The sequence below is a fragment of the Hemiscyllium ocellatum genome, chromosome 40 (genome assembly GCF_020745735.1).
Source record: "Hemiscyllium ocellatum isolate sHemOce1 chromosome 40, sHemOce1.pat.X.cur, whole genome shotgun sequence".
NCBI classification, from domain to species: Eukaryota; Metazoa; Chordata; class Chondrichthyes; order Orectolobiformes; family Hemiscylliidae; genus Hemiscyllium; species Hemiscyllium ocellatum.
In genome coordinates, this window is record NC_083440.1 from 13,472,173 (window position 1) to 13,616,351 (window position 144,179).

The 144,179-nt window shown below is 40.8% G+C and overlaps 5 gene segments (V, D, J or C); all 5 read right to left on the reverse strand.

Moving 5' to 3' along the window:
- Positions 1 to 13,139: 13,139 nt before the first annotated feature.
- On the reverse strand, positions 13,140 to 53,035 carry LOC132834478 (T-cell receptor beta chain C region-like). The segment is given in 7 exon segments: positions 13,140 to 13,844; positions 18,124 to 18,230; positions 20,629 to 20,649; positions 21,155 to 21,496; positions 33,904 to 33,960; positions 52,120 to 52,425; positions 52,960 to 53,035. Coding segments are annotated over 7 exon segments (906 nt in total).
- A 2,102-nt stretch (positions 53,036 to 55,137) lies between these two features.
- On the reverse strand, positions 55,138 to 56,257 carry LOC132834513 (T cell receptor beta variable 29-1-like). The segment is given in 2 exon segments: positions 55,138 to 55,502; positions 56,187 to 56,257. Coding segments are annotated over 2 exon segments (411 nt in total).
- A 12,657-nt stretch (positions 56,258 to 68,914) lies between these two features.
- On the reverse strand, positions 68,915 to 69,908 carry LOC132834514 (T cell receptor alpha variable 5-like). The segment is given in 2 exon segments: positions 68,915 to 69,330; positions 69,844 to 69,908. Coding segments are annotated over 2 exon segments (462 nt in total).
- A 40,467-nt stretch (positions 69,909 to 110,375) lies between these two features.
- On the reverse strand, positions 110,376 to 111,370 carry LOC132834515 (T cell receptor beta variable 6-1-like). The segment is given in 2 exon segments: positions 110,376 to 110,770; positions 111,301 to 111,370. Coding segments are annotated over 2 exon segments (462 nt in total).
- Positions 111,371 to 125,193: 13,823 nt separating this feature from the next.
- Positions 125,194 to 126,267, reverse strand: LOC132834516 (T cell receptor beta variable 6-1-like). The segment is given in 2 exon segments: positions 125,194 to 125,648; positions 126,193 to 126,267. Coding segments are annotated over 2 exon segments (504 nt in total).
- Positions 126,268 to 144,179: the final 17,912 nt, after the last annotated feature.

Here is a 144,179-nt window from a genome sequence, read left to right on the forward strand (position 1 = left end):
ACAGGCCCTTCGGCCCTCGATGTTGCGCCGACCGAATCCTACCTAACCTACACTAGCCCAATAACTTCCAAATGCCTATCCAATGCCCTCTTAAATGACCATAAAGAAGGAGAGTTCACCAATGCTACTGGCAGGGCATTCCATGAACTCACAACCCGCTGTGTAAAGAATCTACCCCTAACATCTGTCCTATACCTACCACCCCTTAATTTAAAGCTGTGTCCCCTAGTAACACTTGACTCCATTAGCGGTAAAAGGTTCTCAGTGTCGACCCTATCTAAACCCCTAATCATCTTATACACCTCTATCAAATCTCCCCTAAACCTTCTCTTCTCCAATGAGAACAGCCCCAAGTGCCTCAGCCTTTCCTCATAAGATTTTCCTACCATTCCAGGCAACATCCTGGTAAACCTCCTCTGCACTCGTTCCAATGCCTCCATATCCTTCCTATAGTATGGCGACCAAAACTGCACACAATACTCCAGATGAGGCCGCACCAGAGTCTTATACAGTTGCAACATGACCTCAGGACTCCGGAACTCAATTCCACTACCAATAAAGCCCAGTACACCATATGCCTTCCTCACAGCACTATTTACCTGGGTGGCAACTTTCAGAGATCTGTGTACATGGACACCAAGATCCCTCTGCTTATCCACACTACCAAGTAGCCTACCATTAGCCCAGTAATCCATCTTCTTGTTACTCCTACCAAAGTGAATGACTTCACACTTAGCTACATTGAATTCCATTTGCCACATTTCTGCCCAGCTCTGCAACTTATCTATATCCCGCTGTAACCTACCACTTCCTTCCTCACTATCCACAACTCCACCAACTTTTGTGTCATCCGCAAACTTGCTTACCCAGCTTTCAAGTCCTTTCTCTAGATCATTTATAATGATAACAAAAAGCAATGTCCCAAAACAGATCCTTGTGGTACACCGCTAGTAACTGCGCTCCAAGATGAACATAGTCCATCAACTACTACCCTCTGTCTCCTTCCAGCCAGCCAATTCCTAATCCAAATCTCTAATGTATCCTCAATGCCATACCTCCGTAGTTTTAGCATTAGCCTACCATGGGGAACCTTATCGAACGCCTTACTAAAATCCATATACACAACATCTACTGCTTTACCCTCGTCCACTTCCTTAGTCACCTTCTCAAAGAACTCAATAAGGTTTGTGAGGCACGACCTGCCCTTCACAAAACCATGCTGGCTATCCTTGATCACGTTATTCCTATCCAGATGTTCATAAATCTTATCCCTTACCATTCTCTCTCAGACTTTGCCCACCACTGAAGTCAGACTCACTGGCCTATAGTTACTAGGGCTATCCCTACTCCCTTTCTTGAACAAGGGGACCACATTCGCTATCCTCCAGTCCTCTGGTACTATTCCCGTTGACAATGACGACATAAAAATCCAGGCCAATGGCTCTGCTATCTCCTCCCTAGCTTCCCATAGGATCCTAGGGTAAATGCCATCAGGCCCAGGAGACTTATCTATTTTCATCCTCTCCAATATTCCCAGAACCTCTTCCCTGCATATTTCCAGGCCATCCATTCTAATCATTTGTGACTCCATATTCACATCAGCAACAGTGTCCTGTTCCTGAGTGAATACTGATGAAAAGTATTGATTTAGTGTCTCTCCAATCTCCTCAGCCTCCACACACAACTTCCCACTACTATCCTTGACTGGACCGATACCTACCATAGTCATCCTTTTATTCCTGACATACCTATACAAAGCCTTTGGGTTTTCCCTAATCCTACCAGCTAAAGACTTTTCATGTCCCCTTCTCACTTCTCTTAGCTCTCTCTTTAGATCCTTCCTGGCTACCTTATAACTCTCTATCGCCCCAACTGAACCTTCACGCCTCATCTTTACATATGCCGCCTTCTTCCCTTTCACAAGGGATTCCAATTCCTTACTAAACCACGGCTGCCTCACAAGGCCCTTTACACCATGCCTGACTGGTACATACTTATCGAGGACACGTAGTAGCTGCTCCTTGAACAATCCCCGCATCTCATTAGTGTTCTTCTCTTGAAGCCTGTTTTTCTAATCCACACATCCTAAGTCATGCCTCACTGCATCATAATTTCCCTGCCCCCAGCTATAACTCTTGCCTTAATCTGTTAGCTTAATCAACTTTATAACCAAACTAATGAACAAGTGTATTAGCTGAAGCTACTTTATATCAATGCAAACTAACAAATGAATCTACAAGCTTAATCTACTTTATATACTAATTATTAGATTAGATTAGATTACTTACAGTGTGGAAACAGGCCCTTCGGCCCAACAAGTCCACACCGACCCGCCGAAGCGACAACCCACCCATACCCCTAACCTAACACTACGGGCAATTTAGCATGGCCAATTCACCTGACCCGCACATCTTTGTGACTGTGGGAGGAAACCGGAGCAAACAAGTCTACACCGACCCGCCGAAGCGCAACCCACCCATACCCCTTACCTAACACTACGGGCAATTTAACATGGCCAATTCACCTGACCCGCACATCTTTGGACTGTGGGAGGAAACCGGAGCACCAGGAGGAAACCCACACAGACACGGGGAGAACGTGCAAACTCCACACAGTCAGTCGCCTGAGGTGGGAATTGAACCCAGGTCCCTGGCGCTGTATTAATTGAATCTATTTCCTTAACCTAGTTTATGCAGATACAAGCTCATAATTGAATCTGTTAGGCTATATTTTTAATGCAATTAATGAGTGAACCTATTAGTTTATTCTACTTTAAACAGACGCAAACTATTACAGAGGCACTTGAAACGTTATGTCATATTCCATGACTCCGAACTCATGAATCCTAACCCAATGGTGAAATTCCAACAATTGAGAAAACACATCCGATGTCAATACTATTCTGAATCTAATGTTGCATGTTGTATAATAATTTCCTACTATTTTCCTAAATTTTTGGTTGTGCGAAAAGAGGTTGAAAAACACGTCCAGGTGGGTCTCTGTCATGACATAATGCAGTTCACTTCAGATCGTGCACGCTGTGATACATTCACCTCTTGGTCTCCGAATCTACAGTGCGTATAGGCCCAACATTGTTTTCTTCAGAAACGCTCCCAATAATATTGAAATGCCCTCTGCTTGAGAAATTGATATAGATCAAATGGGTTGATAGGGGATGAGACAGAAAAAGCATCCAGAAGGGGAAGAGAGGACAATGTCTCGGCCTGATGTTAGGTTTAACACTCTGCTAACCATGAATAGAATCCTTACTGTGTAGAAGCAGGCCATTCAACCCATCGTCCACATTGACTCTCCAAAGAACACCCCAAGATGATGCACTCACCTTTACTGTGAAAGTGCATCTCTATCTCTAATTCATCTAACCTGCATATCTCCGGAAAACGTTGGCAATTTCAGCTTGGCCAATCATTCCAACCTGTACATTTTTAGATTGTGAGAGGAAACCATAACAACCGAAGCAAACCAATGCATGCTTGGGGAGAATTTGTAAGTATCACGTAGAGAGTGGCCCGAGTGCAGATTGAAACCCGTGTCCCTGGCGCTCGACTCAGCTGTGCTAAACACTGAATCATTTTGACATCCTGGATGACAACAAGATAGATGTTATCACTGAACAGTGGTTAATGTATACTCTGTTTTGAAAATGTAATGATACCTGCACTCTGGCGGTCAATGTAAAACCTTAATTTGGCAGGAGTGTTGTTGGAAGCATTTAAACCAGCAGCAGGCTTCTTTTTCGGGAATAACAGGTCACAGACAAGAAACATTTGCAAAGACAAATTCAAAAACACACAAGATTCATAGAGGACCTGACCGGGTAGATGTAGGAAAGTTTTTACTACTTATGGTAACGTCTAATAAGTTAGTTCCTGGGATCAGTAAGAAAGATGGTATTGAGATATAAAACGTGGCAGGAATTAAGTTGGGTTGATATTAATGAAAGAAGGGAGGAAGTCTGAAGGAATCAGATGTGGAAATCTTTTATACTCTGCGTGGAAGGCCAAATGCTAGGAGCGTATGGTTTTAAGATGAGAAGGAGAAAGTTTGAAGGATTTGTACGAGTCATGGTTTTTACTTAGAGGTTCGCAGGTGCCGAGAAAGCGCTATAAAGGGAAGTGGTAGAATCGAAATGCTAGCAAAAATTAACAAGCAGTTTGACAGCAACAGGCAGGCAAAAGCAGACAATGCGCAGACAGACAGGATTAGTTTTGAATGGCATCATGGTCGGCACAGTTATGCAGGGCTGAAGGGCCTGCACCTGTGCTTTACTGGTTTAAGTTAAGTTATGTTTTAAGTTAAAATGAATTAGAAAAAGTTATAAGCTGGAGGAACGTGGCAATGGGGAAAATAAAAAATAAACAGGTGGAGAGAAGGGACACACACCAAAGAGCAATGGAAAGAAATAAAAGTTTCAAAAGAAAGAGGAAGATAACTGAAAAATTAACAGAATGAAAAAGATACAAAGAATGATAGAATCAAATGATGGAAGATACGTGACAGATTGTTTAGAGGAAAGGAAAAAATGACCAACTCAACAACTAAAAAAGAGCAAGGAAATATTCATAACTGAGTGAAGACTAAGATAAATTGCCAATTAAGGCAGAAAACCTTGTTAAGAGAAATGGCAGAAATATCTCTGAAGAAAGAAGTTTAGCTGCAGATATATAGATTGACTTTACCAAATGCATCCAGCAGCGACAGTTGGCAGGTGTTGGCGTCTCAGAGACATAATCACTGAAGAGGAAATAGGAGCAAAGCAGTTAGGTCAACTAATTTACAAACAGAAACTGCAGTTCAGCAGGTGTGACATTCAGTCCAACCAAAATTGCACTTGGAAACAATGAGTTACTTCACACAAACCTGAGACACTCATTAAAATGGAAAGTTTCAGTGCCTCACTCGAAAGTTTCAATCCCACATCTTTCATCTGACCTCTCTGTGCAGCTGCAACATATCTTTTCTTTCCACATCGAGCCTTGTTTTGAAGTGCTGTTTTTCAGAAAGAGCGAAAAATAACAAAACAAAATGGCACAAGACACAAGTTTGAAAATCAATACGCATTCTAATGTCAGCTCCAACAGTTCTTCAGCCAAAGCCTTTCAGTGGAATTAGATTTAGAATTAAGTTTATTGTTCTCAAATGCAGGAACACATGAGTAAAATGAGAAGTATTCAAAGTCGCCATTTCCGTGGCCATCTTAGATGCACAGATACCTCAGCGCAAGTGCTTAGGCAGTCATCAGAAAAATGATGAAATTATTTTTTTTAAAATCAGCACTGCAGTCATTATAAAACGAGGCGCCAAGATACCCAAATGCAATGTTTTAAGTATAAATTATAAAAGTCAATAGATAAAGGTAATGGTTCAGCATTGCAGTCATAATGGTCTAAAATGGTGTGTGAGTGCTCAGCTTCACATCAAGGGTGGGGTCCATCGAGTCTGTCCGAGGAATGAAGGTAAGTAGAGAGAAAAAGAAAAGAGAAATGAAAATGAATACAGGAAAAGGAAGACAAGGCTACTCTGTCGCTAGAAATTCAATTTCATTTTGTCAGTATTTTGAAAGACATATCTATCCATCTTTTTATCTCTTACTGGCATTTTCTTCTTCTTTCTGACTGTTTACGTAAAATATTTTAAACCTATCAATAAAAAGTCAAAGGAATATTTAATACATTTTACATGGAATTGATTGATGAGAGTGAGACAGCTAGACTGTGAGAAAGAAAGAGGCAGAGAGAGTGACACAAATGTAGAATCGGTAAACAGTGATCACCAGGTAATAAGAAAGAGTGAACGACAGACTTGAGGGAATGGGAAAGCGACAGAGTAGGAGGGAGAAGAGACACAATGACAGAGAGATTAAATCAATGCAAGCGAGATAGCAAATATTTGGACCATAGAGGAAAGAAAGTCAGATGGATCATTGCAGCTAAAAATGTGGAAGGAATGACTTATAGCTGACAGAAAGGCAAGGTGTGGCAGTTGATGGGGTGAAAGAACGTCAGGGAATAGAAAGAAAAAAAATGGCAAGGGTGAAAATACGGAGACATGCAAAGATAATGTAGAGAATTAAAGATTAAGCGGTGATTGGCCTTGCTTGTTAAAATCAGTCAGCTTCATCAAAGGGATATCATGCCTGGATAGCCGTTAGTATACTTTGAGGAAAACCTATGGATGTCGTTTATTTGAAATTTCCTGAAAGTCTTTTACAATGGAGATGGCAAAGAAAGATAAGTGGTATTAGGAGGTAATGAGGCTGGCTGATTGACAATCGGTAGAGAGAGTGGACAAGGGGGTCTGCTTCAGGATGTCAGTCAGTGGCTACTGGAGATCCCTAAGTGTCAGGGTTGAAACCACAATCATTCACATTATGTACTAATAATCTGGGATAAGGAACTGAGGGAATTATTACTTAGCTTGCAGATGATACAAAGGAAGACCGAGAAGCAAGTAGTGTTCAGGAAACGGGCAGTCTGCGGAAGGACTTGAATGGACTCAGAAAGTGAGCAAAGATGTGGCAGATGGAAAACAATATGGGTCAGTATGCGGTTATGCACTTTGGTAGAAAGAAAAGAAGCATAGATTATTATCTTAATGGAGAAAGACTTTGAACATCTGAAATAGAAAAGGATTACAGAATCGCAGTTTAGGATACTCCTAAAATTCATATGCAGGTTCATGTGGCAGTCATGAAGGCCAAAGCAACGTTAGCATCCATTTGGAGAAGACTAGAACACAAGAGCAAGCGTCCACTGCTGTATAAGCCTCTGATTAGGCTGCATTTGGAATATTGTGAGAAATTTTAAAACAGGATTTGTTGGCTTTGCAGTGCGTACAGAGGTGGTTTACGAGATGATCGCAGAGATAAAGGGCTTGTCATTTGAAGAGCAATTGAGAACCCTGGTCTCTACTCATGGAGCTTAGACGCCTTAAGTATTGGGGTATCTGACTGAAACTTACAAAATGCTGAGAGGCTAGAACAGATTGGAGTTGTAGAAGATGCTTTCCCGAGGGTGCAACCTCAAAATGAAGAGACCACCTTTTTGGAGCGAAATGAGAATAAATGTATTCAGCCAAGGGCTGGAAATCTGCTGAATCATTGTCACAAAATGCTGCGGACGCCAACTCATGAAATGTATTTAAGACAGACATAGATAGTTTCCTCAATAGTAACGGGATCAAGGGTTAATGGGGCAAGAGAGGAGAATAAGGTTGAGAAGCCCCCATACAAGCGATGATCAAATGACGGAGAAAACAGGATGGGCCAAATGGCCTAATTCAGCTCCTATATCTTACAGTCATAAGGGTATGGTAATTGCACGCATGCATCCCATGTACTTGTCTGGTGAGGGAGAACATAGAGAAAGGTAAACTGTATAGGCCAAATGGCTTAATTCTGCTCCTATATCTCATAGTCTTATGGGTATGCTGATTGCACGCATGCATCTCACATATTTATCTGTAGAGAGAGAATACACAGAACGGTAGACAGTAACGACCAATTGGCATGATTCTGCTCCAATATCTTGCAGTCTTATGGATGTTCGAATTACATGCACACATCTCTCATAATTGTCCATAGAGAGAGAACAGAGGCAAAGGTAGTCTGATCGAACGGGCGATAGAGATAGTGAAAAATAAACAGATCTTAGAGACCTAGAGTGACAGACAACTAATGTTCCAAAAATTAAGAACAGAGGGCACTTCTATCTGCTGGATGAAGTCTTATGGATTAGGATGAGACAGAGAGTGATGATCTCTGTCAAGCCGAATATTCTGAGTCATCCAAACATGCAGGGCTTGTATTCTAAAACTGAATAAAGAAATATATTGATTGTACTTGGCGCAGTGCCAGTCTTATTTGCTACCTGCTTGTAATGAGAATGTGGCTGTTTTCCTGAACGCAGTGTTAGTTTGTATTATTAGTCATCATCAAGCCAAGCGGAGCAGATACCTTCGTGCAAATGAAGAAAACAATTTGCACGATAACGCAGTGAAGAATTGCAAAGGAATTTGAAAAGTTGGGCAATAAGAAGGTGATTCTATTTGTTAGTATAGAATGCAATGGGGATCATAGCTCACACAAGTATAAACAATGGTTTTAACAGGTGCTGGCGGGGCAATTGCTTTGACCAGAGAGTGATGAGAAACTGAACTTCTCCCTAAGGGCTGTGACTACATATTCTTTACTCATCAGGTTGGGTAGGGCAAGATAGGCTACATTTTATTATTTCTCCCTACCTGCCATGAGGAAGGTTTTTTTTAGCTTTCTTCTTAACCCAGCGGACTCTTTGGTAGAGAAGAAAACGCAGCAAGCTGCAGGGAATAGCGACAAAGATTTTGAAGAAATGAGAATGAAGGAATGATTGTGTTGTTCCAAGTCAGGAACGGGCATGACTTGAAGTAGAACATCAATTGGGTTTATTTGCACTAAGCTGTAGCCAAAGTAACATAGTATCTCTATGGTTAGCTCTGCTTTTGAAAGCACGAGAGATCCAGATTCAATCCTAACCTAAGGTGATGCTCTGTATGGGATTGTTATGTTCGCACCCTGTCTGTTCAGTTTGCCCTCTGAATGCTCTGATTTCCTCTGACAATCCAAAACGGACAGCATGAGTGGATTAATCACCCTGCATTGTCTCATAGTGCAGAAGGGTGTGCTGGCTGGTGGATTAGGCATGGAAAATGCAGGATGACAGCTTGGGGATGTCTGGGTGTGATTCCCTTTCGAAGGTTGACGAACACTTGATAGTCTGAACGGCGTCTTCCTACATTGTAGGCAATTTTATAGTGTTCTGCTGATCGAGAATTCGGGTTTGGAAAATGTCAGACCAGTTTTTGGTGAATTACCTGCAATGCATCTTGTCCATGGCACACAGGTCTAACACAGTGCTTAGGAGGGGAAGGAAGCAAATGTTAATAGTGATGGATAATGTTGTAATCAAGCTGGATTCTTTGCCTTAAGAGGTCTCAAGGTTCGATATTGCTACTCTAGCTGCAATCATTCTCCGAAATATTGTAATAGAATCCTAACGGTTGCCATGTGGCAACGAAAAATATAGTCACGCATTCTGGGATTCCAAACCCATAGCAATTTCTTAAGAAACTCAGCAGACCTGGTGGCATCTGTGGAGAGAAATAAAATAACTTCGAGTCTCGTGATCTTTTATTAGAAGTGACTTTAGGGCATGGTGGCAATTGTGTTGTTGATGTGGGAGGAAGGAGGGGCGGGTGGGAAGATAGGGGTAGTTAATCCAGCATGTGGAGGTGTAACCCACAGCGAGAGAGGCAACCAAAGCCACTGCTGACCTTAACCCAAGGGAGGGAAAAGAGCTGGGTAGCGTCAAAACAAGAAATGCAAATGATTTATAATAGGTTGGCTTGGTGGGAGCAAGCATCAATGGGAGATTTTCGTACTGACAATTCAATGAACGGTGAACTGGATCAGTGTTTACAATCTATACTAATGAAGTGAATGAATATACAGACAATTCTGGATCCAGTTGTTCAATGGTACAAGGCTGTTTGCAAAAGAGAATTACAGGCTAGGCATAAAGAGACAGAGATATATGGTAGATTTAATGAATGGGCTCAAACACAGCAGAGGAGTAAAACAGTGTGTGGTATACTTTTATAGAGTCCTAATGTCATACAGAACGGTAACAGACCCTTCAGTCGAAATCATCCATGCCGATCAGGTTTCCAAAACATTTACTTGAATTTTGCCCATATCTCTCTAAACAAGTCATATTCATGTACCTGTCCAAACGTCTGTTTTAAATAACGTAACTAATATTGCTCAAAATAATACAGAAGCATAATGTTTTTGAAAATGTAGAAAACATATTAATGTTTATCGTCAAAGCAAGGTCGAAATGCTTAGGCAAGGATAGTAAAACATCTTTGCACAAAATATTAGATGCAGCATGTTTCATGAATAGAGGTCATGATTGCAGAATTAGCTAAAATATACAGGCTCATGATCATACCACATCTAAAATACTGTGCACGGGTTTGAGTGTTAGAATAGAATATTCTTATATTTGAGGTGATACAGAAAGATAACTAACTTGGTACTTCAGATAAGGAGGCATTCACTTAATGAATGGCTTAGCAAATTGGGGCAAGATTCTCTGGTGCTTAGAAAAGTGACAGTTCATTTGGGATATACATTATCCTGAAGTAGCTATTAGGGTTCGTCTGTTACAAACTATTTCTGCTAATTTAAGAAGCTAAAACATGAAGAAAAGGTCATAGGTGAAAGAGGGAGATTTTAAGGGATTGTATATTGAAGACTGGGAGAGCAAATGCTTCACTCAAAATTGGTAACTGTGAATCAAACAGCATAAGAAGCAAGTGGCAGATGGAACTAAATGATCCCACAGTCACGGTGCCGATCTAAGCCCTACAGTTCTGTCACATCCTGTTGGGAATGGCGGTGAGTAATTCAACAACTCACTGGAAAAAGAGGCATCATAAATTTCTTGTTCTCAATATTGGGGGAGTTAAGCACAACAGTGCAAAAAGGAAGAAAACAGGAGTTTCTGGAGGAACTGGGCAGTATTATTTCTGATGAAAAGTTACTGGACCGAAAATGTTGACTCTCCCCAGATGCTGTGGGACCTGCTGATTTCTCCAGACTTTTCTGTTCTTGTTTCAGATTTCCAACGTACACAATTCTTTTATTGTATTTTACTGCAAAAGATACGGCTGCAGGCCGCAGAAATCTTCAATCTAATGTGCTGAGTGGACAAAGCCTCTCAGTGTATTCTGAAAGAGCCGAAATATCATTTTCAGCTGTTCCAATTCGCTTCATGTAACACTGCATATTACCATGACTGTAAGTCATGAGAACATTCGGAGACTATCACTGGAGACATGCATTCCAGAAGTTGTCGCATTCCAGTCCAACTGCAAAACTGGCACCTTCCTGGCCCTGAAAAAAATTGCCCATGTATATCTTGTCAATGAAAAGCTGGACAAACCTAACCCATTCAATTGCACTACCACAAGTCTACTCTTAGTCATCAGTAAAATGATGAAAAAGGTCAACAACAGTGCTGTCAAGCAATACACCCTTATCAACAACATATTCATCAACATCAGTTTGCTTCTGACCGGATGAAAATAAATTGTGAATTCTGTAGCTGAGAATTGCATTATTTCTAATTAAGGAACACAGGGCTCAAATGTTAACTCTGCTTCCTCTGCACAGATACTGCTAAAAATGCTTATTTTCTCTAGCAATATCTATATTCCATGCTTTGATATGACAGAAAGGGATAGATTTTGTTTTTATTTTCTCTCAAACAGTCAGAGAACTGGCTTTAAGGTTGAGTGAAAGACGCAGTTCAACTGTGATCACACTGAACCGTTGAATGGGTCTTGACAAGTAAAACAGTCTATACCTGCCCCTCTTATAATCATAGAATCACAGAGATGTACAGCATGGACACAGATCCTTCTGTCCAACTCGGCCAAATTAACCAGATATCCTAACCTAATCTAGTCACATTTGCCAACATTTGGCCCACATCCCTCCAAACACTTCCTATTCATATACCCATCCAGATGCCTTTTAAATGATGCAGTTGTACCAGTTTCCACCACTTCCTCTGGCAGTTCATTCCGTACACGCACCACCTTCTGCCCCTTAAACCCGCTTTATATCTTTCTCCTCTGACATGAGCCTATGCCCTCTAGTTCTGGACTTCCCCACCCTCGCAAAAAGATATTATCTATTTATCGTATCCATGACCCCCATAATTTTATAAACCCTATAGGGTCACCCTTCACCCTCTGACGCTCCAGGAAAAAACAGCCTCACCATAACAGTGCATAAAGTAACGAAAACTGAAATAGTTGGAGAAAGTTAGCAGAATTATTTTGATGAAGAGTTATGGATCAAAAACATTGACTTTCGACAGACACTGTGTCTTACGTTAAACTGGCTCCAGTGTTATCCTGAGGAATACCAAGCTGCATCACCACAAGTAATCTGCTCTGCGTATTAATATGTACATTCATCATTCACCTACTCCACTGCGTTGTCTCTACGGAAAATAGAAGTGAGAACATCCCATTCAGGCCTTCAAGCCTGCTCTGTCATTCAATATGATTATGGCTGATCATCCAACTCAGTCCCCTGATTTCTGACAATCCCCTTTAAACCTGTTAGCTCTAATGACTATATCCAACTACTTCCTATATACAGTCAATGACTTAGCCTTAACCATTTCTGTGGCACAGAATTCAAAAGATTCATCACTCTTGAAATGAAGAAATTTCTCATCATCTCCCTCATAATTGGATTGTTCTCTCCCATTAGGCTGTGACCCCTGATTCTGGACTCTCCAGTCATTGGGAGCATTCTTCCTGCATATACCCTATTTAATCTTGATTGATCAACCCTCGTTCCCTAAACGTCCAGTGAATGTAATCCAATTAATACAAGTTTTTTCATATATCAGGTCTGCCGAAATTAGCCTCGTACACATGCGTTGCCATTCACTCCATAGCAAGAATAATATTCCTCCGATACTATTGTACCTTTTGTATCCATTAATATCTGCTATGGTAGGGGACCTCAAAGCATCTTGTTTATTGCAGTGACACAATGAAATAGGACATTAGTTGTGAAATTTTCTAGTGGAAGTGTCCCTGTCTCTGAGTCAGGACAACCGAGTTCAAGTACCACATGCATCAGGGATGTGCAGTAGCATTTCTTAATAGGTTAATCAATAAATACTTACTACGTAAACTTTCATGAGTTCGTTGATGCCATGGACATCAAATTTACTTTCATAAAAAAGACAGAAAACATTCTTCCCTCTAATGCCTGTTGCATCAGAACATGTGTATATTTAACCAATTACTTGCGTTTTGGTATTTAAAAAAAGTAATGTCTGTTGTGAACGTTAATACTCTGAGCTACCTTTTCTGGGTAAGCTTTGACTCTGTCATCCTAACAAACGATGTGAATACGTCATCATTGTTCAAACAAAACAATATTTCGGTCATGTTTTGTTTAGATGAAATAACATTGAAAAACACATTGCTTTTTAATTACATCTATTTATTTCTTCTAAGAAAAGAAAAACAAGGATGAAGGCCGCAGAAATTCACAAACAGGTTGTCAATGCTAGCTCTATCAAGGATATCTTTTTAGAGATATCTTTATCCCACAATATTGACTAAAATCCCAGAATGTCATTCAAAAACTCATAATTACATTGATGCTTGAATGGAAACGAGATAAAATAACAGCTTGTTTTAAAAAAACATTCGAATCACTTTCAATGTTCAACATCTTAATAATATGCACATGATAATACAGAAAGAAAGAGGAGGGGTATATAAGTTAAAGTTAAGATTTAACACGCAACCGTTTTTTTGTGCCTTGAAAATGCGTAAAGCAAATTCTGACACTAAGAGGACGTTTTTGCATGATGGATCAAATTGACTTGTGCTATTTAGTGCTTGTATTTAAAGGTTCAAACAATCCAAAAACAAATTGGCTATCACTGAACTATTTGCTGAAATATCTTGCATTTCTCAAACCTGAAGCTTATTTATATAATAAAAAACGTAAATACGTGTCAAGATATAGACACCTGAAAGCAGAAAGGGCTCTAATTCTGCTCTATCACTTCACAAGACCACATTGTTGAGGGTAATGTCTTGATACATTGCTTGGGCAGCAGACGTAAACAAGAGCAAACCACTGTCTTAGCATTCACAAATTGCGAACTTCCTCCATCCATGCTGTCTCATGTGTTCCTCCTTCTTCATTGTGTTCAGTCAAATCTTTTGCTGCGGGAGATCTGGCATGAAATGAAAAGAACTGCGTTTGAGTCGTATCGAGAAATAGATAATAATCCTGTACGAAAGGAACAACACACTTTGCATGCACCACTTAGAGTCATAGAGATATACAGCAAGGAAAAAGACTCTTTGATCCAACTCATCCATGCCAACCAGTTATCCCAACCCAATTTAGTCTCACCTGGCAACACCTGGCTCATATCCATCCAAACCCTTTTAAATGTTGTAATTGTACGACCCTCCATCATATCCCCGGCAGCTCATTTCATACATGTGCCACACTCTGAAAGAGTTGCCCCTTAGGCCTCTTTTATATCTTCCTTTCTCACCCTAAACCTATGCCCTCTAGTTCTCGACTCCTCCACCCTAGGAAAAGGCTTTGTCTATTTATCCTATCCATGCCCCTCATAATTTTATAAATCTTTATAAGATCACCTTTCAGCCTCCGACTTCGAAAGACCTTTTCCTGTTCACTGCTCCTTCTTTGTGTCCATGGTTCTGCTCAATCAAGGATTGACCTTCCACGGATTTTTAAGTGAATATTGCGCCAGTTTAAAGTAATGATTCAGATAGCACATCCCAGAGAATAGCATCTCACAGCTACAAAATAATAGCAGAATGCTTCTCTCTGCTCCTATAGCCATTCTGTTCCCTTTACTCCCTGCCCTTCAGCCACAGGGAACGTGTTATCCTCATTTCGAATTTTTTAAAATTTCGTAAAGTCATAGTCATAGTCAAAGGTTCATACAGCACAGAAATGTATCGTTTGATCGAATTAGTCTGTGCTGACCATAATCTCAAACTAAATTGTTCCCACCTGACTGTGCTTGACCCATATCTCTCCAAACATTTGTTATTCATATAGTTATCTAAATGTATGTAAAGCATTGTAACGGTACCCACATCCACCACTTCATCTGGAAACTCATTCCTCACACTAACCACTCTCTATGTTAAAACAAAATGTCACTCATGTCCTCTTAAATTCTTTCTCCTTTCATCTTTCAAATGTGTCCCCGGTCTTTCCTTAAGAAGGGCTCATGCCTGAAACATCGATTCTCCTGTGCCTTGAATGCTGCCTGACCTGCTGCGCTTTTCCAGCAACACATTTTCAGCTCTGATCTCCAGCATCTGCAGTCCTCACTTTCTCCCGGTCTGCAAAACCCCGTCTTGAGAAAAGCACACTTGCCATTCACCTTACCTATAGTGTGCATGGTTTTATAACTCTTTAAATGTCAGCTCTCAATCTCCTGCTTTGCACTGAAAGAAAGACCTTGCCTGCCCAACATTTCCTTATAACCCAAACTGTCTATTCCTGGAAACATCCGAGTAAATTCCTTCAAATTATTCCACGTCAATAATCCCATTTCTCTAACAGGGAGACCATAACTGGCCAGAGCCCTCCATGACAGACCCCACCAACGTACTATACAACCTCCACATAATGTCTCAACTCGTACACTCAACGGTCTGTGCAATGAAGACAAACATGCTTTTTCTTTTCTTCACAACCCTATCTGTATGTGATGCAAACGTCACAGAATTATGTACCTGAACATCTGGGTTCAATGTTCTACAATATTACCAAAGGTCCTGTTTATGTCCTGCCTTGGTTTATTTTACCAAATTAATTTAGTTCACATTTTTCCAAATTAAACTTCATCTAACACTGTTCAGCACATTGACCCAAATAATCAAATCTCTTTGAAATCTTCACTGCCCATTGCAACACAATCTTGGTGTCATCCATAAACGTACAAACTCCTTAATCTCGTTGATAAGCTAAATAATTTTAGTTCCTCCAGGCTTTGCAGAAAACTGAAATTCTATATCGGCGATGCTATTTGAGCATTTGAGTCTTAGATGATTAATATTGTCTATCCTGATATTCTATTTCCATATACCAACATTAAATTGCATCTGTTGTTCATTTGTCTATTTATCTGTACTATTCCGCGGCAGATAAGAGAGAGAGTACTGCTGCACTGTGACAATACTTCTCCCTGCTACAAACGAATAGAGTCATCACTTCAAACTCGCCAATTGTCATAGCAATAGCCAACATGTGTTGCAATAACCAACACGAATCATAAAAAAATAACGCCCAATTCCAGGACAAGTAGCATTGTTCAACAACGAAAAGTCTTTAATATCTGATAAATGTTAATAAGTGACTCAAAAAGAAAGATAATCAAGATCGAAATTTATTCTCATGGGCATTGATTTCTGCAGTGGTATCACAAAATTGAGAATATAATGAAATGTGTCTTAAAAAATTCATTTACAGGTTATGAGTATCATGAGCTACATCAATATTTATTGCCTATATGTATTTGTCCAGAAGGCAGTTTAGAGTCAACCATATTGCTATGCATCTGAAGTCACATGTGGTCCAGACCAGGTTAGGACAGACATTTCCTTCCTTCAAGGGCATTAATAATCCAGATTTGTTTTCTCCAACAAATAACAATGATTTCATAGTTATGAAAAAACACTCTTCATCCAAGATTAATTTGCAAAATGAATTCAAACTCCACCATCTGCCACACCAGGACTTGAATACAGATTCAGCGGACATTCCCTGAAACTCTAAAGTAAGAGCTTAGCAGTAATACCACAAGACTAACATTTCCCCAACTCCGATACTTTTAACCAACAGAACGCCACCAGGACAAGTGGCTAGATATTGATTAGCTGCAACTTATACCTATGAATTACATGAATGGACTCAAAATAATGCAGCTACACTTCTGATGCTGTAAAGCAAGCTTGGATACCTAGCTGGGTCCAAAAACTTAGCAAAACGGAGACAAACTGTAATATTTGATAAGACAGAACATTATGAAGAGAATTGTGAAACTTGCTACTTTGGCCAAAATAAATTATATTTTTCAGAAAGTTGGGAGCAACAACTGACTGCTTGATGATTCTGGTCAGTTTCTTTTCACACGAATAACAGAAAGTTAAACTGTATTTCTCGGTGTGATGTCCCTGGTGATGATGCTGTGAATTATGCTGGAGATGGTAATCTCATTACAATTAAATGGCCTGTGAGGCCTCTTCAGTGATGGGCCGAATTCCTCACGTTTTGTCTGGAAGCACAGGTAGACAAGCTTATATAAAAAGAGCGGATTTCCTTGTAAAAACAGCCATGGAATTCTATAAAAATTAATGGCTTTTTCATTCTACCATTACAGAGGCTAGCTTTGAATTATGCATTATTTACAAAGATCAAATGGCAGTACAACAACGGAAGAACCCCTTTGGTCCACCAAGACTGTGCTAACACGCGATACATTTCTAAACTAAAACCTTTCTTGCCTTTGTGTGGCCGGTCTCCATTTTTTACCCTGCCTATTTATATATCTGTCAAAAATTCTCATAAGAGCTGCTCGTGTATTTGCCGCCACCACCTCTTCTGGTAGCATATTCCAGGCACTTACCGCCCTCTATGTAAAACACTTGCCTCTGATATCTCCTTCAAACTTGCCTCGTTTTACCTTAAACCTATGTTTCACCCTAATATTGGCATACATGTATGTGAAAAAGCAAGGAGAATGTGGGGACTGCAGTTGCTGGAGTTTCGAGTCGAAGAGTATGATGCTGGAAAAACAAAACTGATAGGGCAGCATTCGATGATTTCTGGTAGTGTGGAGATAGATTTCTACACCATAATGCAATGTGTCCTTACTGAAGTTCTATCTAATCTTTGATTTAATTCATTGACTGACTACGCTGATGGGATTTGAATGGAATCTGCCTAGTCGGTGACTTATTAACTTTGTTTCATTCCAATTCTTGGAATAGATATTATATTTTGCTCGACTCTCCTCTCTGCCGCCAGTAGATCTACACACTATTACATCCCAAATGGACGATTCGTTCCCTTTAAATGCTTTGACTGAACCACCCTACATCATTTACTCAGGAACGTCGTTCTTTCAAAGATTAACTGAAGTTCCAATCCTCTTTGATTTGTGATTGATTTCTATGTACATCGTAAAATGAAGGAATGACGTGTGACAATAATGGCAGGAGTCATAAATGGAATAAATTATTCACGTCATAGTAGTTCAATGAATGAGCACGAACTAGCCAATAATATAATTTACATTGGCAGCTCTTGAATGAACGTGAAATAGATGAAATTTTATGGGAATGCACTTTTGCATAGAAAACCAATGGGTTAATACAATTTATTTTGTTGGATATTTATTCAGGATCTAACTTTTTTGATATAAAACAGGCTTTTGAGTACTAATGTCAATTTAATCTTACCTTGGACTTCCAAACAATTATTGACACGAACAGTGCATACAAGATGCTTTTGCAAAACATCATAAGGTACGTCAATTTTGCTGTCCCCATGCTCTGCACTTTGGCTTCTGTGAAGTGAATGAAACGAAATAGGTTGGTATTCCTCTTTACTGACAGGTTAAAAAAACTGCTAAATTTGCTGAAGAGGCACTTTTCCATGTCATGAACCCAGGGTTATGTTGGAATAAGCAGGTTGACATGATCCAGTACATAGCAACCATCTTGATTGGTACCACATGCACAAACAACAATTCCCTTCACCACCGGCACTAAGTAAGATTAGTCTGCCCTATATTCAAAATTCATTGAGGCAATTCATCAGGTACTCTCAGATCGCACCTTAGAAATCACCAACCATTATTATCTGCTAGGAAAAGGACATCAAGTACGTGGAAACACCACCACCTTCAATTTCCCTTCCAAGTCATCTGTAGAAATACTGTTCCTTTCCATCACTTGTCACTATATAAAAATCCTGAAAATCCCTCCCTCAGGGGATTGTGTGTCAACCTCCAGCACATGAACTGCAGCGATTCAAGAAGGCAGATCATCTCTACATTCTCAATAGCGACGAGGCACAGGCAATAAACTTAGACCCAGCAACGAAGTCAACATCTCTCAAAACTCAATTTAAAAATGATTGAGGAAAGACTTTGTCTTAGATCCAATGAAGAACTACAGAAATATTTCATGCAGCATTTCCACTGTGATAGGACATTATTCCCAACATAATCAGCCAGTTATCCCTCTGGGGCACTCTCAGCAATGGTAAGTTTTACCGCACAGTACAAGACAATGGCTGAACTGGAAATTTGAGTGGAAAACCAGTTTGAGGAAGATGAGTAAGATATGCGCCGTAATGTGTCATGGGGTCAAAAGTATTTGAGTTCCATAATCGAAATTGATAGCCTGGAAACAGGGCTCTACGCATGTGTTATCTTTCAGATGGCTGCTTTGTTGTCCACACATATGAAAACTGCAGCAGTACTGGTTCTCTATAGTGCCTTAGAAAAAAATGTATAAGCCTCAGTAAATATCAATCACAATGATGGGGACAATTAATGCTCTGTTTGAGGGAGATTTCTCAGGCTTTGGCCCCACAGTGGCTTTTGGTAGATCAGCAAAATAAGCTCATGTTTTGTTTCTTTACTCCCATCGCATTGTTGCTGCAATTAGAAGGTGGCTTGAAGAACTTAGAACTATGCTGCTTGGAGAGAAGACGGCTAAAAGGTGATCCAGTGGCGGTTTTTAAAACCAAGACAGGACTGGATAGGATAGGGAAGAATTGTTTCCAATCAGCAGATGGATCAGGATGAACATGGGACAAACTGAAACATGACAGAAAATAAACTATTTCGCAATGCCTGTAGTTAGGACACGAGACCATGAACATCGAAGCTGAATTAAGTCATTCAGCCTATAAAGTCTGCACTGCCATTCATTCATGGCTCATAAGTTTATCAATACCATTTCTTGCCTTCTCCCCGTGGCACCTGATTCGCGTGCGATTATGAACTTACCAATCCCTATCTTACATGCACTCATGACGTGGCCTGCAAAACCCCTGTGACAAAGAATTCCACAGAATCACCACTCTGTGGCTGAAAGAATTCCTCCGAATCTCAGTTCTAAATCATTGTCTTTTAACTTTGAGGCTATAGCCTTGGGTCATAATCTCTCTTATTTGTGAAAACATCTTTTGCACGTTCACAATATGTGGGCTTCTCAAGATTCTGTAAGGTTCAAACAGATTTTCTCCCATCCTTCTAATCTTCATCGAGTTGAAACTCAAAGCCCTCAAGCATTTCTCATATGACAAGCACTTCATCCCGGGATCATTCAAAGCGCCAATACATTATTTCTGAGATTTGGGACCGAGAACTACTCACAATTTTCCAAACATGGTCTGACGAGCGCCTCAGTGGTACAAAGCTGTTTTTGTAGCCTAGCCAGCTTGATATGAATGCGATCATATAATTTACCTTCCTAACGGCTAAATGAATCTGCATGTTAACCTTAGGACAGTCCTGAACTGGAATTCCAAAATTGTTTTATTCTTTCGATTTCCTCAACCTTTCCCTGTTTATAAAATCGTTACACCTATATTCTTCTTGCTTAAGTGTACTATCTCACACACATTAAATATTCCATTCGAGCTGCTAGTTCTTTGCCGTCTCCAAGCCTGGTAGAGAACCACTGCAGCTTCCATGCTTCTTCAACATGACATCTAGCTGTGGAAATGTGGTGGAGACAGGCTTAATTGAGTCTTTGCAAAGGGTATTAGATGTGCATTCTGAGAAAAATGGCATTTAAGGCCCTGATATCCAAACAGAACAACCCTAGATTCTCCACCTCAACATTCCAGCTAACATCACACACACCCAGAGCGATCTGAGAAACCGTATAGACAGATCAAAGACTTTACATCACAGATCACAAGCAGGTAGAAGTAATTTTGAGGCTCACCTTTACTCATGCCACAGATTTCTGAAAGAAATGAGATATACAAGCAATTAACGACTGAATGTAGAATCAGAAAAGTATACAATGTTGTCGAGTCCCTTCGGTTCATCTTTTCTGTACTTCAAAAAAAAACTAATACCTACACATTCGCACTTTCTATTTCTTTTTTCTCTTTCATTGTGTCTCTGCATCTTTCCTGCCTTTAAAAACATACATTCATTACAATTCACTATGCCCAGTTGAATTGTGGCTGGGATATTTTTTGCAATCATCATATTAAAGGAAATTGAGAGTTGGAGGATGCATTGGCTTTGATATGCTGTGACTGTTGTAACTTTTCTTAAATATACACAATGGATATACTATAATATTTTTATTGTGTCCAGTTTATTGCAATAATAACACTGAATTAATGAATGGTGGGCTTGATCTGCATTTCATTTAAAAGAGCATCCAAGTACTCCAAATTCAAGTTATTGCTTTTTTGGAGTCCAAAGTGTAGCATTTTGTTTCCTAATAATTAACATACCAGCATTGACTTCAAACTTTGACGTGTACAAAGTAGGGTCCGATCCATTTGCATAATGATGAACTCTGCATTCAACGTTCTTCATCTTGACCCATTCTTCATCAACGAATCTTATCCGACTGCTGACATTGTAAGATTTGCCCCCTTCCTCTGCGACTGATTCGGGGTCTGACAGAATTTTAGTTTCATTTTCCTCCTTCTTACCATCGACATACCAGTGGATCTGGATGTTGTCGGGGTAAAAATCATTAACAAGGCACACCACTGTCGCTTTTCCTTTCTCTCTCAGCTCTGCTGGTGACGGTTTGAAAATCGTGATTTTGGGCCCTCGAACCGGGTGCTCTGCATAATGAATAATCAAAGAAAATATCAATGTAGATGACATAGGTGTCAATGATTGCCATCCAAGAATTCTCAGGATGCATTCTTATAAAAACATATGCATTAAAGGAGCAGGAGTAGACCGGTCCACCAATTGAAATATTCTACTATACAATAAAAATCAACACCAGTCTGAATGCCATCTTTAAAAAAAAATCAAAAACTATGCTTGAAATGCTCTTTGAAGGATTGTTACAAAACTCATCATCTGTGTGCAATAAGAAGAAAAAGTGCTGGAGGCTGGTAAAATTGCAGTATTTAAAAGACATCAAGATATGTTCATGAATAGGAACGTTTTTGAGAGATATGGGTCAAGTGCTGGTAAATGGAAATAGATTAGGTTAGGATATCTGGTCAGCACAGATGAGTTGGAAAGGAGGGTGTGCTTCCATGTTGTGTTTTTCTGTGACTCTGTCCCTCAAAGTGTTTAATATCTCTGTTTTAACGGGGCTATCCGATTTGTCTTTCGTCGGTTAAGGTTAATTTTAGATTCCTCGACAAGAGGAAATCCCCAACATCCACCTTGCGAATACCCCTCAAAATCTTATATGTCTCTTTCTTGTTAGTTTTAAACTCCAGTGTATACAAACCCAACCTCAGCTTTTCCAGATGCTAGTCTCGTAATTAATATCTGAGCTCGTTATAATTCATTACATCCCTTTTTAACTATCAGGAATAATGAATGACTAGAATAGGATAATGGGCCAATCAAGGACAGCAGTGGGACTTTGTATATGGATTCCGAGGAGTTAGGAGAAACGCTAAATGAGTATTGTTCATCATTATTCATGCCAGAAAAATGTAATGTTGTCGAGGAGAATACCAGAAACAAGCTAGTAGACGAAACGGGATTAAGGTACACAAGGTCGAGGCATTAGTAATTCTGGAAAATAGACATGTCCCCTGGGCCGGATAGGATTTATCCTGGGATTCTCTGGGAAGGCAGGGAGGAGATTCTACAGACTTTGATTTTGATCTTCGTTTTGTCATTGTCTACAGGAAAAGTGCCAGGAGACTGGAGGATGTCAAATGTTGCCCCTTTGTTCAAGAAGCAGAGTTCAGGCAACCATGTTAATTTTCGACCAGTGAGCCTTATGTCGGTGGTGGTTGAAGTCTTGGAAAAGATTATAAGCGATAGGTTTTGTAAATAACTAGAAAGAAATAAGTTGATTAGGGATAGTCAACATAGTTTCGTGAAGTATAGGTGCTGGCTCACGAGCCTTATTGAGTTCTCTGAGAAGGTGAACAAACAGGTGGATGAGGATAAAGCAGTTGATGTGTAATAGATGGATTTTAGTAAGACATATGATAAGGTTTCCTGTGATAAGCTATTGCACAAAATACGGAGGATGGGATTGAGGGTAATTTGCCGGTTTGGATCAGAAACTGACGAGCTGAAAGAAGACAGAGGCTGGTGGTTGATAGGAAATGATGAACCTGGAGTCCAGTTACTATCTTTGTACCACAAGGATGTATTTTGGGGCCACTGCTGTTTGTCACTTTTATAAATGACCTGGGTGTGGGCGGAGAAGAATGTGTTAATAAATTTGCTGAAGACAATAAATTCGGCAGAGTTGTAGATAGTATCTAAGAATGTTGCAGGTTACATTAGGAGTAAGCTAATCTGCAGAACTGGGCTGAGAGGTAGCAGATGGAGTTGAATGCAGAAGTTTGAAATGGTTCATTTTGGAAGGAACATCAGGAGTAAAGAGTATTGGGCTAATAGTTCATCGATTCTTCGTAGTGTAGATGAGCAGATATATCGGTGTCCATGTGCATAGATCCCTGAAAGTTGCCACCCAGGTTAATAGGGTTAGTAAGAAGGCATACTGTGTTATCTTTTCATGGTAGAGTGATTGAGTTTTAGAGCCATAGGTCATGTTGCAGCTGTATAAAAGACCGGCCGTACTAGGAGTATTGCTTACAGTTATGTTCACTGCATTATAGGAACGATGAGGAAGCATGAAAAGATTCAGAGGAGATGTATTAGGATGTTACCTGGTGCAGACTGATGTTCTTTTGAGGAAAGACTGAGGAAATTGAGGCTGATTTCGTCAGTCAGAAGAAGGTTGAGAGTGACTTAATTCAGATATATGAAAATAAGAGGGTTAAGTAGGGTGGAGAGTGAGACTATCTTTCCTCGGATGGTGATAGCTAGCACGAGGTGACTTAGCTTTAAATAGAGAATATATATCTGAGAAAGAGTAGGGAGTGGAACGACTTGCCTGAAAAAGTAATAGACTCACCAATTTTAATGGTATTTCAATGGTCATTGAATAAACATATGGATGAAAATGGAATAGTATAGATTTGATGGGCTTTAGATTGATTTCACAGGTCGGCACAACTTTGTGGGCTGAAGAGCCATTACTACGCTAAAATGTTCTATGTTATAAGTTCCAAATAACGGGAAAAATACGGAAATATTCATGTTGATTGTTTTGACCAGAACAGATTTGATGTACAAGACAGTTTTTTTTTCATGGCTGTCGACTTCGATAATTCAATGACTGCACTTGACGTGGTCTTAACAGTGTCCTATATAATAGCAACATAAGCTCCACAATTTTAGTCAATTGTTCCTTTAATATGAAATAACGTTCTATACGTGTTTCTAATCTTAGCTGCATCAATGGAGCAATCTTTTGCAATTTATGATCTTTTATTTCGAGATCTTTATGCATCTCAGAGCTCTGAAATCGTTCACAATTTAGATGATATGTTACATTATTGTTCCTCTTCGTCTATCATTATTGTCCATTGTTAAATCTACACCCATACAATTTATCTACATCCATTCGCACCCTACCTTTGTCCTCTACATTGCTCATTTTCCTGCCTTTTCTTATGTTACTCGTAAATCTAGAAATGAAACCTTTCGTCTGTTCACACATCAACATAATTCACTAAAATAAATACTATGAAGTCAGGTCCCAGCACGGATCACTGTGGCAGAATTTTAAAAAAGGAGCTAGAAGTCAGACAGGTTCTGAGGAGCAGGGAGTTAACGTTTTGGAAATAAACCCTTCTTCCTAATGTAGGGCTTCTGCCCTAAACAGCGACATTCCTGCTCCTTGGATGCTGCCTGAACTACTGTGCTTTACTAGTCGACACTTTTTGACTCTGACTTTACAGCATCAGTAGTCCTCACTTTCTCCGGATCCCTGTGGCATCCCACTTTTCACTTGTTACGTTGAAGAAAGTGGCTTCATTATACATATTGTATCCTTCCGGTTAGGAACACCATATTCTATCTGTTTGGATATGTTAAACACAATACCATGAACTTCTAATTTCTGTACTAACATCTTATTAGGTAACCCATAACCTGCCTTCTGAAAATTTAAAGCACAATTCAATTACTACTTCCCCTTACTACTTCCACAAAAGGAATTTATCGTTGAACATGATCTTACTATCACAAAATGATACTCTACTCCCAGTTCTAAGTGCATGGTTATAACATACTTAATGATCGTTTTTAACACCTCCTTTTTGACAGATGTTAGGCTAACTGGTCTGTATTCTTCTGTTTTACCCATTTCAGCACAAAGAGTAGCATTGCCATTTTCCAATCTTCAGAATTTTCCCAATAATGGAATCTTGCTATATCAAGGGAAGTTTGATCCTTGAAACAGAAACCTCAATTGTCTCCCTAACCAGTTTTCAAAGGCCCTAGGATGAATGTATTTTTATTTCTTCCAGTGTACTACGTAACAACACTGAAAAAACCAGCACACCATCTTCACAAGTGACTTACTGGCTTTAAATCATTCAATATCTATATAAATCACTTATCCAATCACATTTCTAGAACTTAAATCATCCCGCATTACTGCATTAAAGTGATCATTAATGAACAGAAACAAAGCTGCATAATTTCCTAATATCCTGTCTTTCCAAATACCCTCCAGCATTCATTTCCCAATCTATGGCCTCCTGTAGCTTTGTCTCTGTAAACGCCCAGGAAGACTATGTTTCGTTTGTATGAAACCTATTAAGAACACGATACTGAATCCATTTGCAATTGTCAGCATTTTTTTTGATTTTAACTAAGAACAATTAAGTTGTTAATCAGAACGTTTTTTGCTTATTGATTGAAATATGCTCGTTTCATTCACCAGAATTTCTATTGTCAGTTTTAAAAGCTTTACCTGAATTCAGGAAACGTTATTTGTGTAGTTGAATTATGTCTCGTGTCAGGTATTCATGGGGTCATAGAGTCATAGAGTCATAACACGGAAACATTGATCTCCTTTTTCAAATTCCGAAACTAACAAATAATTTAGGAAACTTATGGTGAACCTTTGAAAATCTCTGCGGGATCATAAATTGCACAAAATTTCAATTTCTTAACAGCTTGATTTATAAAGGGCATAGGGTCCTTGAGAACAAGCAGAGGAGTTCAGTCCTAATAAGTATGTTTTTCATGAGTCAAACAAAAGCTGCTCCCATTTGATGTCTTCATAACAGCCGAGGACCACAGATTTACGATTTGGGCAAGGGACACATGGGGATGTATGAACATTTTGTTTTAGGCAGAGTGACTCTTAAGGACTTGGAATTTGGCTGCGTACAAGAATGGAGGAATTAGAGATAGTCAATGATTTTAGAAGGAAATTGAATGCCCACTTGACTAAAGAAACTGGCAGAAGTACGGGATAATTATGGGAAATAGGAATAACTGGAAATCTGTACAGAAGCCAATATAGATTCAATGGGCGACATATTTACCTTCTCTGCCATAACAAGTCTATTGATTCAGGGTTATTCCAAACTATGCTTTTACACGAAATGTAATCTAAAATGAAACCATGGGAACTCCTGGAACGGATGGCATGGTTATTAAGTGGCTTGCTTTGCTTTCTCACAGTGCCAGGGCCCAGGTTCGATTCCAACCTCGAGGCACTGTCTGTGTGGAGTTTGCACGTTCTACCCGTGTTTGTGTGGTTTTTCTCTGGATGCACCGGTTTCCTCCCAAAATCCAAAGATGTGTAGGTTAGATCAATTGGCTATGTGAGATTACTCACAGTGTTCAGGGATGTGTAGGCTTGGTGCCTTAGTCAGGGATAAATGAAGAGTAACAAGGGAGGGGAAAGGGTTTGGATGGGTTACTAGTTGGGGCCGGGGGGTTGGGGAGGGAGGAGGGTGTTGGTAGCTACTTGTTGGGCTGAAATGTCTATTGACACATTGGTGGGGTTCTATATATAATACCAAATAAGTGATGTATACTTAGCCCATTAATCTGGTAATGGCTCTTCTGTTGCATTTTGCAATTAAACCACCCCATCTTCATTAGCCCTTAAAGTTGCACATTTCAACTTTTCCCAATTTGTGTCGTTACCATTTCTTATTTGTTTGCTTTCATCAATGCGACAGAATACATGTTGTGTTTCCACAATTCGCTCTTTAAATGGTGTTTAAGTGTTATCTCACTGATTATTTTGGCAATCACTTTAAAGCTGTGTCATATTGGTAACAATCTCTCCTACATTGTAAACCGATTCAGCTGACTTACCAACACAAAGTTAATGATTTTTAGCTCCTTAGGTGGGTAAAGGCGGCAGATTTCATTGGTAAAGCATCTTAACAAACTAGATGGTTTTTGATGACAATTGACAGCAGTTAAATGGTGTTCAATAGATCAGCTATATTTATTCCCCTACACATCTGCACCCAAACCATGTACAATTGTCTTCTTACTTATTTCGATTTTGCTAGGAGGAACAAAACTATGTCTAAATACCATTTTAATGTTACAACAGTGTCTGCACTTCATTGGCTCTAAAACCATGAAGCACTTTGAAGCATCGCAAATTACAAGACGAAGAAAGCAATGCAATTCTCGCTGATTTCCTTTAAGTTCCAAAGTTCACCTTGGAAACAGTGATATATGAACAAAATGATTAATTTCACTTTACTCAATCTTTACATATATATTACAGTTGTGTGTAATTGAATGAGATGTCGTTCAGAGAAGGTTCACGAGATTTATTCCAGAGATGAACGGCTTATTTCATAGCAGAGATTGAGTAGTTCAGGCGGATAATCACTAGAGTTAAAAACAAGAAAATGAGAGGAGATTTAATTGAAGTATATGAGACGCTAAATGGGATGGACACAGAGGGGATGTTTACTCGTGTAAGATAATCTGGAATGGGACGTCATTGTTATGTTATAAGAAGCTAAAACACGATTAGGTGGAATGATTTCTCTCAATCGTTACGAATCTGTGGAATTTCCTAGTCCAGAGTGCTGTAGTTGCCAGGACATTGAGTAAATTAAAGGAAGAGAGAGGCTGATTTTTAATGAGTAAATGGGCAAAAAGGTTATGAAGTATGGGTAGAAAAGTGGAGTTGAGGCCGTGATTGGATCAAACATTATCATATTGAATGGCAGATGCGGCTCGAAGGACTGAATAATCTACTCCTGTTTTTAGTTCAGATTTTTAAATTGAAACCAGATAATTCGTTGATAAACATTGGGAGCACATTGGAAAGTTCTGGCCGACATAACCATTGTTTTGAAAACACTCCAACAATGTTTATTTTTCCTATCTCGAATTACCTCCTGAACAACACACTTGGAACACGGAAATCAAATAAATTCATATTTTCCAACAACTTTTCAAACTAAAATTAACGTGGTGATATTCTCGCTCAAGTGAAGTATTACATGATGACAGGTAGCCGAAGACATTAATATCATGCCATTAAACATTAGAATTCAACAGGACTTGAGAGGAAATATTCATGTGGTAATGTCGCTGGACTAATCATCTAAACAATCGGGAGTAATGTGCCATGATGTAAGAAGATAATGAAACTCTAGAAATCAAACCTGGATATAGGAGCATATGAACAGGAGTTTCTACTCATTCCCTTGAGACTGTTCCATCATGCTCATGAGGTCCAGACAAATGTGAGGTGATGCATTTAGACAAGACTAATTCTAAAGCGAATTATGCAATGAATTGGAAGAGCCTTGGGAAAAGTTGATGGGCAGAGAGATCTGGGAGTGCAGGATAATTGTACACTAAAGGTTGCTGCACAGGTGGATAGAGTGGTCAAGAAGGTATATAGTATGTTTGCCTTCATTGGACGGGATATTGAGTACAAGAGCTGTCAAGTCATGTTAAAATTGTACAAGACATTGGTCGGTCGCATTTAGAACTCTGTGCAGTTCTGGTCGCCACATTGCCAAAAGGATGTGGACGCTTTGGAGAGGGTACAGAGAAGGTTTACAAGGATGTTGCCTGGTATGAAAGGTGCTGAATACGAAGAAAGGTTGAGTAGGTTAGATTTGTTTTCATTAGAAAAAGGAGAGGGCGCGGGTGGGGGAGAGCGGTGGGGGGAACCTGAAGGATCTAAACCATGAAAGATCTAGACAGGATATATAGGGACAAGTTTTTTTTTCCTAGGGTGAAGGATTCAATAACGAGAGTTCACGCTTTCAAGGTGAGAGGTGGAAAGTTTAAGTGGATCCACGCAGCAAGTACTTCACACAGAGGGTGGTGGGTGTTTGTAACGCGTTACCAGCAGAAGTGGGAGAGGCAGACACTGTAGATTAATTTAAGATGCGGCTGGATAAATGTATGAGTGGGTGGGGAGTAGCGGGATACAAATTCTTAGGAAATGACCGACAGGCTTAGACATTACATTTTGGTCGGCTCAGGCTTGGAGGGCCAAAGTGCCAGTTCCTGGGCTGTAAATTCCTTGTTATTTGTTCTTTGTCTACCCCTTTTGCTTGGTTGTAATTTGATACTCTTGCTTGGTTGTAATTTGATGCTGTTGTCAATACCATATGCAATGCCGTCCCAAGTTTATTTTCACTAAGTTTGTATATTTGAATTTTTTATACAGCTATCCAAGTATTAATGAATATTGAGAGCAATTGATATCCAAACACTGATTCCTTATTAGACGCAGTAACAGTGATCATAAATCCATCATCAACTCTTATAAAAATCCACATGGTTCAGTTTCAGAAGGTTATCAACCACCCTTACTTGGCCTGCCTCACATATGACTCCAGCCCCACAGCAATGTGGTTGACCCTGAATTATTAACACGACAGTTATGGTTAAATGCTGACCAAACCTGAGACATAAACATCCTCTGAACAAGTATATACAAATGATAGCCTAGCAAATATTTCTAAACTAATAACAGCGATAGCAGACTCATAGTCTTGCAAACAACAATAAGTATCTGATTTTGACGTTGTGATCATTCTTAATGCCAATTAATGTCACTGGGCATTTCATTAACAAAAATAAACTAATAGTACCTCTCTGAAGAGAGTTTTCTTTATGTCGCATTATCCATTTTCTCCCTCGTCATGTCTCCCTTTCTACATGACCTTGTTTGAATGTGACCCCTGGACACCAATGTAAATTTGTTTAAGGACTCTTGGATCGTATCAGTTGAAGTTCCAGACTTCTCTATTTCCCTAATTGTATTGTTCCCAGCTTGGACTTGCACCAACGACTCATTTTGAAAATACGTGCATAGAAATGATGCAAACAGAGAGCACAAATCACAAAATGGCATGGTCAGAAATATTCTGAACCGTATGTAATGAAAAGTTAAAGAGATGTCTATCGTTTCCTCTTTACGTCTGAGAGAGCAACAGGCAGAAACACACAACAAATAAAGTGAAGACTTTGATCGTGAACAATATTATTAATAGGTTAAAAATAGGTTGTCGTAGTAGGGCAGACAATCTAAGTTGGGACTAATGTAATGTTTGAACAGGTCGTCAATTTTTTAACACTGAAAGAAACAAAGAATTCCTTTGAGGTAATGCTGGACAATAACTGAAACTATTTTCTGCACCAACTCCATTCTCACTGGAGGAAGTAAATATATACAGAATTGTTTACTCACCTGTAACCACTAATTTGGTACCAATGCCAAATGTATAATCGTAGTTATTTCACCACAGTGGTACAGAATAGTACTACAATGCCCAATAAATTAAAACTCAAGATGGAGGATCTTCAAAGAGGAATGTCACAACTCAAACTTATATGTGCTTGCTTTCTGAATTAAAACAGAGGTCATTTGTTCCATAATATCTCGGATTGAGAAAGCAATTTGAATGCAATTAATAGAAAAAATCCAAAGATGGGTCAGACTCAAGTCGCAGATGACATACTGAGCCACAGGAGAGCATATTGAGATGCACGATCAAAAAATTGATAAATAATTGGGGCTTAAGAAGCATTTCAAGTTAATAAAGAGAAAAAAGTAACCAACAGAACAGGAGAACCAAAAATTGATGTATTTAGTGGCTAAACACGTAAATTATATGAGTACAGATTTGATGGATTGCAGAAGATGCAGGATATTTGCAGAGCTGGTGAAGATGACAAAGGTGAGTACGGAAAGAAGAATACAAGTGTGTTAAAGACAAACATGATCGCTCTCTAAACTGGGAGAGTCCACTCTCTGTTAACATCATCTATGTCCCTGAGGTGACTGCTGCACGTGAAATGCATAAATGCACCCAAAAGACTTAAAATGCCCTCATCAACAAAATGAATTCAAACCTCAGCTCTGTTTTGATCTAAAATGAACAACTATGTGTTAGATGAAAAGAGCGAATTAGCTATTGCAAAGATTGGCCCGTCATTTCACATTTTTAAATTTAAATATTCAATTAGAATTACATATTGAGCAGTTCAGCAGTAACCCCAAAAGAGGTTGAAGCAGATATCTCAATACGTAGTGGGTTGAGGTTCGTAGTGTTCATACTTTTAAGGAAAAGTTCTATAAAACATGAGGGAAAAGCAAAACACAAGAAAGCGTTCATGGTTTGAGGTGAATAGCAAGTGGGAAAATTGTCCTAGGGATAATGCACAGTAGCAGTAAACAATTATTTAAGCACCATGCATTGTTTTGGCAATGTTTTTCTGCTTTATGGTGCAGGGGTACCAGGAGGAGAATGATAGCAACGCAGGCTTGACATTATGAAGGTGTTTAATATCACAAGTAGCATAAATAAGATGAACTCCCGGTGTTACTTCCCCGTGAAATGAAAGTCCAAAACTAGAGGAAATAGGTTTAATATGAGAGGGGAAATAATTAAAAGGAGCTTGAGGGACACTTTTTTTCACACAGGGGGTAGTCCGTACATAGAAAAAGCTGACAGTGGAAGTATTAGATGAAGATATAGTTATACTCTTTTACAGAATACCTGCAGTGTGGAAGCTGCCCATTTGTCCATCGCTCTAAAGCGATCATCTGAAGAGCATGCCATCCAAAACCACACTCCGATCCCATCCCTCTAACTCTGAATTTTCCATGGCCGTTCTAACTAGCAGAAACATCTTTGGACACAATGAAAAATTTACAATCACCAATCTAACCAGCACATCTCAGGCCTATGGGACAAAACACTGACTGTGTGGAGTTTGCACGTTCTCCCCGTGTCTGCGTGGGTTTCCTCCGGGTGCTCCGGTTTCCTCCCACAGTCCAAAGATGTGCGGGTCAGGTGAATTGGCCATGCTAAATTGCCCGTAGTGTTAGGTAAGGGGTAATGTAGGGGTATGGGTGGGTTTCGCTTCGGCGGGTCGGTGTGGACTTGTTGGGCCGAAGGGCCTGTTTCCACACTGTAAGTCTAATCTAAAAAACCGCAAAGGAAACCCAAGCAGACAGGGGGAGAACATAAGACCTCCACCAAGACAGTCACCCAAGGATAAAATCTGGCGTTGTGATGCAATTGTGAGCAACTTTATCAATATTATTAAGAATGAGTGAATCTCGCAGAGCAGAGAATCCAAATGAAGATTATTAGAATGATTGAACAGGTTGTCAAGTTCTTACCACTGGGAAAAAGCTCGTAAGAACAATGCTGGATAATGGCCAAACTTCCCTACTATTGGAGTAATTAAATTTACAATTTTGTGTAATATATTAAATGTTCACCTACCAGCAAACACTAATTTTGTTCAGGTGACAAATGTATACTCATAGCAATAACATCACAATGGTAGTCTGCAGTGTTAAAACTACGAAAAAGTAAAAAAAAAAGACATGCGGGGAGGAATCTTCAGTGAGAAATATTTGAACATGCATAATCTTACATTCCGGTTTAAAATAGGGATATTTGATTCGCAGTGTATGGGTTTATATAGCAACTTAAATGCAAATAGATTTTCTATAGGTATTTCAGTGGCTAAGTGGCAGAATCATACTGGCCCACGTGTATACATTAGAATCAAAAGTCTGTTTAAGTATTTGGGATTTAAGAAGCAACTTCAAGATAATGAAAGAGACAAAGTTGCAAACTGAATTACTGAACCTCAGTGAAAGCAATTGACGTGTTTCATGGTTGAGTGTTTGAGGGCATGGATGTCTGTAGTTAAGTTCAATCTTTATGAATCCAAAGTTGATGGCATGCAGAAGATGAAAGAAGTTTATAAAGCTGACAGGGAGTAAGTACCGAAAGAGAAAGAAAGAGTATGTGAAAAAATAAACATGGGAGCTCTCTAAACTAAGTTGGTTCACTATCTGTCAACGTTTTTATATGTCCCTGAGATGATTAAATCTTCTGAAATGTATCAGCTTGCCCAACAGTTTTAACGAGTCCTCGTTAACGACATGAATTCAAACATAGCTGTGTACCAACATAAAATGGACAACGTTACCCCCTTTCCAAAGTTACATTGATCATATCCTGCTTGAATTATGAGAACTGTAGTTCAAAGATGAGCAGAACAAATTAGCCGTTGCCAAATATGGTGTACAATCAACTTTTTTTTAACATTTAACATTCAATTAGAAATTCATCTTGAGCAGTTTAGCAGTAATTTCCACTGAAGACTGGCTGTTGCAGGTATTTCGTTGCCACAAATGGTTGGTTAAGGTAATAGTGTTGATACATTTAAGTAGAAGTATACAAACAGGAGGGTCAGCCGATAGATTTCACACTGACCTTCCGAAGAACATGCCACCAAGACTCCACCCAGCCTTCACATCCTGAACACTACGTCCAGATAATCTAACCCACACATTTTTGGACTGTAGGAGGAAGCCCATACCAACTCAGGGATAATGTGCAAAACCAAGAAAGAAGGTAGCCCGAGGATGGAATCGAACCTGAGTCCCTGGTGCCAATAATCACTGGCCACCATGCTGCCATAAAGATGCATTGACACTTCCCCAAAATGAACAGCCTCCACTCTTTACGAAATGCTTCATTACCCACGTTGAGTAAAGAGGCACATGATAGTTTATTAGTTAAACAGATCTACAGAGCTAACGTACTCCGTAGCAAGACAGACAAAGATGGGGATAGACAGCCAGTCACAGCCGATAGACCGAACTATGGATGTTGATACAGCGAGACATCAACAAACTTACCAAAAACTGTCAACTTCGTGCCAGCACCGAAGTAATAGATGCTAGCAGAACACAAAGCTAGACGCCTGTCTCAAAACCTTTCAGTTCTTTGTGAGTGTTGCACCTTGATGACAAGGGAACCCATGGAATCACGCGACAATGCAGTGTGGGAATTGGAGTGGAGGCCATTTAGCCCTGTTTAGCGAACTACGAACTAACATGACTATTTTCTGTATTTTTGTTTCAGAGTCTATTATTATCAGAGTCGAGAGTGCCCACGGACAAGCACGTCTTAGCCTCTCCTAGTTACTGACTAAGGGTCCTAGACTTCCATCACTCCTTAATCGGCTACTTTAATTCTTCATATAACCACGACCCACCGGATACCACACCAGTGGAAATATTTTTTTCTGATTATCATAATGACTCCCAATGAACTTAATCGAACAAATTAGTAAAGGATTCACCTTCAAAACTCTGTGAATCATTAGAAATATTACCAGTCTCATGAGATTATGGCAAAATTGAAACAGGAGTAGGTCTTTCAGCACCTCGAAGTTGTTCCACCATTTCATAGATTCGTGGGTGATCTGTGGTCTAAATCTATATAGCTGCCTTTGGCCATATCCCTTAATATATTGACAAAACAACAAAAAGAAAACTGTCTGAGATATAAGCTGTGCAGCTGATACAGTCGTTTGTGGAAGAGAGTTTCAAACATTTACCTCAGTGCAGAATTGCTTTCTCATATGTTTCCTGCACGCTCTGGCCCAGTTCTCAGATTATGTCCCTTCCTTCTGGAATCTCCAATCTGTGCAAATAGTTCATTTTTATTTCCCCTTCCTTTTCCTATTTCTATCTTTTAGACTTTGAGAAGATCAACTATTCACCTGTTCTTGGTATTTTATCAGTGGGATTACACAGTAAATCTTTCCTTTAAACTCATCAGAAGTATTCCAGCCTATTCAACATTCATAGATAAACTTGGATAGATAAATCTACTTAAGAGAGAAATGGTTTTCATTTCAGCTTCTTTGTTCTGCCATTTACTTTCCACACACAGTTTCTTCCTAAATATTTTCACATAACCCCTTCCGTCTTCACAGCTTTCACAATTTTCACACATTATATCAGCCATATTATTCACAACAATTTAATCTCATGTGTCACGCATTTCTGTCACTGATTTGGCACAGGTCGTTCTCCCGAATACAGGATTTAATCTCTTGCTAGTGTTCATGCGCACATACACACATGCATACGTATATGTGTATATATGTGTGTATGTATACATATATCTCCCTTAAGGGCATTGACATAGCTCGCTGAAAGAGGCAACATGGTGGATAAAGAAGGCACACGACATGCTTACCTTCATGAACCCGGCTTTGAGAATAAAGGTTGTCAAATCATGTTGCAGTTACACAAGATTGAAATTAGGCAATCTTTGGGCTATCGTGGGCAGTTCCAGTTACCACACTGATATGGAGGTTTTGGAGAGATGTAATGGAGTTTTACCAGGATGTAACCTGGATTAGCTATAAAGTAAGTTTAGAAAGTGTTTGATTCTTTTCACGAGAGGGGCGACATGCAATGAGAGATAAGGGTAGGTTGATAATCTTTTTACCAGGGTGTTACGTAAAATAATGAGGGACATAGGTTTAAGGAGGAAGCAGGAAAGTGTTTCACATAGAGAGCGTTATCCACCTATACTGAACTGCCAGGGAAGGTGTTCGAAGCAGAAATGATAACAACGTTTAAGGAGCATTTAATCATACACTTATTTAGGCAGGGAAGAGAGGGATAAAGACCAAGTGCAGGCAGCTGGGATTACTTTAGAATGGCACCGTCGTCAGCACAGACATGGTGGGCCGAAGACCCTGTTCCTGTACTATTTTATGAATGTTCCATCTCTGTTGATGTCTCTAATCTCTTGGTTCTGGCATCAGCGTTGTTAATCCCCCTCAACTGTTAGCAGAAAACCTTAGCCAGAGTCCCTGCGACTTATTTTATAAACTTTAGATTAGACTTGTGTACAACACAATTGAATGGAAGTAGTTTTCAGTCTATATTAATGCCAAGTTCGATATTTTCACACGTTCATGTTTGGGAATCTATTTGCACCATCAGTTGAATTTACAGAATCTCCATTTTGTTCCAACGTATTCCCTTCTCCTACAATTGAATCGTTGCACTCTGTCTCCACAAGTTCGAAGATCTAAATCATTTACCTCAACTCCAGCACTTTTACTCCACCAATTCCTTTACTCCCCAAATCCTTCCACACATGCATTCACGATTTAAAGCAAATCTTGTTTTGTTACTAATCCATTTACTTACCCAGAACGACCAGCCTTGTCCCAGTTCCGAAGTAAGCTTCGTTGTAACACAGCAGTACCATCCTGTCTCAAAATCCCCAGCACAACCGGCACTCTTTAGCAATTCTGTTCAACTTGCATCTTTCCTAAGGACTGGCAAAGCTCCTACAGCCATGATGCCGTGAGTGGCCAATCAGCCATTTTATCCCATTATTCAATTAGATAATAGTTACTTCACATCTCAACTTAATCTATTCTGTGACTACTTAACAATTTTTCCTTGCAAATAATTATATTTACCGAACTGTAGACTTCAATTGATCATTTGTGTATGCATGAAAATTCAAGGTTAGAGCGAACACTTGATTTCTGAAATCAGCAGTGGATAACCTAGCTTTTACACTGAAACAGAAATAGTTGTGGAGAAGCCCTCTAAATTTGTTTATAACTACCGACCATCATTTATTCAGCTTAAATTCTTAAAACAACACGAATTGAATTTTTAAAAAAATGAGTCAATGCAGAGTCAACATCGCATAAACCATTTCCATCTGGCTATTAACTATTATCAATTCTCAATCTTGCTCACGTGTAAATAACAACTTATATGGAGAAACAGATGTCAAACGCGGCTTGTATCTCCCAGACCTTACATTCTCCAATAGACTGTCCAAGTAGACTCAATTTTGATGATGGAATAACCCAAAGCAACACACCTTTTCAAAGGAAAGCATTTGAGAAGTTTGAAGATTATGTTGAAATGACCAGATGTTGAAAGTCTGAACACCTTACTCCCCAGCAAACGATTCCTTACACGTAATGCAGATAAGAGAGAAAATTGACTTACCCAAAATTGTTCGTCTCATGCCTTGATCGAAATAATTCACATTTGCATTCCAGTGACACAACAGTTGTTCAAAAAAAACGAGTGCCATGACAGACCTATTCTGTTTTTGTATTATACAAACTTTGTGATTCTATTACGAGTTATATGAATTCTATTCTATATTGCACTAATCGACCTGTTTTAACATGCCTCCTAGAGCAGGTATGAGAGACTTCAATGAGCGACGCCTGGCTCAGAAGTAGGGAAGCTATCTCTGCACCAAAAGACACTTCATGGATCGCATCTTAAACTGAAAAGGATAACTCTCACCTCAGCTGTCAGATCCACTTTCATATCTGTGCATCGCGTAAAGATTTATATGGTCTGACCAGATTTGTATGAGTGAAATTATTGGAGTTTAGATGTATTGAATCAAATGTTTATTCCATTGCTAACTGCACTTAGCTGACACCAGGAGACTTATTTCCGCGAATAAAGCACATTCTCTTGTAAAGCAGACCATATGCCTCAGTTTCTCTCGGGCTTTGATTAATACAGACGGGACAGATCAAGCAGTGGCTGAGAAAACAGCCTTGTTTCTTGCCGTTGTCGAGACAACCTATAACAGACTGACGCTGCAGAATGACCAGGGCAATCATCAGGAGCTTTCAATGAAAAAGAAATACGGAGATGATATTGCCAAATTCCTTACCTAATACCATCAGTTTGGAGCCCGGTCCGAAGTGTACCTGTGTTCCAGCACACCATCAGATCACTTCACATCAACCCATTTATGGAAAGGGTCAATCCTGTCTACCATAAATAATAAGGAGAGCAGGTCAAAGTGCTTCGGAAGCAGTTTCCAGAGAGTAAGCACATTCAAGCGTGGTTCCCAACGAGGGAGACATCAACCGTCGAATTTGCTAAGAACTAACAGTTTGGGTCATGAACATCTCACATTTTGGAATGTTGAATGTTGGCTCAGTATCCACCCAAGAGCTTAAGGTTCAATCGAAGCGAAGAAAGACACGTGTGTTCGAATTATTACAACAAGAAGTGTTCGTAATTCGAAAACGCAAATGTCAGTGGAAGTTCCAATGGCGCTTGAAGATGTAAATGCCTTTGTTCCTACCATAACCCATGTGCAACCGTGAAGGATTCATTGCCATGGATAATTTGCTTCGCCTAATATGCTGTTGGGTTTTTGTATGGGACCTGCATTGGATTGTATCATCGTGCTCCCCCTGTCCCCACGGTGATATATACTCGAACAAAAAAAAAGAGATGAAGTGAGTAGCTCCGCCTCTTCATAGGGTTTTGAGTCTTTTGGCTTCTGAAGTTCTTTGAGATCGCGGTTGCAGTTCAGTGGTTTTTGTCAAAGTTCAGCCCATGCTTCTCCATGATGCAGGATTCTGCACTCTCGGGCATGTTCCCTGGAACACATTCCCAGAAGTGCACCAACGCCGCTTGGATGGCCACCTACTTGGCCACCTGCAGACGTCATTAGTCTGCCAGAAACTTGTGGTCTTACAGAACAAGGGGTTGGCCTCCATTTATTGTTGCAGATTGAGACATTGCGAGCTCCAGGATATCTTGGAGGCAGCTGCCACAAAGGCACAGTGGGGAAACACCACTTCTGACATATTTCTGCCAAAGTTAAAATGGGATTCCTTTCAGTTATTGGAGCTTCCTGGTTTTTCAATACATGTAAATATAATCTTATAAAAGGAAGAGCTGCCTTTCGTTGGTTTGTTCGATAGAGTCCATCTGCATTGTTATTTGTACAGAACTGGAATTGACTGTAGTACATATGTATTTATGTCAAGATATTTCACGAAAGAAATATATTTTTGCAATAATACAAATGAAAGAAACGTCAGTTTTGTTTGTGGAAATTGAATCATTCGAAGTTGCCATTTTACCAAGTAAAGGTGGAAGTAGACTGGTTTATAGTGTGATTATTGAATAATCGACGTTGGCAATAACGAAACTGTGGAGGAGATCGTTCCACTCCAAGGGAGCCTGTTAAAACATTCAGCCCCTTCTCCAGCCTGGTGCATAAGAACAGGAGGAGGCCAATAACACCGTTCTCCAACTTGTTACAATTAAACTGGAAGATAAGGAAGCTGCTCACCTGCTCCTCCAGCCTAATGCACAAAACAAGAAGAAGACCATTCTGAGAATTTAGTGTGTGTATAGTTGGCTGTTTGACTACAGTTAATCGGCTGTCTTAGTTTCGTTCTGTCTCTTTATTTATTGATTTTTTTTCCTGTTCCTTCCTACTATTGAATCTTTCCTGTCTCTTGGCGTGTCTGTTCCATTTACAAGGAAGGTTGCGTCTACAAACTCTCCAGACACAGCAGATTCGGTATAGCGAGCAATTTATACAGTTTTAACCTCCCAACCTATTATTCAGAATCATTCTATGTTTGCGCAGTCAAAGTTGCTCAAGTTGCTTCAATACTTGATTGACAGGTGTTGCTTACCACCGTTTGAACTCATCTCATTTGGAAGCAGTTTGCATTGACACGCACCTGCACTGAAAGTCTGTAGCTTGGAAGATCAAACGCAACATTCGATTGACAACAAAGCTAATAAAGACAGAGTGAGTAATGAAAAATAAGTAGGAAGGCATTTGCAAGGACAGACGAATGTAGGGTCAAGGAAGTAACTGTCTTTCCCTTTCCCCATTTGAATTAAAGGTCCAAGGTACTGATAGAGTGGTTCTATTAGAAAATGCAGGACAAAAGTACAAGTACAGTCCTTTCATGAAATTGGCTTTATCCCCCACATCGAATGTGGAATACTGATTCCACATCAATTTTAATATGGCACATGACACTGAAGGAGGTACAAGTGAAAATAGATCAGGGGAATCGGAGGACAAGAGTAGAAAATTATTCGTGCAACTGCACAAGGAACAGATGAGACCATGTGGAGTCATAAAGTGTTACAGTACGGAAACACTACCAGCGGTCCAACCAGTCCATGTTGAACATAATCTCAAACTAAACTAGTCCCACTTGATTGATCTTATCCTGTCTTCGTTCAAATCTTTCCTGTTCGTGTACTTATTCAAATGCCTTTTGTATATTTTAATTCAACCCACATTTACTGAGCAGTCTTGGTCCTTTATTTCAGGAAAACATTGTTCCATTGAAGGAATTTCTGAGAAGTATGATCGCTGGTCTGGAGGGATTGTCGTACGAGCAAAGTTTAACATGTTGGGAATCTATTCACCGGAGTTTCGAGGGATGAAAAGTGATCTCAGTAAAATATATAGGTTTATTAAGGGGCTTGAGAGGGTAAATGCTGAGAGTTTGCTTCCCCTCACAGGAGAATCTAGCATCACAAGACATCGCCACAGATTAAAGGGGGCCCATTTAGACCGAGATGAGGAGGAATTTCTTGTCTCAAAGGGGTGTCAGTCGTCGGAACACGTTGCCACAGAGAACCGTCTAAGTTCAGAGTCATTATGTATGGTTATGGCTGAGACAGATAGATTCTTAGTCAGTCAGGGATTCACGGGTTATGGGGAATGGACAGAAATGTGAATAGAAGAAAATTGGATGTGTCATGGTTCTACTGAATTGTAAAGGAGTCTCGAAGGGCCGAAATATCTATTCTGTTCTTACCATTTTTGCCATCTTGAAAGATCTCAGAATGGAATGCTATATCTTTTGGTGTGTTTGGACAGTCTGAAGATCTATTCTTTGGAAGAAAGAGCACTAATTGCAATATGAAATGAGATGCATAACATTGAACAGTGTGATCGGGTAGATCCCGTGAAGACTTAGTGGGATACATAATTAGAGGTGACCAACATAAGAGACAAGTTAATATGTTCTGAAATGCCTTCTGAGAAAGTCTTCAGCATATGTTTTGTCTTTCTATTTGATAGCCGTGGTGGTACAGAACTGAGGGAAAGCAACAGTGTCAGATAGTCAGTGTTGAGGGAGTGTTGCATGCCAGGAGATCAGTACTGACACAGCCTTGAACAGTTGGAGGGTTAGCTCTTTGGGAATGCTGCACATTCGAAAGGTCAGTACTGATTGAGCACTGCAGTGTTGGCGTGCCGCTACTTTGAGAATGCTATCCTGAGGCAATGTTTGCTAGTTATAATGAAATTGACACTACGACCCTTCAACCCCAGATGTTTCTGAGTCTGTGCCTTTATGACCGCTCCAGAAAAAGATCAAAGGCAGCATAACTTTATTTTCAGAGCAGAATCGTCACATGCTGGCCTCTGCAACAACACTGTTGGAGTGCTGCTCTGTGGAATACCTGGTGTTTGGGAGTACTGCCCTGTGCAGGTTCGGATCAATGGGATGTATTGAGTTTCAGACCGACAGTACAGAGGGAGGGCAACCCTTTCTGAGCATGAATGTTGAGGAAAGATGGCAGAATCTGATCACTACGGGAGCAGTGTAATCTGAGTGGGAAGTAAGGGAATTTTCACGCAAATTGAGCAAGGAATTCTACAATCACTACTTGAAAGCGGGACGACAGATTTGCCTTACTGTCCTGAAACTGCTATACTCAAAGACCTCCACTCTAACATGCTAGAATGATGAACTTAAAATCCAGTTTTGTGGGAGCCTTCTGTGCTTACATTGGCTATCTTGATTCATACATTAGGGTAGTGCCTATTTTTTAACTACATAATCTGGAGAGAAAACAAACTCACTGAGTTACTGAAGCTGGCAAAGGCAATTTAGCAATAATTACACTAAACCAATTTGATCTTTAAAAAGAATATTGAATTGCAATCAATAAATTCTGTCGTTTTGTCTTTTATAGCCCTGTCCATAACTGCACTGAAATATCAACTAGACAGAGAGAAATAAATCATTGTGACTACCAGACGTTTATTCATCGATGCATGCTCTGGTGTTGTAACATGCATTGTGATGGATACCTATCCATGTTCATCACCATATACATGTACATCCATCTAGAGCAATACGGAGTCAGTCGGTGATTGGCTATAACTGTTTGTTAATGAAAAGCAGCACATTCTTATTTGTTGTTCGGTGATTTTAAGAAGAAAAACAAAAAAAAGCATGATCGATTCCCAATACTCCCATTAAGTTATGTAAATTGCAAGCTTAGTGATATATTTCAATGCCATTTAGTGAGATAACATGCTGAAGGTGACGCAACGTACGGATTCCACTGGTTCATCGGATTATATAAATTTAACATGCTACCCGAAAGGAGTACTCAAACATTTACTCAGGTACACTTCTTTTGCGTGACAGTTAAAAGGCAGGGATTGAGTCAAACTTTAATTAAGGAAAACATTCCTTATTTAACTCGTCAAATACCAATACCTCACAAATATCAATAAATGATTCAATAATCTATATAAGGAGCAAAAAGAAAAGCTAGAGATGTCTTCCTTTAAATCATGATTCCTTAGTTTTGTATTCTTCAACAAAAGGAAGCATCTTTTCAACATCTATCTGTTCCGTTTTCCTCAAGATCTTATTTGTATCAATTATGTCACCTCTAATCTAACTCGGAAGGTATAGGTCATAGATCCAGAGAGCATGGCTAAATGTAAGGGGCACAATTTGCAATATAGAGATAAGTAAACATGTTTTTATTTTCAAAGAATTTCGAGAGTTTTTGAAATTCCTTTCCTCAAAAGGTATTGGAAACAGAATTTTAAAATATTTTAAATGCAGACATAGACGTATTCGTGAGTTACCAAGGGAATTAAAGATTATCTGGGTGACACATGAACGTGGAGTGAGGTGAAAATCAGAACAACTGTGATCTTATTGGATGGTGGGTTAGAGTCTAAGGGCTGAGTGGTGTACACTTGCTCCTTGTTTTTTTCTCATTCCTACATTCTTGCGTCTACCTTTTTTTCTGACAAGGTGATACACAATGTCTATCTACATTGGAACTTGGAACTAGATCAACTAGTGAACTGCTAACAGAAATGGTGAGTCTGTCTAGACGTTTCTCATAAGACAACAAACTCCTGACTCATATTAGTCAACCAAATGTTGTCTGAATTGCTTCCAACATATTAATATCTTTTTGTAAGTACAGTGTCCACAGTACTCCAGACATGACCTCACTAATACTTTTGAAAACTAAAGCTTCACATCCTAACATTTTACAACACTTGCTCACACTTTCAGTCAACAGCAAATAACCATTATGATCATAGCCTTGTCTAAAAGTGAACTTGCTGAAGTAAAAGTAAACGATTTGGGCTATATTTATTGATAAAGCCAAAAGAAGCACCTACTGAAATGATTTTTATTTCAAAAGTAAGCTAGATTCTACTGTACATCGGCGTTAGTGGGCTTAATAAACAAATACTCCCCAACTTCCATATTGTTGTTGCGCCTTTGGCAATAATATATAATGTAAGCAACTTGGAATAGACAGAATAATACACCCATGCTTTGGCCAATTGGAAAGACTTGTCGCAGTGATGTTCTTCATACTAGTTTTATAACAAGAAATGGTTCAAATTGATTATACCAGAAACATTTTTTAAACAAAAAGATGCCATTTCATTATAAGAAAATGAAATGAACATCAAATGATCTGTCAGTATGTTTTTTAAAGAAAAAGGTGAATGCCCGTCAACAGAAATACATACTAAGATAGAAAAAAAGAGACAAAGTCTCGTGTCGTCTTTATATCGTTTTAGATTTTGCATGAGTAACAGCAGAAAGGAAACTGTTAACTGCAAGGACCACTCTCACCTTATTTGAAAGAATCCAGGGAAAATATATAAATGTTTCAGAACAGTTAACGTACCAACGATACAATTCAGAAGAAAAGAAAATATTGTCGCTGACACATTGGGAAGAGCACATATGAAGAAAACCTATTTCAGTGATCAAAAAGAATTTAGGTGAAATATAGTATATGTAAATCATCATCCCGGTACCAAAGAGAACACGTGTAACTACTATCCAGTGCTTTGATCACCATAAGGAGAAAACAAAAAGAACTCTCGCAGCCCAGCCTTCCTTGAGTCCTTTCAACTTGTCTATTGATGCAAAAAGCCCACGGCTGACGCTTTTTACATCGTCCTACACTTACCCCTGAAAAATCGGAATAATAAGGAGCGTATATCAGTTCGTTGGACAGGCAGCCTATAGCAACTCTCAACTGACTCAGTCAAACGCCTGACAAAAGACAGCTGGAGTGGTTGGTTTTGCTGCCGATATTTCTTTGAAGTTACCAAGCAGTGAAAGCCATGTGCACAATTCTATGGTTTGTTTGTTAGGCACATTAGATTTCAGAGAGGGTTTCCTCTAAGACTGGGAGAAGACGTTTTGTGAGAATTTGGATGCTGGCCTTCCTAACGATGACTAGCATGAAGATTCATTGATCATTCTGACAGTCCACTTTCTCATTGACGATTGTGGTAATGGCAGCGTTCCCAAGACCAGCAGGAATGTCCTTTTTTTATCTGATTTATGTATTGTCACATGCATCTTATGTCAAACAACAGTGCAAATTGTTGTACTTTGTTTCCATTCTCTTATAAGATAGAGAAATAAACAAAAGACATAGAGTATAAAGCAGAAAAATGAAGAAATAAAGGAAGTGCCCAAATTTACACTTCTTCTTGTTAAGTACTTCACCATTGTTCATTGGCCAGACACGAATTTAATTCGCTGTGCCATCGCAGTTGGAACAAAAGTCGCCACTCTTCAGCAGAATGTTGATCTATCATGGAGAAGAACGGATGTGTAATTTAAATTCATGTTGAGAGATTTTTCGGATTTCTTGTGCGTTAGAATACATTCACTAGGATATCATATGTAATGGACGCACAATACTCTACATGTAATGGTGCTTTGTGGAATGATGAGAATGGGAATGGAGGAGTATGAGAAGGCAGGGTTGATGTGCATTCTTTCTTATTCCTTCACATAGTGTGGGCGTCATTTGCAAGACCAGCATTTATTGCCCATTCCTAATTGTCCAGATGGCAGTTAACAGTCAAAAACATTGCTGCATATCTGGAGTCACATGCTGGTCAGATCAGGTATGGAAGGAAGATTTCCTTCTCTAAAGCAGGTTAAAGAATTGGATACATCTTTTTCACCTGGTGGCCAATAATGTTTTCATGGACTTAATTATAAATGTTTTTCTAAATGTGATTTCCATCATGGTTGGATTTGAAACTGCATTGCAGAAGAATTACCAGCCTTTCTGGATTAATGAATCGAGTAGTAATACCATCAGGTCATCGAATGCCTTGCACAATTCCCCCTGCCCAGTTGCACTCCTCTACAGTGAAAATTTATAAATCAATGCCTTAACTGTTGCATTGTCAAGCATGTCCCTTCTGTTTTCAGGAATTATTTGCAAAATCTTGACAGACGTCACAGCAAGCATTTTGATGCAAAGATGCTGTCCCAATCGCTTGGCTCATAGTGAAAAAACTGATAAACCTTTGACTCAGCTCTGAGACTGTTTGAATCACTGTAATAATCAGCGGTACAATAATAAAGTGCAATGTCAGTCGGTTCCATGCTCAATATTTTCAGTCTGCACCACGTCTACCTGGGACAGGAGACTAACCACCTCTCCTTGAAACCCTCTTCAGGCATAGGATCAGAGAAAAAATAGAGATCATGAGGTACAGGAACCATGTCCTCCATGATTGCAGTACCAGCACAAATAGTTGTGTTTGGTGTCAGTCCAGTCACAATGCAATTCCACTGTTCCTCCCTGGACAAAGGATACTCACTTTATCCACTGGAACACGAGAGAACATCGGCAACCCTGCAAGTAGGAGGTTGAGAAAAAAAAATGTCGCTTCTATCACATCTTGGTACTATCTAGAAAAAACACCACAGTTGCTGAACAACTGGGCTGCTTCGCCTGTTAATCCTGCTTTGCAAATGCCCACCAGTGTCTTACCATCGCGGCGGCCACTTCTGACTTTGTCACATTAGCTCTGAGGCTGATCATAGGCCGTCTGCACGGATGTGCTCACTGGACACAGAGACAGCAGCAAAAGAGAAATGAGCAAGAGCAAAACAAAGAACTGTGGATGGTGGTAATCTGAAACTAAAATAGAAATTGGCAGAGAAACTCAACAGGTCTGGCAGCATCCGTGGAGACAGTGAAACAGGGTTAACCTTTTGGAACCACGGACTGGATACGAAACGTTTTGGTTTGTTTTGCTCACCACTGATACTGCCACACCTGTTAAGTTTCTTTACCAGTTTGAGATTTTGTTTAAGAAATGTTTTGTTCAATATATCTTCAAAAGCAAACTAGCAAAAGGAAGGCATTTACATACGCGTATTTATTAGAAAAGTAAATGAAGTGGAGATTGATGTACTTCAGAAGACGTGTCAACGAATTGAGCCTGTCTGATTGGGATCAATCCTCTACCTACACCGAAGATTATAGCTCATTTTGTAGCATTTCAGACAATCATTCTTCTTCAATAAGAATGCGTTTTATAATTAGTGCAATTTTATAAAATGGTGCAATTGCTTGAAGTATTTCTGTAGTACATAAAAAATGTCACTCAAACTGATTAAGCCTTTTCCAAATTGCTTAAAAATGATCAATCCTTACGTTGGAACAACAGGAGCATAAGATGAAAGTAAACAATACGGAGCATACTGTAAGCTGTCCCCTCAAACATTCAGCTATGTCTGGCTCTCATGGAATTAGAAAAATATTGCTCATGTGTCTGGCTTGTCCTCTTAAGTGCGGAAATGACATCACTGCAAGGCTACCAAATAGACATAAATCGAGAAAACCTGACGAAGCTGTTGGTGTTTAGTGCACAAGGCCTGACCAAATAGGTCATTGATACCTGAAGAAGGTGTTTGATAATCTTGCTTTTAATTGTCAGTGCATTGAATGTAGGAGTTGTGAGGCTATGTTACAGCTGTTAGGCCATTTTCAGGTTAATCTGCGTGGCCACATTTGGAATAATCTGTAAGTTTTTGTGTACATGTTATTGGAAATATGCTTTTAAATTTGAAAGGAATCGAAAAAAAACATCAAGCAAGAATGTTGCCCGATACGAGGCATTGAACTATTAGGAGAAGTTGAATAGCCTTGGGTCATTTTCTCTGGTGCATCGGAGGGTGAAGGCTGACCTTATAGATATTTCTAAAGACATGAGGTATATGGAAAGAATAAATAGACAAGGTGTTTCCTTTTCTAGGGTAACGATTCCAAATGCACAGGGAATGTGTTTAAGGTGAGAGAGGTAACATTTAAAGTAGACCTAAGGGGCATCGTTTTCACGCAGAAGGTGGTGTCTGTGTGGAATGAGTTGCCAGTGAAAGTAGTGGAGGTGGGTGCAATTGCAAAATTTAAAACGCATCTGGATGTTTATATGAATAGGAAAGGCTGGCAAGGAAATGGGAAAAATACTGATAAAGGAGAATAGGTCAGTTTAGGATATCTGGTCAACATGGACGAGCTGGACCAAATGGGTTGCTTGAGTGCTCCATAAGTTTATGATTCTAAATCATCTGAACAACATGAAGTTAAAGGTCCAGACAACAGCCACTGGATATGGTCATAGCTGACAACTGACTTCATACCTTCTGTGGCTGGAGGAGAAAGTGAGGTCTGCAGATGCTGGAGATCAGAGCTGAAAATGTGTTGCTGGAAAAGCGCAGCAGGTCAGGCAGCATCCAAGGAACAGGAGATTCGATGTTTCGGGCATAAGCCCTTCTTCAGAACACATTTTCAGCTACCTTCTGTAGCTACCAACGTGTCTGATATCTTTAGAGAGGGAGTTTACCAGGCCCACTAACCCTCTCCATTTCAACACACTGCTGTGTCCCCTGCCCAACATCTTTGTCGCAGTTCTCCAATGAAGATCACCACACGCTGGAGGAACAGCACCTCAATTTCCATTTGATAACCCCATGGTCCTTGGGACTCAATATCAAGTTCAATAATTTTACAACCTACATATGAAATTTACCATGCTCCCAAACTTTATGGCCTGTCGTCATATATATTGTTTCCCGCAGAGCCAATCCATTTTCACTCAAACATTGCCAATTTTCATTCTCTCTTATTTAATGTTAATCTTTGCCCAACTGGCTTTCTCAGTCTGGTCTCCTTCCCCACGTTAGAACTTAACCTTTTCCTTCTCCAATCAACATATGTAGCAACATTGTCCTTGCTAGTTCTGATGAAGAGTCACTCTGTTTTCGTTCTACAGATTATGCCAGCCCTACTGCTGTACTTCAGAAATTTTTATTTTTGTTTCAGATTTCTAGCACCGGAAGTTCTTTGGTTAATCTCATTCCACCCACACTCTCGACACTTCTCAAAATCTGATGAGCACCATACTGTGAGGAGAATGCCTTAAGTGATCTTTGTGCTGGATCTCACTGTTGAAAGATGCTGCAACATATGACTTGAGTAGGCATGACATGAATTGGAGCATCCTGAATCAGAGGGAGGGTCACTTCAGCAACATCACAGGAGCGATTTATCTTTGGTGTTATGAGTCTGCCCTTAATGTGCATTAATGCAACAATTGGAAACGCAAGAAATTTAATTCTCGGCATTAATGGGTGAAAATTGTCACGGTGATTTGATGCTGGAAAGGGTGAAATCTTCAATAAGTTGCAGATGCATTTGTGTGCATTGCCTTCTCGTGCTTCCCAATCTGGCTGCTCACAGTTGAGTCAATTGTGAGATTTTTGCAAATGCCCTGCACTGGTTTGTGCCTCTGTGATCACCGGCAACACAGAAATAAAGCGTAATATCGGACAACTGCAGCTGCAGAATTTTCAGGCTGCATGACTTCATATTGCGCCTCGTGATTTTCAATCTTGCCTTGAAATCCTCTTCGAACGTCGGCTCTGAGGTAGCAGAGGAAGTTGCTATGCGCTGCAGACCTGCTGGTCTGTACTGGCGGTACCACTACACGTAATTGTAGCTTGTGTCGTTTTGGTAGCAGTGCATCTCCACTGTCTTCCCTTTTCTAACAAAGAAACGGTTCCCCCACTGTAGGATCAGGGCGCTCTTGCGGTCAGCTGAGGGGAATGGAAGAATAGGCATGGTAAAACATCAACTATAAGAATAACTACAGATATCCTTAGACAGAGCTGCGTTTCTCTGATCACACAGTCATGGCCGTGAAAGACTGGGGCACACTCCAACTCGCCACGTTTGGCTGAAATGGTGTTTGTTGTGGAATCCTAGATGTGTTCTCGGTTTCCCACATTCTAACCTGTTAAAAATCTTCCAGCCTCAGCAACACATGACATTTCCCATTGTGGACAGAAAGAATGGCGTGGGCATCGCGCCCTGTTGTTTGAAAGTTAAGCATGGACACTTTCATTTCGCAAGACTGTTCCGTGGTTTTTTTAAGAAAGTAAGCAAGAACGAAACTTGCAAATGAACTGACTGGATGAAGTTTGTGTACAACACTAAATACAGATTAAGATTGGCTCAAATAGTTCGCTGCGATGCTACCTGGGAGCAGCAATAAGAGGAGATGCAGAGAAAGAGCACCAAATATTATCCGTCCCAACTTTGGTACAGCCTGATGCAGTGCCAACCCTCTCGCCCTGTTGTGGTACTTAATGCTTAGCTAAGGATGTGACATCATTGTGAGAACTTTCGATGGATCTACCACATTCCCATCTAAGGAAAAGTAGATATCCTGGCGATGAAAACGCTGAAAACTGACTCACACAGTCGTCATGCAAGACGGACGATCTTATTGACACCCTGTAGGTTCTTACCACAGATTGGAATGATTCATCAGTGTTTGTTTCTTTTCGGGAGGGAAAGCAAGTCACTTCATATCAAACGGTTGTAGAATTCTTTAGAAGCCGCTACATTGCTCCACTTTGCAAAGTAGAATGGACACAGAGAAGAACGTCAAAATAGTTAGGCTATCTCGAACAGCACACAACGGAACTGCATATTCCATGGTTCAGGAATTCGTGTTTAATGCAGCATTTAAATTGTGGGCAACTGCCGACAAGGCGCACTGTTGAAGTCTTATTTCTTTTCAACCAAAACGCAATGAAGATACATTCTGTTATTGAACCCCTTTCAGTGTCTCAAAAATATATTGCTAATACCTTGTATAAAGAGGACATGCCTCTGGATATTTTGCAGCTTCGGAGAAAATCAAATTCTAACGTGTCTTTGTTTCTCCATACGCAAATATTGTACAGTTTTGAATGGTTCTAGTCAATATGCATCTATACAAAGATTTTGAATGAATAAAGTTTAGTTTAGAAACAAATTAAAGCCAGTTCCTAAGAATGGTACATTCTTTTCTCAACCGCGCAACGCCCCACCCCTCCCGCCCCCATTGCATCAAAATGAATGGAAATATCTCCCTGCATGCGTGGAAAATGCCTCCATTAAAAAATGCAAGGGTGCTACCTGAAATGTCAAAATCTAATATCTGTTTATCTTCTCACAGCAAAAAGGCTAGAACAATTTACAACCTTTTGTACGCCCATTTTTCATGGATAATATATTGTTTGCCAATGTTCCTCTAATGCAATAGTTGCTGTTGCAATGACAAATAAATACAGTATTTTATTAAGGCAAACGAATGAATCTGTTCAAAGACGTCAAAACACAACTCTGGTACAGGTGTATTGAACTCAGACCTCCTGATTCTGAGGTATGAACACTACCACAAGAGACATCTTCATTTATTCAGGTAAAATCGAATCAACCTGATGGGATATGTCATGACAGAATTCTGGAGACGGTGGAAGTTCAATGTTCTTCTCCTAGCTCGAGGTAATGCTACCAGTATTGATTCGCAACAACATCTCTCATATATAGATGTATTCCAATCAGTCTGTGGACAGATATTGTCAATATTTGCAGAATATGTGGGAGTTGAACTCAGGACTGCTGGTTTATATGTAGAGACATTAGTCAACTCTTCACAAAAGTGAACATTATGATAACAGAAAAGTATTTCCATTGTCCACAAACGACTCTGATTCAAGGTGATTATCAAAAAGCATTAATTAAGTTTTGTTTTCTCTGCGTATTCAAGCAGTTACTGGGAGCTGCCGTGAAGCTTCTCTGGCTGAAGCAAGAATATTATTAATCTTGAGAAGACAGGTCAGATTTTTTTTACTCCGCAAACAATTGTTGCGTTTGGGGAGAGAGAGGTGAAGACGTGAGAGAGATAGGATAAACAGACGTGACATTTAGCTCATACAATTGAATGGGATTCATTTTACTGTGAAACTATTTTGACAAACAAACATGCTCTTCCAGGCTAACATGTCGAGCATGCCATCCTGTATAAGTGCAGAAGTTCCTTTGAACATGCCAAAGAGATTATCACAAACAATTGCAAAGTTATCAGGAACAGCAGCCAGTAAATGAATGCTCGATTTGAAGATTGGCACCTCAATTGTCCAATTGCTGATTCAGAAAGAAGATAAGAAAGTGAATGGGAGGCGAGCATTTATGGCTGGATGAATAAAAGGAAGGATGTCATGAAGAAATAATAGGTAGACTTAGGGTCATCTTCCTCATAGCCGAAAAGGATCACAATGAACAAGATTGAGATGTATAAACTAATGAAGTAATGACAAAGCATAGATAAGAATGAATGGTTCCCTGGATGGAGGAATCAATGAAAAGGATCAAACTTTAACAGAAGGGCCACGAACTTTGGTGGAATTGCTCAGAAAACCTTTCCTTTCACAAAGATGTTGAAGGGACTAAGGAAGTCACTGTCTGCAATTGCGTTAGGATAGAAAGATCCATCACATTGAATAAGCATTTAGATGTACGCTTGAGTTGCCAGGACATACAACGATATGGGTAAAGTGCTGGAAAATGACCTCAGAATAATTAGGTTACTGTTATTGGCCAACGTGGGTACAATGTACTGAAGAGTCTCCTTCTGTGTTGTCAATCACTATGACTAATTTTCGCTCCTTACAGACTGGGAATTTATTTTCTCCACTCAGAGAGTCATGTTGGGTTGGCATGGAAGCAAAACCAACAACAATCTTCTTGAAAACTAACAGCAGCTCTTTCCCTATCACTCGGCTCATGGTATAATAAGCCAATAGGTTTTTGACCCAGCTCCGAGTCTGGTGGTAACACTGTGATCACTAGCAGCACAGTAATAGACTGCAGTATCAGTCGGCACTAAGCTCTGTATTTTCAGGCTGCACGACTTCTGACTACCTCTCGTGACTTCAAACCTCTTCTTGAAACTCTCTTCAAATCTGGGCTCAGAACCGAAAATGGAGGTTACTACGAGCTCCAGACCTGCTCCTCTGTGCTTTCGGTACCAGTACATGTAGCTCTCGTTAGTGTCATTTTGGTAACAGTGCATCTCCGCCATTTTCCCTTCTCCAAAAGACAAGTGGTTCTCCAGTTGGGAGACGAGGGCGCTCATGCAGCTAGCTGAGGAGAAACGGGAGAACAGACAGGATTAAATTTCAATTATCTGCAGACAATATTGAGAGGCAATTTATACCAACGGAAGGAGGAACTTTTCCCTCAGAGCTGTTTGACACAGACATCCTCAGACAGATCCATACTTTCCTGGATTCACAGTAACAAAGGAGAAAAAGTGCTGCAAGCTCTTCATTTTCAAGTTTAGCTGAAATGCCGATTGTTTGCGGGGACGCAGGTGTGTCTTCATGTCTCCACATTGCACAAACTTCAACATCCTCCCACTTTAATAAGGTTTGACATATCCCCATTATTGTGAGAGAGTTTGTGATCTCAGCCGCTCACTAGTGTGGGCATTGTGCGTCATTATTTGGAAGCTAAGCACTGTCACTTCCATTCTGTTATCAGACAGTTCTGTTCATTTTTCATTGAGAGATTGAACAGTAAGAAAAGAAAGCTTGCAAATCATCTGTCTGTCAGAAATTCGGCATCAACAGCGAATAAACTACTGACTCAAAGTGTTTGCCAAGGTTTCAAGGTTACCTGGGAGCAGCAGTAACAGGATATGCAGAGAATAAGCACCGAACATTATCTCTTACAACTTCATACAGCTCTCCCATACTGCAAATTATCTCGCCCTGTCCCCATTTAATACTCAGCTCTGTATATGACATCATCGTGAGAGAGTCCAATAGACCTTCTCCATTCCCATCTGGAGGAAATCACATGTTAGTGAATACACCAGTAAGTGACCCACAAGTTCGTCATGGAAGTTGAACGCTATTGCTGAACCTGCAGTTTTTTTTTTTTTGCCGTCACCAAGTCACCCTTTATTTACATGTAGAGATACTGATCCAGCTCCTTCACAGCCAGTTTTCAGAATGAACAGGATGTCTGAGACTCCTGTTCTTATCTGTCACACAGATTGGTATCTGTCACACAGATTGGGCAGTTTTTTTTTAATTGGAATGATTCACATGTGCCCAGTTTTATTTGGGGGAAAGTGAATCATCTCGTCTAAAAAGAACTGAGTAGTTGTTTTTAAGAAGCCGCATCACTCTGTTTTGCATTTCAGAAAGTTGGTTTCGGTGAACTGTTCTGAACAGGGGCTATTCAGTCATCAACCCCATTCTTTTCCCTCCTGCACGTGTGAAAATGCATCTGTTTGCAAAACTGCAGGGGCAGTCTGAGAAATGTCAAATTGTAATGATTCCTATTAGTTTGTCTCTATACAAAAACGTATAGAATTATTTGAGAACTATTTATACGCATATGACCTTTCTGAATAAGATATATTTTGGTAAGATAACTGATCCATTGAGAGGAAACCTTCTTTTTGGCAATAGCACGTGATTGTCCTTATGGCTGAATCTACAAATTTTCAGATGCATACCGTTTTTTGATTGTTTTAAAGTTACGTTATGCTTACAGATGTCATTGCAGAGCTCTGGAGCAGGTTGTGCTGACCTCAGTTTTTCTCAGTGAGAGGTAGGGACATGAACACAGCTTCACAGGGGTACTCTTCATTCATTCCGGCTAAGCAACCTGCTGAAAGATGTCATGACACACTTCTGAGTAATGTAAGCCCTGAAAGCTGGTTCAGAGGCTGGGATACATTTGTTTCTCCAAAAGAGTCCTCAGTATGCTGAAAAAGCAACATATATTTTTATTGTCCTCTGCTCGCTCTGAATCAAGACAAGTAATAATGAGCATTGACGAAGTTTTGTTTTTTCTTTCATTGATTCACCCAGACACTAAGAGAAATACTGCAACTTCTCAGTGATGAATTGAGAAAATTGATCGTCTTGAGAAGACGGGTCAAAATATGTATGATCAGCAAACAGTTACCACCGTTGCAGCGTGCGAGGACGTGGGATAAAGGGGAGAAAGTAATCAGAATCGGGTTTTCAATAATAAAAATTATTTTTCAGCATGTCTGTCACTTTGAAACTACTTTATGACAACACACATGTTCTTCTCAGCTAATGTGTCATTCTGCAAAAGCGCACGAGCTATACTGGCCATTACGCATGAGCAACCTCAACATAATTCCGAAGTTACCAAGAGCAGGAGCCAGCACATCAATGCTTAATTGAAAGACTGGCACCTCAACTGCCCAAGTGCTGCAACAAATAGGAGATAAGAGAGCTAAATCGAGACTAACATTTACTACCGGAGGAAAAAAAGGAAGGATGTTTTGAAGAAACAATGGGTAGACTGTGAACAGACAGGACTGAGAGGAATACGTTGATGAGCGGCACAGACAGCACAGAAAGGGAGCCACTTTCTCTAAATGGAAGGTTCATAACAGCGGCCAAAATTTAAAGGAAAGCGCAGGAGATTTAGTGGAGATGTGAAGAAAAGCTTCTTTCATACAATTGGTGAGGGGAGTAAGGCGGTCATTGGCTGTTAGGTTTCCCAATTACATTAAAAAATTATTTGGTGCACATTGAGATGTCAAGAAATGCAAAGGTATGGGAAACGTGCTGGAAAACGAAGGAAGACCGAATAGACTGAGTTCGTCTTCCTCAGAATACTTAGGTGTTTGTATTTGACTGGCGTGTGCACAATGTGTTGAAGAGTCTTCCGTGTTGTCGATCTCCATGACACTATCAATTCCTCCTGAGAAACTGAGAATTTATTTTGTCCCCTTATGACGTCATGTTGGACGGTATAGATGTCTGTATCAATGACAAGCTTATTGAAACCAACCAGCGGCTCTCACCCAATCACTAGAGGCGAGGAGCTTTTTGATCCAGCTGTAAGCCTGTTCGAATCACTGTGATCACTAGCAGCGCAGTAATAGATTGCAGTATCATTTGGCACCAAGCTCTGAATTTTCAGGCTGCACGACGTTTGACTGGGTCTGGTGACTTCAAACCTCTTCTTGAAACCCTCTTCAGGCCTGGGTTCAGAACCGAAAATGGAGATAATTATGAGCTGCAGGCTTGCTCCTTTGTGCTGGCGGTACCAGTACATGTAGCTATTGCTAGTGCCTTCTTGGAAACAATGCATTTCCACCATCTCCCCTTTTCCAACAGACAAGTATTTCTCCAATTGGGAGACGATAGTACTTCTGCATCCACCTGAGGAGAAACGGGAGAGCAGACAGAATTAAATTTCAATTGTTTACTATCAATACTGAGGGGTAATTTCTACCAAAAGAACTAGGAACTTCCCCCACACAAACGGTCAACTCTATGACACCCTCATACAGAGGGAAAAAGTGAGGACTGCAAATTCTGGAGATCAGAGCTGAAAAATGTGTTGCTGGAAAAGCGCAGCAGGTCAGGCAGCATCCAAGGAGCACGAAAATAGAAGTTTCGGGCATAAGCCCTTCTTCATTTTTACAACCCTCATACCGAGCTGCAGTTTTCTGCACACCCAATTACAACAGAGCAACACTAGCGCAGATTCTTCATTGTCAAGTTTGGCTGTAATGCTCATTGCTTGCGGGGACGCATGTGTACCTTTCGATTTGTCCACATTTTAAACACATTGAATTCCGCCCGCTTTACTGAGACAGGACATTTCCCTTTTACGGAGAGAGAGTGAATGACCTCAGCTGCTCACTGATGTCGGCATAGTGCCTGCTTATTAGAAAGTTTACATTACTACTTTCATTCTGCTATCAGACCAACCTGTGTTCTTTTTTTAAAAAGAATACACAAGAAGGAGAGTTTCCAAGGACCTGACCGCCAGAAATTCATCTCTTGCACCAAAAGCGGCTTAAGACAAGCTTAAATAGATCACCGAGTCAGGAAGGTTACCTGGCAGCAGCAATAACAGGAGAGGCAGCGAACAAGCTCCAAACATTGTCCCTTCCAACTTGGTGCAGCTTTCACGCACTGCAAACTGTGTTCCCCAATCACCGGAGTTAATGCTTAGCTATAGATATGACATCATCACAGATTTTGAATAAACCTGCCTCTCTCCCACCTCACGAAAAGTAGTTGTCCTGTTTGTGAATGCGCTGATAAACTGACCCAGACTACCCTCAGGCAAATTTAACAATTTTGCCGAACCACATAGTTTCATACAGACGGAAAAGATTCACATGTGTCTGATTCTATGTGGCGGAAAGCAAGTCACCTCATGTCAGAGTACTGTAATTGTTTAGAAGTTGCACCTTTGCTCCATTTTGCAGCTCAGAAACGACACAGAGAAGAAAATAAAATTGGGCAATCTGTTCAGAACAGGATCTCTTCAGTTCTCAAATCGAGCCTGTTGCCTCGAAATGAATTTAAGCAGTTTCCTGCACCTGCGAATCTGCAGGCATGATGCAAAAAAATGTCAAATTACAATCTATCCTTTTGCAGATTTTTTGTTCTCTCTGCAGAAACTCTGTAGAACTATTTGATGACTTTTTGTCGGTACACAAAACTGGTCAGGATATTACATCTGGAGGACCATCACTTTGTTGAAAGCGGCTCTTTGTTAAGCATTGAACCTATTGGCCTTCTAGAACAAAGAATTGTCCCGAAAAGAAAATTGCAGATCAGCACATTCCAACGTACAGAACGATGCCCATAGGGACGCATGCATGTCAGGGGCCACTGCCGCCAAAGTGCAGTGTGAAAAGGCAACTGTTTTATAACTTCCTGCAGAAGTTAAATAGTGGTCCATTCGGATATTGGACCTACCTGGTGCCTTATCTGCATGCAAATATAGAGTATAGTGTCTGAAAAGCACAGCAGGTCAGGTAGCATCAGATGTTCAGGGGAATTGACGTTTTGGACATAAGCCCTTCATCAACGATCTCATGTTAATATAGTCTAGTTAAAGTAAGGCATGTCTTTTATTTGTTTGCTGGATTCGAGTCAAACTCCAATGTTTCTTTGTTTTCTTAATTTGCTGTTGTACAAAGCGGAATAGTGTTTGTAACTATATAGGTAGAAAGACGTTTTTTTAATGAATGAAATGTATTTTGAAATAATAAGAAGGTTGTTCTTACCAGCGTCTGTTCAGTTCTCTAATCACTCTGTTGGCTCAATATGAAATTAAATAGTTCCCTGCATGGGCAGAAAATGTCTCTGCTTTCACACTGCAAGGGCAATCTGAAAAATATCAAATTCTAATGTTTTGTTTGACATTTTTTTGATCTCGTAGGCGCTGTCTAGATCTGTTTGAGGACCTTTATGATGCACTTCCTTTTACGAATGAAATTTATTTTTGAAACATACAACCTATTCTTCTTTGGGAAAATTGTTGTTGCAATGCCACAGTCTCCTTCGGATACCTGTAACGACAGAGATTCAACTAGATGCAGTAATTTGAAGGGGTAAAAACTGAGATATTAGATAATACCCAATATATGCATTCAGAGATGAAATTATTGAGGTCTGGAGCACATATGTATTCACATCGGGCTTTATTGATTAGAAATAGTGTCACTATAAGTGCCTCACAGGAGAAAAATTATGATTATGGAGAAAAATAATGTTATGGTTGAAGGCAGCTAACTCTGATTCAATTGTTTATCAAAGAGCATTGATGATATTTTGTTTTCTCTGTTGATTTACTCAGTTGCTGAACGCTACCATGCAGTTTCTCAGGGTACCAGAAAGCCGACTGGTAATGTAGAGAAAACATTTCAGAATATGTTTGATCGGCAAGCAATTGATCCTAGGCCCCAACCGTTTCTTGATATGACGTGGAGAAGTCAAATCAGTTGAAGATTGGTATGTGTACTGCTAGGCCCCACTCAACTAGTCCAAGATGGATCATCCACTCAGTATTTCTGACTGAATATGGCTGAGTGATCCAGCCTTACCTATTGCACTAATGTGCTGTGCTTTTCCATCATTAACGATGGAGATATTTGTGGAGCCTCCTCTTCTAGTGCATTGTTTAATTGTCTATTATTATTAACGGCTCAATATGTTCAAACTGCAGATCTTAAATCTGCTCTGCTGATTGTGGAATTGCTTAACCCTCTCTATCGCTTGCAGATTAAATGGCTTGGCATTCATGAAGACCTGCATATAGAGTCACAATATTGACACATAATTATCAGGTATGTCTCGTGCTGCTTCTGGCATAATTTCCTGCACTCTCCATTCAACTCGTGTTTATCCCTTGTCTCGGTGTTTATGGTTGAATGGTGGACATGCTGGATCGTGAGGTTGCAGATTGTGTTTGAAGACAACACTGAAGCTGTTGATCGCATACAGTGCCTCATGGTTGCGAGACCTGTTCAATATTTGTAAAATGTAACATATTGATAGCATCACACAATCAATTGGAGGTTATTAGAATGTGAAGACAGGACTTTGCATCTACTAACACTGTGCAGTGGTCACTCTAACTAGTACTTTTATGGACGCAAGCATTTGCAATCGGTAGATTAGTAACAATGATTTCAAGTTTATTTTGTTTCCCTCTTGTTGGTTACTTCACAACTTGTTTCGGACCCAACCTAGCAGCTATATATTTTATTCTGTATTTTCTTTTATATGTTAGAACTGCTGCTGAACCACTCTTGTTGATGCATATCGCAAACCCTCATCCAGTGTACATTTTCCATCTTTGCTATCCTCAGCGTGTTGTCCATGTGTTCTCGGAAATTGATAAGCACTGATATATCAGCTGAGGGAGAATGGTATGTTGTACCTGAAAGACATTTCTTTGTCCATAGTTAATCCAAAGCCATGAGATTTCATGGGGCCGAGAGCTAAAGTCAAGGAACTGCAGTGCATCTTCCTTATGATTGAATATCACTGTGCTGTTAACGCAGTCGGATCTGTTCTACCAGTGAAAAGTTCAAATTCAGGAATGGCGATGTGGTGGTTGTGGCAATGATTATGTCTCTGCTAAGTTATTGACTAGTCTGTGAGACAGCTCTCCCAATTTTAATACTATCACCCAGATATCAGAATGTAGAAATTTGCACAATCAACAGGGATGTTTCTGAAGGTTTTTTTTTAGGTCAGAGCAGGTGATCCATCTGTTTCCATTTCTTTGAGACTTCGTAGCGCTTGCTCTAACACAATGGCTCACTCAGTAATTACAGACTTCGATTGAGAGCAATAGCATTGCTGTGGCTCTGGTATCACGTGAAGGTCAGAGGAAATAATGAAGGGAGATTGGAATCGAACCCAGATCCCGAGAACGTCGCTTAATTTCTGGATTAATAATCTAGGAATAATATGACTGGGCCCTTGAGTCGCTTTATTGCTGCTTGGGGAACTGAATATTGGTCATCGCGAACTGAGACAAGCCGCATCGATGAACAAGTTGTTCATTTTTAAAGCTGCAGGTGCACCAAACCATTTTTGGTCTTTGGGATCAGCAACAGTTTAGTAATGAAAGTATACAGCCGCTGCCTCAGTCCTTCCAAAGTTCAGCCATTTCTTCAGCCCCTAATTCCAATTCAAAGCTTAAACCAGTCATTGAAACCCTCCTAAAAGGCAGATGGCAAAGGTGGTAAAGGAGCTTACTGCGAGCCACAACTGCTCAGATGTTGTCTGAGCGACCGTGATTTTCCAGCGACACACACTTAGACTATGATCTGCAGTCCTCACGTCCATAGCTGCGACTCTGCTAAAAAAAAAGCACTAGCAAGACAAGAACATGATTTAGTCATAAGTGTCCTTCAGTTACGTACCGCTCCAGGGCTTCTGTTTTTGAAACCATTGGAAAGGCCATTACAGAGGAAGACTGAGAACCAGACTCATCAAACAAGTACTGCTACAACGAGGACGGTGAAACATTTCCTTTCAGTGCACATGATAAAAACGACAGGTGTTCAGCTTGCTTTGTCATGTCTAAACACCCAACATTTGCTGAGTTTCCATGCCAAAGGAGTGCACCTGGCCTCAGAGGCTGTATCTCGGTCAGTTTTTCACACTCTACACCAACAACTCTATCGCAGTTGTATCATTCTCCAGTCCAGTGAGACTGCCTTGTGTACTTCATTGAGTTGGGCTATCACAGCACTGGAGCCATTACCTGAGAAAGAGGGAACAGACTGGCTGAGTAAATACATATGTGTGGGTGTATGCACATTGTTAATTTAATGCTATCAGGCAGGAATTGGGAAGTACAGACTGAGAGAAATTGTTCCATAGAAAGGGCAGAGCAGGTATGTGGAGATTATTTAAGGAGCAGTTGTTGCGAGTGATATATAAATTTGTTCCTCTGAAGGAGGTAAGAAGGAATAAGATTAAGGAACCTTGGATGACGAGAACAGAGGAGATTCTCATGAAAAGGAAGGAGGCAGCTTATGCAAGTTGGAGAGAGCAAGGATCTAGCACAGCATTAGAGGATTGCAGGCTTGCTATAAAGGAGCTCAGAAATGGGCTGAGAGCGAGGAGGGGGCACGAAAAAGGCTTCGCAAGAAGGATTAAGGAAAACCCAAAGGCATTTTATTCATACATGAGGAAGAAGAGAATGATCAGGGAGAAGGTAGGGCCGATCAAGGATAGTGGACAGAACTTGTGCATGCAGTCTGAGCATATAGGGGAAGCCCTAAATGAGGTTTTTGCTTCGGTTTTCACTAAGTAAAGGAATCTTGTTGTGAATGAAAACTTTCAGGAGCAGGGATACAGGCTTGACCAGACCAAAACTGATGAAGTTGATGTGCTGGAAATTTGGAAATAAGTGCACAGGGCCAAACTCGATTTATCCTAGGCTTCTCTGGGAAGCGAGAAAGGAGGTTGCTAAGCCGCTGGTGAGGATCATTGCCTTCTCACTCTCTCTGGGAGTCGTACCAGAGGATTAGAAGGAGGCAAAAGTTGTTCGTCTTTTCAAGAAGGTTAATAGGGAAATCCCTGGCAATTACAGACAAGTCAGTCTTACGTCTGTAGTCAGCAAAGCTTTGGAAAGAATTCTGAGGGACAAGATTTATGATTATTTGGCAAAGCTTAGTGTAATTAAAAGTAATCGGCATGGCTTAGTATGGGGCACGTCAGACCTCACAAATCTTATTGAGTACTTTGAGGAGGTGACAAGATAGGCCGACAAAGTTCGAGCAGTGGATGTGGCGCATATGGACTTCATCAAGGCATTTGATAAGGTTTCACATGGTAGGCTCATCCATAAAGTCAGGAAGTATTGGATATAGGGAGAGTTGGCTATCTGGACTCCGAATTAGACATAGGTAGATTTGGCTATCTGGATTCAGAAGGCAGACAGTGCTTGTAAATGGAAAGTATTCTGCCTGAAGTTAAGTGTTGAGTGGGGTCCCTCAGGGCTCTGTTCTTGGGCCTATGCTCTTTGTAGTTTTTATAAATGACTTCGATGAGGAGGTTGAGGGGAGGGTTAGTAAATTTGCAGATGACACAAAGATTGGAGGTGCCATCAATGCTATCGAGAGAAACTGCAGTCTGCAGAGCGACATAGACAGGATGCAGAGCAGGGCTGAGAAATGGCAGATGGAGTTCAACCTGGATAAATGCGAAGTGATGTATTTTGGAAGGTCGAACTCGAATGCTGAACATAGGATTAAAGACAGGATTCTTGGCAGTGTGGAGAAACAGAGGGACCTGGGTTTGCAATTACATAGATCCTTCAAAGTTACCACCCAAGTTGATGGGGTTGTTAAGGAAGCATATGGTGTTTTGCATCTAATTAACAGGATGAGCGAGTTTATGAGCCATGAGGATTTTACTATAGCTCTATAAGCCCATGGTGAAACCACACCTGGAATACTGTATCAAGGTTTCGTCGCCCTACTATAGGATAGACACAGAGGCTTTCGAGAGGGTACAAAGAAAGTTTACCAGGCTGCTGCCTGGACTGGAGGGCTTGTCTTATGAAGAAAGGTTGAATAAGCTCGGACCTTTCTCTCTGGAGAGAAGGAGGAAGAGTGGAGACCTGATCGAGGTATACAACATCGTAAGTGGAATAGATAGATACAGTGGCCAGAGACTTTTCCCCAGAGCAGGATTGACTGGTATGAAGGGGCATAGTTTTAAGATATTAGGAGAAAGATATAGAGGAGACATCAGAGGCAAGTTCTTTACGTAGCGATTTATAAATGCATTGAATGCTTTACCGGGGTGGTGGTGGAAGCAAAGTCATTAGGGCCGTTTAACGACTGTTGGACATGCACATGGATAGCAATGTGTTGCGAATTGCATAGGTTAAGTTATCACATTATCTATTAGGATTAAACCTCGGCACAACATCGTGGGCCAAAGGGCCTGTTCTGTGCTTTTCTATTTTCCATGTTCTATGGCTGGCAGAAAAGGGCATTCTGCAAATTGTGCCTTGTCGAGAATTTCCCGAAGGCTCTCCAATCATTCCTGCTCCTGCATTCGTTATGATGTGTAGGTAAGGTGAATTAGTATGCTAAACTTTACTGTGGTGTCCTGAAATGTGTCTGTGGGTGGCCATTGGAAATGCGGAGTTATGGGAATACGGTGGGTTTCATGATCTTGGCTGGGATGGTCTTTCAAGCGTCAGAACAGCTCTACAGGCTGAATGGTCCATTTCCTCACTGCATGGGAGCTCAGAATCCACTGTGTCATATGAGCATTAAATATATTTGGAACAATAACATTAGCAAAATGAAACAGAAAGCATTTTAGAAAATAATAGATTTCCCCCAATGGAACTCTTTGTCCTCTACAAATTAGCGGAACTTTGATTATTTGAAGGACATGGGGGTGGGGGGGGGGGTGGAGTATTTCGTTTGGTTGATCCAATTCCGGAAAATGGAATGCCAGATAACATAGTTTAGCCAGACTTCAGGACCTTGCATTATTGCCAGATGATTAGATATTTGCATACTCGAATGCTGAATAGTCAAGGTCCTTTTACTCAACATAACACTATGTCTTCGGCTCAGCTGTTGCTGGAAAGGGGCACTTGATCTTCGATTGAACAGTGAAGAGCATCTAGATGGGTAATGGATGCTTGTAAGAACGTGTGCAAACATCAGCAAGGAGTGGCTGTAATTGGAAGTGTTGTTCACTCGAGCTTTCCACTTGATCTGCTCAGTTTAACTGCTCTCTAGATTTTTGCATGAACTCTAGAATTATTTTCATCAGTGTAATTACAGACAATGCAGAAATAAACGACAGTATCAGATACCTCCAGCATTTTTCAGGATTTTCAGGTTGTACGATTCAAGTTTGAACCTGGTGTCTCCAAATATTGCCTTGAAATCATACTCGAACATAAGTGCTGAAGTCCCAATGGCGGTTGGTATGAGCTGTCGGCCTGTCCTACCTCGCTAGCAGTTACCGTACATGTTGTTATTGCCAGTGTCATTTTGATAGCAGTTCAGTTCGTCTGTATTCCTCTTTTGCTGAGACAAATGCTCTGGCCACTGGGAGACGAGGACACGTTTTCAAGTCGCTAAATTACAAAGGTGGAAAGGCAAAGAATTGGTTTGAGATGTAACATCAATTACAGCGGAGACCCGGGTGTAACCTCTGATTTCACGTGTTCCACACAGTTTGAAATGTCCCCTGCTTCACAAAGACATGACATTTACCCATTATGGAGACAGAAAGATCGTGACCTACGCCACGTAACGGTGCCCACATTGTGTCAGGCTATTTGGACGCTTGTCATTGCCACTTCCAGTCTCTGAGCAAGAGACAGGGACTTTAAAATGCTGATCCAAAACGAAAGGAAGACATTTGCAAAAGAGAACGATGCAGCTTGAAACGGACCATTTTCCCAATTGCTTCTGCTCTCTGTGCAACTTTGAGACAATTTCCTATTTGAATGCCCTCCGTATTATCACAGTGGGCGGCACGGTGGCACAGTGGTTAGCACTGCTGCCTCACAGCGCCTGAGACCCGGGTTCAATTCCCGACTCAGGTGACTGACTGTGTGGAGTTTGTACGTTCTCCCCGTGTCTGCGTGGGTTTCCTCCGGGTGCTCCGGTTTCCTCCCACAGTCCAAAGATGTGCGGGTCAGGTGAATTGGCCATGCTAAATTGCCCGTAGTGTTAGGTAAGGGGTAAATGTAGGGATATGGGTGGGTTTCGCTTCGGTGGGTCGGTGTGGACTTGTTGGGCCAAAGGGCCTGTTTCCACACTGTAAGTCTAATCTAATCTAATCCTACAAATAATGCTAATTTGAATATTTATCTATGTCCCTTTCATAAGGGACAATTATAGATTCTTCGCTGGCCATGCAGAACATTCCACAAAAAGGCAACACCTTTTTTTCCGATGATAAACAAGAACAAAAGTTGCATGTGGTCTGAGTGATCGAAGTTCATCTGTGACACTAAAAGTGGATTAAGACAGGCTCACGTACTTCAGCAAGGCTGGAAGTTTATTTGGACACAGCAGTAACAGAGATTGCAGAAAAAAGCATCAAACATTGTCCCTGCAAAGTTTTCACACAGCTTTCACACATTGCAAACCCTCTAGCCCTGGAGTTGGATTTAACACTTAGCAATGAACGTGACATTATCATGAGAACGCCCAATAAACCTCCCCTGATCCCATTTATGTAAAAAAAAGGCACTTGTTTTTGAATACTGTACAAAATTAACTGACAACAAGGTAGTCACAAAACGTTAATGATATATCCAAACCAACTTTGGTTATTTCAAATTGAAACGATTTGCATGTGTCTATTTTCTTCCAAGTTTTGTTCAATATTGAGGATCACCAATTCATCAGCCGAGTGAGGACATTATGGAATAATAATCGGAAGATGCCCTTGGTCATATTTTACTCAAAGCCCGGAGAATGCATGCCGTCCAGAGCTAACATCAAAGACACCAAGAGCAACTCCCTGTGGACTGTGTACCATTGTGCGAGGAAATCTGGTGGGTCTGTCTTGCCAGTGGGACAGGTCCTATGCACGGAAAATGATGGTGGTTTCTGCGATATTGTCGGTAAGGAGCATTATTATATCACCTGTTGATTAGGCTGTGAGATGTCTCTCACAATCTTTGCACTCACCATCAAATGTGTAGAACTGCAGGAGATGTGGACAGAGTAAACGAATATTTTGCATCAGTGTTTACTGTGAAAAAGGACATGGAACAAATAAAATGTGACTAAGTAGGTAGAGACATCTTAAAAATTGACAGTACTACACATGAGGAGATGCTGGATTTCTTAAAACGCATAAAGATGGATCAATTCCCAGGATCTGATCAGATGTATCCTAGAGCTCTGTGTAAAGCTAGAAAAATGATTGCTGGGCCCTTTGCTGAGACATCTATCTCATCAATGGCCACAGGTGTGGTGCCGGCTGACTGGAGGTTGGCTAATGTGTTGTCACTATTTAAGGAAGGTGGTAAGAAAATGCCAGGGAAATGTTGCCAACATGGCTTTGTGCGTGTGACATCATATCACAATCACTCGATTGAGACTTTTTAAGAAATAACCAAAGAGGATTGATGAGGGCAGACCGGTGGACGTGATTTTTGCAGACTTCAGTAAGGCATTTCACAAGGTTCGTCATGGTAAATTGGCGAGCAAGGTTAGATCACCTGTAATATAGGGAGAACTAGCCACTTGGATACAAAACTGGTTCGAAGGTAGAAGACAGACAGTGGCGGTGGAGGGTTACCTTCCAGTCAGGAGGCCTATGACTAGTAGTGTACCACAATGATCAGAGCTGGGTTTACTACTTTTCATTATTTGTTAAACAATTATTTGGATGTGAATATAGGAGATATAGTTAGTAAGTTTGCAGATGACACCAAAATTATCGGTGCAGTGGGCAGCGAAGAAGGTTAAGTTAGGGTCCAAAGGGATTTGATCAGGTAGGCCAATGGGCCACGGAAGGCAGATGGTCTTTAATTTTGAAAGGCAAATCATGGCAGGACTTAATGGTAAGCTCCTGGATGGCGTTGCTGAGAAAAGAGACCTTGCATTCTACATTCATATTTCCTTGAAAATGGAGTCGCAGGATAGTGATTAAGGCCGTCAGTGTGCTTTCCTTTATTGTTCAGAGCTTGGAGAATAAGAGTTAGGAGTTCATGTTGCAGCTGTACATGACATTGGTTCAGCAACCTTTGGAAACTTGTGTGCACTTCTCGTTTTCCTCCGTCTGAAAGGACGCTATTAAAATTTGAAAAGGCTCAGAATGGATTTACAAAGATTGGATTGAAGAGTTTGAGCTGCAAGAAGACGCTGAAATCGTTGGGGCTGTTTTTTACGTATATTCAGAGGCGGAATGATGATCTTGTAGAGATCTAGGAAGTTCTGATGAGAATGAATAGTGTAAAGAAATAAAATGTTTTCCCTGGGATACCGGAGTCCCGAACTGGAGGGAATAGGTTTTGAGTGAAAGATTAAAAATGAATCTAAGGGGCAACTTTGTCACACGGAAGGTGGAGCATGTATTCAATGAAATGGTAGAGGAAGTGGGGAGATAATATAATGACTGCATTTAAAGACATCTGGATGATTATTTGAATACGATGATTTAGAGGGATATAAAGTCGTGAGTGTAGTTCTGGTAAAACATAGCAGGTCAGACAGCATTAGAAGAGCAGGAATATTGACACTTCAGGCTTAATCCCTTCACCAAGATCTTGATCAACGACTTATGCTCGAAATGCCGACTCTCCTGCTCCTCGGATGGGCCTGACCTGTCTTGCTTTTCCATCACGGCACTCTTGACTCAGATCTCCATCATCTGCAGTCATTACTTTCAACTTTGAGGGATGTGGACCAGCTGCTAGCTTAATTTTTGGATACCTTATTGCCACAGTCAAATTGGACTGAAAGGTCTGTTTCTATGCTATAAAACACTGACTCGCTAACTCTATGTCTGGAAGGAGGGATTTTAAGGTCGACAGAGCGATTATTACAGTTTTTCTGTCTTATGTCAGTGCAATGTGATTCGTCCAGTTTCACTTCTTTTAGACTCCGTAAGGATTGATAAAAGTGCATTCAAAGTCATTCAGGCAACTGAGATTCAATGGCATTGGTCTTGGTCTGTGGGACAGTTTTCCTGTCCTAAAGAAAATTAGGGAAACAGATGTTTTTTTTTCAGACAAAGAAGGGTTGATTTATGTCGATCTGTTATGTTAGGTTTATGACTGTAATCAAATTACACGAGCTGCTGTCATAGCATTCTAACCTTTTTTTAGAATATTGACTAAATGTTTGGATTAATCGTCAAACGATAAGACCACGAGGCAATTGCATTGTCACATTACTGCTTCATCACTGGGTCCTGCGAGAATTTAATAGGCTATTAATTTTAAAGGTTCAAATTGAAGTTTTGCCATGATTTCTCCTCGCAACATGACTTTGCAGAAGGCTTTTGCACTGCTCTGGGTCTGTTTTGAACATTGTGATAGCGAGCAGTTTTAAAATGAATCAAGGTCTGAGGCTTCTACACGTTCAACCTTTTGTTCAGACTTCAGATCTTCTTGCCTGCTAAAACCTGTCCTTGACACATTCAGAAAAGCAGGTCCCATAGGCTGTAAGGGATTTCACTGTCAGCTGCTACTCGTTGTCACTGCACTAGCACCAAAAATAAAAGCTTAAATTATTGGTGGCCTTCATCTAACTTACACATACAACTCTTCTCATTTCCAAAACACTGTGGAAATAATTCCTTCCTGAAAGCAGTACTGAGAAAGACTGACAAACAGACAGATCAATGAAGATAAGGAGACATTACCTATCACCGCATATGATGAATACCACATTGATTCAGCTTGCTTTGTCAACGAAGAGAGCAGTCGTGAATGGACACCCAGTTATCATCGGATTTAATAGGTCCCATACCAATGGAGTACACTTGGCTACGTTACCAATTCGTAACAGAGACGGAATTTCATTCAGTTTCCAACACTTCGTGCCTCCAATTCGGCCGCAGTTGCATGTGAACTCGTCCAGCGAGATCAACTGGTGTCCCTCATTGAGCTGGAGCGTGAAGACAGCTCCATTCTGAAGCCCTGGAGCCACGACGTTACAAAAAAGGAGAAGGTTGACTGGGTCAATACATATTCAAAAAGGAAATATCAGCAAACGCATCTGGGGATATGTGTACTCCTCAGATGATACCTGGCAGAAGTGGTTTATTGCCCTCTCGAGATCATCCAGAAGGGTTTCAATTATTCCGAGTCCTGTACTGTTTATTGCATGCAGGTTAAGTGAATTGACCGTGCGAAATTACTGAATACTGCACAAAAATGAGCAGGTGAGTTAACCATTACAAATGCGCGGTGATTGGGATAGGAGAGCGGATCTCTGTGAGACAGTGTTCAGAGATACAGTGCAGATTCGATGGGCCGAATGGTCTATTACCCCATCTTTGGGTTCTCTTCTTATACTGTGCCAAATGAGCGTTAGCTACATATTTCAACTTGATTAAATTCGCGTTTCCATTAAAAAAGGATCAATTGTAAACTCAAACAGAGAGTAGTTTTGTAAAACACAACAGTGGGTCAGAATGGAATGCTCTGCCCCCTACAAATTATCATTGTACATGAGACTATCTATCCGGCTCGATGATAAATGAACAGGTTCCCTTATTCTTTGATTGGGTTGTAAATCGCTGCTATTACTTCGATAATACTTTTACCCCAGAACAGTTTGTATGAAAGGGTGCAATCATTAGTGAGGAGTGGGTGCAATTATGATCGTTGTGAACTCGAGGTTCCCAATCCATCTGCTTACATCTGCTTGCTCGGTTTTAGCAACAGACCTGCACTTGTTTGTATTGCTGTGTTCACTGGCAGCACAGTAATAAAGTGCGGTATCAGACGTCTGCAGCTGAAGGATTTTTAAACTGCATGATTTAAGATCATGCCTGGTGCCTTCAAATCTTGCCTTGAAATCCTCTTCGAACGTGGGTGCTGCAGTACCAATCGAGGTTGCTATGAGCTGCAGGCGTGCTCCCCTTAGCTGACGGTACCAGTACATGTAGTTATGGTTAGTATCATTTTGGTAACAGTGCATCTCCGCCGTCTTCCCTTCTCCAACAGACAATATGTTCTCCGACTGGAAGATTAAGGTGCTCTTGCAGCCAGCTGAGGAGGAACGGGGAAAACAGATGTGGTCATTTTTCAACTGCTTGCTATTATAACGGGGAGGTTATTTTTGCAGATAGCACCACCACCCCAGTCACTCATAAAAGATCGAGTCGTTGACATTCTCAGACAAAGCAACAGATCTCTGGGCACCCAGTCACGGTAGAGCAATACCGAACCATATTGTCACGATTGGCTGCAATTCCGATTGCTTGCACAGATATAAGTACATCATCCATTTTCCCACATCCACAGACTTCAAAATCCATCTGCTGCAAAAGTATAACACATCTTTCCACTACAGAGAGAAAGACTAAGTTACCGCAGCCACTCACTGTTTTGGTTACTGTGCCCTGTTTTATTTGGAAACTTCATGCCACTGAAACATATATTATTTTTAATAAATTAAACAAGAACGAAACTTGCAAATGACCTGACTGACCTAAACTCATCTCACAGCATGAAGAGCGGATAAAGAATGACTAAAATAGTTAAGCAAGCCTGGAAGGATACCTGCGAACAGCAGTAACAGGAGATACAGAGAAACAGCATCGAACATTATCCCTCCCAACTTGGTACTGCTTTGCACACTGCAAAACCTCTTACCCTGTTGCCGGATTTAATGCTTTGCACTGGACGTGACATCATTGCGAGAGCGTCCAATCGACCTCCCCATTCCCGTCCAATGAAATGCAGAGATCCTGTCTATGAGTACGTTGGTAAGTGACCCACGAGGTAATCTTGCAATTTTAAGTATATAGTTCATTCCTTGCATTTCGTATAGATCGAAACAATTCACTTGTCTTTGTTTTTTTTTCTAGGGGAGGTCACGTTACGTCATGTCAAACAAATGAAGGTTCTGTTAGATGTTACAACATTGGTCCAGTTTGCATCTCAGGATGGATACGGAGAAGAATGTCAAACTGGGCAAGATAGTCCAGTGTCCATTCAGGTTTCAAACCACACTCTTGCTCAAATATTTTGCTGCAGTGCTGAAAGTGCTTCTATTTTCACAAATGAAAGGACGAATTGAAAGATGTTAAATTCCATTGTGTTGTTCGGACAATTTTCTTTCTGAAAAATCCGTAGAAAACATTTTGTGTAGCTTTTGTATGTGCATTCTTTTTATGAACTCGATTTATTTTTGCACTATAAAGACTCCACCTAACATATTGCTGTTCTAATACAATAAATGCAATCCACCCTCTGTGTGATCAGAGAGATTTTCAAACTGATATAATGTTCAGATGGGAAAAACACAAAAATTTTAAATATTTTGTAATGAAACTTCTGAAATGTTATTATTCAACTATGCAGCAGGTGCATAATGAACTGAGACCTCAGGTTCGAAGGTAGAGAAACTACCACTGCATCAAAAGTACCCTCCTTATTCATTCCAAAATCAACTTGCTCGGATATATTACCATATATCTCTGTAGGATGTGGAAATGGAATCCGTTTTTCCCGGTCCAGAGGTACATCCACTACCACAGATCCACATGACCCCAGGTATGATTACAAAATAAGTATTTTCCTAATCCGCAGCTGACTGTGTTTAAAGGTGATTATCAACGAATATTGATGAAATTTTGTTGACTCTTTTGATTCAGTCATTTACTGAAAGCTACTGCGCAACTTCTCAGGGCTGGAGCAAGAAGGTTGCTAATCTTGAGAAAACATTTCGAAACATATTTTGTCAGCAAACAATTGCTATGCTTTGGGCAGAGGTGGTGACAATAATGCTTTGTTCTGAATGTGACATCATTGCGAGAGCGTCCAATAGACCTCCCCGTTCCCATCCAATGAAATGCAGATATCCTCTCTCTGAATACGTTGGTAACTGACCCATGAGATAATCTCGCAAGTTTAAGTATATAATCCACCCCCTGCATTTTGTATAGATTGAAATAATTCACTTATCTTTGTTTTTTTTTGTCTAGAGGAGGTCATGTCACGTTACGATCAGACGTGAGATTTCGTTAATAAATTCATATTCCTTCATCTGTTCTTACGTAGAAACTTATTATGACACACACATATATTCTTTTAGTTTAGCATGACTAAGGTGCCATCCTGTATGAATGCGGGTGCTATTTTGTCCATGCCACACGAGGAGTCCCAAAACAATTTAAAAAATGTCAGGAACAGCATCCAGCACATTAATGATCAATTAGACGAACCAGCTTTACGAAAAAAAAGTGAATGGGAGTCTATCAATTTAGACAGGAGCAACAAAAGGTTGTTTGTTGTTATGATGAGCGAGACCTTCCACTCTCTCCTTCCACACACTCACTTTATCCATGCACCAACCACTTCTCTCCTTCCAAACACCCACTCTATCCAAACTCCTACTTTATCCCTCCTTCCTCACACTCACTCTATCCCTGAACCCACCTTTTCTCTCCTGCCACACACTCACTCTATCCCTGCGCACACCTTCCCTCTCCTTCCTTACTCTCACTCTATCCTTGCAGGCAACTTCTCTCTCCTTCTTCACTCTCACTCTATCCCTACACCCACCTTCTCTCTCCTTCCTTACTCTCAGTCTATCCCTGAACCCACCTTCTCCCTCCTTCCACACACTCACTTTATCTCTGCACCCACTTTTTCTCTCCTTCCACACACTCACTCTACCCCGGAACACACCTTCTCTCTCCTTCCTTACTCTCACTCTATGCCTGCACGCATCTTCTCTCTCCTTCCTCACACTCACTGTATCCCAGCTCCTACCATCTTCTCCTTCCTCACACTCACTTTATCCCTGCACCTACCATTTCTCTGTTTCCACACACTCACTCTATCTCTGCACACACCTTCCCTCTCCTTCCTCACTCTCACTCAATCCATGCATCACATGCTCTCTCCTTCCTCACATTCACTCTATCCCTGCACACACCTTCCCTCTCCTTCCTCACTCTCATCTATCCCTGCATCACATACTCTCTCCTTCCTCACACACTCACTCTATCCCTGTCCACACCTTCCCTCTCCTTCCTCACTCTCATTCTATCCCTGCACGGAACTTCTCTCTCCTCCTTCATTCCCACTCTATCCCTGCAGCACATACTCTCTCCTTCGTCACACTCACTCTATCCCAGCTCCTACCTTCTACCTCCTTCCTCACACTAACATTATCCTTGCACCCACCTTTTCTCTCCTTCCACACACTCACTCTATCCCTGCACACGCCTTCTCCCTCCTTCCTTACTCTCACTCTCTCCCTGCAACCACCTTTTCTCTCCTTCCTCAAACTCCCTCGATCCCTTCACCCACCGTCTCTCTACTTCCTCACAATCACTCTATCCCTGCACCACATTCTCTCTCCCGCCTCAAGCTGACTCTATCCCTGAACCCACCTTTTTTATCCTTCCACACTCTCACTTTTTCCCTGCACACCCATTCTCTCTCATCACTCGCTCTCACTCTATCCCAGCACACAACTTCTCCCGCCTTCATCACACTCACTCAATCCCTGCAAACATCTTCTCTCTCCTTCCTCACTCTCACTCTATCCATTAAGCAAACTTTTCTCTCCGTGCACACACTCACTGTATCCCTGCACACACCTTCATCCTCCTTCCTCACTCTCACGATATCCTTGCACGAAACTTCTCTCTCCTTCTTCATTCTCACTCTATTCCGGCAACCACCTTCTCTCTCGTTTCTTATTCTCACTCTACCCATGCACACACCTTCTCTTTCCTTCCTCACACTCACTCTATCCCAGCTCCAACCTTCTCCCTCCTTCCTCAAACTCACTTTATCTCTGCACCCACCTTTTCTCTCCTTCCACACACTCACTCTATCCCTGCACTCACCTTCTCTCTCCTTCCTCACACTCACTCTATCCCTGCACACACCTTCTCTCTCGTCACTCGCTCTCACTCTATCCGTGCAAACAACTTCTCCCGCCTCCATCACACTCACTCAATCCAGGCAACCATCTTCTCTCTCCTTCCTCACACTCCCTCTATACCTGCACCCAGATTCTCTCTCTTTACTTACGCTCACTCTATACCTGCACCCACCGTTTCTCTCCTTCGTCACACACACTCTATCCCTGAACACACCCTTTCTCTCCTTACACACACGCACTCTATCCCTGCACACACCTTCCCTCTCCTTCCTCACTCTCATCTATCCCTGCACGCAACTTCTCTCTCCTTCTTCATTCTCACTCTATTCCTGCGCCCACCTTCGGTCTCGTCATATCATGTGGGTCATAAACAGGGTACACAGCAAGAAACGTGTGTTGTTGGCAGAAAATCAAAAATAAAAAGGAGACATCAATTTAGGGAAGGGTTTCCCGTTTGAACTGTTATCCCAGGCAGTACTTACCAGATCCTCAACCACACTGTGAATGAAAATGTTTTTCCTCAAATCCGTGCAAAACTGCCGACCTTACTGTTCTTTGTCAAGATGCGAGGAGTATATTGAGTCTTTGAGAAATAACGCAATTTCTGCATCATCGTGGTAAGCAGGGTACAAAGGGAATGCAGTGTCCAGAACAACAAGACAAGGCGGGAAGGACGAAAGGACTGTTAAAATACCAACTTCACGAAGTATATCAATGACGAGAGGAGGGGACATGTGTTCTGGAAAATGACAGGTGAGGGTGGGCATTTACATAAGCTCAGGGGTTGGAGGTTTGAAGAAGCTACCAGGAAAAACTTTACACCCAGAGTGTTTTTGCAACCTGGAATTCACTGTCTGTGAAGGTGATAGAAGCAGAAACTCTCCTTACAGTGAAGAAATATTTCGATGTTCAACAGAGCTGACAAGGCAGAAAAAAGTTTTCTGCCAAGTGATAAGGCAAGGGATTCTACAACAATGACCAACATATTGAAACATGACCCCCGTGCTTTCAAATTAGTTCTAATCCTGGGATGATAGACAGCTATGTTTTTGGATAATATCTTCGCCTGCTTGAATCTCTGTGATCACTGTCAGTGCAGTAATAGACTGCTGAATCTGTCGGCTGCAAGCTCAGCGTATTCAACCTATCTTTTGTTTCATGACTTTTGACTGGGTCTGTCGAATCCTTTTCAGGGTGTGATCAGACCTAGTGACAGGTTGCTATGAGTTGCAGACCTGCACTTCTGGGCTGGCGGTACCAGTGCATGTAAATCTCGCTAGTGTGGTTTTGGTAACAGTGCATTTTTGCCTTCTTCCTCTTTTGTGAAGCCAACTGCTCCAGCCATGGGGAGATGAAGGCACCTTTATAACTCACTAAGGGAAAACGACAGGAAAATGTTGCGGTTGGGATGAAATCGGGATGGACACAATGTGGACTCAGAGAGAGAAGCGAAACAATTTGCGTCAAATTTCACAAACTCAGTCGCTGTGCGTACGAAAACAGTGTGCATTCCTAGATCACGACTGAACTCAATCCAATTGCTGTTGTCCCAACGTATTTGGCACTTTGAATGTCTTACATACTGCACGAGATTTGTACATCCCGCCAACCCCTCACATAGATGAACGTATGTCTGGAGTCCGTTCCCAGCTTATTCAGGTTTAAAACAACTTTTGTTTTGCAATGTCAGCGAAAGGCAGTCACCAGTTACTGGGACCCATGAAAAGCATCAGTTTCCAAAGAGTTGACAAGATCAATCTTGTCTCTTTCATCACTTGGGATGAAAATTCCAAGTTGTACTCTCTGACCCTTATTTTGTCTCCAAACAAAAGCAAAAATGTACGGAGAAACTCAACAGCATCTGTCGAGAGAGAAAGCAGTGTTATCATTTCGGATCCAGTGACGATCCTTCACAACGTATCTATTGTCTTGTAGATTTTTCTATATAAAAATACCTCCAGTCAACCAGCGCAAGAATTTTATAGCACAACTCTGGAACAGGATGCGACTTGAACCCGGTTGATCTGCTCAGAGAAAGGAATACTACCACGATGCCACAAGAGGCTCTTTTCAACTGTATTGAAAGGATTGCCATTTGAGGTATGACTTATGCAGCTTCCATCGTAACTGTACACAGCAAGTTACAACACTACCAAGAACAATTGATAATCCTTGAACTGACCTCGTTGTTCCTTCAACAAGCAGAACTTATGTTGCTCAATAATTTTTTACAGTTACTGGCAGAATGAGTACCAGTGGATACATGCAGACAGACCACAGCATGACACAGCAAACCAATGCTGTCTCAAAACACTGGTTTTGGGACTGAACTGGTCTGACACCCTCCTTCGACTGACTGAACTGGTCTGACACCCTCCTTCGACTGAATGAATTGGTCCGCCGTACCAACCAGTACCCATCCACTGAACACCCTCCTTCGACTGAGTGAACTGGTCCGCCGTACCAGCAGTACCCTTCCACTGACACCCTCCTTCGATTGACTGAACTGGTCCACCATACCAACCAGTACCCTTCCAATGACATCCTCCTTCGACTGACTGAACTGGTCCTCACGCTGAACAACTTCTCTTTCCAATCCTCCCACTTCCTCCAAACTAAAGGAGTTGCCATGTGCACCCGCATGGGCCCCAGCTATGCCTGTCTCTTCGTAGGATATGTGGAACAGTCCATCTTCCGCAACTACACTGGCACCACCCCCGACTGACTCCCACAGCCACCTGGACGACACCTCCTCCCACCCTGCCCCCTGTTAAAACACCATCCCATGTTCCCAATTCCCTCGTCTCCGCCGCATCTGCTCCCAGGAGGACCAGTTCCAATACCATACAGCCCAGATGGCCTCCTTCTTTAAAGACCACAGATTCCCCCCCGACGTGATCGACGATGCCCTCCACCGCATCTCCTCCACTTCCAGCTCCTCCGCCCTTGAGCCCCGCCACTCCAACCACCACCAGGACAGAACCCCACTGGTTCTCACCTACCACTCCACCAACCTCCGTATACAGCGGATCATCCGCCGTCATTTCCGCTACCTCCAAACGGACCCCACCACCAGGGATATATTTCCCTCCCTTCCCCTATCAGTGTTCCGCAAAGACCACTCCCTTCGTGACTCCATCGTCAGGTCCACACCCCCCACCAACCCAACCTCCACTCCCGGCACCTTCCCCTGCAACCACAGAAAATGTAAAACTTGCACTCACACCTCCTCCCTTACCTCTCTCCAAGGCACCAAGGGATCCTTCCATATCCGCCACAAATTCACCTGCACCTCCACACACATCATCTGTTGCATCCGCTGCACCCGATGTGGCCTCCTCTACGTTGGGGAGACGGGCCGCCTACTTGCAGAACGCTTCAGGGAACACCTCTGGGACGCCCGGACCAAACAATGCAACCACCCCGTGGCTCAACACTTTAACTCTCCCTCCCACTACACCAAGGACATGCACTTCCTCCATCGCCAGAATATAACAACACGACAGTTGGAGGAAGTGCGCCTCATCTTCCGCCTGGGAACCCTCCAACCACAAGGGATGAACTCAGATTTCTCCAGTTTCCTCATTTCCCCTCCCCCCACCTTGTCTCAGTCGGTTCCCTCGAACTCAGCACCGCCCTCCTAACCTGCAATTTTCTTCCTGACCTCTCGGCCCCGACCCCACTCCGGCCTATCACCCTCACCTTGACCTCCTTCCACCTATCACATCTCCATCGCCCCTCCCCCAAGTCCCTCCTCCCTACCATTTACCATAGCCTGCTGGACACACTTTCCTCATTCCTGATGAAGGGATTGTGCCCGAACCGTCGAATTTCCTGTTCCTTGAATGCTGCCTGACCTGCTGCGCTTTAACCAGCAACACATTTTCAGCTACTGTCTCAAAACACTGGAGATTAGCTCCTGTTTTACTCGCTGCATTGAGGCTGAATGCAGAAATTGTGTCGTTGCATGTTCTGCCGATGGCAGAGGTCTAATCGACGCAGCCGTCTGTTTCTTTCTGTGCAGTTTACAGTGACAGTACTTGACAGGTACCTTGCATGTTGTCGTATAATTTGTAAAGCCATGTGTCTGCCTTGTGGAAATGCAAATGTTATAAGGCAGGACTGTACAGATCAGAGACATTGAATGTAATTTCTAATTCAAGACTTCCAAAGTACGAGGTGTTGGACAAACTTTAATTTATTCTTGGGATTTTGTTTGCCCGACGTTTATTGCACATTTGTCAAGAACCTTCCAAATGGTTTAGCCATACGATATAGCAAGGTACGAACGGAAGTAGGCCATTCAACATTTCGACCCTGTCCCACCAAGAAATGAGATCATGGCTGATCTCTGTTCTAACTCGTCAGATCTACTTTTGATACATCCCCAAATGTGTTTGCTTAAAAAGCATTTATCTACACCAGAGTATAAGTTAACAAATGATTGTTAATAAATGATCGTCACAACTGCCATTTGTGGAATAGAGATCCAAACATCTGCCAGTTTTTTTGCATCAAAGTGCTTTCTCACCAATCTCCTCACGATCTAGCCCTAACTTACCACCACCGACCCTGCCTTTTCTTGCTAATATCGTGAAGGCCTTGTCTTTTTACTGTGAATAAAAGATCATTGATTAAACAGGTGAGACTACATGGCAGGTCTTCTGAAGTAATGGTCGGGGAGCTAGGGTTTTTCACATTGGAGCGAAGAAAGGTGAAAGCCAATTTGACATTGGTGTGCAAGATGATTGGAGACAGATATAGAGTGCATAATCAGGGATTTTTTTTTCCCAAGATGAAAATAGCTAGCACAGAGGAGTAAATAAGGTGATTCTAGGAGAGTTTTCGGGAAGATGTGACATCCAGCTTCTTTACAGAGAGATAGGTGGGGGCGTGAAATGCACTGGCAGACGTGGTCGTAGAGTTAGATACATTCGGGACATTTAAAAGATTCTTAGATTGAATCTTTTATGAAGATAATACAATGGAGGCCATGCATGTTTGTTTGATCTTAGAGTAGTATAAAAGGTCGGCACAACATCGAGGGTTGAAGGACCTGCACTGTGTTGTACTGTCCTGTGTTCTATCTTCTGTGTTCTATATCACGTGGGCTAAATTGAATTGAATCAAGATTGGTATCTGTAATGCTGGGGACCACTGGAGGATGCCAAAATGGATCATCCACTTTACAGTTCTGACTGAAGATTGCTGCGAAAGCTTCAACCTTAACTTTTGCACTGATGCGCTTGGCTCTTCCATCCGTGACGATGGAGAGAGCTGTGGGTATGTTTCAAATTACGATAATGTTACATGTATCAATATCTTGTGGAGAACTGGAGTGATGCATTATATATAACAGTGGCACTGCCTGAATTAGCAACTGAATGTTGGTTGAAAATCTGATAGTTCTGAACAATATGCTTAACATTTGAATTTCAGAAAGTGTCAATGTCTCCCTTGGCAGTGATATTGATGGCACATATTTGCTGCTGCTCTAACGCAACCTGATATCACTTTGTTTGTTTATTGATATTTTAAATTATCTCAGCTTGAATGACTGTCGATTTTGGAGGCGGGGCCGTGTCCCTGTGTCAGAGCTGAAAGCCCTGGTGTCAAGCCCCACTTGCCCTGGAATTTTATCCTAAATTGACAGAACCGTTTCAATAAAGTCTGTAAGAGATAATATGAACAGGATGTTTAAGTGCAGATGTCGGCATACTAAAAGCTGAGACGTAAGTCCTGACTAGACACGGGCGCAGCATTGTTCAGGTAAGGGACAAAATTTGGATATATGTATTTAGATATCTGCCGTCCTCACTTTCTCCTATATGTATTTGGAGGCTATCTTAGCTGTTCATTGAAAAGAGGAGGAACATGAGCTATGAAACAGACTCAGAGAGGTACTTTAAAACTAAATGATCTTCTGCACAACATCGCCGTATATCCCCAGGATTTCCCCTCTGCTGTGATATGATTGTGATTAGTGCCATTCACTTAGTATAATTTTCCACCTCTTCCATTTTTCAAAACACTGGGCAACAAGGACCATCCTGAAGCCGGGAAAAAAAAGATTCAGAAATAGTCTGATCAAGCAATTGCAGCTGCACTGAGAATAGAGAGACGTTATCTGTCAGTGCACATGATGAATGCCATATGTGCTCAGTTGGCTTTGTCAACCAAAAACGCATTAATGGTCGAATACACAGTTACCGGTGAGTGCAACTATTCTCGTGCCAATGGAATATGCTTGTCTTCATTACAAACTGGTCAATGAGGCTAAATTTCGGTAAGTTTCTCATTCGGTGCCACCAACCCTGCTGCAGTTGCAACGTGTGCTAATCTAGAAAAACCAAATGAGGTTGCTCTCTGATCTTGGCCGTGTTCTCAGTTCCATTTCTAAGCACTGGAACCATCGGGTGAAAAAAATGATCATGCTGGTAAGGTTATCAAAAAAAATCGAGGAAAACCGAAGAAAATTGTCTGGTAATATGCGAAGTATTCAGATGCTGTCTGACAGAAGAGATCATTCACTGAATCGTGTCTTGTCCAGATCATTCGGAGTATTTCGTATTAGCCATGTTCCTGTATTTTGTACTGTGGACATAGTAAGGTTTTTTACCATGCAAAATTGCTGTCTTTTCTTATACGTGCATAACCCATGATAAATTCGTGATTATGGAGATAGTGTGGTGGTCTAGGATGAGATGTAACGCTCTTAAGAGGTTCGATGCAGACCCGATGGACCTAATGGTCTCTCGTAAGAGGAATTTATAGTTTAGCTGTGCTGCGTGAGCGCTTATATTTACTGTTCCTTCACAAAGGATAGGACTTAAATCAAACAGGAATCTGTTAAGAAAACTGACAGGTTGGCCATGATGGAACACTCCATTGTCTACAAATTATTATTTTAAATGATGCCATCTTCTCTGCTCAGTGATTATAGAAGAGCGTCCCTTGGCATTTGATCGGATAGTGGAATACATGTTCGAGGATGCCTTTATCCGTTTGGGTGATTACAGGAATGGGTGCAATCATCAGTAACAGGCAGTTGTATTTATGCACGTTTTCCACTCGAGCTCTCCAATCCCCTTGCAAACAGTATAACACCCCGATAGGTTTTTGCAACAGCCTTACCCACGATTGTATCGCTGTTATCTCTGACAGCACAGAAATAAATTGCAGTATCAGACAACTGCAGCCGCAGAATTTTCAGGCTACACGATCACTCCTGGCACCTTCGAACCTTGCCTTGAAATTTTCTTCGAATGTGGGCTCTGAGGTACCAATCGAAGTTGCCATGAGCTGCAGGCTTGCTCCCCTTACCTGGCGATACCAGTTCATCGTTTTGGTAACAGTGCATCTCTGCTGTGTTCTCCTTTTGTAGAGATAAATCCTCTAGCCATTGGGTGATGATGGCGCTTTTACAACTCCCTAATTAAAATGATGAAAATAAAACGATTTGTCTGGTATTTGAGGAGACGCAGGTATATCCTCTGGTTTCCCACATTCCACACACTTCAAAATTTGCCTTTCCCACGAAAATATATTATCTCTCAATGATGGAGAGAGAGCGAGGGAGAAGGAGACAGAGAGACAGAGAGACAGAGACAGATAAATAGAAAGAGACAACCTTATCAACCTTATGTAGGTCGTCGGTGTTGCCACTTCTCGTTGATGAGATTGAAAAGGGTTTTCGTAAGAGACGAAAACAAAACAATAGCAGACAGATACTTTCCAAGTATCTGTCAAGAAATTTCCAGTTCAACTGCACTCTGTACTATCACAAATCCTGAACATAATACCTATTAGGACATTTATCTATGACCCGTTCATAAGTGATAATTGTAGCTAATTCTATGGTCTTAAAGTACATTCGGAAACAAAACGTTTTTTTAAAGAGTGAACAAGAACGAAAATTGCAACTGATCTTACTGAGCGAAGCACCAAAAGTGGGTAATAACTGGATGAAACAGATCAGTAAGGTAGGCAGGTCACCTGGGAACAGCAGTAAAACTGCAGATAAACAGCATCAAACATTATCCCTCCCAACCTGGTATAGCTCTCACATACTGCAAAGCTTCTCGCCCGGGTGCGGGATTTAATCCTTAGCTGTGGATATGACACCATCACGACAGTTTGCAGTGGACCACCCCCGGTCCCATACGTTGGTAACTGACTCACAATATCTGCACGCAAGTATAAAGATATTTGCCGAGCCCCTGCAGATTCCTAGACATTGGAAGATGAATCGTGTATGGATTTTTCTTGAGGGGGTAGTGGAATGCAAATAATCTGACGTCAAATGACTGGAGATTATTTTGGAAGTCGCATCATTCCTCCATTTTGCACCTCAGAATAGACATTGAGAAGAAAGTAAAACTGATCAGGCTGTTCTGAACAGGTTCTGGTCGTTTCTTAAACAACCTTGTTAATTCAAAATGAATATAAATGGTTTCTGCAAGGTGCAAAGTGCCTCTCTTGTCAAAACTACAAGGATGATTTGAGCGTTGTCAAATTCCATTGTAGCGTTTGCCTTTTTTTTTACTTTCCGCAAAAAATGTTATAAGATTGTTTGACGATCTTTTGGATCCAATTTTAAAAATGCATGTGATGTATTTTTGCGATATGTATACACGATTCCTTTTCTCGGATAGTTGCTTTTGTAATACCTCGGGGCCCTCTATCTGCATAAGAAGGCTTTTTTTTATCTACATACAGTATTCTGATGCAGTGAAACTGAAGAGATATTAGATATTTTCCAATGTAGTCGTTGAGAGATGTCTTTTCACAGCTCTGCATCAGGTGTATAGAACCCAAGTTTCCTGGCTTAGAGATATGACTGCAACATTGCCTCACAAGAACCCTCTTCATTCATTCTACGTATTCTCCTCCTCAGAGTTGTTACCTTTGAAAACCGTGGGAGTGAATCCCTAGTTTCTGGCTCAGAGATAGGAACATTAACACGGCACAAGAGTCTGGATGCGATTGCAGAGAAAAACGTGTTAACATTTTCCTCAGCTGACGTTGATTCAATGCCATCATCAAAGAGGATTGACGAGATTTCATTCTGTATGTTGATTCACTCAGATAATAAGTGCTAGCATTCAGTTGCACAAGGACTTAATCTTGAAAAATATTTCAGAATATATTTGATCAGCAAATAATTGACTCAGAGACTGTGAACGTTTATTTCACGTGAAGCGAATCAGACTGGCTAAGACTGGTACTTGTAATGCTGGACACTACTGGACGGAACCGACATAGATCATCTACACAACAATTCTGGTTGACAATCGTTGTGAATGCTCCAGCCTTACGTTTTATACTGATGTGCTGGACCCTTCCATCATTGAGGATGGGGAATTTGAGGATCCAGTGAGATGTTTAATTGTCAACCACCATTCACGATTGGATATAGCAGCAGTGCTGAGCTTAGACATGATTACTTAGCTCTGTTTATCATTTATCACTAACACTATTTGTCAAGCAGGTAGACCTGCTTGGTGTCTTCACCAGGTTGAAAACTCATTTTCAGACCTGGTTCTGATTCAGGTCTGCCATTTTGCTCTTTTGAACCAATGTTTTAGACCTGGTTTGGTGGCAATGGTTCAGTTGGGGATGGACTGTGTCATTAGATTAGATTAGATTACTTACAGTGTGGAAATAGGCCCTTCAACCCAACAAGTCCACACGGACCCCCCAAAGAGCAACCCACCCAGACCCATTCCCCTATATTTACCCCTTAACTTAACACTACAGGTAATTTAGCATGGCCAATTCACCTAACCTGCATATCTTTGGATTGTGAGAGGAAGCCGGAGTAGCCGGAGGAACCCCACGCAGACATGGGATGAATTTGCAAACTCTACACAGACAGTTACCTGAACCCGGGTCTCTGGAGCTGTGAGGCAGCAGTGCGAATCACTGTGCCACTGTGCCGCTCCAATGTAGCTGCAGATTGTGTTGCAGTGGAATTCCGCTGCTGCTGGTTACTCTCAGCTTCTCATGTTTTTCAGTTTTGAATTGCTAGATCTGTTTGATAATTGACCACTTTAAAACCATCATCATGCCACACACCGCAATGGCGTCTATTCCAAATATGAAGGTAAGGCTTCATCTCCACAAAACCTATGCAGTGTTCACTCTGAGAGATACTGTCATAGACAGATGCGTCTACAACGTTCAGATTGTTAAGGATGAGTTCAAATATGTTTTTCTCTCTTGTTGGTTCCCGCACCACTTGCCACAGACCCAGCCTCTTGGCTATGTCCGTTAGAGTACGACCAGTACCATCTGTACTACTGCTCCCGAACTTAGTGGGAAGACATTGAAATCCCTTACCCAGAGTATATTCTGTGCCCTTGCATTCTCAGTGTTTCCTCCAAGTGCTGCTCAACATAGAGGAATACCAATTCCTCGGCCGAAGAAAGACAGTGCATGGCAACAAGCATGAAGTTTCCTTGCCTTTTCTTAACCCGAAACCATGTAACTTCATGGAGTCCGGCGCTAATATTGCGATCCTCGGGTAAAATCCGTCCCAAGTGTACACCTCTGTGCCACCACCTCTGCTGGATCTGTTCTGTCGGTGGGCCAGGAGTTATCCAGCGATTGTGATGCTGGTATTTGGGACATTATCAGGAATCATTCCTTGACTAGACTGTGAGATGGCTCTCTCAATATTGTCACCAGCCCAGAGATGTTCGAGAGGCACACTTTGCAGGGCTGTCTCTACCATGTATATTTTTTTATCTGATACTTAGGTCGATGTCAGGTGATCCATCAATGCATATAGCTGATAGGCTTTCTAGCCCATTTTAGAGAACAATTGAGAGTCAATCACATTGCAACTATGGACATACATGCAGGTCAGACAAGATAAGAATGGCAGATTTTCTTCCATGAAAAACCCATCTGATAATCAACAATAGTTTCATGGTCATCCAGATTTATTTGTGTACCATAAAATTAAAATTCCACTACCTGAGGTAGTGTGTTTCTAAGCCAGGACCCCAGGATATTAGCAGAGTTTCTGAATTAATACTCTTGCAATAATGCCTTCCCAAATTGTTGCTCGATTGTTGGGAACCGAGAGAAGCCACATCGATGCAAAGGATGTTAATTTTGAAGATGGCTCATTTGAGGTTTGTCATTTTCTTTTTCTGACGATGCTCTGAGTCTATTTTGATAATTGTGATCACCAACAGGTTAGTAATGAACTGCCGTCTCAGAATGTCTGCATTCTATCTTTTCATCAGGCTTGAGACCTTCTTCCTGGTTTAAACCTCTCCCTGTAACTGTCTGAAAGAGAGATATCAGAGGCGGTAAAGGCTTTACCTGTGAGCTTCTACTCTTTATCACCCCAGTAGCAATACCACCACATGTTCAAGTTATCAGTATCCTTGAGTTAATATACATTTCCATCTCTTTCGTTTCTCAACACACTGGGAAACACGAGTCTTCCTGATGTCAGTACAGAGGAAGATTGAGAAACAGGCTGATCAAACAAATATTGCTACCATAAAAATAGAGATAAAATATCTGTCAACACACATGCCACATGCCGCATAGTCTCAGTTTACTTTTTCAACAAAGAGAGCACTCATGGCATAACAACGAGTTGCTGGTGAGTGAAAGTGGTTTCATGCCAGCAGAGTACAATTGACCTCAGATATGATTGCTAAAAGTGGCAGACCCTCACAGTTCTTGTCACCAACCCAGCCATAATTGGACTTAGTGAGACAAACTAGCATATGCCCAGTTCCATGCCCAAGTTCTGGAACTATCAGTTGATAAAGCTGGAGCAGGCTTGCAGGGTCAACATATATATATATATATATATAAAGAACAAAGAAACACATTCAGTGTATGTGCAGAGTATTCAGATGATGTCTGGCAGAAGTCAATGAATCGCGCCTTGTTAAAGAAACTTGTCAATGATTCCTGAACCTGCGTTCTTTACTGCGAGGTCAGGTGCATTGTTAGTGCTCAATTGCCCCGTACTGTGCAGAAAAATATGGTTGGGTTAGCATCAGTGAATGGGAGGCTGCGGTGATAAGGTAGGGGAGCGCAACTGGCGGGATACTCTTCAGACACTAGGTCCAGACTCGGTGGGCTTAACGGCCTTTTTTCACACAGTCAGGGTTCTATTATTCTGCTGGACTACAAGAACATGAAATGCACGTTTAAACGCGATTATAGTCGCTTTCCTTGAGAAAGGATAAGTCGCAAAATTAAATAGGAAGGATTTTATCAAGAACAACAGTTTGCCAGGAATGCAATCTCTGTCCTCGAAGAATTATTATTAGACATGATACTATCAGCTAAGCTGAGCAATTACTAAATAGGGGCTGTTGGTCTTGAATTGTATAAGGAAGAATGCATAAAAAGTATAATGCGTTTATCCATTTAGGTGGGTTTTGGGAAACGGTGCAAACATCAGCGAGGAGCGGGTCTATTGGTAAATGTTGTCCGCTCCAGATTTCAATCAATGTGCTAACTATCTTAACACGCGTGAGGTTTTTGAAAGAGCTCTACACGTGTTTGTATCGCTGTGATCACTGGCTGCACAATAATAACCCGCAGTATCTGACACCTCCAGCTTCAGAATTTTCAGGCTGCACGATTTAAGATCGCTCCTGGTGACTTTGAACCTTGTCTTGAAATCCTTTTCAACCGTTGGTTCTGACGTACCGATCGAGGTGGCTATGAGCTGAAGGCCTGCTCCCCTTAACTGGCGGTACCAGTACATTTGGGTATTACTCGTGCCATTTTGGTAACAGTGCATCTCTGCCGCCTTCTCCTTTTGTATAGACAAGTCCTGCGGCCACTGAGAGACGAGCGAACCTATACAACTCGCTAAGTAAAGAAGATGGAGAGAAAAAAAGTAATGATTTGTGACGAACTGTCAATTGCTTAAGAGACCTAGGTCTGTTCTCCAGTTTCTCACTTTTCACACACTTCGAGCCCCCCCCCCCCCCCACCCCGCCTTACAAAGACATATCGTTTCTCCATTGTGGATACACAGAAAGTGGCCTCTGACGCTCATGGATGTGGGCTTTGAGCCCGGTTATTTTAGACTCACAGCATTGCTACTTCCAGTAGACGTGACACGAACAGAGGCTGCTTAAATGCAGGCCGGAAGCAAATGGAAGCTATTTGCTGAAACGGAGAATAGTACAGCTACAAAATATGTATTCGTTGAATTGCATCCCCTCTCTGAACATCTTTCAACCAATTTACAGTTCCACTGCCCGCTGCATTTTTATAAAACCAGTACATGGTACCAATTTGTTTATTGATTAAAGTCCCTTTCATGACGGACAATTATAGCTGCTTCTCTGACTGTACAGAACATTCTGAAAACATTTCGCTAATTTATTTGACAGTAGAGAAGAATGAAACTTGCAAGTGATTTGACTGGCCAATGTTTCATTATGGTACTAAAACCAGATTAAGACAAGCTCGAATACTATACCAAGCCTGGAATGTTACCTGGGAGCAGCAGGAACATGAGATGCATAGAAATAAAACCGAACATTTTCCTCCCCAACTTGATACAGCTCTCACACACGGTGAACCCTCTCGCCCTGATGCCGGATTTAATGCTTATGTATGGAAATGACATCATCGCGAGAACTACCAATAGACTTCCCCCGTTTCTCTGTACAAAACATACATGTCAGACTGTGCATAGACCAGTAACAGCCCCACAAGATCGTAATGCAAGTTTAACAATATAACTCACCCACTGCAGATTCATGTGGACTGCGAAGATTCACATATCTGGTTTATTGTCTGGGGGGCGGGCAGCAGAGATAAGTCACTTCTCCTGAAAGGACTGGAGAATCAGTTGGAGGTCGCAGCATTGTTCAATTCTGTACATCAGAATGAACACAGTGAAGAAAGTGGAACTGTGGACGATGATCAGCTCGGTGAAAGACACTCTTTGGTCAGCCCAAAACTTGCTGGTTCTGCAAAACAAAACTCGAACAATTACGTGTGTGGCGGCATGGTGGCTCAGTCATTAACACTCCTGCCACACAACGCCAGAGACCTGGTTTCAATTCTTAACATGGGCGATTGTCTGTGTGAAGTTTCCACATTCCCTCCATGACTCAAATTTACCCCACAATGCAAAGATATGCAGGTCAGGTGAATTGGCCAACGTGAATTGTCCATAGCATTTGATTAATCCTTCAGAGGGACTTGTATCTGGGTGGCTTATTTTTCAGACGGCCAGTGTGGACTTGTAGGGCCAAATCGCCTGCTTCCACACTGGAGGGCATCTACTTTAAACAAGGATTTGATCTTGATCAATTGTTGCGAACTGGCACATACCAAGGCGCAGGACAACGTGCTGAGTGACGAACTAAAGGCTGGAGCAGTTGCTGCCAAGGTGGTGTTGGTAAACACCGGTGACTGTGTCTTCTTGCAGAAGTGAAACTGGGGTCCATTCAATTATCGTCAAGATTAGAATGGTGCTTGAAAAGCACAACAGGTCAGGCAGCATCCGAGGAGCAGGAAACATCGACGTTTCAGGCAAACGCCCTTCATCTGGAATTCACCATTCATAATGAACGGGTTTTGCCTGGAAACTTGATTTTTCTGCTTCAATTCAATTTTCAGACATTCCTGGTCTCTCAATGCATGCAAATATAGTCTAGTTCAAATGAGACTTGTGTTTGATTTCTTTATTGGGTAGAGTCAAACTCCAATGATTGCTTGCTTTATTCACATGCAATTATTCAGAATGCGTGTGTTTTATTTTATATGCACATGTAATATATATATATATATATACACACACACCGAATGCATAACATAGAAAGATGTTTTACAATTAAAGTATTCTGTTGAAATGAAAAGAGCTGCTCCTACTAAGACTTGCTCATTTTTCAAATCAGTTAGCGAAAATGAATGGAAGCAGTTTCTTGCACGCTGGAAAATGCTTCTTTTTTTCACAACTGCAGGACGATCTGAGAATTGTTAAATTGCAATGTATCGTCTGGCATTTCTTCTCTCTGCAAAATATGTAAAGAACTCTATGTGTAACAAATGCAAGTGCAAAACCTTATGAATGAGAAATATCTTTACAAAATGAAATCTATTCCTCTCATAGGTGATTTGTGACCACATTAGACCACCTTACAAGGCGGTCTAAAATCTTTCTGCCAAGGAATAATGAGGATCTTCCAGGTGGCTAAAATGTATGCGAATAATATCTTGAATGAGTAAGAAATGCCTGCGAGCAGCTGTGAGGAAATCAAATTTCAATGTTTACCTAATTCGACATATGCAAAGACAGCAGATAATTCAATGATTCCAAAGAGATTTGGTATGTGTGCAAAGATTTTGTATGATTACTTTATATATTTTGATACAAAGGGACGTATGTTCCTTAGAGTGATCCGTTCAGGGCTGAAAATCATTTATTCTATTAATTTTGTAAATTCAACATTGGTTCCAAAAGGGAATCTTTTACAGTTTGGGTAGGTTTAAAACCCAGTTTATTCTTTAGAAAGTAGACCGTGCATGGTCGGCATTTGTTGTGAACCACAAAAAGCACCAGTTCCCAAAGGTGTGGCGAAGTCAATCTTGCCTCTGTCACCACTCGGGATGAAGTTTCCGAGTTGAAACGTCTCCACCCTCTATCATTCTGTATTTAACCAAAAGCAGAAATTGCAGAAGAAACTCAGCAACATTTGTGGCAAAAGAAAGTACAGTCATCGTTTTGGGTCCAATGACCCTCTTCCAGAATCGAAACAATTGTCTTGTAGATACTTTCTTAAAAATGTTTTACCCGTTTTCCCAATCTGTTTTCTCAAGGATGTTCTGACAACCTCAGTAATTAATTCAGATGCTTCGATTGTTATGGACTATAACAACTACACAACGGAAGAATAACAAGTGGTAATCTTTCGAACGATCTCTTTGTTCCTTTAGCAGTAAAAAATTATATGTCTAGACAATTATGAACGGTTATCTTTGAGCATAAGAAACAGTAGACAGACGTAGACGTTTCCCAATTTGAGTCCACAATCCTGCACTGTATCCAAACACCCTGCATAGTAACTGCTGCCGTCATTTACTTCGTGACTGAATTTGGAAGTTGCATCATTGCAAGTGACACCAATAGCATAGTTCAAATCTGTCTCTTTCTTATCCGTACAGATGGAAGCGATATATGTGATGGTTACATTGCATTCTATTTTATAAGTTTGTTAAACCATGTATTTGCCTTGGGAAATGTAAATAATTCAAAGGTAGCACTGCATATTTCCGAAAAGTTGAATGCAATTTTAATGCACGTGTTCCAAATTATAAGGTGCTTAAAACAGACTTTTAGACTTAAAATTAACAAATGGCCGTCACAATTTCCGATTTTTGGAACGGACGTCTATGTATCTACAACATCTTGTAGGTAGGAGTGCTTCCAAACCTCTCTCCTAGATCGTCTGGTCCTAATTCATAGACATTTTTTCCGTTATGGAATTCCCCATCGGTAGTGCCAGTTATCACAATACTTATTACCGGATTTGTCAATGGCATAAACATTCAAACATCCCAATTTGCTGACGGAATTAATTAGGCTATGTTGGTAGACAGTTCAAAATCCCAACAGTATATTAATAGATTAGGTAAATGGGTAAAAACTGGCAGATGGATTTTTTAAAAAAAAACATGTGTGAGGTTATGCATTTCAGACCGAAAATAGGATAGATCAGGGTATTTTTGATAAGGCGCAAAGTGAACTACAGTGGATGGCCAACAAGATTTGGGAGTTCAGGACATTGCTTTTTAAAATGCCACAAACAGGTGTGGAACATAGGCAAGGGGATGGTAGAATGCTGGCCTTCATGCCTAAGGGATTGGAGTATATGGATTCAAATGATTTGCTGCATTTGTACAAAACTCTTGTTAGGTCCCACTTGGAGTACGGCAAGCAGATCTGTGGACCTCACCATAGGAAGGATGTCTTGGTCCTGACAGGAGTTCACCGCAGTTTTACAAGGATGAAACCGGGATTTTAGAATTTCAGTTCAGAGGTGAGATTAGAGAAATAGAACTTTATCATCAAAAGCTTAGAATTTTAAGTTGATCATCGAATTGAAGTTTTCAGGATATCGACAGGGAAAGACATGTTAAATAAAGATAATCAATTTCCATTGGAGCAATAGAAAGACTGAAAGCCAGACCGTTCAAGGGAGATGTTAGCAAGTGTTCTGCATGCAAAGAGTAGTGGAAACAATGCATGTGGAGGTTCATTACTAAAGTAGAGAAGGAATTTAAGCATAGACAAGAGAAATATCCTCTGAAAGAATGCAACATTTAGGAAAGGAATTCATTGTTGATCCAAGCACAGAATTTAGGATCTAGAGCAGTAGCTTTTAAAAATGCAAGTGATCTCCATCTTAATGTCTTGTACTTCGCTCACATCCGCCGACCGAACACGAGCTCACGTTATATATTTCATGCCACTTTGGATCACAACAATCTAAGACACAGATACAAAATTAACTATTCATTTTTCATCAATTTCCATCAATGGAAACCGCTATCTGATCTTCCCTCAGCCTTCTTCTGTCCAAAGAGTACAGTCCCAAATTCTTCAATCTATCCACATCACTGACATTTCTCATTGTTGGAAGCAGTTTTGATTTGTTTTGCTTTTATTAAGGAAAAAGCCCTTTATAGTTTTAAATCAAAATGTAGCTGATTCAAACTAGATGACTGGCAATGAAGGAAGCAGACCTGGGTTAATTAATTGCAGTGGTTCCCGTTTTTGTCAAGGTGCTAAATGAGTTTGTCATTGTGTGCACTGTCCCCAGTCCCGCAGTGATAGACCGCCATGTCCGTTAGCTGCACTGTCTCCACCTTTAGCTTTGACATTCTGTCATTTTTGGTCCTGCTAATGTCAAATCGATTTTTGAACCCCTCTCCATACTCAGGTTTTCCACCGATGTAAAAGTACCCAATTAAAATTAATGCCTGTCTGGGTCTCTGTAGGTACCAGAGAATGTTATCCTGGACTGTTCTGTTTTGATAGCAGTGGATTTCGACCGATTTTCCTTTCTCCGTGATGACCTGGCGAGGCCACTGGTACACGAGATTTCCCCAGACATTGCCTGCAAATATCAGATAAACAGAACCAATGGATCCATCGACAGACAGACACAAAGACTCATCCCACTTTTAAAACTCGGACAGTGTATTAACAGTTAATAAATACAAAAATGATCTTGTCAATGCCCAGAAGCTAGCTAGTGGTTCAGAAACATTTTTATGCCAAAGGCGCCTTCATCACGTGAAAAAAGTGCAATTTTGAAAGAATATCTTAAAGTAGACTGCATATTAAGTCAGCCTGTCAATTTACATAAAATATAGATACATAATTCTAACATGCAATAATGTCGAGGTAATTATACTGCAGATGGTTCAATTCTTGCATTTTATCTCGATGTAAAAGTATTTTTTTATGAGCTAAGGATATTGCAAGTTTATTTTACTCAATGATCAATTCTTACATGAAATTAACGAGAGGACTGTAAACTGCAGTAAACTCGAAAACATCCTGGCTGCAACGTTTGTTCCAACAGTCACTCTCTTTGCAGTTCAAGATTGTATCTTGTCCTGATTTCGGTTATTTAAGCTGTTTTATCAGGAAGGCAAGAAACATAAATGATTCTGCACGTTGCAACCACTCTAGAAGCTTGTCTCAATGTAAGTAACACGCTCCCACCCCTCGCCTTCCGTCTGCACAACACCCAGAGCTCGAATCCAGGAAGTGACATCAGAAGAAGATAATTCTAATTTTGCTGTTCCAACAATATTCACCAAGTGTCAAGAAATTCCGATTTTCCCAAAGGGAGGATCTAAACACAGCTCCTTGATATTTAAAATTAAGTATCTTTTGGAGTTAATATTTTGCAGTCTTCTAGTGACCAAGCATTGGTTTGGAGCAGCCCATCACTTCTACCTACATAACAGATAAAAGGTTGGGAATCCTACAGTGCAGTAAGCTCCCGCCTCCACAATTACGTTCCACGTCTGAAAAGCACAAAGTAGGACTGTTTTGGAATATTCCACGTTTTTCTGGACCAGTGCACCATCTACAAGTTTTAGGAGGCACCATCTACAAAGTGCATTGTAGTTGATATGCGAGATGAAGTAAGCACGACATACAAAGCACAATGTGAATCATTCACACGTTGCACTGGATTTCGCACGATCTGAAAAAAATGCAATGTGCAAAACTTACAAGGTCCAGTGTGCATCATATGCAGAATGTCACATACATCATTTAAAAGGTAAAGTTTGCACCATACACAAGATCCAGTGAGCACTATCTACAAAGTTCAGTCTTCACTTTATACAGCATGCACTAGGATAGGAGTGTGCCCAATTTCGAAGTGGACTGGGGTAGGAGTGTGCAACCTAGACACCTAGTGTATTTGTCAACAACAAGGAGTCTACCTTGCATATGAGGTGATTCCAATCTTCTGGTATATATGTCTCTGACATGGTCTTAGAAAAGATATTCAATTTAGACTCATTCAGGCTGATCAATACGCTATCTCTTTGATAGGAGTGTAAATATGCAAGGAATTAATTATGTATCTTCTGCAGATAAATCGATAATTTTTACTCTCACCACTCTCCCAATTACCTGTCATTTTTTGGTGTCCTCTTCAATACTAACCTATCGTCTATTGTAGTCAATCTCAAGAAAGGCATGCACCATGGCCTGGTATATAAGCAGCCTGAAGACACTTGTGGAAATAAGTAAGGCAAAAAAAAACAAATGAAAAGGCACCAGATATGCATCATGGGACTGCTAGAGCTGGTCTTGTGTTGTCAATCTCTATCCCAAGGTCTAGCTGTTCAATCGTCTCTAAGCCTTCAGCGCCTCCTGCTGATACAACTTGCAACTTTCCATTTATAAAATGAAAATATACTACAGAAGCAATTTGAAGTTGTGGTATGAAATTGATGTAGAAGCACACAGTCCATAATACATAGAAACTTATATAGGCCATTCAGCCCATTGAGTTCATTCTGCCATTAAAGGTAGATCTGACAATTATCGACCCTAATTTCCTGCTTTTCTCCCACAACCTTTGAATATGAATTAAAATCTGTTCGTCCCAATCGAGGATCCACTTAATGATTCAGACTGAGTCAAAGATTCATAGAAACGTACAGCATGGAAACAGACTCCTCGGTCCAACTTATTCTGCGGAACAGATATGCTGATCTGATCACGCCCCATTTGCAAAATGTTGGCCAATTTCCCTCTAAACCCTTCCTTTCCATGTATCCATTCAAATGCATTCTAAAAGATGTCATTGTACCAGCCTTAACCATTTCCTGTGGCAGCTCACTCCACACAACACCACTCTCTGTGTGAGAAATGTTTGCCCCTTAGTTCACTTATATATCTTTCAGTTCTCACCCTGCACCTATGCTCTCTAGCTCTGGACTCCCCCACCTCAGAGAACAGACCTTGTCTATTTATCCTACTCATGTCCTTCATGATTTTAATAAAACTTTATAACTTCACCTTGTATGCCTTAATAAGGACGGTCTCAATCTTCTAAGTTGAAATGCGTGAACGTCTAGTTCACTTATCCCCTCATTAGAAGACAATCCCTCCTGGCTTGGAATCAGCCTCGTGATCATTCTCTGAACGACTTTAAATGCCAGTCTCTGTTTCCTTACATAAATGATCTAAAACTGTGCACAGAATTCCAAGTGGAGTTCTGGGCTGATAACACAGCAACTCTGATGGAACAACAATATAATTCCAAGCCAGGATGCTGCATGGATACAGGGAAGCTTGAAAGGAGTGGTGTTTCCATGAATCTGCTGCCGTTGTCCTTCGAGGTCGTAAAGGTCAACAGACTCACACTTCAGTATTCACGTAGTTGTTAATGGTACACATGAATATGCAACTTTCAGCAATCATTCCCAATCTATGTCGCATTTATGTGGAATTAGCATATTGTAGAAGGATACTACACGTTTATTATGCCCCGCCTATTCTATTCTCTAATGGCAATCTCTTGCCTTTTCCCCGTTTGCCTGCACATCATTCATCACCAAATCAATATTAATTGCCCCTCTTTAACGCTTCTATGTCGACTCTGCCTCTCCCATTTTTCAGGCTGTGCACTGCATATCCTAGTTAATCGTAGTGTGAACAAGCTTCATTTCTCACATCACGCTTCTCTTCACATGCACGTCATTGTAAACATATTCCCACTTCCCTGTAACGATTTCCCCCCTGTCTGAAGTATCCAACAATCATTTATACAGCATATGATGGAGTGAATAAGCTTGATGAAACAAGTGTATATGAAAGGGTTCATTACTCTAAGGAGTTCTTGCAGTGATTCTTTACCGTTGCACTGGTTGCTTTCCAACAGAATCATCGAGATGTACACAATGGAAGCAGATCCTTGGGTCGAACTCGTCTATGCAGACCAGGTTTCCTACACGAATCTGGTCTCGTGTTCCAGCTCTTAGCCATATCCTTCCAAACAGTTACCATTCATAAACCCATCCAGATATCTTTTAAAAGTTACAATTGTGCCAGCCTCCATCCCATCCTCCGTTAGCTTATTTCTTACATGCAATAACGTCTGCTTGAAATAATTGTCCCGATGTCACTTTTATTATTATCCCTCTCACCTGAAACTTATGTCCTCCAATTCTGAACTCTCCCACTACAGGGAACATATCTTGTTTATTTTTTTATGACTCTCAAGAATGTATCAGCCCCCAGCGCCTCAGCGAAACGAGCCTCTGCATGTAGCTCAAATGCCCCTGCTCTGGCAACATGTTTATAAACCGTTCTGAACCCTTTGAAGTTTTACACAGTCCTTCCTATACGAAAGAGACCTGAATTGCACAAAATATTCCAAAAGTTGCCGAGCTAATGTTCTGAGCAGCTGCAAAATAATCTTGCATGTCCTACACTTGATACACTCACCAATCCAGGAAAGCATAGTAAGCGCCTTTTTCTTCCCTGTATCGTCACAGTAGGACACCAATAAGCGCAGACTATTGCCCCTAGATTCACTCGGAGTCAACTTTTATAAGGGTCTTTTGTGCCGAGCTCAATTGCTGTCTTGATGTCCAAGCGCAGTCAAAATTAGCTAATGTGTAGAGTTCAGCCCTTTTTCCTATATTTGGAACAAGGCTGATGAATAAGTTTAATCTTTGCAATATCATCCCACGTTCAATCTTGATGACACCTTTCAGTACTTGCTACTAATCGAGAATGTAGGATTGGGTGCTGCATAGCAAAATTGAATTAGTCCTTTTGTTTAGTGAACAAAGCATAGCTGACTAGTTTTCCATATCATGAGGAAGAGTTGCAGGACTCCAAGTGTCAAGTCTGATTTCTCTTCACAAATGCTGCCAGACCTGCTAGCTTTTCCAAAAATTCTGTTTTTGTTTTACTTTTACACATTGTTGGCTATATGCCCAATTTGTAACCGTGCAAGGTAAGCTTGGTCAGGTAGCAAATCCTTCTGAGCAAAGGTCCGCAGTCATATTGATCGAGTGTTGTCAAAGTCTAGTGATGTGTTCCATTGCTAGCAGTGCAACTTGCGTTGTGTATTCACAGTATTCTGTCTTCTGCACAGATATCTAAGTCCGGTTTAACCGCAGTTAGTGGAGCCAGAACTGAACACAATGTTACAGGTGTTTCATAACCAATAGGTATGGACACAGAATGGAATCATTATCGAGTTAAACTCTTTGGAGAGAGGTTGTATCCAAAATGCTGGTTAAATGGTGGCAAATGGATGTCAAGTCCTGTGGTTTAAAAAGGTTACCAGGGATAAGACAGGAAATTACACGCATCTTGAGCCTCTCATCAGTGGTAAGGACATGTTTGGAAAAGATTCTCATTGACAAGATCCATAAAAATGTAGAAGCAAATGGGCTGGTTAGCGACAAATAACATGGTTTTCTATAGGGGAGGTCGGGCCTCAGTAACTTAATCGAGTTTTTTTTAAGGAGTTGATGCAAATGATTGATGAGGGAAAAGTGGTAGATGTTGACTATATGGAATGTAATAAAGCATTTGACAAGGTCCCTCATGGTAGACTGGTACAAATTGTGAAGTCACATGGTATCAGAGGGTTCCTGTCAAAATAGATACACAACTGGCTTAGTCATAGGAGATAGAGGGTAGTGGTGAAGATGCTTTTCACAATGGACGGCTGTAACTAGTGCTGTTCCATAGAGATCAGTGTTTGGACATCTGCTGTTGGTGATCTATGTAACTGATTTGCCGACATATCCGAGGCAGGAGTGAAGGACTTCTCGGAAGGTGAGTCTAACGGTTTAAAACACTTATTTCCAGCGTCAGGACATCCATTTGCCGAGAGGTTCGAGGGAGGAGCGAAGGACTTCTGGGAAGGTAAGTCTAACATTTTAAAACACTCACTACAGGTGTCGGGACCTCCATTTGCTGAGAGGTGCGAGGGAGGAGCGAAGGACTTCTGGGAAAGTTTTAAGTGGGTGAGATCTAAACCGGAGACGCTACACCTTAGGGCCTCCCTCCCAGCCACCTCCTCTAAACTTACTAAGAGTCTGTAAACGAGGTAGGTTTTCAGGTTTCTATTTTTTTCTTCTCTTCCTTTGTTTAGTTCTGTGTGGGCTTTCACAGTAGCGGGATATGGCTGTAAGGGCAGTTGCATGTTGCTCATGCAGAATGTGGCAGGTGAGAGACACGTCACATGTCTCTGCTGAATACATCTGCAGTAAGTGCACCCAACTCCATCTCCTCCAAAACAGATTTAGGGAACTGGAGCTAGAGCTGGATGAACTGCGGATCATTCAGGATGCTCGGGGGAAATGGAAAGGATATACAGGGAGGTGGAAACTCCCCAGACACAAGATAAGGACAGCTGGGTTACAATCGAGGGAGGAAAGGGAGCCAACGGTCAGAGCAGGGATGCTCTGTAGCCGTTCCCCTCAACAATAAGTATACATTTTTTGGATACTGATTCTTGGAAAGGCCTACTGGGGAAAGCCATAGTTGTCAGGTGTCTGTCACTGAGCCTGGCACTGTGGCTCAGAAGGGAAGGGGAGAAAATAGAAAAGTGCTAGTGGTACGGGACCAAATAGATGGACTTACAACAGGCTTTGTGGAAAGGAACGGGACTCCCGAATGGTATGTTGCTTCCCTGGTGCCAGTGTCCGGGATATTGCCGATCGAGTTTACAAGAGTCTGAAGAGGGAGGGTGAGCAGCCAGAAATCGTGGTACATATTGGCACCAATGATATAGCCCGGAAAGGGATTGAGGATCTTAAAAGTGACTACAGAGATTTAGGTTGGAAACTCAAGAGCAGGACGAATAGAATAGTGACCTCAGGTTTGCTACCGATGCCATGAGATCGTGAGAGGAGCAATAGTCAGTAAATGCAGCTTAATACGTGGCTGCGAGGCTGGTGCAGGAGGGAGGGCTTCAGATACCAAGACCATTGGGATACGTTCTGGGGAAGGTGGGACCTGCACATGAAGGACGGGTAGCACCTGAACTGGAGGGGTGCAAATGTCCTGGGTGGGAGATTTGCTCGTGCTATTCAGGAGGGTTTAAACTATTTTGGCAGGAGGGTGGGAATCATAGTCATATATCTGAGAGGGGATCAGTTGCACACAGGACAGTGACAGGATATATTGAATCTACTACGAAGGTTTCTCACCCGATGAAAGAGAGGGATTGGTTAAAATGTGTCTGCTTTCATGCAAGGAATAAGAGTGATGAACTCAGAGCATGGATCAGGACTTGGGGCTACGACGTTGTGGCCATAACGGAGACTTGGGTTTCACAGGGGCAGGAATGGTTGTTTGATGTTCCAGGGTTTAGAACGTTTAAAAAGAACGTAGGGTGGAAAAAGAGGAGAGGTTGCCGCATTGCTAATCAGAGAGTACATCACTGCTACAGAAACGAAGGTTGTTGAGGAAGGTTTGTCTACTGAGTCAGTATGGGTGGAAGTTAGGAACAGCAAGAGAATAGCCTCTGCATTGGGGGTTTTCTACAGACTACAGTAGAGAATTTGAGAGATAGAAGATCTCATAGGCAAGCAGATTCTGAAAAAATGCAAAAGTAGCAGGGTTGTTGTTGTGCATGATTTTAACTTTCCCAATATTGACTAAAACCTCCTAAGTGCAGATGATTTGGAAGGAGCCGTTTTTGTCAGGTGTGTTCAGGAGCGTTTCCTTACTCAGTATGTGGACAGGACGACGAAGGGAGAGGCCATTTTGAGTTGGTGCTCAGCAACGAGCCAGGACAGGTGTCAGATCTCGCAGTGGGAGCGCACTTCGGTGAAAGTGATCGTAATTGCCTCACATTTAGCATAGCCTTGGAGAGTGAAAGGAGCAGTTCCTGAAGGAAGATATTTAATTGAGGAAAAGAAAATTATGACGCTATCAGGCAGGAGTTGGGAAGTACAGATTGGGAGCAACCGTTCCACAGAAAGGGCACAGCAGATATGCAGAGATGATCAAAGGAACGGTTGTTGCGAGTGATGCACAAATTTGTTTCCATGAAACAGGTAAGAAGGGTGAGATTAAGGAACCTTGGATGACGAGAGGAGAGGAACTTCTCATCAAAAGGAAGAAGGCAGCTTACGTAAGGTGGAGGAAGCAAGGATCTAGCACAGCATTAGAGAATTGCATGCTTGCGAGAAAGGAGCTCAGAAATGGACTGAGGAGAGCCAGTAGAGGGCACGAAACATTCTTGACAAGACGTATTCGGGAGAACCAAAAAAAGCATTTTAGTCATAACTGAGAAATAATAGACTGATCAGGGAGATGATTGGGCTGAACTGAAGTTGAGGTGCTAGTAAGTTTGGAAAACATTAAGATTGAAAAGTCCCCAGGGCAGACCAGACTTTCCTAGGCTGCTCCGGGAAGCGAAAAAGGAGGTTGCTAAGCCACTGGTGAGGATATTTGCTTCCTCACTCTCCACGGGAGTCGTACTGGAAGATTGGAAGGAGGCAAACGCTGTTCCACTTTTCAAGAAAGGTAATATGGAAATCCCTGGCAATAACAGACCAGTAAGTCTTACATCTGTGGTCAGCAAATTTATGGAAAGAATTCGGAGGGATATAATTTATGTCTACTTGGCAAAGCATAGTGTGACTAAAGGCAGTCGGCATGGCTTTGTGAGGGGCAGGCCATGCTTCACAAATCTTATTAAGTTATTTGAGGAGGTGTCAAGGCAGGTCGCCGACGGTCGAGCAGTGGATGTGGTGTATATGGATTTTAGAAAGGCATTTGATAGGGTTCCACATGGTAAGCTCATTCATATAGTCAGGAAGTATATTATAGAATTAGCTGGCTGTCAAAGGCAGAGAGTGGTTGTAGATGGGAAGTGTTCTGCCTGGAGGACAACGATGAGTGGTGCCCCACAGGGCCCTGATCTTGGGCCTCTGCTCTTTGCAGTTTTTATAAATGACTTGGATGAGGAGGCTGAGGGTGGGTTAGTAAACGTGCAGATGCCACAAATGTTGGAGGTGTCATCGATAGTATAGAGGGCTACTGCAGGCTGCAGCGCGACATAGAAAGGATGCAGAGCTGGGCTGAGAAATGGCAGATGGAGTACAATCTGTATCACTGCAAAGTGATGCATTTTGGAAGGTCGAACTCGTATGCTGAATATGGCAATAAAGACAGAATACTTGGCAGAGTGGAAGAACAGGATCTCAGTGTCCAAGTACATAGATCCATCAAACTTGCCAGCCAAGTGGGTAGAGTTGTTGAGAAAGCATATGGCGTTTTGGCGTTCATTAACAGAAGAGCCGTGAGGTTTTGCTGCTGAAGTCCCTGGTGAGACCACACTTGGAATTTTGTGTCCAGTTCAGGTCGTCCTACTATAAGAAAGATACAGAGGCTTTGGTGATGTTACAAAGAAGGTTTACCAGGATACTGCCTCGACTGGAGCGCTGGCCTTATGAAGAAATGTTGAATGAGCTCAGACCTTTCTTTCTGTAGAGAAGGCGGAAGAGAGGAGACCTGATCGAGGTGTACAAAACTACGAGAATAATGGTCAGAGTCAATGGCTAGAGACTTTTCCCCAGAGCAGTATTGACTAGTACAAGAAGTCACAGTTTGAAGATATTAGGAGGAATGTATAAAGGAGACATCAGAGGTAAATTCTTTGTGCAGAGTTGTGAACGCATGGCCAGTTGAGGTAGTGGAAGCGAAGGCATTGGGGACATTTTAGCGACTGCTGGACATGCACATGGAAAGCAGTGAGTTGAGGGGTGTGCAGATTAAGTTACTATATTTTACTTCTGGATTAAGTCTTGGCACAACATCGTGTGCCTAAGGGCCTGTTCTGTGCTGTCCATTTCTATGTTCTATGTTTTATGAAAGTGTAGATGATCTAATTATCAAGTATGCAGATGATGCAATTATTGGTGGAGTTCAGGCTCATGAGAAGAATTGTCAGAGGATGCAGCAGGATAGAGATCAGTTGGAGGTAAGTGCAGAAGAAGAGAAAATGGAGTTTAATCCAGATAAATTTGAGGTGATGCAGTTTGGAAGGTCAAGAACAGATGAAAATTAGACAGTGATTGGTAGACATTTAGGAGCATTGATATACATAGACCTGGGTGCGCGGGTCGACAGATCACTGAAGGTGGTAGTGCAGGTAGATAATGATTTTCAAAAGTCTATAGCATGGTTACCTTCATTGAAAACGATATTTGTTATAAAGATGGGAAAGTTATGCAGTAGCTTTCCAGAGATTTAGTTAAGCCATACTTGGGTATATTGCGCAAATTTCTGATCACCACAATTCCAAAAGAATGTGCATGTTTTGGAGAGGGTACAAAAAGTGCTTGCAAGGATACTGCTTGTTATGGGTAATTACAGATATGAGGAAAGAATAGATAGAGAGGGTTTGTTTTCACTGGAATGCAGGAGTTGGGGATGACGTAAGAGAGTGTTCATAGCAATGTGACTGGCATTGATAGATTAGAAAGTAAGAGGTTTCTTCCCATGGTGGAGGGGTTAATTACTAATGAATACACCTTCAAACTGCGCGAGGGGCAATTTAATGGAGGTGCACGAGCCAGCATTTTCACGCAATGGAAGGTCATGACCTTGAAGGTGTTACAAGAGCAGGTGACAGAAACCGACGCAGTACCATCTTTCAAGAGCCACACGGGCGAATACCTGAACAAGAAGAGAATAGAAGGATACTGATCCTCTATTTGAGGACATTATAAGTATGGATGTGTAACATGTGCCGATTCAGGCTTGGAAAGATGTGTTCCTGTGTTTTACTGTTCTTCATTCTTTTCTTCTAGCTAGGTGAAAAGTGCTCCAGATGTTATCAAGCTAAGACGTATGAAGACCATTTTGAAGGAGAGTCATACCAGTCTGAAAACATTAACTGTGTCTGTCTCTCCACAGAAGTTTTCGGATCTGGTGAGTTTCTCCAGTATTACCTGTCTTGTTTTAAATGTGCAGATTCCCACTTTATGTTGATTTTAAGTAGGGGCATAATTAGAATCAATACTCCTGATGTATTATTACCAAGCTATCTGAACATTATATGATGCAATCTCAAGAAAGTATCTGCACATCAGACTGCGCACAGTGCTCTAACAGGAGGCATTGGTGACGCATTAGTGGTGACTTTATCTCTGAACCAGGAAATCCATCTGATACGGAGGCGTGGAAGAGCAGTTATGACCCGATTGATTAAGAATTATATAAGAACATATCTGTGGATCATGTGGCATTGATCAGGAGTACCACTTAACTAGAGGAACTTTGGCATTTGAGCTGTTACTGGTGATCCAGTGAGCTCACCGTTGTGGGAATCAGAGATGAGCTTTATATGATTCCAACAGCTTTCACCCCCTTGAAACTGGTGAAGCCCAGTTGGAGATTTTGTACACCAGATCCCTTCGTTTCTGCTGTTGGTCAAATTGGACACTTGAATGAAAGGTAATGCTGGCAAAACTAAGGAACAATGGATAAATAAAGATATTGAGGCTATAGTCAAGAAAAAAGAGACAACTTGTTCAACTGAATCTGTTAATCAATATAAAGACTTAAAGCACATTCTTAAGAAAGAAATCAGGACTACAAGCAGGATATACGAGCTAGCATTTCGTACATCATGTTAAGGATATTCCAAAGAGATTGTACAAATTGAAAGAAAAAGGGTAGGATACTTTACTCATCAAGGAGGTTATCTTTGTTTCGAACTGCAGGAGATGGAAGAGGTACTGCATGAATATTTCGCCATATTTTTTACTCTGGAGACAGAAATTAAGTCTAGAGAATACAGAGAAATAGATTTTGACATGGTCTAAACTGTTAAAAAAAACAGAAGTGGACGTTCTGGAGGACTTAGAGAATGTCAAGTTGTATACAGTTTTGGGACCTGACTCAATGTGTCAAAGAACGTTGTGAAATCAGGGAGGAAATTGGAAACTCGAAATGTTTCCATCATCTATTACTACGGGTGAGGTGCTTGATGACTGGAGGGTGGTAAATCTTTTATCTTTGCTTCTGAAATGTTGTAAAGAAAAAATAGGGAACAAGAGACTTATGTGTCCAACTTCGCTTGTGGAGAAATTTTTGAAGGTGATTCTCAAAGGTAGGATTTTTTGGACATTTAGAGAGATAAAAAAAACATTAGGAATAGTGAGCATGGATTTTGCGAAGCAAGTTATGTCTCACGAAAGTGAATGTGATTTTTGAGGAAGTTACCAAAATATGGATAATTGCAAAGCAGTAGGTGGTGTCTACTGGGACTTTGGCAATGCATTCGACAAAATTCCTCATGCTGCGCTAATTAGTAAAGTTAAGTCATGTGAGATTTAGGATGAGCTTGCCTCGTGGTCACAAAAATGTCTTGAGACAAAGGGTGATGTTGGAGTGTTGCTTTTCATAAAGGAGGCCAGTCATCAATGATGGTCCAGCAGGATTGGTTCCTGGTATTCCTTGACATTTATATAAGTGATTTGGATAAGGATATAGAATGCATGGAAAGTAAGGTTGTGGACAACATCAAGATTGGTGTGAGTTTAGACAATGTAGAGATTTGACTAAGATTACAAAAAGATCTCGATGAAACGAATCAATTGGATGAAGAATTGCAGAGTTAGTTCGATCTGGATAAATGCGAGGTATTGCATTTTGGTACACCAAACAAAGATAGGGCTTACATAATCAACGGTAGGACTTTTGATGACGTTGTACAACAGAAATACTACGGGGTGGAGATACGCTGTTCTTTAAATAAAGTTTCGAAAAAGACAAGAGGGGTTAACTTATTTGTACATATGTGCATCTCATAGCAAATGAGAATACCAAGGAACTGGCGGATGTATGTACAATTACACCATGAAAACCATGATCAGTTCTTTAGTTTTACCGCCACTGAAAAAGCTGTTGTTAAAATTACGCTATGGAAACAAGCCCTCTCACTCCTTTCAGTATTCTGACTCATCATTGGTGGATATTCTTCTTACCACAATAGTGCCAACAGCAACGTTGTAGGTGGTGTTCATTAGGAATTTGGCAACATAGTTTGGGTGTGCAGAGATTGCATTAAGGATGTTAAAACGCAACCTTGGAGGGGTCCAGTGTTGTGTGTTAACGTGGAGGAGGTTTAGTTGTCTATTTTCATTGATTGTGGTCAAAGGATTTAATGTCTGAGGATCCAGTTGCAAGGATGGAGCCAAGCACTAGGTCTCAGATTTTTAAAATCAGTTTATAGGGGATAATGGTGTTGAAGATGGAGGTATATTCGATGAGCAGGAGTCCGACCTAGGCGTCCTTATTGTCCAGATGTTACAAGGATGCGTGCAGGGACACAGAAATGACAACTGCTGTGAACCTGTTGCGTCTGTTGGCAAAGTGCAGGGGACCAAGTCAATCTTGGAAACTAGAGTTGCAGTGGAAAATTAACAGCCTCTCAAAGCACTGCAAGGTTATGGAGGTCAGAACGACAGTCTCACAGTCATTAAGGGTAGTTGCATGGGCTTTCTTCGTACTGGCATGATGGTCGTCTGAATTGGGAGTCCCGCATGCTACATTGCCTGCCCGGTGTGATGGTGCAGGGCATCCGTGACTGGCTAGAAAAGACATTGGAGAGGGAGGAAGAGGATCCAGCTGTTGTGATCCACTTTGGCACAAACAACACAGTCAAAGCTGGGAAGGAGGGCCTGTTTGGGGAGTATCAAGCACTGGGAAGGAAATTGAAGAGATCCTCGAGGGTCAGAATCTCGAGATTACTGCCCGAGTCACGTGCTAATTGGCGGAGTGAGACGAAAATTAGGGAAGTGAACAAGTGGCTAAGAGATTTGTCTGGGACATTGGCATTAGGTTTTGAAAAGGGGCGATCTGTACCATTGGGACTGTCTCCACTTGAACTAGTCTGGAACCAATTTCTGTTGAAAGGATAAATAGTGTTGTCTATAAACTTGTGAGTGGGGGAAGGGAAAGGGAAAGCAACAGGGAGCATGGAGTCAAGTGGAAGGATAAGCAGCAGGCTAACATTTGAGCATGTCTTACGTTCGAGGCAGACTAGGAAAGAATAACTTAGGACATATTACTAGAGGTGATGGAAATCATGAGGATGAGAAAATTAAAATTAATGTTCCTAGAACATAGAACATAGAACATAGACAGTTCCTGTCCTGAATGCTCGGAATATTCGTAACAAAGCAGATGAATCCACAGCACAAATCATCGTCAATGATTATGATGTGATAGGCGTCACAGAGACGTGGTTACAGGGGGTCCAGGACTGGCATTTAAATATTGAAGCATTAAGTCAGGCTGGTAGGCAGAGGGGTCGGGGCTGCCTTGTTAGTTACGAATGAAATTATATCTATGGTACTGAATGGCATAGGTTCAGGTGATGTGTAGTCTGTGTGGATGCAGTTGAGGAACCATAAAAGCAAGCATAATCTCTATGGGAATTATGTTCAGACCTCTCAGGAGTGGCCAGGACTAGGGGTGCAAGATATACCAGGAAATAGATTGGACATTTCAGAAATGCAAGATAATCGTGATCATGGGCGACTTCAATATGTCAATATTCTGAGTGAATAATGTTGCCGGTGGATCCACCGAAGGGGAATTCATGGAATTCTTACAAGATGGTATTTTGGAGCAACTTGTGATGGAGGCTACAATGGACCAGACTATTCTATACTTAGTAATATGTAATGAGCTAGACTTCATAAAAGGTCTTAAAGTAAGGGAACACTTAGTAGGCAGCGATCATAATATGGTAGAGTTCAATCTGCAGTGGAAAGACAAAAGGCAAAATCGGATGTAATAGTGTTACAGTTAAATAAAGGTAATTACAATAGCATGATAGAGGAACTGACGTATATTGACTGAAAAGGCAGTGCCAATAGTGGAAACAGTAGAGCAACAATGGCAAGATTTTCTGGTTGTAAAGGAAGATACAATACAGAGGTTAATCTCAATGAAAACAAAGATTATCTGGAGGAGGTAATAGACAGCCAAGGCTGACAAAATAAGTCAAGAAGTGTATCATGAAAAATAGAGAGCCTACTAAGTGGCCAAGAACACTGGGAAATCAGAAGATTGGGAAGACTACAAAAATCAAACAGAGTATTTAAAAAATGAGAAAAATAAGGAAGGAGAGAATCGAAAATGAAGGTAAGCTAGCCAGTTATATTAGAAATGACAGTAAAAGTTTCTTTCAATACATAATAAACAAACGAGAGGCAAAAGTGGACCGGTCCAAATTGATGCAGGAAGGCAAGTGATGGAAGATACGGAAATAGCTGAAGAACTTAATAAATACTTTGTGTCAGTCTTCACTGTGGAAAATATGAGTAATATACCAATAATTAAGGAGTGTCAAGGGGCAGAGTTAGGTACGGTAGCCATTACAAAAGAGGAAGTGCTAGAAAAGCTATAAAGGTCTAAACATTGACAAATAACCTAGCCCTGATGGGCTACTTCCTAGTATTCTGGGGGTGGTGGCTTAAGAAAGAGCAGAATACTCGGTTGTAATCTTTCAAAAAATACTGGAGCCAGTGAAAGTCCCAGATGATTGGAAAAATCGCTGTTTTACCCCCTTTGTTCAAGAACGGATCAAGAAAAAATGATGGAAAACTATATGCCAATTAGCCTAAACATGGTTGTATTTAAAATTCCAGAACCCATCGTTAAAGATGAGATTTCTAATTTCATGCATGTGCAAGGTCGGACTAGAAGAAGTAAGGGAAGGCTGTGCCTGACAAACCTGCCAGAATTCTTTTTGAAAAGGTAACAAGTAGGTTAGACCAGGGAAAGCCAACGGATATTATCTACCTAGACTTCCTAAAGGCCTTTGAAATCGTGCCTCACATGAGATTGCTGAATGTGGTGTGGACCCATCGTGTTCGAGGTGAGCTACTGGCAGGAATTGAGGATTAGCTCTCTGACAGAAGGCGGATAGTAGGGATAAAAAGTTATTTTTCGCAATGGTGGCTTGTGACAAGTGGCGTCCCACAGGAATCAGTGTTGGTGCTGCAGCTATTCACTTTATATATCAATGATCTGGATGAAGGGACAGAGGGCATTCTGATGAAGTTCGCCAATAATGCGAAGTTAGTGGACAGGCAGGTAGTCCTGAGGAGATGGTTAGACTACAGAATGAATTAGCCAGTTGAGGAGAATTTGGCAAGACATGACTGATGAAATTCAATGTGAGCAAATGCGAGGTCTTGCACCTTGGATAAAAAAACAATACAGGCATGGACTATTTTCTAAACGGTGAGATAATTCGTAAAGCCAAAGAACAAAGATATCTGGGTGTGCTAGTACAGTATTCTCTAAAGGTTGAATCTGTGATAAAGAAAGCAAATGTAAAGGTCTCATTTATCTCAAGAGGATTCGAATGTAAAAACAGCGATGTGTTACTGAGACTTTACAAAAATATGGTTAGGCCCCATTTAGAATACTGTGTTCTAGATGGGCCCCACATCTCAGGAAGGACATACTGTTACTGGAACGTGTCCAGCGGAGATTCACATGGATGATCCCTGGAGTGGCAGGCCTACCATGTGATGAAAGGCTGAGGATCCTGGGATTGTCTTCATTAGCGTTTAAAAGGGTGAGAGGAGATCACACAGAAACTGACAAGAAAATGCATGGCTGAGAACAGGTGATGCTGGTAATTTCTTTCCATCAGACAGTGATACTAGAACCCGTGGGCACAGCTTTAGAATTAGACGTGTTCAAATTAGGACGGAAATGAGGAGACATTTCTTCATCCAGAGAATGGTGGGCTTGTGGAATTCATTGCCATGTACTGCAGTGGAGATTGGGATGTTAAATGTCTTCAAGGCAGAGATTGATAAATTCTTAATATCGCAATGAATTAAAGGATACGGGCAGAGTGCGGGGAAGGGGAGCAGATTTAATTGTGGAGAAGACTCCATGATCGAATGGCCTTACTCCTCCTATGTCTTATGATCTTATAAATATGCCTGTCTCAACCACTTCCTCTGGCATCTCATTCCACATACATACCTATCTATGTGTAAAATATGTTGTCCCTTGGGTTATCTTTTATTCGTTTCCCTCTGACGTAAAATAGATGCTCTCCAGACCTTGGCTCCTCAACTCTGGGAGGAACACTCAATGCATACGCCTTACCCACGCCTCTCCTCATGTTATACACTTGCATGAGGTACTCCCTCAGTCACCTGCACTGTAAAATAAAAAATCCTCGCTGGTTCAATTTCTCCCTACAACTCAAACCTTTGAGTCCTGGCAGCATCCTTGTAAGTTTTGTTTAAAGTCTTTCCTGTTTATTAACTCCTTCCTATAGTAAGCTGACCAAAACTGAACACAATAAACCAAGTGCAGCCTCATCAACGTTCTGCACAACTGTAACATTGCTTCCTAACTTCTATACTCAATGCCCTGACAAAATGGTGGCCACTTCTTCACTGCCCTGTCTACTTTTGACTCCACTTTCAGAGAACTGTGCAACTGAGAGCCTGTTCCACAAAAGTCCTTAAGGCTATACCGTTCACAATGGAACTGCTGCCTTGATTTGACTTTCCAAAATGCAAGACATCACACTTATTTATATTAGACTTCATTTCCCATTCTCGGGTACGATTCCCCAACTGATGAAGTTCCTGCAGCAATTCGTGATAACCTTCCTCATTGTTCATGATAGCTCATATTTTTGTATTATCTGCAAACTTACAAATCGTGCTTTGTACATTCTCATCCAAATAATTGATCCAGTTAACAAACAGCAACATGCCCAGTTCTGACCCTTCAGGCACTTCAATTTTATAGACCTCCAGTCCGACAAGAATCCTTCCAAGCTCTGCTTTCTATCATCAGGCCAATTGTAAACTGTTTTGGCAGCTCTCCCTGGATTCTTTGGGATCCAATCTTCTATAGCTACTATGCACGAGGAATCTTATCAAAGACCTTCCTGAAATCTGTATTGACTACGCCGTCCGCCCAACCCTCGTCAACCGTCTTGGTCACCTCATCAAAGAACTCCAACAAATTCATGAGACTTGATCTCCCACGCACAAAGCCAAGCTACCTATTCCTTATCAAACACTGTCTTTTCAAATCCACGTTTACTCTCAAGTGGGTTGGAGTCTTCCAAAATTGAATGTTTAATGCACGTTTATTGTTACTCTGCCAACTTTTCTTTTCTAGGCTGGTAATTCCCACGTGAATGGTGATAATCTGAGATTTGTTTTAGAAGTGCAAAGGAAACTTTATTTCCTTAAAACAGTAGTAACAGTGATTTCTCCCTCTAACTTCAGAGTTTCAGGAGCACTTTTTCTGTCTCTAATGAGTCCACCACTCTGATAAGTGAAAATTGTCAATCGTTCCTGATGCAAGTTCGGAAAATACATGCTCCCAGTGACTGATTGGTTTAATAAAGATAAAGAATATGTTTTGAAATTTGCTCAAAGCTATTTGAATCTATACTTAATCGTAAAGGTTTTTGATTCACCAGTAACTCACTGAAAGCACTGTTTGATTTGACTTATTATTACCACACATAACTAGATATAGTGAAAAGTAATGCAAATCATACCTTACATTAGAACATCAGAATAAAAAAAATACAGAATGCAGCCACAGAGAAGATACAGAGAAAGAATAGGTTCAAATGACAGGAAGTCTGTTCAAAACTAATATAATAACAGGAAAAAATCCATTATTAAATCTGATCGTAATTGTCTTCAAACTGTTGCATCTTGTGACGAGAGGAAGAAGGTGAAGAGAGTATAACAAAATGCTTATGAAAATGATGCCCGTGATTGCACTTGGGGAGTTGGCGGGAGTGGGGGGGCGGGGAAGGGGGTGGTATTGGATTATGATTAACTGAAGAATCCACAGAACGCGCTGAGAGTGAAAGAATTGGTTGAAGTCTATTTCTTTGTCCTCTCCTTTCTATGAGTCTTTGCCTGGTCACAGAAAATGTACTTTTTACAACTTCTGGTCAAGTTAGATTCGAAGTTGAAAGCTCCAACTGGAGTTCTACTGCTCCTTCTGTTAATTTCTCACTTCCTTATGTTTTGTACTTTTTTCTTTCTTTTCTTTCTCCTTTTGGTGCTTTCCGAGTCTTGATGTAGATCTCACCATTGGCAGGTTTTGGCAGGTCTCTGGGCGACTCATGGTGTGGACGAGCCTGGTCTGTCAGTGTCACATGCATGTTCCAACCTGGTCTCATCGCAGCACCGATCCTCGGCTTCTCAGCAGTTCATAACAGAGTCTGGGCATGGTATTCTAGTTGATTCTGATAGGGCATGTTCCCGAATCTCTGGGGAAGATCGGGAAGGTGGCAGCGTCAGTCATAGCGGCCATTCCTGTGCCTGGAGAGCGAGACAAGTGGAATGTTGGCTAAAACTGTCGAATTTTACAAGATTCCTTTATTTTCCGAGTTTCAACTACAAAGAATTTCAATGTTAACTATCACTTCATTTCTTTCTTTCCTTATTTCCATGAAGCAATGCTTAACTTTTGGATTCTTGCTTCTCTTAATATTTTGTTCTTAAGTTCTTTTTTTGTACCTAGGTGTAGGTGTATCTGAAATGACACCATGGCGCTTTCTGCACTTTTCACTGTACTCCTGTATTTCTGCACTTGAGTGCAGGTGACAATAACATCTAAATAATAACAACAGACTTATCTGACCACACCTTCTGGTGGAGAATGGGTAATGGACGTTGTCAATGTGATCGGACGCAGGTTTTTGTAACTGCAAGGATACTTCATCAAACGCTGTGCACTACTACAAGCACAGAAATAGACAGCTGTGTGAGGTGCAGAGGTGCCTCTCAGCTCTAAAGTTAACAGCGTTTCACTGTGTCGTTTAGCCTGGTAAGGCTCCGATGTGTAATTTGTAACAAACCCTTTTCCAGCAGAGTGGAATAAAGCTTCTATTTCCCTGCCTGGTTGCTGTCTATACCAGTACATGTTGCTATAAGCTGTATCCTTCAGCATGCATCTGAGTTCAGGCGAGTCTCCTCTTGAAATCGAAATGATATTTGGAGACTGCTCCACGTACGAGGCCAGAATTCCTGTCGAACGTAAATTGGAACAGTGTCAAATTTCTGACAATATGTCACGAAGACAATGATTGAATTTAAACGGAGAATATTCAATAATATAAAACCTATCAAAATAAAAGCATGTTTTAAAGCAAATTAGTAGCATATTGTTCTTTTTTAACTGGATTATCAGGTTGCTTTTAAAATTCATCCAATCCGTTTTCAGCAAACCCAGAAATAACCACAACAACGTTGAATGGGCAGTATAGATATTATTTTTAAAGCGTTGTTATATGTTGCAATTAAGGAGTAGGGAATGCGTTTCTCTGAAGAAGAATCATGATCTCAATGTGAAGAATGCAGATCTCTTCAACACAATGGCTTCCCTATGAACCTTGTAAAACTGCAGAGCTTCATCAGTAATGAAAGCCATGATATCAAGCTTCAGGATCTGGAGTAAGAATCGGACCTCTAACTTTGCAACTAAGATGGTATAATGCTAACCGGTGAACTATTGTTTGACAACGCATTGTACTTTCCATCGTCTGACTTTTACTAACCTTGCAGCAGTGCAAAAATCCAGATGAGGTAGCAGATTGCATATAGCATGGTGCTGTCATTCAGCATTGGCTCCCTCTGTTAAAGAAATGCTGTGCATGACACCTGTGAAGGCAATTTCTCTGCTCCATCCGATGAAATATACCACATCCGGTTCCTATCTCTCTCCCCGTCACTGTTTGCTGTGAAACATGAGCTCTATTGTGCTACATTTTTCAGTGACCAATTTTATTGCGAAACGACAGGGCAGTGTCAATAACATGGCTCAAATTTCAACAAGGAGGAGATAGTTTGGATAAACAGAGATCATTTTTTTAAAAAATTGAGTTATCAGGAACAAGATTCCAAGCATGAAAGGTGATGGAAGATAAAAGTGCAAGTTGGAGATGAAGGGAGTTTTTCGTATGTGGACATGCTATGACTTGAAATGCATTGTCTGAAAGTGTGGTTTTAGTGTAATAATACCACATTTCAAAACGATTAAAATAAATAAACGTAAAGAGAAATATCAAGAATGATGGAGAGAGCAGGTGGAGAGAGATGAAATAAATACCGTGACAATGTCGAGACTCTGCCAATGCATATACAACTGATAAACTGGAATTTCAGGGATAAACAACGTTCACAAGAAATTGGAGACCAATTCTTTAATTATTTCTTGGCAAATCTGTATCTGGGCTGGACTAACATTGATTATATATGCCTTATTTTATATAAAAGTCATTCATGAAATGAAAGCATCGCCAGAAAAGTCAACATTTACTGCCTATATCGAATTGCCAAGAGGACAGTTCTGAGCTAAACACTTCGTTGAGTGTCTGGAGTCACATGTAAGCGAGAACAGGTAACGATATTGGTGAACACATTTATCCCGGGTCCGTAAACTATTCCTGTATCTCAGTATGCATAGGCCACCAATAAAAACACTTGGACTTTGCTGGCACTTTTCCTTGAGAAGGAGATAATGAGATGCCTTCTTGCATTTTCCTTTTCTGTTCATCCACGGTTTTGCTGGAACATTCCAGAGACCCTCCAGAGTCAGCTCGATTGATGTGGGCAGGACATTAGATCGCTTTCCCAAAATAACATTGGTGAAACAGATACGAGTATCTGTATTTTAAACACGGTTTCGTGATCACAATGATTTGGAACAAGCTTTGAATTGTTTCATTTTAATGTGCAAATATTTCCTCAAAACGTCATTTATTGATATAGACTTTGTTTAAGAAAAGGTTGCAATGAAAATATGGGGGACTGTGGACCTGTGAGTCTGACTTCGATTGTGAGTAAGTTGTTGGAGGCGACCATAGAAGCGAGGAATTATGGACATTTAGAGAGACAAGAATTGATTCCGGATAGTTATCATGGTTCTGGGTGAGGAACGTCATTTTACACAAGCTTGGTAGTGTTTTTGTAAGTTACCAAAAAGATAGATGATGGCAGAGCGATAGGCATCCTGATTTGTATGTTTGTATAGCCTTTGATAAGCTGCTGCATGATAGATGAATTAGTAAAGTTAGGTCACATGGGATTGTGAGCTTGCGAATTGGATTCATAATTGCTCAACCGGCAGGAGACAGAGTTTGATGGTGGAGGGTTACTTTTCAGACTGGTGACCTGTCATCAGCTGTGTTTCACAAAGATATGTCCCGGGTACTCGTTTGTTTTCATTTAATTTATATAAGTGATTGGAATGCAAATAGCGAAAGCACTGTTAGTATGTTCTTGTAGAATGCAAAATTTAGTGGCATAGTAGACAGTAAAATTAAAAAACGATCTTGATAAAACGGGTCGATGGGCAGAGAAATACGGGCTTGAGGTCAATATCGATAAATGTGTGGAATTGCATTTTGATAATCAAACAAAAGTAGTGCTTACACACTTCCTGGTAGGCCCTTAGGCAGTATTGTGGAACAGGGGGAGAGTGGTATGCAGATACATAATTCTTTGAAGTTTGTGTCACATATCGACAGGGTGTTTAAGAAAACGTTTTATTTGGCGATGGCGTGCTTGCCATTGTTGCCCAATCCTTTGAAGATAGGAGTTGGGAAGTCCTTTTGAAATTATACAACACACTCGTGAGTCCTCTTCTTAAGTGTTGCATCAGTTACTGATCACCCATTTATAGGAAGGATATTATTAAGTTGCAAAAGGTTCAGAACGGATGTGTCAGGAAGTGGCTTGGCATGGAATGATTGAGATATAAGAAAAGACCGTATAGCCTGGAACTTCTTTCACTGGTGCAAAGGAAATTGAGAGATGACCTCACAGATTTATGAAAAATTGAGAGGTATAGATAGAGCTAATGTATTTGTCTTTTCCAAAGGATGGGGAATTTAAAGGCTTAAGCTACGTTTTGAAGGCGAGAGGACAGAGAGTTAAAAAAAAAGAACTCGAGATACAAAAGTTTCACACAGTGGTTTGTTCATGTGAGGAATGAACCCACTGAAGAAGTGGAGGAAGAGGGTACAATCACAATGTTTAAAAGACACTTGGATAGATGCATGTACAAGTAGGTGGGACGAGCTTACTTTAGGATTATGTTCGGCATTGACTCATTGGACAAGAGGGTCTGTCTCGGTGTTGTGTAACTCTTTGACATTATTTCAAAAAACACTGTATTCTAGCATTTGGAGGGCAGTACTGAGAGGGTGTGTTCAGTGGGCAGATTGGACGTAGTGATCCCATTTAAAGAGCTAAATTTCACAGAATCAACCTCATGGTCGTCTTTAGTTCAGTCGGATACTGTGCTTTCATGAAACATGCTAAAGTTCTAGGCCTAAACTCTCCCTTCTTAGATAGAGTGAGGCTAATTCCAACAGCGTGTGACTGTCTTTTTTTTTCAATCTACTTCAGGGAATTATAGCTGATGGGCCGATGCATTGAGGGAGAAGAAAAGAAGAGAAGATGCTGCTGCACTGTTTGAAAGGTGATGTTGAAATGAGTCTCCTCTCAAATCATCAATTTCAATGCCTGAGTGTTGCAACTGCATTTGTGCTCAATTGTAGGATTGGACTGTGGTAAAACTCGTCGATGAATACCACTGAGTGTTTCACTCACCATTTTCAAGGAAAAATTATTAAAGAACAGCTGGGACATGCGACTGGATTTATCTATAGAAAATATAGGAGAAGAATGAATGAAGTTATCTTTGAAACTACCAGACAAAGATGCTCAACTGAATTAGTGGATATTAAATGTTGAAGTACATAGTGCATTAAAATAATTAGAATTTGTTGAACGTTGTGAGCAAGTAATTTACAAATGAACTAACGTTCGGTTTCATTTCAATTAACTCAGCATTGTCTGCTGGAAATTCGCAAGCTAATGTGATTTTCTATTTTTTTCCGACCTTTCAGACTCCTGCTGGAATTATCAACGTCTCCACTAGAGAGATTCAGGACAGGATAGTGAAGTTACTGCCTAAATATGATCATTAACTACTTTATAGTGACAACATCTGTTCTGACGTTGAAAATGTACCCCAACATAAATAGTCTGTCCCTGCCTACTAATGTGAAATGAGCCTTGAATGTCCCTTGGGGTAGATGCAAGTTTTTTGTAGCTGCAAAGTCACTTTCTCAAACGCTGTGCGGTACTGCATGCATAGAAATAGACTGTTGTGTGAGATGGTGAGGCGCTTCTTAATTCGAAAGTGAACATCGTTTGACTGTCTTTCAGCCTGGTAGGTCTCAGATGTGTAATCTTCGAGCAGAAAGTGAGGTCTGCAGATGCTGGAGATCAGAGCTGAAAATGTGTTGCTGGAAAAGCGCAGCAGGTCAGGCAGTATCCAAGGAACAGGAGATTCAACGTTTTGGGCATAAGCACTTCTTCGGGAATGAGGAAAGAGTGTCTAGCAGTTGGACACACTTTCCTCATTCCTGAAGAAGAGCTTATTCCCGAAACGTCGAATCTCCTCTTCCTTGGATGCTGCCTGACCTGCTGCGTTTTTCCAGCAACACATTTTCAGCTGAGGTCTCAGATGTGTAGCTTGTAACATCTCGTGCTCCATTTCCCGATCTTGTTGCTGTCTGTACTAATACATTGGGAGATCGCCAGTGTGCTTCAGTGTAGATTTTAATGTAGCCCACTATCCTTCTGCAATCGAAATGACAGGGAGAGACTGCCCCACAGAGGAGGCCAAGATCAATGTTCAACGTAAATTTAAAGAAAAAAAAACCTCTCAAATTTATGACAATAACTCATTAGAACAAGGATTGCATTTAAGGAAAGGGTTTACATTCACGTGCAAAGTGCCGCAATCTAGAAACGTATTTTAGCACATTAGATAAAGTGAAACAATTTTACTGAAACAGTTGGTCACTATGAATATACCATTTCCAGCAAAGCAAGGTTCAGTAGCAGCTGAGTGACAATGACAACTATATATGCCTTTTGAAAGGATTGCCTCAGTTTGATATTTTTTGGACAGGGCATGCTTTTCGCTGAAGAGGATACTATGATTATTGTCACCAATGGAAAAGAACAATTCTGTTTAGCATTATCTGTTGCCTTTGAAGCTTCTGAGAGTGCAGAGAAACTTGAATAATGATGCATCGAATGTCAGCCTTGACTTCCAAATCAAGGATCTGGAGTTAGAGTCGCGCCTTTGACTGTCGAACACAGGTGTGAATGTGCTACTGTGTGCTGCAGCTCATTTGACAATGCATTATTGTATTCACAGTGTGAACTTTTCATAATCTGGCTACAGCGCAAATATCCAGATGAGATCATAGACTTTCTGCACCACAATCTTGTCATTTAACATTGATCCCATGTAAACGGGGTGCAGTCTAATCACACCTGTGAAGGAGATTTCTCTGCACAGTTTGCTTAAATACACCACATTCTGTTGCTAACGATTCATGACACACCATTTACTGCAAAACCTAAGCTCTACCTCATCATATTTCTTAATGACGCATAAGTGGCAGGGCAATGTCAACAGGAGAGCACAACTTCATGAGGACTGGATAATTCAGGCAAGCAAAGACAATTATTCCTTTCGGCTGCCATTACCAACAATGTAGACATTAAAATTGAGCGGTATAATTAACCAAAAGTGAAAACTTAAAGATGAAGTGAAATTTTTATACATTGGGACCTTCTGATCTGAAATGCATTGTCTGAAAGTGTGATCTGAGCGGAATAAATTTAATTTGTGAAATGGACTTTGATAAATGCCCGTCATGACAAGTGCCTGGAGTAGAGGGGATATAAAAGCAGATGGACAGAGATGCATTGGGTACATGTGCCAAATCTCATTTTTATGAATATAAATAGACATTCCTAAAACAGAGATTTCAGTGAAACAGAGTAGTATCAATTTGTTTATTTCTTTCCTGAGATGCATGTGTCACGATTTGTGCTAATGCTTATTACTGGCACATTCGTCTTTCAGAAGGTGGCTGTGAGGCGACATCACGAATCTTTGCTCTCTATTCTATCACCGTGCTATTTGATGATTTGCCTGGGCCTTCTCAGAAGGCACTTCAGAGTCATCTCTATTGAACAGGACCTGAAGTTAAATGTACTCCAGACCAGGTCAAGTTGGCGGATTTCCTTACCTGAAGGGCAAATAGCATGTTTTTGAAAGACAATGGCAGTTTCCTGGTCACTGTGATGATAACAACCTTTGAATTGAAACTTTTTTTTAAAACGTGAAATGTAAAATACCTTACTTGACATGAATATCGCTGACACCTTTTCATGGACATTTTACAATGACTTGAGGAAGATAAGGTGGGGAGAGCTTTGTTGAAATAAGTAAGGAACTATGCTGATTCCATCTAAATTGTTGGCATTGATAGCAAAAATAAGCTCATGGGCCCATTCTGTTCTATTTGAATCCTGTGGTTTTGTGAAACACGCAATAATTTTAGGCTAAAGTACTCCCTTGTTCCATGCACAGAATCTTTTTCCACGAATGTCTAACTGTTTTGTTTCTTCAACTTAATTCACTGGGCATGGCGTAACTGAAAGATGCACTTTCAGACAAGCAACACACAAAGAGTGCTGATCCTCCAATACTGCACTGTTTGCGAGTTGATGTCAGAAGGAGTATTCCTTATAATCACAAAGCTTGAGATTTGAGCTTTCTTTTTGTTTTAACGCACTGTAGTATTGAAAAGCCCCAAGAATACTATTGAGTGGCTGACTTGTCCATTTCAGAGAGGGCTAATGGTCTACAGCGTTGCTGTGCGTCCGTTGTCACATATGAATGAGATCATCATAAGATGGGCAAATTTGGATGTGAACCTGCAGGGAAAGAGATTTTCATCTGAATCCCAATGTGTAGAAAGATAGATTAAATGACTAGGAAGAGATACATTGGATTTGAGTGAAGTTATTGAGTGTTTTCTATTTGAGTGATTTACGGCTCATCTCTAATTGACAAGAGCGCATTTTCAGAGACGATTATTTTGTATTGGGCCTGGGGTCACATAGAAGCTAGACCAGACAATGACATTTGTGAAACACTCGAGTTTTCACAAAAATCGATAATTGCTTCATGGTCATCATTAGACTCATAATTCCACATTCGTAATTATTGAATCCAAATCCATCATCCGCCATAGTAATATTAATCCCGTGGCCTGTAAAGTTCCTGCTTCCCCAAGACAGTCCACCGATAATACTATGAGACCACTGTCTGCCATGACACTTGAGGGAGTGGTGATGAGATGCCCTTTTGAATTCTAGTGGTTTATTCTGTACTATGATGGTTTGCTGGACTATTTCAAGTATTGTTTCAGTGATTGCAATATTGATGTGGGTCTGGTGTTGCACTTATTCCAGATCTGCTGACCAGGTCAGCAGATCTCCTTCCTAAAAAGGCATCATTGAAACTGCTACATTTACCTGAAAATTACTCATACTATCGTGATCACAATTGTTTGAACTCAGTTGAAGTGTTTCTTTTTTAATGTACAATTAGCTACATGAAACGGATTTCAATGATACATTTTAAAAGACACAATATATTGACACAAGAGAGGTAATACTGTGAGGATGTCTTCACAGGGTAAATTAACTATGCTGATATCATCTAAAGAGCTGGCATTGACAGAACGCCGTCGCGGTATTCTTCTGATCTGATGAATTGCATGCTATTGTGAAATGTGCGATACTCTTGCATCAAATGTTGTTTGAATACCCTTGTTTCATGCTGTGAGTCGTACTCCGAAAATTTATGATTATTCTGTCAAATTATTTCTCTGCGCATGGGCTAAGGGGAGGATGAATTGTCAGAGAAGCAGTGCACAGGGAGTGCTACTGATCTATTTGACAGTTGAATAGCGGAGAATTCTCTCAAACAAAACATTTTATAGCTTGAGTGCATTTGAACGTTTGCGTAAAAGTGCGATTGGATTGTGATGACACACATCTGTGAATATTACTGAGCGCTTTATTCTCAGCTTTCAGTCAAAGTAATAGTGAACAACATTGCTGTGGTGCTCTATTTACATATTAATGAGACTGGGGAAGGATGTGCGAAGTTAGCTTCTAATCTGCTAGTCTAATATGCGCAACCTGGCCTCAGTTTGTAGAAAGGGGATATAAATGAAACAGTAGGGTGTGCTTTTGGAAAAAATGAAATTCCTGTGAGTTTTCAGAGTAATTGATTCCCAGATAGTTTGCTGATGAGTTTCGTTTCAATAAACCCGGCAATGACTGCTGGAAATTCATACGTTACTGTGATATGCCGTTTTTGATAGTCTTCAGAATCATTCCTGAATTATTACTCTCTCTGCTGGAAAGAACAAAGATGGGATACTAATTTATTGAGGAAATTTGGTTCTTTACCTGTCTCATAGTGAAGTCATCTCCGTCGATATAGAAAATGTGTCCTGAACATCAATATTTTGGATCCACAAGCTGGTGGGAAATGAGTTCTGAGCGTCCCTGGAGTCGAGTGTGGGTATTTACAATGCAAAGACAACTACTCAAACACTGTGTAGTACTATATGCCCAGAAATAGACAGCCATTTGAGATGGAGAGGCGCCTTTCAGTTTGCAAAGTTAACAGTGTTTTGGCTGTGTCTTTTGGCCTGATAAGACTCAGATGTGTAATTTGTAACAGCTCCTCTCGCAGCAGAGTAGAAAAACGTTTCTACTGGCTGTACCAGGACATTTGGATATTGCTAGATCCTTCAGTGAGCATCTGAGTGTCTCCGAGTCTCCTTCTGCAAAGGAGACGATATGTAGAGACTGCTAAAAGTATGAGGACAGAATTCCTGTCGAATGTAAAATAGAATCTATTCAATTTTTTTTTAAAAACTTCATTAAAGTGAAAGCTGTATTTGAGCAAAGCGTTTGCATTTGCATATAATCTATTTTAAGCCAGAACATCTCTCAGAACATTTCAAGCAAGAAATAATCTTACTTAAATATTTCATCGTGCTTCATGCTGGTAATTTTGAGATAAGTACGAGCTAATAACATAATTGTGGTGATGACCAATGCATCAGTTTGATATTTTGTAGCTGGACGACGTTTTCTTTGTATAGGCCATTGTGATCATTGTGCCCAATACAGACGACAATTCTTGTAGATATTATGTGTTTACTATGAACCTTGTAAAATATAGCACTCTCTCAATATGACATTTGGATAACCAATCTTGAATTCTGAGTGTAAGTTGGTCCTGTGATTTTTTTAACAAAGTTAGGAGAATGTCACTGAATAAACTAATGCTCATTTGACAACACATTGTCACATCCGTTCAGGATGTCTTTGACTCACCTGGCGATAGTACAAACATCCTTATGAAATAGTAGACCTCATGCAGTATGATTCTGTTACGTAACACTTGTTCACTCTGTGCAGGAGTTAGAGTTTTAAACCCCCAATAAGGCAGTTTCTCTGTGTCATCTGATTTATTATACCATATCCGGTTGCTATCTGCATGCCCCGGGGCTATTAGCTGTGAAACCGAAGCTCCACCTCACCCGATTCCTCAGCAACGCATTGGACTCTTAGGTGACAAGTCAGTGTGAATAATGTGGCTGAAACTGCGAAAGGGAATATATACTTCAACTGAGCAAAAATCTTGGAATGTTAATTATCAGAATCCAGACGTTGAAGATCAAGCAAGATATTTGATTGAAACTGTAAATGGGAGATGAGGAGAACACGTGACACATTCAATAGCCAAATTTAAATGCATTGTCTGAAAATGTGGTTTGAGAGGTATTACAACAACTTTCAAAACAGATTTGAATCACCATCTTGAAAAGAGAAACGGCACAAATGAGGGAAATTGCACGTCAGGATGGATTGTACGAACACACTGTGGAGAGGTCACGTGAACATATTTGATGATGCCAGTTATCATGCAGAGATTTCGGGGAAACAATCGTTCACTAGAGGGTAGCAGCTCTTTCATATGCTCTTTCGAGTGTTGCGGGTGTTGCTGGATGGGATAATAATTATTGCCCATTTGTAACGCGTGATTAAGAATAATAGAATAACATTGACATTTTTAAAATATTTTGTGTCACTTTTAATTGAATTCAGTTAAAATGAGGAAGACATAGTTTGACTTATTTTCCTTACAGTGTTATATTGCTCGTATGTACAGAGCATTGATGCACTAATAAAACAAAGAACAATACAGAGAGAAGCATGCCATTTCACCCTCCAAGCATGCGCCGACACATTTTGCCCTTTCATTCTAAAGCTGTATTTTCTTGCAGGCTGCGACAGAGTGTGTGTACGTGTGTGAGTGCAAAGGAGCACAAGTCTGTGAGAGCGTGCGTGTGTGAGAGTGAGAGTGCATGTGCGAGCATATGAGAGGGGGTCTACCAGAGTATGTGTGCCTGTAGAGGTCTGTGCGTGTGTGTGTGCCCGCGCATGTGTGTGTGTTGGAATGAGTCTGTGCCTGTCTGTGTGTGTGCGTCTGTGTGTGTGTGTGTGTGTGTGTGTGTGTGTGTGTGTGTGTGTGTGTGTGTGTGTGTGTGTGTGTGTGTGTGTATACAGTGTAATGGGGTGACCTGTAGTGTGACATGAACCCAAGGTCCCAGTTGAGGCTATCCGCATTGGTACCAAACTGAATGAGTTTGGTACCCATGGTGATAGCCTCAACAGGGACCTTGAGTTTAAGTCACACCACAGGTGACCCCATTGCGGGGTGACTGTGTACTTGCAGAATTGCATTTTATTTTGCTCAAAAACTGTATGCATCCATATAAGACTCTGTAAATCTTTTTTTTGAAAGGTTAGTATTGTGGCACAGGCAGTCTCACATAGGGCAGCCTACACCTTCAATGAATTATCTGGGCTGACATGACACCAATTGTTAAAGTTCCCTTGATAATGTAACTTTAAAAAAATGTTTTGTGATTTACGTATGAAAGAACTGAAACCAACATAGTAATTCTGAAAGATAAAAGACTTAACAAACAAACCAGCTTTTTCAATACATAATTTCAGTTACAGCACACTGAAAGCTTTCGCTGTAAATTCTGTGCCTTACAACCTGATACTCCACAGCCACCCGATGAAGGAGCAGCGCTCTGAAAGCTAATGCTCCTAAATAAACCTGTAGGACTATAATCGGGTGTTTTGCGATTTTTAAATTTATACACCCCAGTCCAACACCAGCTTTTCCAAATCATGATGAACAATGTCGATTGAAGTCAAGAGAAGCATCCTTGCAAAGAGCTTGGATAGAAATGACGGTCTGAATTCCAACTTCTGCCCGTCACATTCTCTGATTCTTAATATGGGCACAGAAAACGTCTCCAGAACATACTGGAGAGATTCTTGTGCGTTTTCTGAGCAATTGATTCCACAGCAAGCAGTTTTTTTTTCATTAAACACAGAAATACCTGCCAGGAATTCGTACATGAATAAAATTTGCTGTTTTTGGCATTTGTTCAGACTTGTTCTGAAATTATCACTCTACGCTGGAGAGAACGAGGATAAAATATTGAATTTAATGTCAATGTGTGGCTCTTTAGCTAACAGATAGCGAAGTCATCTTTCTTCTCACACAAAATGTGCTCTGAACATCAATAGTCTGTTCCTACCTGTTTGTGATAAGTCCTTGTGGTAGGCAATAAACAATAGACAATAGGTTCAGGAGTAGGCCATTCAGCCCTTCGAGCCCACACCACCATTCAATATGATCATGGCTGATCATTCCTAATTGGTATCCTCTTCCTGTCTTATCTCCATAACGCTTGATTCCACTATCTTTGAGAACTATATCCAACTCTTTCTCAAATGAATCCAGAGACTGGGCCTCCACTGCCCTCTGGGGCAGAGCATTCCACACAGCCACCACTCTCTGGGTGAAGAAGTTTCTCCTCATCTCTGTCCTAAATGGTCTAACCCGCAATTTTAAGCTGTGTCCTCTGGTTCGGTACTCAACCATCAGCGGAAACATGTTTCCTGCTGCCAGAGTGTCCAATCCTTTCATAATCTTATATATCTCAGTCAGATCCTCTCTCAGTCGTCTAAACTCAAGGGTATACAAGCCCAGTCGCTTCAGTCTTTTAGTGTAAGGAAATCCCGCCATTCCAGGAATTGGACCTCGTGAACCTACGCTGCACTCCCTAAATTGCCAGAATGTCTTTCCTCAAATTTGGAGACCAGAACTGCACACAATACTCCAGGTGTGGTCTCACCAGGGCCCTGTACAGCTGCAGAAGCACCTCTTTGCTTCAATATTCAATTCCTCTTGTTATGAAGGCCAGCATGCTATTAGCCTTCTTCACTACCTGCTGTACCTGAATGCTTGCCTTCGTTGACTGGTGTACAAGAACACCCAGATCTCTCTGTACCCACCCTTTACCTAAATTTATTCCATTCAGGTAGTAATCTGCCTTCCTGTTCTTGCCACCAAAGTGGATAACCATACATTTTTCCACATTAAACTGCATCTGCTATGCATCTGCCCACTCAGCTACATTGTGCAGGTCACCCTCTAATCTCCCAACATCCTCATCATATTTCACCCTGCCACCACTATCTTTCTCAACACCATTTGCTGTGAAGTGTAGACTCCATATCTCTGCATTTCTAATTGTCTCATTGCATTTATAGAATCCTTGTCTCATTGCATTTATTGTGGTTTGAATAGCAGGGCTCAAATTTAAGAAGGGGTTATATTGTCTGGATAAGAATAGACAATATTTAAATTGGATCGTCATTAACTGGATAAGAACAGAAATATTTAATACATCAAGATGCAGATCTGAAATGCATTGTCACAAAGAGTGGTCTGTGTGGAATAACAAGAAAATTCCAAACAGGCTTCCATAAATACATGAAAAGAGAAATAGTAGAAATTAGATAAAAACATGTGACCAGATTTGGAAAGAATACTATAAGAATATTCAGGGACTATAAATGTATACCGAAACAGATAAACCAGAAATTTAAGGGAGAAGCAATTCTTCTTCAGAGAGAATTCTTTCTTGGAATGCTGGTGTCCTGGCTGGCCTACATTTATGGTTTTTTGCTGTTATTCAGTCATAGGATGAGGCTCCATCATCTGAGCAACACTTATTTCCCAACCCTAATTGCCCAGACAGCAGTTCAGAAGCAATTATATTACTGTGATTTTGGAGTCACATGGATACCAGATGAAGTAAGGACATTCGTGCGTGAGTTCTTTTTTTTCAAAAAGTCGATAATTGTTTCATTATCACTAGACTCTTAATTCTACACTCCTGTTTATTGAATTCAAGCTACAGCATTTGCTGTAGCAGGTTCGAACAGTTGTGCCAGGAACAGTATTAATTTTCCCAGAAAAGTTCAGCTATCATCAGACTAGGCCATCTCCCCCACCTGTCTTTGAACTTGAGGAGTTGTTTAAGAGATTTTTTAAAATTTTCATGATCTACTGTTCGTGTCACCATTTTGCAAAAGTGTTGGTTTGCTGGGCCATTTCAGAGTCAGAATTACTGTTACTGTTACATTGACTCCAGACCTGGTTGGAATGGCAGATTTCATTCCCAAAAGGGTATCAGTCAAAGAGATTTATTTAGCACTTAAACACACTTTCATGATAACACTGAGTTGAACAGGATTTGAACTGTTTCTTTTAATGCACAGTTAGTTACTTGAAGCTGATTTCAATGACGCATTTTAAAGAACACTTTAGTCTGACACCAGGAATATGTGACAGGCAGAATGTGATCGCAGCGGACAACTGTGCTGATCCCATCTGAAGAAATGATGTTGTCAGGAGCACCTTTATAGTTATAGCCTGTTCTATAGGTCCTGCACTTTGGTGAAATATGTAACAGTCTTGTGTCAAAGTCCTTCCTTGTTTCATAACGAAAGACTGATGCCACCAACTTGTGACTGTGCGTTTCTTAGAATTACTTCACTGTGCTGGACTGAGGGAACAAGCACTGTCAGAGAAGGATGAGAGCAGGAGCGGCTGTTGTGATGTTTCACAGATGATGTGAAAGAATCTTCGGTCATTAGAATTTCAAGTAATGGAGAGTTGTGTTTGCATTTTTGCTTAATATAGGATTGGACTATGATTCGATGCACCTGTGAATGTTGTTGAGTAGATTACTCGCCCATTTCAGTGGAAAGAGAATGGTGAACAATATTGCTTTGTGAGTGAAGGTAGGTCTCGACCATGTTATGGAAGAAGCTCTGAATCTGCCTTTCAAAGATTTCAACTGAACCTCAGTTTCTTAAAAGGGTAAACTAATTGCTGGAAGAATTCTTGATAGTTTTGCAAGCAAGTGGTTTCCAAACATTTTGACAGTCAATTACCTTTTTTTTTAAACACAGCATTGCCTGCAAGAAATCCGCACATCAATTAAAGTTTGACTCTTTGGGGGCTCGTTCAGACTGTTTCTGGAATCATCACTCTCTCTCCTGACGAGAATGAAGCTAGTATAGTGAAGTTACTCATTAAATCTGGCTCACTCGCTAACAGAGAGCGAAGTCTTCTCTCTTGTCACAGAAAATGTGCTCTGAACATCAATCGTCTGTCCCCACCTGTTGGTGGGAAAAAGAGACCTGAACATCCCTGTTCTCGAATACAGGTTTTTGTAGTTGCAAAGATAATATCTCGAACACTGTGCACTACTACATGCACAGAAATAGACAGCCGTGTGAGATGGAGAGACGCCTTTCAGTTCCAAAGTAAACAGAGTTTCACTGGGCCTTTTAGCATGATAAGATTCAGATGTGTAATTTCTAACTGAATTTTCACCAGCAGAATAGAATAAAGCTTCTATTGGCCGGTTGGGTTGCTGTCGGTACCAGTACATATAGCTGTAAGCTGATTTCTTCAGCATGCAGTTTATTGTGTCCGAGTCCCCTCCTGCAATCGACACAATCGATGGAGACTGCTCCACGTAAGAGGCCAGGCTTCCTGTAAAATGTAAAGCGGAATAAATTCAAATTTCTGACAAGAATTCATCAGCACAACGATTGTATTTAAGTGGGGCATTCCCGGTCACCAGAAAAAAAATACTGTCACAAGATAAGATCATTTTAGACTATGTTACAAGCATTTTTTAAACTTAATTGTCACGTTATTGTTCAATTTCATCCTAATTGTTTTGACTGAATGAAGATCCACTAACAGGAATGTTTAATGATAAGTATGCATGCACTTTTAAAGCGTTCATCCAACTTGAAATTTTGGAGCAGGAACTGCTTTTCTCTGACAAGTAATCACTCTGTCTAACTAAAATGTAAAGTTCTGTTCAGCATTAAGTGTGCACTATGGACGTTCTAAAAGTGCACAGCTTCCTTAAAACCTGTACATGGAGCTTTAGCCTTAACTTCCAGTTTCAGGATCAGGAGTGAGAGCCGGGACTCAAACTTTCTCACTCAGATCAGCGAGTGCTACCGAGCTAGCTACAACTCATTTGAAAATCTATTAGTTTATTTAATATGTGACTTTGACTAACCTGGGTACAGTGCAAACATCCAGATGAGACAAAAGACTTCATGGAGCATGATGCTTTCATTTAGTGCTGGCTCCTTCATTGAATTCAGTGCAGTCCACTGACAGCTGTGAAGGCAGTTTATCGTAAAATACACCACATCCGGTTGCTATCTCATTGCTCCTACACTATTTGCTGTGCAACGTAAGCTCCACCTCGCTATATTTCTCAGTGACGTATTGAAATGATAAATGACACGGCGGTGTTGCTAGCAGGCTTCACATTTTAAGAGGGACTGGACAGTTTGGATAATCAAAGACAATTCTTAAATTAGGTTGTCATTAACAAGATTCCAGACAGCGCAGGTGATGGAAGATTTTTTGTTTCCTGTGTAAATTGGAGTCAATGAGACCTTTTTCTACATCGACGATCTTATGATCTGGAGTGTACTGTCTGAAAGAGTGGCCTGAGTGCAATAACAGCAAACTGCAAAACACATTTGGATAAGTAAATGAAAGAGGAAGGGTAGAAATGAGGAATTGAGCAGTCGTGCCAAATTTGGAATGAATGCTGCAGTAATATCCAGGGTGTACAAGTGCATACCTAAACAGTAAACATGATTTGAAGATGCCGGTGTTGGACTGGAGTGTACAAAGTTAAAAATCACGCAACACGAGGTTATTGTCCAACGGGTTTAATTGGAAGAACTTGTGTTGCGTGATTTTTAACTTTATACCTAAACAGGGAAACCAAAAAATTCAGGGAGAAACAATTCTTCACAAGACAGTCGTAACTGCTGATTTAATTATTTCCTATCCAGACTGGGCTAAACTTCATTGCAGTCCAGATATGTTTTCAATTTATTAATTAACAGTAGTTATGCATCACAAGTACAACAGCATTTATTGCTCACGTCTAATTGGGAGAGGACGTTTCAGAAGCAACCACATTGCGGTGGGTCTGGAGTCATCTTTAATTCAGACCAGGTCAGGTCATTAGTGTCCATTTGTTTTTTTCGAAAAAGAACAATTGATCCGACATCATCATTAGACTCCCAAATTCCAGAACATTAGTTTGTCAATTCAAAGATTCCACCGCCTGCCGTGGCACGATTTGAACGCGGGCCCCCAGAACATTCCTGAGCATCTGGATCAGCAATCTGATGACAATTCCATTAGCCCATCAGCCGCCTTGTGCAGATATTAATCAATGTCTTCTTGAATGTTTCCCTTCCATTCTGTTCTGGTTTAGCAGATGGTTTGCTGGGTCAATTCAGAGGCCATTTCAGAGTCAGCGCTACTGCTCTGGGTCTGGAACCGCGTGTATTGTGGAACAGTTCAGGGCAGCAAGTCTACTTCCAAAAAGAGCATCACTGAAATGGATAGATGTAACTGTCGTGATCATAATGACTTGATCAAGCTTTGAAAAGTATTTTTGTTTTTTAATTTTCAACTAGTTACTTGAAACGAATTTCAATGAAACATTTTAAAAGACCGAAGGAAACAATTTGGGAGGATGTGTTTACAGGATGCAATGAGATATGCTGACCTCATTGAAAAATCTGACATTAACGAATAAAATATGAACATACTCATCTATTCTATACGATCCTGTGCTTTTGTGAAATACACAGTAATCTCTGGTCAAAGTGTTCCCCTGTTCGATGCCATCAGACATATTCCAACAATGTGTGACGCTGTGTTTCTTCAAATGAAATCATTGGGCGTGGACTAATGGAATGAAACAATTTCAAGGAAGCAACACGGAGAAAATGCTGATCTACTTTATGACAGACAGTCAGGGAATGAATCTTCACTCAAGTAAGTGATTCCACAGCTTAAGTATTATGCCTTCATTTTTGCTTAGTTGTTGGTTTGAACTGCAATGAGAAGTGACTACGTCACAGAAATGTGTCTTTCTCGCTGAAAAGACAATATCTCAAACATTATGTTTTACTACACGTACAGAAATAGATAGTCATATGAGAGAGCAAGGTGCCTTCCCTTTCCAAAATATGCAGCGTTTGACTGGATCTTTTTTATGTGTAATTTGCACCAACTCCTGTTCCAGCAGTGTGGAATAAAACTTTTATTGTTCGGTCTAATTGCAGTCTGTACCAAAACATTGAGGATAGATAATAGCCTACAGCGTGCATCTTCGTGTCTTTGGGTCTTTACCTGCAATCGCCACGATGGAAGGAGACTGGTTCACGTAAGAAGACAGAAGAACTGTCGATTGCAAAATAGAATTGGTTCACGTTTCTGACAACAATTTTTCAGACTAAGGGTTGCATTTCAACGAAGAGTTTGCATTGACCCATAACTTGTCACAATCTTAAAAATAGATTTGGATCAATGCACGGAAAATGTAAAGAGCCAGAGTAAGCGCGACAGCACATGGAGTGATGGATTGCATGAGGAGGAGGGCGAAGTCTCTGGATTATAAACACGTATAGACTCTGATAGGGCGAAACTTTAAGGGGAAACAGTCTTTGAAAAGAGATTGGTGATGACGTATTACATTCTATTCAGTGCTAAAGGTGTTATTGGATGGGCTAACAGTTGTTGCCCATTTGGAAAATGTGGTTATGAATATTGGAATAATTCTGCCAGTGATCAAATATATTCATGACATGGTGTTTGAGGTGCTAAAAATGCTGAAATATTTCCAGTGAGAAAACAAGGGTTCCTTCTTCCAGACGGATATGGAATGAAACTCAGAGACACTCATTTTCAGCAATGGAACAAAGAGAATCCTTCAGGGAGCATCAGAGAGGAATGGAAAGGGAGATGGTCCATCTGAGCAACTATTTACATTGACCCCTAGTGCATGCTGTCTGCTGTCTGAAGGAAGGTTCTGGAAAGAGCTTTGTAATGACATGCAAATGTTCTGATAGTGGGTCAACCCCTCTGCTAATTTCAATCAGCCACACAGAAAATATTTACTCCGTGCATGAACCTGGTAAAATTAGAGAGGCAAAGAGCTATTCAGAAAGTCTATATTTAAAGTAAAAATTAGCAACTACATTAATCAAGTCTAACAGACAATACTAGCCAACAACTCTTTGCAAATCCTTTCTCTTAAGCTTAGCTTTTACCTTCCACCCAATAATACTATTCCAATTTAAAAATCCAAATTACGATTTTTTAAAAAAGTTTAAAAACCAGTCTGCTTTACTAAGTTTTCTCCGCACACTTTGCTCTGTAGATTCTCTCTTGTTGATATTTTGCTGTGCAATCTCCTTCACTAGAAGGTACCTTTCATACAACCCTTAAACTAGGAGTCTGCATCTGTTCATCTTTTGGCAGTTGTACACGTCGGCCCATTTCTCCTCTGCATTAACCTGCTGTGGACTCCATTTCCGTCTTAGGATCCTCTCTTCCAGATAATAACCCTCAGGAATATTCTCTGCCTCATTTTCTGTGTATGCGTCCAACCATATATATTTTATCGTCTTGTCTTGCTGTTGCAAGCCCCTTACCTTTACAGGACTAAGCACCTGTCTGACCCTCTGGCTGTTCAGATTTGTTCTGCACCATTACGTCAAACAAGGTGTCTGCTAACTGAATCTTAAATTCAACATCTTTCTCGTTAGTTTTTGCTTCGTGTTGTGAGTTATTATCATGTGATTTGGTTAGCACAGTCTGGGAAAATGACAGGATATTTCTGTTTTAAGCCATCAATTTCTTGGTCATACTTGGCTTTATTCACAACAAAAGGTGTCACTCTGAATTTGGACAATCTTAAATCATTCCTGGAACTGACACTCTTTCAATCACTCCCATTGTTACTTCCCCAGTCTCGCGTTGGCATTCCAACCTGATCTCACAGAAGAGAAAGCTAAATTTCTGTGCATCTATTCTCCAGGTTACACAATTTCGGGTAACAGATCAGGAAGAGCGGAAATTCGTTCATCTCTTCCCACCTCTACTGCACTTGGCTGTTTCTTGAATGCACTAGATGTTTGAGGAAATCCCTTACAATTTCAGCTTTACTATTGTCCTTCGTTACACACAAATTTAACTTTCTTTGCTAATTCTAAAGGTATAGCCTTTTACTTTCCTATTTACCTTTCTTGGCAAATTTGAGAATCATCTTCAAATCCAAAACTCTCTTTACCAATATTAAGAGGTATTTTTCTCACTTAGATTTGAACAACGAGAAGTCACTAAAATTAAACAAATTGTCTCACCCTCATTTTATTTAAAGATCCAGGACACTAACTGCATTTTTTAAAATCTACTGGGCTTTTGCACACCCCAAATCTATTCAAAACTGCCTAAATCTGTTTAAATCCTGGACGAGTCCCAACACTGTTAACACGTGGTGTAAAGCCCTCTGCTAATGTAACCCAGCAACACAGAAAAGATTCATCCCCTGATGTAATCGGTTAAAATTCAAAAGGCAAAGAATGATCCAGTCACTAACATTAGCAACTTTATTCTTTAAGTCTAACAGAGAATGTTAACTGACAACTATTTACACATATTTTCTCTTAAACCTACCTACTACCTCCCACTCTACAATACCAATCTGATTTTTAAAAACTCGATTACAATTTACGAAAAACATAACGTTTCAAAAGTAGTCAGCTTTGCCGAGTTTCCTCTGTAGATTTTCCTCTGTCGATTCCCTCTGCAGTTCAGTTTCGATGTTTTATTGTGCAATCTCCTTCCCCAGACTTGTACACCGAGGCGAGCTCTTTAACGAGTCTGCATCTTTTGGCTTTTGTCAGTTCTCTCTGAACGATTCACAACTATGCAACTTTTAAAAGATTGGGTAATTTCATTTCTTTGAAGGTTATCGAAATACTAAATTCAAACTTGAGTGGATTTTGACATCTTTGAGCTTAATTTAAACTTATTGTCTGAATTTGAATTTGTTTGTTTTGTCTCATGGCAACCCAGCTACTCTATTTGCACCGACCATATGTTACATAGAACACAGAACATAGAAAATAGAACGTCAAAACGCAGTACATGCATTTGGACCTTGATGTTGCACCGACCTTGAAATTAATGTCTTGCCAATCTGACCTGCACCATTCCATTATTATCCATATGTATGTCAAATGCACATTTAACTTCCCTTAACTTTGGCGATTCTGCTCTTGTTGCAAGTAGGTTATTCCACGCCCCTCCTCTCGCTGAGTAAACAAACAATCCCTGATATTTGTTCTAACTTTATCACGCCTTCATTTAATGCTATGTCCCCTCGTGTTACTCTTCACCGCCTGAGGAAAAATGTTCTCACTGACCAACCTATCTAAACCTCTCATTATCTTATATATTTCATTAAGTCACTTCTCAATCGTCTTCTCTCCAATAAAAATACCCTCGATTCCCTCAACCTTTCCTCGTAAGACGTTCCATACCAGGCAACGTCCTAGAAAATTGCCTCTGAACTTTTTCCAAAGCTTTCACATCCGCTTTATAATTAGATGACCAGAACTGCATGCAATAATCCAGGTACAGCCATACCGGTGCCTTGTATAGCTGAAGCATGACCTCATGGTTCCAAAAATCAGTCCCCCTACCACTAAACACCAACACACCACATGCCTTCTTAACAACCCTATCAACCTTGGTGGCAACTTTCAGGGATTTATGCACCTGGGCACCAAGATCTCCCTTTTCATTTAAATTGCCAAAAACTTTCCCATTAGCCCAGTACTCTGCATTCCTGTTATTCTTCCAAAGTGAACTATCTCGCACTTTTCCACATTAAACTCCATTTGCCACTTCTGGACCGAGCTCTGCATCTTATCTCGGTCCCTGTGTAACCCACAATATCTTTTGGCATCATCCACAACTCTGTCTACCTTAATGACATCTGTAATTTTACTCACCCATCTTGCACGCCCACCTCCAGATCATTTACAAAAATGATAAACTAGCAGTGGCCCCAAAACAGATCCTTGCAGCACACTAGTGGTAACATTATCACCTTGTTCAGATCAATATGTGTTGTTTCAGGAGTTTGCAAGCATTTCAACTCTCTTATAAGTACATTACCCCTACACATTCCTAACACAAAGATGATCGAATAATTATGTAAAGCGAAAGGTTTCTCCAGTTTATAAGTCGAGGAAGAAAATGGCTCGGGGTTTGAAATTGATTGCCTGGAGAGTTCAGCTTTAAGTGAAGCTATTGGCCGATTCCATCTTCTGTCCTCCCCACTCTCTGATCCTGATTCTCGTCACAGAAAATGTACCATGAAGATTGATCACTGCTGGTGGGAAATGTTTCCAGAGTGAACCCTTATTGGACATCAGTTTTTTGCAGCTTTAACAACACTTTTTCAAAGCCTGGGCACTATAAAATGCACATACTTAAACAGCTGGATGAGATATTGCGGGACCTTTGAGTTCGAAAGTGAACTATGTCTCACTGATTCTACTGGCCTTGAAAGAATCAGACATGTAATGTGCAACAATTCCTTGCCCAGCAGACAAGAATAAAGCATATATTTACCGGATGGGATACTGTTTGTATCAGAACATTTGAGGATGGCATCTCTCTTTTACTGTGCATCTTCCTGAAATTGACCGGATGGAAGGACTCTGCTTCACGTAAGAAGTTCATAAAGTAAAGTGAAATTCATGCTAATTTCTGACAATCATTCAATAGAACAAGGGGTGGATTTACAGAAAGGCTTTGCAATGACACAAACCGTCTCACAATCCAGAAAATATTTCAATGCATTAAAAAGAAATAAAATAAATTTATTTGAATGTCTTGTCGTCCTTTTCCTGGAAAGCACGCAAAAAAAAATAACAGGACTGTTAAAATGTCCAGTGCATGTTTTTCCAAGAAGCCTGAGGATGAAATTTAAACTGAGGACGTGTTTTCCTCTGAAGAGGGCATTGCATTCATTGCCTACAAATGAAGAAGACAGTTTTGTTTAACGTTGGAAAAGTGAAAACTCCCTCATTAGTATTGCATGAAGTGTCAGCCTTGATGTCCAGCTCCAGGATCTGAAGTGAGAGTCAGGCCTAAGACTTTCTCACCCAGATTTGAGCACACTGACGAATGAAATGCGGTTCATTTAACAAAATATTGTTCCATTCAGGCTTGACTTTGACTAAGCTGGGGACAATGAGAATATTCAAAAGAAGCAATAGATTTCATGCAACATGATCCTATCATTTCACACTCGCTCCGTCTGTGATTGGAATGCAGTCCAACGACAACTGTAAAGGCAGTCCCTCTGCTCCATCTGACTACATACACCACATCCAGTTGCGGTCTCATTGGCATAATTTAATTTGCTATAAATCATACGCTCTATCTCACTGTGCTACTTGCTGCCTCATTGTATTGATAGATGTCATGGCAGTGATAATAGCAGGGCTCATACCTTATGAGAAACAAGATAGTTTTGATAACCAAAGGCAATTTTTTTCCATTATGTTGTCAGTAACAATAGTCCAGACGTGGAAGTTGAGGAAGATTATTGAGTGAAAGTGAAAATGGGAACTAAGGAGATATATGTGCATGTCGATCTGTTCTGATCTGAAATGCACTGTCTGAAAGTCTCGTCTAAACGGAATTAAGTCAATTTTTTCAATCCCATTTCCAGAAATACGAGAAACAAAACCTGGTTGGAATGAGGACCTGGGCAAGATGCAGAGAGATGCATCGGTACAAGAGCAATATCTCAGGACAATAAAAACAAACATACACTACTAAAGCAGAGAATTTAGTGAGTAGCAATCTTTCACAAAAGAGTAGTGACCACTTGTTTCATTGTATGTAGGTGTTTCTACCTGAGAAACAGTGTATTGCCCACGTGGAAGTTTCCTTGATAAGATGGTGGAAAAACGCCTTCTTTAATCCACTGGCTCTAATATGGAACAGTTCGTTTAAAGATTTGTTAGGCCCTTTCAGAGAGCACTTCCGTGTCAGCACTATTGTGTTGGCACAGTGGCTCTGTAGTTAGCTCCGTTGCCTCACAGTTCCAGGAGACTGTGTTCGATTCCAGCATTAGGCAAATGTCGTTGTGGAGTTTACACATTCTTCCTGTGTCTGCGTGGGTTTCCCCTGACTTCACCAGTTTCCTCTCACGACCCAAAGACATGCAGGTTAGATGAACTGGCCAAATCTTCGGAGGGTTATTGTGGACTTGTTGAGTTAGATAATTCTTTGTCCTCCAGACCTGACCAGGAAGGAAGATTTCCTTACCAGAAGAGCAGCAATGAAGAAGATGCATGCTTCTGAAACAAAATTTCAGATTTCTGATCACCGATAAGAGGTTTTTAAGTGATACATTTCAAAATGTCAAATGCCATACTGGACATTAATATCAATGACAATGTTAAAAGAACTTTATACACTGTCAGCGGGAAGACAAGACTGGGAGTGTGTTGAAAGTGTACAAGGAATTGTGCTGAACCAATCTCACATTTGATATTGACATGAATATCCGGAAGGTCGTCTTCTGTTCTATAGGAAACTGTGGTTGTGCGGAACATGCAATATTCTTAGGTCAAAGTGCTCCATTGTTTCATGGAGAGGGGCTTATTCCAAACATATGTGTCTGTGTGTTTCTTCAAATTAATTCATTTGGTGGGCTGGAGGACAAGTGTACTGTCAGAGAAACAACAAAGGGCGAGTGCTGCACTCTTATTTAACATGTGAGGTGGAAAAAAGTCTTCGCTCAAAAAAAGAAACCATAGTTGGAGCGTTGATCCTGCATTTCTGCTTAATTGTGGAATTGGACTGTGGTGAGACTCATCCTTAATGTCAATGAATGGTTTACTTGCCAATTTCAGTAAAAGATTAAGGACGAAGAGCAATGTTCTGTAACTGGATTTACCTATCGACCAGATCGAGAAAGAAGAGGCAAAATTGGCTTTGAATCTGTCAGTCAAATTTGCGCAATGAATCTCAGTTTGTACAAAGGGGATATAAAATTCAGAAGAAGGGAGTGCATCACAACAGAGAGAAATTATCGCGAGTTTTTGAACAATGATGTCTAATCACTTTAATCATGAATTTCATTTCATTATACCCAGCATTGTGTGCAGAAAATCTGATATGAATGCAATTCGCTGTTTTGGAGGATCTTTCAGACTCGTTCTTGAATCATTACTTTCTGTGCTGGAGAGAATGAGAATTTGCTTAGTAAATCTGGTTCTTCCACTGCCAGATAGTGCACTCATCTGCCTTCGTAGAGAAATGTGCCCTGAATATTAATCGTCTGTCCCTACCTATTGATAAGAAATTAGTTCGAACGCCCCTGCGATCGGCTGTTGGTTTTTGTAGATGCAAATACACTTTCTCAAACACTGTGTGATACTGCATGCACAGAAATAAACAGCTGTGTCAGATGGAGAGGCGCCTTTTAGTTCTAATGTAAACAATGTTTGGCTGGGTCTTTTGGCTTGGTAAGACTCAGATGTATAATTTGTCACAGCTGCTGTTCCAGCAGAGTAGAATAAGGCTTCTATTGCCTGGCCTTGTCGCTGTCTGTACCAATACATTTGTGTATAGTCAGTATCCTTCAACGTACATCGTAATGTCTCCAAATCACCTTCTGCGATCGATATCATGGAAGAGGACTATTCAACTTTGGAAGCCAAAATGCCTGTCGAATATAAAGTGGACACGATTCAACTTTCTGACACAGTCCATTAGAACAAAGCGTTAGCATTAACATAGACGCTGTCACAATCCAGAAAGAAATTTCTGAACATTTAAACAAATACATAAGCTTACTTTAGTGTCTCGTCACTATTAAAATTCAGACTGGAATGTTGAGCGAAGAAAAATCTAATAACAACAATGTGGTGGTGGCCAGTACGTATGATCTTTTCAAATTGTCTCATACTGACGTTTTGATGCAAAACCTGCGTTTCGTTGAAGAGGGTACTGTGATAGTTGTCCTAGACTTAAGAGGATATTTCTGTTTAATATAATGTGATCATTATAAATTTTATAAAACCTTGTAAAATGAGAGGTGGCATATCACCCTTGATTTAAAACTACAGGACCTTGACGAAATGATAAATGACAATCATACAACATTGCAGCGCAGTACAGGCCCTTCGGCCTCGATGTTGCGCCGACCTGTCATACCAACCTGAAGCCCATCTAACCTACACTATTCCATGAACGTCCATATGCTTGTCCAATGCGGGCTTAAACGTACGTAAAGTTGGCGAATCTACTACTGTTTCAGGCACAGCATTCCATACCCTTACTACTCTCTGAGTAAAGAAACTACCTCTGACATCTGTCCTATAAATATCCCCCCTCAATTTAAAGCTATGCCCCCTGGTGCTCACCGTCCACCCTATCTAACCTTCTGATTACCTTACATGTGTCAATTAAGTCACCTCTCAACCTTCTTATCTCTAACGAAAACAGCCTCAAGTCCGTCAGCCTTTCCTCGTAAGACCTTCCCTCCATACCAGGCAACATCCTAGTATATCTCCTCTGCACCCTTTCCAAAGCTTCCACATTCTTCTCTTAATGTGGTGAGCATAACTGTACAATACTCCAAGTGCAGCCACACCAGAGTTTTGTACAGCTGTAACATAACCTCATGGTTCAGGCCTCTGAATTTCTAAGCCAGATGGGGGAGTGTGCGGACTAGTTTAACAACGTATTGCTCCACTCGCAGTATGATTTTGACTAACCTGCTGACAGTTGAAACATCCAGATGAGATAATAGGCTTCACGCAGCATGATCCTGCTATTTGACAGATGGCCACTCTGTGAATGGAGTTCCAGTCCAACGTCAGCTGTGAAGACAAGTTCTGTGCACCATCTGATTAAACGTGTTACTATCTCATTGCAACAACACAATTTCCTGTGAAAATCTAAGCTCCACCTCACTCTATTCTCCAGTGACTTGTTGGATAGATAAATCTCCGTGAATAACAGAATCAAATTTCGAGGGTAATTGGGTGGTTTCGATAAGCAAAGACAATTATTCCATCGGGTTGTTAATTACAATAATCAAGACATTGAAGACGATGCAAGATGTTGGATTGAAATTTTAAATGGATAATGAAAAGAGCCTTTTATATATCAAGATGCACTGAACTGAAATTAATTTGCTTAAACGTTAGGCTGGGAGCAATTACAGATACTTTTAAAACGGATTTGTATCTCTGCCTGAAAAATCGAAATTGCATGAATGGTGGAGAGAACATGTCAGGATGATATACTGGAAACTGGGAAGAAGTGTCAGGATTAAAAATGCGTAATGCTACTGATGAAGTAGAACGTCAGTCAAAACAGTCTTTCACAAGAGAGTGGTGACCACTTCAGACACGTTTTTTTTTCTGGAATTTGTGTGTTGCTGGATAAACTAACAGTTATTGCTCATTTCTAACTTATGATTAAGAATAATCGAATAGCTTTGATGGTGATGAAATATTTTGATATCACTTCTTTGTGAAGTTAATATGGTTTAGCTTACATTACTACCTGGTAACATTCCATAATGAGTGAGTTAGTACGGGGAGAGAGCTTGAGGTGCTAAATGTTCTGAAATGTTTCCTATGAGTTAACTGGAGTATCTTCTACCAGTGAAATGGAATGAAACTCAAATGCATTGATTTTCTCCAATTGGAAAAGGATGATCTTAAAGGGGGATGCTCTGTGAGCATGAGATGTTCTACATGAACAACAGTTTATATTGGCCATTATAGCACGCTGCCTAAAGATAGGTCCTGGAAGCAGATTGTCCTTCCAGGACCTAACATGTAAAGTTCAAGTGTTCCATTATTCAATGCAGTGAAGCTTATTACACAATTATGTCATGGAATCCTTACCTTGTGGAAGCAGGCGACTTGGCCTATTGAGTCCACAACGACCATCCAAAATACATCCCACGCAAATGTATCCTCGTGTCCAAACCTGCCATTCTGCACTTCGCACAGTTAATCAAAATCCCCGCACATCCTTAGATACTATGGTCAATTCCACATCACGAAAGTGAGGACTGCAGATGCTGGAAATCAGAGTCAAGGTTAGAGTGGTGCTGGAAAAGCACAGCAGGTCAGGCAGCATCAAAGTAGCAGGAAGTCAACGTTTCAGGCAACAGCCTTTCATCAGGATTGAGGTCATTCTGAAAGGTCGAATTTTCTGTTCCTCGGATGCTGCCTGACCTATTGTGCTTTTCCAGAACCACTCTAATCTTGACTCAATTTCGCATGGCCAATCCACCTATCCTGCACATATTTAGATTAGATTAGATTGGGTTAGCTTAGATTCATTAGATTTCCTACGGCGTCTAAACAGCCCCTTAGGCCCAACAGGTCCACAACGACCTGTGGGTAACCCACCCAGACCTTTTTCCCTCTGACTAATTCATCTCACACTACGGGCAATTTGGCCAATTCATGTGATCTGAACATCTTTGGACTGTGGGAGGAAGACTGTAGGATAAACATGAACACCCAGAGCGATCCCAAGTAGACAGTGGAGAGAATGTGCAAAATCACAAAGACAGTCACGCAAGGCAAGAATCCAACCTAGGTCCCTGGTACTGTGAGGCAGCAATGCTAAACACTGAAAGATCTTGCTGCCCTTTAACAGTGTGTGAGCTTTTCATTTTCTAAATTAGTTCACTGGTGTGCACTGAAGGAAAGAAGTACTGTTGAAGAGAAAGCACAGAGCGAATGCTGATATGCCTGCTGTACACTGTTTGGGAGTAAATGCTGAAAGGAGTATTGTCTCAAGTAAATAAACACGCAGCTTGAGATTTGACCTTGCCCCTTTTCTCACAACAATGCATGTTGAAATGTCTTCATACATATCACGGATTGTTTAGTTGCCCAATATGAAGAGTGATAATTTTACAGTTAGACGATATTGGGTTAAGATGGGTGAGTCTGAATATTACCCCTCAGAGAGATATGTCACCAGAATCATAGTATGTAGAAACATTTTCTTAACTGCACCGGTAAAGGGTGGGAGCGGGGGGTGGTGGATTTTCATTAGAATTGGACGTCATGTATGTACGTTTTGTGAGTGGGTGATTTTCTAACATTTTTACAGTGAGATCATTTTAATGAAATACAGCATTAAGTTGTACTATTAACCTTTGAACTGTACAAACCTGTTTTGGGGTCCCATCAAATTGTGTCATGGGTATTAATTACTATACTGGCGAGGATAAGAATACTAAAATAATTAGGTTACTGAGTGAATCGTTTTCTTCACTTGCCAAATAGTGAAGTGAGCTGAGTCTTACCAGTACAAAAAGGATTGGGATGTGTATTGTCAAGAATGCGTTGAAGCAGATTGATATCATCGAGAGGAGAAAGTGAGGACTGCAGATGCTGGAGACCAGAGCTCAAAATGTATGGCTGGAAAAGCGCAGCAGGTCAGGCAGCATCCAAAGAGCAGGAGAATTCACGTTTCAGACATGAGCCCTTCCTCAGGAATGAGGAAAGTATGTCCAGCAGGCTAAGATAAAAGTTAGGGAGGATGGACTTGTTCATGTTTTTTCATGTTGTACACGTGGTTATATGATCAGTTATTTGTTCTCAGGATGGGTCGCTCGACCTGATACATTAACTCTAATTTCTCTCGATTATTCATGCTTGATCAGCTGATGATTGCCAGCAATATCTATTTTTGCCAATTATTTGTAAAGTCGGGATTGGACGAATGAATAACATAGATGTTTCAAACACCGAATCTTCAAATTTCATTGTACTGAAAATCCAATGATGGCGAAGATGATATGAGTATGCTTGATGTATCTGTGCAAGAACACTCAAAAATGCAACACTGTTTCAGGAACGATATCTTTGAGGCGCTCGAACTACTATAATGTTTCCAGGTTTCCATTCATTAAACTGTGTCCATGTAAGATACGGGATGGTCATTTGCAATCATTCGGAAAAGGATCAGCTGTGGGGGTAGGCCGTGCAAGCCGGGGAGACAAGATGACCCAAGTGAGCAAGAATTAGTTTTGGTGTGACGAGATGAGACTTGAAGAAGGATCTGTTCTGTCATGTTTCTCTTGAAAACAAGTGTGGTAAACCTGTTGAAGAGTTGCGTGCTCCGTGGAAATCAGAGTAAATAGCATTTTGATTTTTTTTAAACTAACAATAGAAGCATGATTGGGTGTAGTTATGATCACACAGACCCAGGTTTTAATTTGCCTTTCAGCTGTTTCAACTGAAAGCTTCAGTTTACTTTCTGCTGCTCGATGCATTCTTCCATTCATTTCCTTTCACCGGCACTGCAGTAGATCACAAGTGAAGGAAATCTATTTTTCTGAATTAGCATTTGTCAAAGGAGTGTTTACGGGATGCTGCTATATTGCAACATTGATGAACAATTGTATATTATTTTGCTCCATATTTCAATTTTGTTCCGTACTTAAAGTTATACCAATTAAAAAAAACAGTGATGTAAGAATGAAGTATACTTTGTGTAAGGCTTAACATTTTGACGAAATAAATCATATGTCAGGCAAGTTCCTTTATTTGGTTTGAATGAGACAAAAGTTAGTGTCTAGCATATCTAGATGTTTAGATTGTCCTATAAAAAAAATGGGCGGCTTGCCCAGGATCAGCATATTTAAATCCTGTTTGTTTTTCGCATTAGTGGACTCAGAAATGGACAGTGGTCAGTCTTGATGTTCTCATTTCAGGTCTTGCATTCTGTTGGTTGAAATGGGATATGTTGCAATGTCTCTTTAAGAGACTAAATGTTTACTATGTGTGGAACTCGCCACTTGAGTAGTTTAGAGCAGATGAGGAAGGCAAAGCTTTCAGAATTGCTAGACAAGATGAATTTTTGGTTTCTTGGAACAAGAGAAAAGTTAAGATATTTGCAGCAATAGTTTAGCATTTAAAATTGCCAAAAATGTAATGGGAATCATTGGATATAGTTCATTAAACGACTTGAACATGAACATGAATGAAACAGTTTGAGTTGCGATTCAAAACAAAAGCAAAGGAAAAAAAAATACTCCTAGCGGAAGAAAAATATAAAGAGGGTGAACGTGATAAATAGAGAGAAGAAAGTGAGAAAGAATGAACTTTTGAACTTCGGAAATTGAACTGAAAAGTGTAGGACGATTTGAAATGAAAAAATGAAAAATCCACTTCCTGAAGTAAGGCAAGTCAATGTGGAAAAGCAGAGAGTAAAAGCAGCAAGATTAGGAGCTGAAATGGCGGTCAATTTTGAGTCAGTTCAAAAATCAAAGAGTGGTTTCTGACATCAAATTCAATCTGTAAGAGATAGAAATTTACAAAAAGAGAACTCCTAATGACATCGTGGTAAAGACGTTCTCATTGAAGACAGTAAAGATAGTAAGGATAAAAGAAAAGAATATCATAAGGGGCGTGAAATCAAGGCTTCAAGTGTTATAATTGCAATAAAATAAACCACATGAGCCTATCATGCTGGAAGATTGAAAAAAAACACTGGGAAAAATTTATATGATAAAACAGGATAAACTGGCGGATTTTGTTAACGTGGTAAAGGAAAGCACCGAATGAAGCAAAAGAGATGCAAAAGAATGTACAACCTGGTCAGTGGTTGATTTAGAAAAAAAGTAGCAGATCTCTTCAGAGAATTTAAATTTCGTGGGTGAGGTGTACTCATATGTACCAGAAGGAGCAGGTAAAGAATTCAAGATTTCAAAACATAAGGGAGTAAGTTAATCTTTGATGGCGAGAGATAAGGAGATATGCAATTCAGAAGCGGTTATATGAGAAAAAAGTAGCATTCATGATGAGAAGAGTACTATAAGTTATACAAAATGAAGCTGGAGAGTCAAGTGACATTAGTGACGTGATGGTAGGCGTAAGATAGACATCCTCAGCTGTGGATATGCAATTTATGCTCAAAACTATTATAACTGGATCACAGATTTGAGTGTTCTGGATCAGTGGTGCTGGAAGAGCACAGCAGTTCAGGCAGCATCCAAAGTGCAGCGAAATCGACTTTTCGGGCAAAAGCCCTTCATCAGGAATAAAGGCAGTGAGCCTGAAGAGTGGACTCCTCCGGCTTATCTCTCCACGCTTCAGGCTCACTGCCTTTATTCCTGATGAAGGGCTCTGGCCCGAAACGTCGAATTTCCTGTTCCTTGGAAGCTGCCTGACCTGCTGTGCTTTAACCAGTAATAGACTCACAAAGGCACATTATATAACTGGGGAGAAATCAAGAATTAAGGATAAGGAAATTGTATTTTAATTATCAGAATCAATGTTTGATCAAATAGTCGAGGGAAAAAAAACAAGAACAGATGGATGGAAAAGTTGGTGTTCTTCATTCAAAGACATCAGTTGAATTACAACAGAAAAGTGAAAAATAAAGTGGTTGTATCAAAATGCAGACAACGAAGACAAATCTGAGTATGTTCCAGAAAGATAGAGTCTTAAACATGAAGTCTTGATGAGAAAATGGAGACCATTAAATATTCAGGCTGATGGAAAATTGGCAGAAGTTCATAACGATGTATTACCAGTGAGCTACAGAAAAGAGGGGTTGTGGTAGCACATGAGTGACCAGTAGAAACTAATTTGGAATGAAGGAAAACTCAAACCAAGATACAAACACACCTCATTGACCTGGACTGCATAAAGACATGATTGAATCTTGCCACACACATATCACAAATGTACGGTAGCAGGAAAACTTCTTAATACCCATCCCAGCATTTGTAGAAACTTTTACAAGTGTCTTTTATATTGCGTATGACCCCACCCCCAAACAAAAGTGGGATCAGCATTTGTTGACCAGAATGAGTGTATTTACTCTATGTGCAGAGGTCATTCCAAAAAGCAATTTCATGACTAAAAGAATTGTAAAGAAAGTTACTCACTTTTTATTACTTAATACGGACTATCTGCAAGAAAAAAATGCAAATCAAGGGTTATGATTTTCATCAACATTATTCAAGCAAGTTATGGATAGCTTAGGAACAAACCCACTAAAATGAGCTGAGTACAGTTCCTTGTTGAGAGAAAACCTTGATTGTTGTGTGCTGCGTTAGCTTGTCAGACTGAGGAAGGAGAGTTTTAATATTGAGGGAGGCCAGCAAAGGTTCACCAGACTGGTTCTCGGGATGGCAGGGCCGACATCTGAATAAAGGTTGTATCGACTGGATGTGTACTCGCTGGAATTTAGTAGAATGAGGGGAAATCTCACAGAAACATTTATAATTCTGATGGGACTGAACAGGTTAGGTGTGTGAGAAAATGTTCCCAGTGTTGGGACGGTCCATAATTACAAGTTTCAGTCTACAAAAAAAAGTGCACACCATTCTGTACCGAAATGAGGAAGGATTTCGTCACTCAGAGAGTTGTGAATCTATGGAATTCTCTGCCACAGAGAGCTGTTGGGTCAAGTTCTCGAGATGAATTCAAGAGGGAGCCAGACGAGGCCCTTGTGGCTCAATTGATCAAAGTCTATGGAGAGAAAGCAGAAATGGGATATTGAAATGCATGATCACACATAACCACATTGAATGGTGTTTTAGGCTCAACGGGTCGAATACCCTTCTCAATCAACTATTTTCTCTGTTTTTCTTTCATTTATCATCCAGAATGACAAGGAGAATTAAAATTGTATCATAAAGTGTTAAGTCCATGCTGTGGGCCATTAGACAACTCCAACAAATGGACTGTGTAAAGAAATCCCATCTGCACTTTTATTTCCAATTATGTGTTTACCTAGTGAATCAACTAACTTCGTTCCATTTGAACTATTCTTTAGACATGAGATGAGAGGACCAGTGAGTTTCACTCACGAAAATTCGTCTGAGTGAGTTCAGAGACTATATATTTGAACTATGGGCCAAGTTTTGTGAAGTGTTTAAATGGAGTGGATGAGTTGGCTAGCCTGCATTTGAAAGTATCACAGCATGTCATGAAACAGGATGTAGACAAGCGATCGAAAATTCATAACTTTGTCAGTGGGAAAGAGGTGTTAACGATATGACCAGTGGTAGGTGAACCTTTAATGGCAAGGTTCGAAGCGAAATTAAGTGAGCTGAATTATTTAATGAGAAGAGCAGATAGAAGGAAAATT